Here is a 144179-nt window from a genome sequence, read left to right on the forward strand (position 1 = left end):
TCTTTTGGTGTCATCTTAAAAGAAATGGTTACCGATGAGTGCGCCTACCATCAGACACTCAACGATAAATCCTCCGGCATCAGGAACATCATTAAACAGGTCAGTTGTCTTAACAGTCATTAGTACTATGATGTATACAATGTTATAGTTGTAGAGATGAGCAAACCTTTTGAAATTCAAATTAACCAGCTTGTTCCAATTTTTTCCCAAAAATGTTAAAATCGCAAGTACTCAACATAAATGGGTAAACTTGTGGTAACCGTTCTTTACTGCTGTGCTGTCACATACTATCTGTGCAGTCTTTTACTGTTTTATGTCTTTCTCTCTCAATCTCTACTGCTAAGCTGTGATGTGCTCTCCCTATCCAGATTCACCACAAAATGACTCCTACATTCATTGCTTTGGCTTTCATACAGGCTATGATAGTCCCTCCTGATTGTGCTATAACATGTGATGTGACACCTTAAAGCATTATGGTGAAGCCTGGACGGCTTACATCAGAGGTCCCATAAGTCTTCTCTGACTGATGTAATTTTTAGTAATACTGTATGAAAATTGGCTGCAATCATTTTAGGTGATTCCCAAGAAGCAAATCACAAATTGTTGAAATTCACCGGGTTCAGCAGATTCACAAAAATTCAACACAAATTCAGTTCGCATCAAGTGGATTTGCTCATCTCTGCATAGTAGTCATCATTTTCTCTCCAGTTTACATTCATGGATTTTGGTTTTATCTTTATTAGCTCCTTCAGAAAGATCCTGCCAGTCGCTTAGGAGCCAACGGTAACATCAGAAAGCACAGGTTTTTTCAGCGTATCGACTGGGTCTCTGTGGAAGCCCTGAAACTGCCTCCACCATACGTCCCTGCAGTAAGTATATGAGCAGATATGGTTTCTTAGTATTAAAATCTTTGTGTCTATTCTTTTACTAGTTTTCAATCAACACAACTTGTTTTTAACGGAGACTCTGATATAAAGTCATAATTTTAATGTTATAATTCCTTTTTTCCTTTATAGCCATCTGAGCCTCCCCGTCGTCATAAACCATTCCATCTGGAGAAACTAGAAGCAGCAGAGGCCACAGCACCTATATCAACAAAGGACCAGGCATTGTTTGAGGGATTTTCATTTGTCAACTTGGAAACCCTTGAGCAGACCCCAGCTCTATAGTCATCAGAGCGAGCGGCCCACCTGAGCCTCCGGAAGACTGAAAATCAGAAGACTGGACATCACTGGAACAAACGCTGCAAGAATGAAGGTGACCATGGAGACGTCGAGGGACCCCGAATGAAGACACAGAGAATGACGGAGCCAGCAGATCCACCTATGGGCTGGCGGTAAGAATAAGCGCCATAATATCTGCGCTTTATTCCAATCATAGGCATGTGCCAAACATTTTTCACTGACCGGTAATAGGATTTCCTCCTGCTCATTTTAGCTCCAATTTTTGGTGCTGTCTTGGGCAGCGATGAAATACTGAGGTGCGTGATGGCCGGCTATTAAGGGGTGGCAGGAGGCCGGATTTTTTTTTTTTAACAACATCTTGCACTTGCCTATGATAAATCTACCATTACCGGCAGTTGGATTTCCTCATACTTATGACAGTGTTGTCATAGGAGTGGGGAAAAAGGTGAGAGATGGCCGGCTATTAAGGGGTGGCAGGAGGCCGGATTTTTTTTTTTTTTTTTTTAAAATAGGGAAAATTTGACCTATGGAGAACACAAGAGCTTACAGCTAGTGGACTTGCACATCCTCCAGATGTAAGTGTAAAATGAGAGCCGCAGTCTTAAAAAGTACATTTTGTTAAGACCCTGAGGATGGCAGAGCCGGCAGATCCACCTATGAGCTGGGGGTAAGAATGGAGGACTATTTCATCAAAGTCCTGTGAAGACACCCATGCCAATGTCATTCCAGTCCATGCCAGGGGTACCCATTCCAGAAGCCATTGAGCCTTCTCATGGAACATCTATATAGTTAAACAAAACAAAAAAACCTGCAAAGCTTTTTAATGCAACTAAAACCTCTTACATTTTTCTTACATCTGTAAATAACAACAGAATGAAGTGGGTTAAAAGTGTATTTTGAATATTCCCATTTTTTAAGGCACCTAAACAGGAAAGGGTTCTTTACAGTCAGAGCAGTGGGACTGTGGAATTCCCTACCACAAGAGGTAGTGATGGCAGACACTATAACAGCTTTCAAAAAAGGGTCTGGATGATTTCCTCGAAACACATAACATTGAGGGTTACAGTTAAATTAGACAAAATGTTACAACTATAGAAGTACATTTAATACCATAATAGTAATTACATAATTAGTATCATAATTAGGTTTGATCCAGGGTTCCTGGACTGATCGCCTATTTTCGGGGTCAAGAAGGAATTTTTCCCCTGTGACACAAATTGGCTGAAGGTGTCCTGGGGTTTTTGCCTTCTTCTGGATCAACAATGTAGGCATAGGGCAGTATTATTAGTGATAGGAAAGTTAGAATAATACTGTAATAAGATAGCAGGATGTTAATAATAGTAACGATATCAAATAGTCACATTTATAAAAATAAAAACAAATTAATTAATAACTGCAGTAGTACAATAAGTAGTGTAATATTAAATATATAACTAGTAATAACATAATTAGGTTTGATCCAGGGTTCTAGGACTGATCGCCTTTTCTCGGGGTCAAGAAGGAATTTTTCCCTGTGATGAAAATTGGCTGAATGTGTCCTGGGGTTTTTGCCTTCTTCAGGATCAACAGATTTAGGCATAGGGAGTCTAGTAATACCATTATTAGAATCACAAGAGTAATACAAAATATAAAACTAATTAAAAAATTAAATTATAAACGGGTACATTCTTAATTGTTATAGTGCAGCAATAATAAAAAAGGTAATAATAATAATAATAATAATAATAATAATACATTTGTGAGGCCTAGTGCCAGTTAGTTAGTAAGTTAGTGTAGTGTTAGTGTACGGAGTACAATTGGGGGAGGAAAGTTGAACTTGATGGACCGAGGTCTTTCTTCAACCTACGTTACAATGTTACTAATATCTGCGCTTTATTCCAATCATAGGCATGTGCCAAATATTTTTCACTGACCGGTAATAGGATTTCCTCCTGCTCATTTTAGCTGCATTTTTTGGTGCTGTCTTGGGCAATGATGAAATACTGAGGTGCGTGATGGCCGGATATTAAGGGGTGGAGGAGGTTGGATTTTTTTTTTTTAAATAGAGAAAGTGTTTGACAAGTCAATGTATTGTTCAACCCGGCCACACAAGGCTTCAATACTGTATAACCCTAGAGACATTGCTTCATCTTCCGGCTCAGCTGTAAATGGAGAAAATCATAATCTTTGAATGGGCGTTAATATACTTTTTTTTTTTTTAAATCAAAGCAGCAAAAGCATATATAAATATAAGAGCTATAAAATACATACACATTTTGCCAAGATGTTCTTTCTGTAGGCTTTAATTCTGAAAAAGAAGAGGCATAATATAGCAGCACAGGCAGAAATAAGCATGCTGTTACAGTGTAACCCAATGAATGAGGTTATGACCCGGAAATATGAGCCCCGAGTCGCCGTCTGCTGTAAAGACTTAATATTCTATTCTGTATTGAATGATCTTAAGGGCAATAAGCACAAGAAGAACAGTTACTCGCTCCAACACTTTTAATGCTCTCACTATTGTAAGGCTACAATATGTTTACATGGGGCGTAATTACTGAGGATTCACCATCCAAATCTGCAATAAAGTTCAGTACAGAATTTGTTTTTATAAAGGAAAAATATCTCAGCAGATTTGAGAATTTCTTGTAAGGCATGGATGCTCCTAAAAAATATATATTTAAAAAATAAATCCAACGCAGTTCGCTCTGAGGTCGGTGCTGCCTGCTCCGTTTGGAGGACCCAAGACTGCTAAAGCCTGTGATTGGCAGCAGCGCTCAGGTGACTAGAATTGGATGTTTCTTTATTGTCCCCATCACAGCCTCGGTGCAGGAGATTTTGGGAAGCGAGTGACGTCTTACACTAAAACTATGACAGGGACATTGAACTCTTCTTCAGTCACAAAGAGGGGGCATGATTATAGCACATGAGGCCGGGCTAGTCCCGGCCAATAGATGCTCACCCCCCTCTGGACTAGTATTGGCGGCCAATAGATTGCGCATCCCCACTTCCCCCTCTGGACTAGTCGCAGACAATAGATGCCGCTGCCCCCCCCCTCCAGACTAGTCCCAGCCAATAGACCCCCCCCTCTGGACTAGTTCCAGCCAATTTGCATATTGCTAGCAGCGATGTAAGAAATGTTTTTACTGCACGTAGCAATCAACTTTTGGTTCCTGCATCATAATGAAGGATAATAACAGTTTGGGAGACTTGGAAGACATCACAGGTTTCCTTTGATAGGAATATCCCATAAAGTGTCATACATGACAAATCTATAGCCTGCGTCTCTTGTTGGGATACCCCTTTCACTTTCCAGTAGAATAGGATTTTATAGCATAAGTATAAAAAAAAGTGCTAGGGGCCACACATGCTCAGTCTCCACAGCCAGATCTCTGTGTCCGTGCACTGGAAACTATTCCCATTGGTCCTTTACAGTGAACAGAGGATAACTGTGCAGAGGACAGGATGGGGGGACATAGGTCCATTAGCATTAAGCTTATTAGATGGACATGCAATTTGATACACACTTTGAACACTGTTAAATGGTTAATTATGGAAATTCATTTGGAATGTTAATTAATAATGGATATTCATTTTATCCTTAATTTTGAGTTCTATACAAGGATTGCCTCAGCCATTGTGTCTAGTTGACATGCGCTATTTGTGTGTGCATTTTTGGTTCACTACCATATGTAGAACAGGTGTGCCATACGACTGGCTATAAAAGCCCATGGTACAGAAAGGGGGGGGCTCTCTTGCTCTTCCCACCCCACAAGAAGAATCTTCATGCTGAGAAGTATCTGACATGTAGGCCTGGACACGTGCTGGATAAAGACATGATTTACCAGCCAGGATCCAAGGAAAGATGGGTGAATCTCAACAATTAAGCTAATTATGGACAAATGGACAATTACTTTATAACTAATTATTGTATGTACCTGCTGCAATTTGATTCTTTTTAATGGACAATCCAAGAATAAATACATTTTTTTATAAGAATATCGTGATATTGATACTTTGCGAAGTCCTCAGTAGGAAAAAATAATACAGGAAGAGTATTATTTTACAATGGTGAGCCAGCCAGTCCTGTTTTTTCGTTTTTTTAAATTAAGTAAGTGAATTTCTTCCGTGAACAAGGGGGGAAGTCCTGACGAGCTGAACAGCTGTTGTTCACGTGTCAGTAAATTCACTAGTTTGTCACGAGAAGCAGAAAGGAACCTATAGACTGAGGACTAACAGGAAGCAGAGGTACTAACAAGGAACAGAATCACACAGGAAAAGAATCAGACGAACTGAAGACAGGACGTGCTGATAAAGGGAAGCCAAGGAATCTTAAGGTAAGCAAAATATGGATATAATTTCTTCTTTTGCTAAACAAAGTAATATTAATTTCAAAGTTAATGTAGGAGATGACATAGAAGTTTTGTGGCTCAGTTTATACAAAGAATGTGAATTGCAGAATTTACAGTTAACTTTTAAATTGGTAAATAGAGACAAACAGAAATTGAGAAATATTCTACATTTGGTAGATTTTTTTCATAGTCTTGTGTTAGAGATTTCTAAGCAGGAAAATAGTGTAGAAGTGTCAGATGGTGATACTGATTCTGACTGTAATGTGGAAAATGAACAAGAAGTAAGACACGTGTCTGTAACTGAAGGTGACCTTGGGTCTGACCAAGAGACGGACATACAGAAACCTGACATGGGAGGAGACATGACTGACATACGAGAAACCGACATACTAGGTGATGTGGGAGGAGACGTGAGTGACGTAGGAGGAGCGGACGTACAAGAGCCACTAAAAATATCAGAGAATTCAGGAATTACCCAGGCTCAACTGCAAATTAAAATGAGGAAAAATTTGCTGAAATTATACAAAATCATGCCAAAATATGATGTCAAAATCCATGCCTGTAGAAATTCAGAGACATTTGAGAGCTTTTCTGATAAGTTTGATCTAACCAATGAGGAGAGGAATCAATTATTTAAAATATGGATTCCTGTGACATTGTCCAGACGTTTACATTTAATGCCCTGTGAAAATGACTCTCCTAATGGATGGGAAAATGATTTGGACAGGTTAAGATATTTGATTTATTGTGTCACAAAGGATTTTCCCAACATAGAAGATCTGCAGAAACTAAGGATTGGTAGGAAGGAATGTACATATACATTCATGTCCATATTTGAACGGTTGTACAAAGCTCTCATCAAAAATGGAAAAGTACAACAAATGGTAACAACTTTTGTACAAAAATTCAAATTTCTAGATCCAGTATCTAGAGTTATAGCGTCACAAAAAGAATCCCTATTCAAATGTGCGCAGTTGCTGGATTCTGTTAGAAAACATGAGAATCGTGAAAAGAAAATAAATCAAGTTAAATTTATAAAACCAGGAAAGGTAAAATCTTACCAAAAGCCAATATCAAACTCTCCTAGACTGAGTCATCCCCATAGTGAACTCTATCAAATACGCAGGAGATTTCATATCTGTTATAAGCCATATCAGATGATTCAAAACTCCATATCTCCACAGAAAGAGTTAAAAATGCAAAGCTGTGACTTTTCCCTAGAAAAGAAAATGGCCGAAATAGACGGACAGAGACAGGTGAGACGACCAGGTGAGAGTGACGTCAGGGAATGTGGACAGAAGGACAGGCAGTTCTCTGAGGTTTTGAAGGATAGAAAAATGTCTTTCCTAAATAGGACGTTCCTGGAGATATTTGAGAGAGACAGAAGATTTGGTTTAGGGAGTGGCTAAGGAAAAACTGTAATTATAATGTAGCATAGAAGTGTTATAATGTCTCAATATTTATTTATAATCTTATACAGTAAAATTGTAGTTACATAGTTTCTAATAGTTCATATATATATATATATATATATATATATATATACACTTGTCTAAGTAGAGATTGTGTATAATTGTATTTATATATATATTTATAAAAAATATATATATATTAATTAATAAATTAGAACTTCATATATAAATTTAAGTAGCAATATTTTGAATTACATTAGAACCAACCAATATATGTATAAGATATTTAAATAATTCTTTTTCTGTATGAATTTGATATTTAATTTTATCTTCTTATATTTCCTTAGAGGTTTCATTCCAAAGCAGGATTTGATCAAACAACTCTAAAATGGATTTATTTCTTTATTCACACAGGAAGTTGAAAAATTGCATGATTTTATGTGTATAACATTTTAAAATAATAACAATATAACTAGTTGGATCATTATGTGTAGCACTTATGAATTAATATTTTCTGTGCATGAAGTGTTCGTTATAACAAGTAGCTTTACAGCATGACGTGTGACAGCTGCGGCCTTTGAACTTTGAGCTAATAGTATAGATCCCATTCATTCTATTTTCAGCTGATGTAACTTAAAACCTGGCAGCCAGTGAAAAAAGAATCTAAGTCAAGAGTTTTTTCAAGTGTCTGAAATTCCAGTGACTTACTCTCATATTATATAATATGTACTTGGGGAATATTCAAAGAAATATTAAGATATGACAATGCGCATTAATAAATTGGGATACAACAATTTTGGGTTAAATATATATATATATATATAAAACTTCATATGTGGAATGTTTGAGTTGAACAGATCTGTGAATGTCAGAGTGAAGGTGACAGATGAGTAAATCAGCAGCTGCTAAGTGTGATTGATGTGACAGAGGCCTCGTATGTTTGTATGTTTGGAAAGAAAAAAAAATGTTTCTTTATGTGAAGGTACAAAAATATATTTAATTCTGAGGAAATTATAATACATAATTAGGTATTATCTACATATATATTTCTATATTTCTTTAATAATTATTATTTCTTGATTTAACTAATAGTGGATAAGAGCAACCACACATCAAATGGTTTACAAAGCAAATTTACATTTAGAATAATTTTCCACATGATAATATTCTTGAATAACTATGATATTATTTTTAATGGTTACCTAAATAGGTACACACCTCTCTTTAGACAAATCTATGCTACTCATCGATATGAAATTTATGCAAAATATTTCTAGAAGAATAATTATTTTAATTTGGTTCTGATATATACATAAATTTTATAAAATAATATTTTTTGGTATTAAGGGGGAAAATGTGTTTTTGATCCTGATTACATAATCACTTTTGATCAATACTTATTTTCCACACATTTTAATAAAGAAGAAATAATAATAAGGTACTATGGTATAATTAAGAAGGGTATTACATGCAAAGTTGCATAGTTTAATAATTTTTTGGTGATACAAGGTTATGACAAATATGAAATCATCCAGATAATGGAGATATAAGGGTATTTTTTATGGAGAATATAATTACTCTGCATTTGTCATTACAATTTAAAGGCCTTATTTTTATTTTTATTCTTATTTTTACTCTTAATTTTATTTTTCATTTTTAAAATTGTATTCTTACTTATTTTCTTATTTTTCCATTTTTCATTTTTAATTCTCAATTTTTGATTTTAATTCAGTTCAAGATTTCAATTGAGAAAACACATTAATATTTAATGGGGTAATGTCAAGTACAAGAATATTGCTTCATCAAATATAATGATGATTTGAATTAATATAAGAAAAATGTTTACATTTTCTGAGTAAACACAACAATTCATTCATTCATTCATTCCTTCATACATTCATATATTTATTCATTTTAGTTCAGCAGTATACATTCTTTGGTATTATTGGTTTAATAAAGATATAAACACTTGTTTCAAAACACACTGACACCTATGGGTTGGAAAAGGTAATTACCCCTATGACATAAAAATGTTCTATCATATGGAGAACTTGATTAATAATGAATTATTATCTATTATTGTTTATTATTCCAAACATAATTTATTTTAATATTTTGATAATAATTAGATGGATATTATTGATTGCTATGGTACGCTGTGATATTATAGGTTAGGAAAAACTGCCAGATTTGGTACCAGATTAGGGAATGAAGACATCAATCAAGACATCGCAATTATGAATTCTATCTTAATAAAGACTTTTCATATTTATAAATCAAAGAGACTCTCAAAAGTTACAAGAAGAAGCAACTGATATCCGGAAGTCTCAGAAGGTAACAGGTGTGAATGCTGAGTGTTATAATAGACTGTGTCCATTACATACAATACAATTGTAATGCACACGCCCGGGATGAGCGGCGTGTGCGTGTGATTGCAGTGATTCCACTGGACCGTGCCGGAGAGTGAATGCCTGGAGGGGCGTAACTAGGTATTCACCCGATCCGACCAGGGTCGCACGACGGCATACGACGCCAGTGCACCAAGGAGGAACCGAGCAGAGGGACCAGGTGCTACTCCAGGACAGACCCCGGACACGGCTGTTGACCCACACAGGGGAATACAGGAACAGACTGGTAGGCTGGCACACAGACTGGTGGGTATAGGCAGGCACGACTGGTATGCAGGCAGGCGGGTATGCAGGCAGGGGGGTACAGGCAAGCACAGCTAGAGTGCAGACAGGGAGGCACTAGCAGGTAGGAACACAGGCGGGATAGGACCCAGTACACACTGGGACTCAGGAACAGAACCACAGATGTGGCGGACAAACACAGCAGAGTGAGACCTCCCAGAGAGGTGAGCGAGAACAGGGCAGGACAAGGCCGCCTGGAGCGGTGAGCAAGAGTAGAGCAGGACAAGGCCGCCAGGAGCGGTGAACAAAGGGTCAGAGCTGAGCGAGACTGCCGGAGCATTGAGCAAGAGTAAAGCAGGACGAGGCCGTCTGGAGCGGTGAGCAAGAGTGGAGCAAGACTGCCGGAGCAGTGAGCAAAAGGATAAGAGCGGAGCGAGACTGCCGAAGCAGCGAGCAAAAGGGTCAGAGCGGAGCAAGGCTGCCGGAGCAGCGAGAAAAGGAGTCAGAGCAGGCTAGAACCGCCGGAGCGGTGAGCAAAGGAGTCAGAGCAGGCTAGAACCGCCGGAGCGGTGAGCAAAGGAGTCAGAGCAGGCTAGAACCTCCGGAGCGGTGAGCAAAGGAGTCAGAGCAGGCTAGAACCGCCGGAGCGGTGAACAAAGGAGTAGGAGCAGGCAAGAACCGCCGGAGCGGTAAGCAAGGCAGAGCAGAGGGGACAGGGCTCTGTTCACACGGAACAGACAGGAAGAGAAAGGCAGAGCCAGATACCCACAGGATACTTGCAGTGAAGTAGCGAGTGGACCAAAAACTCACAAACGGGAGTACAGAGACAACAAGCAGGAGTTAGGTACGAGTTCAGACTCTGCAGAAAAAGGAAGGGAACGGACATAGAGGCAAAACAGGTAAAGGATAGGAAAGAGTACAGACTGGAACTGAGTGTACAGAGGAGACCGACACTGCAGCGGGATACAGGAGCGGGTCTGGGAATACGGCCCCCAGAGAGGCGGGACGAACAGGCAAGGAGCGTGTTCAGACAGGACAGACAAGATACAGGAACAGGTCTAGGTAATCGGCCCCTAGAAGGCGGGAGGAACAGGCTAGGAGCGTGTTCAGACAGGACAGACAAGATACAGGAACGGGTCTAGGTAATCGGCCCCTAGAAGGCGGGAGGAACAGGCTAGGAGCGTGTTCAGACAGGCCTGGAAATACAGCCTCCAGGATAGGCAGACAAGAGAACACAGACAGGACTCAGTTCAGACACGGGAACTGATACCGCAAGGCAGGAGACATAGACAGGACTCAGTTCAGACACGGGAACTGATACCGCAAGGCAGGAGACATAGACAGGACTCAGTTCAGACACGGGAACTGATACCGCAAGGCAGGAGACAAAGAATGGGACCTGGCACCTACAGAGTGCAAGCACACACTGAATGAAACACTATGCTCAGGCAGGGATTGATTGCCGCAGCTGGGTTATATACCAGGTGACAGACAGCAATAGGCTGAGGACGCACAAGGGGTGTGACCCACAGCAGGTACAAAAAGCAGGAAGTGATCGGGTGCCGCCCTTAAGCAGCAGAAACAGACACAAACAGACAGCATGGAGGGAAGCCAGAGAGACATTCTGGACAGGAGATCAAGTGCGCGCTCTTGCACAGTGGGAGATGGACCACTATGCAAGGACGCCGCCAGGTATGTTACAGTACCCCCCCCCTTACGCCCCCTCTTCTTCAGGCCTGCCAGAATCTTCCGCAGGGAATTCGAGGGCCAATTCTTCACTTCGAAGAGATCACTTCCACTGTCCACCGGAAAAACTGGTCTCCTCTGGGTAGCTAGGATGCTACCTCCCATCCAGCCACCCTTAGCAACAGACGAAACGGGTGGAGTACCAGGAACAGCACACAAGGAAGTCTCTCTCCACATATTTTCAGGTGGCACCCCAGAGAGTACAGGAGACAACTGGAAGTCCTCCACCGGGTTGGAGGGGGACAGAGACTTGGGGGTAATCTCTGCTTCAAGGTACATCTTGTCAAGCTCACAGGAAGAAATAGACGGGTTATCAGGTACATAATGAGGAAAAGTCACTGTCTCTTTGTTATCTGGTGGTACCCCGGAGGATTCAGGAAACAACTGGAGGTCCTCCGCCGGGTCAGAAGAGTGCAGAGGCTCAGAGAAAACATCTGCTTCAGAGAACACTAGGTCGGACTCACTGGACGAAGCAGGCGAGGTATCGGGTACCGAGTATAGGAAAGTCTCTGTCCATTCACCACCAGGTGGCACCCCGAAGGGTTCTGGAGACAACTGGCGGTCCTCCGCCTGGTCAGAGGGGTGTAGAGACTCACCGGTAACCTCTGCTTCAGAGTACACTAGGTCGGACTCACTGGACGAAGCAAGCGAGGTATCAGATCCAGGATATAGGAAAGTCTCTGTCCATTCACCACCAGGTGGCACCCCGAAGGGTTCTGGAGACAACTGGAGGTCCTCCGCCTGGTCAGAGGGGTGTAGAGACTCGGGAGTAACCTCTGCTTCGGAGTACACTAGGTTGGACTCACTGGACGAAGCGAGCGAGGTATCAGGTACAGAGTATAGGAGAGTCTCTGTCCTTTCGCTACCAGGTAGCACCCCGAAGGGTTCAGGAGACAACTGGAGGTCCTCCGCCTGGTCGGAGGGGTGTAGAGACTCGGGGGTAACTACCACTTTGGGGTACCCATTGTCATGCTCACAGGACGAAGCGGACAAAGTATCGAGTACCGGGTGTAGAGAAGTCTCTCTCCATTTGTCATCGAGTGGTATCCCGGAGGATTCAGGAGGCAACAGGGGGTCCTCCACCAGGTAGTAGAGGTGCACAGACTCTGAGGTAACCACAGCTTTGGAGCATCATTGGACATGCACACCGGTTAAAGTGGGTGAAGCATCTGATGCCGGGTGCAGGAAGTTCTCCTGTGTGGAGTCTGGATGGGCAGAAGTCTCTTCGGGCAGGAGAACTAGTGCACTACCCACGCACATTACCCGTTGGGGCTTCTCCGGGATACAGGGAGATGAAGCTTCAGTAGGGACTTCAAGGTTGGGGTCAGGAGGTCTCAGGGAGGACAGACCCTGGCGTGACGGCTTGCCTCTACGTCTAGCACGTCTGGACTGCCTCTTGAGGTTGGGAGAAGTATTCCGGAAAGCGTAGTCACCCTGTGAGGATTCTGGGTGGGCAGTAGTCTCATTGGGCTGAAGGACTATTGCGCTACCCACACACATTACCCGTCGGGGCTGCTCCGGGATATTGGGAAGTGAAGCTTCAGCAGGGGCTTCAGGGTTAGGGTCCTCGAAGACCATACGAAAGGCCACCAGGAAGGCCTGCAGGTCAAGGACGACAGGATCCCATGCTTCCCATAGGGGGGTGACCCATTTCAAGGCATCACCCGCTAGGTAGTCAATCATAAAGGCCACTTTAGCCCAATCGGAAGGAAAATAGAGAGGGTAGGCCTTAAAGTGTAGCATGCATTGCTCCACAAATGCACTACACTGTCTTGGATCCCCATAGTAACGTGGCGGATGCGCAGGAACGAGAGCTGATAGATCCATCTGGACGGTGCGTAATTCGCCTGGAACTCAGCTAAGGAAAAAAAAAAAAATTATTTATTTATTTTAATGCATGTATTCGCTGGAAAACTTCTCAGAGAGCGAAGGCCGTGGGGCTCAACGGGAACCATGGCCTGAGCATGCTGTAATGCACACGCCCGGGCTGAGCGGCGTGTGCGTGTGATTGTAGTGATTCCACTGAACCGTGCCGGAGAGTGAATGCCTGGAGGGGCGTAACTAGGTATTCACCCGATCCGACCAGGGTCGCACGACGGCATACGACGCCAGTGCACCAAGGAGGAGCCGAGCAGAGGGACCAGGTGCTACTCCAGGACAGACCCCGGACACGGCTGTTGACCCACACAGGGGAATACAGGAACAGACTGGTAGGCTGGCACACAGACTGGTGGGTTTAGGCAGGCACGACTGGTATGCAGGCAGGCGGGTATGCAGGCAGGGGGGTACAGGCAAGCACAGCTAGAGTGCAGACAGGGAGGCACTAGCAGGTAGGAACACAGGCGGGATAGGACCCAGTACACACTGGGACTCAGGAACAGAACCACAGATGTGGCGGACAAACACAGCAGAGTGAGACCTCCCAGAGAGGTGAGCGAGAACAGGGCAGGACAAGGCCGCCTGGAGCGGTGAGCAAGAGTAGAGCAGGACAAGGCCGCCAGGAGCGGTGAACAAAGGGTCAGAGCTGAGCGAGACTGCCGGAGCATTGAGCAAGAGTAAAGCAGGACGAGGCCGTCTGGAGCGGTGAGCAAGAGTGGAGCAAGACTGCCGGAGCAGTGAGCAAAAGGATAAGAGCGGAGCGAGACTGCCGGAGCAGCGAGCAAAAGGGTCAGAGCGGAGCAAGGCTGCCGGAGCAGCGAGAAAAGGAGTCAGAGCAGGCTAGAACCGCCGGAGCGGTGAGCAAAGGAGTCAGAGCAGGCTAGAACCGCCGGAGCGGTGAGCAAAGGAGTCAGAGCAGGCTAGAACCGCCGGAGCGGTGAGCAAAGGAGTCAGAGCAGACTAGAACCGCCGGAGCGGTGAGCAAAGGAGTCAGAGCAGGCTAGAACCGCCGGAGCGGTGAACAAAGGAGTAGGAGCAGGCAAGAACCGCCGGAGCGGTAAGCAAGGCAGAGCAGAGGGGACAGGGCTCTGTTCACACGGAACAGACAGGAAGAGAAAGGCAGAGCCAGATACCCACAGGATACTTGCAGTGAAGTAGCGAGTGGACCAAAAACTCACAAACGGGAGTACAGAGACAACAAGCAGGAGTTAGGTACGAGTTCAGACTCTGCAGAAAAAGGAAGGGAACGGACATAGAGGCAAAACAGGTAAAGGATAGGAAAGAGTACAGATTGGAACTGAGTGTACAGAGGAGACCGACACTGCAGCGGGATACAGGAGCGGGTCTGGGAATACGGCCCCCAGAGAGGCGGGACGAACAGGCAAGGAGCGTGTTCAGACAGGACAGACAAGATACAGGAACAGGTCTAGGTAATCGGCCCCTAGAAGGCGGGAGGAACAGGCTAGGAGCGTGTTCAGACAGGACAGACAAGATACAGGAACGGGTCTAGGTAATCGGCCCCTAGAAGGCGGGAGGAACAGGCTAGGAGCGTGTTCAGACAGGCCTGGAAATACAGCCTCCAGGATAGGCAGACAAGAGAACACAGACAGGACTCAGTTCAGACACGGGAACTGATACCGCAAGGCAGGAGACATAGACAGGACTCAGTTAAGACACGGGAACTGATACCGCAAGGCAGGAGACATAGACAGGACTCAGTTCAGACACGGGAACTGATACCGCAAGGCAGGAGACAAAGAACGGGACCTGGCACCTACAGAGTGCAAGCACACACTGAATGAAACACTATGCTCAGGCAGGGATTGATTGCCGCAGCTGGGTTATATACCAGGTGACAGACAGCAATAGGCTGAGGACGCACAAGGGGTGTGACCCACAGCAGGTACAAAAAGCAGGAAGTGATCGGGCGCCGCCCTTAAGCAGCAGAAACAGACACAAACAGACAGCATGGAGGGAAGCCAGAGAGACATTCTGGACAGGAGATCAAGTGCGCGCTCTTGCACAGTGGGAGATGGACCACTATGCAAGGACGCCACCAGGTATGTTACAACAATTCACACCACTGATCACCGGGACGGCAGAGGACGATGATCCTATATGAACTGTGTTGTGTTCAAGTTTCATCACGTTCCAGTGGTTTCCTATCACCTGCAACGCTTCAATGAAAGCTGGTGAACAGGTAATACCTGGCATATGTGTCCTGTATATAAAGGACTGAGTACTGGTTATGGGGCTATATAAAGCAGGGAAGTGTCAAGTTAACCCTTGCTTTACTGACCAAAGACGTCACATCTGTTCCAAAAGTGACACGAGACCAGTGCGGACGACACGGAAGATTCCAGAACTATCCAACGTAAGTCCAGGTGACATCACACAGATATTAAAGCTACATTTCATCCATGGACTTTGTTTTTTCTTATCAATTGACACATGATCTTTCTAATAAAGAATACAGTTTATAGACTGCACAATAATGAATACAATTATGGACTGTACAATATCTACACGCTGTCATTTATTTCAAAGGAGTTTTCATCTAAAGACTGTTATAAAAGAACCAAGAAGAAGACGAGACGACGACCCGATGACATCAGATGATGACGATTGGACCCGTGATTGCTTCGATTTAGATATAGGGAAGTATAATTATACATATTAAATGAATATTAGTCACGGCTTACCATAACATGAATTCACATCATTATATAACAATAATCAGATATTGATATTATTATTATTATTATTATTATGGAAATTTAATAATATTGCCAAGGAAGAAGAAAAGGAAAAAAAATGATTGTTATCCTAATGATAAACCTGTCTTCTTTTGAGGATTTTTCAGTCCTTTTTATCCTCAAAAAGGGGGGAATGTTAAATAATTATTATTCGATAATCATTTTTCTTAAATCTGAGTTCTATGCCTCAGCCATTGTGTCTAGTTGACATGCGCTATTTGTGTGTGTATTTTTGGTTCACTACCATATGTAGAACAGGTGTGCCATACGACCGGCTATAAAAGCCCATGGTACAGAAAGGGGGGGGCTCTCTTGCTCTGCCCACCCCACAAGACACAGAATCTTCATGCTGAGAAGTATCTGACATGTAGGCCTGGACACGTGCTGGACAAAGACATGATTTACCAGCCAGGATCCAAGGAAAGATGGGTGAATCTCAACAATTAAGCTAATTATGGACAAATGGACAATTACTTTATAACTAATTATTGTATGTACCTGCTGCAATCTGATTCTATTTAACCCCTTAATAACATCTGACGTACTAATACACGTCTGTGCCCTGGGACTTAAGAGCCAGACCCGTATTAGTACGTCATCGCGATCGCGCGCGCACACAGGCTGTGCGGGCGCGATCGCCGCCGGGTGTCAGCTGATTGTCACAGCTGACACCCGGTACTATGTGCAGGGAGCGGTCTTGCACCGCTCCCAGCACATTAACCCCCGCGATGCTGCGATCGAAGTCGATCGAAGTCGATCGCGGCATTGCGGGGGCAAGGGGAGGTGATCGCCGATACTCACCTCCTCTTCCGGCTTCCAGCGCAGTCTGCAAAGGCTTCCCGGGTGTTGCCATGATGACCCGATGTCGTCATGACAACATCCGGGTCACCAGAGAGCAGGAAGATTGCTTGGACATGCGCAGTGCATCTCCAAGCAATCTTCACACTGTGCACTTCTGACAGCCTTCATGGCATAGGGATGGTGCTCCATTCCTGTGCCATGCAGGCGATCAGAAAAAAAAAAGTGAAAGTCCCAGAGTGGGACAAAGTAATAAAGTGTATAAACTGTGTGAAAGTGAAAAAAAAAAAAAAAAAATGTGCAAAAATATTATAAAAAAATAAAAAAAATAATACACCAAAAATAAAAATATAATGTACCCAGCAATAAATATTATTATAAAAAAAATTAAAAAAAAACAATAAAAGTACACATATTTGGTATCGCCGCGTCCGGAACAACCTGACCTATAAAACGGTCCCACTAGTTAACCCCTTCAGTGAACACGGTAAAAAAAAAAAAAAAAAAACGAAGCAAAAAACAATGCTTTATCACCATACCTCCAAACAAAAAGTGGAATAACACGCGATCAAAAAGACGCATATAAATAAAAATGATACCGTTGAAAACGTCATCTCGTCCCGCAAAAAACAAGCTGCCATACAGCTCCATCAGCCGAAAAATAAAAAAGTTATAGCTCTCAGAATAAAGCGATACTAAAAAATATTTTTTTCTATAAAATAGCTTTTATTGTGTATAAGCGCCAAAACATAGAAAAATGATACAAATGTGGTACCGCTGTAAACGTACTGACCCGAAGAGTAAAGCTGCCTCATCAATTTTACCACACGCGGAACAGAGTAAAAAAAAAAAAAAAAAACAATTCCTGAATTGTTGGTTTTTGTTTATTCTGCCTCCCAAAAATCGGAATAGAAAGCGATCAAAAAATGTCACGTGCCTGAAAATGGCACCAATAACAACGTCAAGTCATCCCGCAAAAAACGAGCCGTCACATGACTGTCTGCCAAAATCTGGAAAAATTATAGCTCTCAAAATATGGCGATGCAAAAACTAGATTTTATAAAAAATGCGTCTTTTAGTGTGTGACAGCTGTCAGTCATAAAAACCCCATATGATTCTGGCATTGCTGTAATCGCACCGACCCGAAGAATAAAGTCGTCTAATCACTTATACCGCACAAGGAACGGCGTCAAAAATAAACTCTTGGGTTAGGATTGGGCTAGGGTTAGGGCTGGGTTTGGGGCTAGGGTTGTGCTGGGGCTAGGGTTGTGCTGGGGCTAGGGTTGTGCTGGGGCTAGGGTTGTGCTAGGGTTAGGGCTGGGGTTGGGATTTTTTTCAAAAGTAAGAAAAAAAGATAACAATATGGCGACTAGTGTTGAGAGCAAGTGCTTGCTACTTGAGTTTGCATCGGGTGCTCTGGTATGCATTGAGTATCGTGGGTATTTGAGTGACATGCTCGAGTCTCTGCCCCATATGCTTCGCGGCCAAAAAACTTTACGGGGATTGCCTGCCATGCACGAGCGATCCCCGCATGTTTTTTTTTGGGTGTCTAATAACCGTGAAACATGCGGAGCAGGGACTCGAGCATGTCACTCGAGCACACGCTGTACATGGTGCATACCTGAGTACCCGATGCAAACTCAAGTAGCGAGCACTTGCGCTCAAGAATAATGACAACTTATTCAATATGATGACCTAATGTAAACAAATAATGTGCCGTACCTCTGGGTTCAAAATGTTCACTATACACCTTAATAAAATCCTTGAGGGGTATAGTTTCCAAAATGGGGACACTTGTGGGGGAGCTCCACTGTTTAGGCACATCACGGGCTCTCCAAACGCGACATGGTGTCCGCTAACAAATTGAATGGAAAATCGGCTCAAATTGTTAGCGGACGCCATGTTGCGTTTGGAGAGCCCCTGTGTGCCCAAACATTGGAGCTCCCCCACAAGTGACCCCATTTTGGAAACTAGACCCCCCAAGGCACCTATCTAGATGCATAGTGAGCACTTGGAACCCCCAGGTGCTTCACAAATTGATTCGTAATAATGAAAAAGTGAAAAAAAAAACACTTTTTCATTTTTATGAATCAATTTGTGAAGCACCTGGGGTTCCAAGTGCTCACTATGAATCTAGATAGGTGCCTTGGGGGGTCTAGTTTCCAAAATGGGGTCACTTGTGGGGGAGCTCCAATGTTTGGGCACACAGGGACTCTCTAAATGCAACATGGTATCCGCTAACAAATTGAATGGAAAATCGGCTCAAATTGTTAGCGGACACCACATTGCATTTGGAGAGCCCCTCTGTGCCCAAACTTTGGAGCTCCCCCACAAGTGACCCCATTTTGGAAACTAGACCCCCCAAGGCACCTTTCTAGATGCATAGTGAGCATTTGGAACCCCCAGGTGCTTCACAAATTGATTCGTAAAAATGAAAAAGTGAAAAAAAAAACACTTTTCCATTTTTATGAATCAATTTGTGAAGCACCTGGGGTTCCAAGTGCTCACTATGAATCTAGATAGGTGCCTTGGGGGGTCTAGTTTCCAAAATGGGGTCACTTGTGGGGGAGCTCCAATGTTTGGGCACACAGGGACTCTCCAAATGCAACATGATATCCGCTAACAAATTGTCGGCTCAAATTGTTAGCGGATATCATGTTGCATTTGGAGAGTCCCTGTGTGCCCAAACATTGGAGCTCCCCCACAAGTGACCCCATTTTGGAAACTAGACCCCCCAAGGCACCTATCTAAATGCATAGTGAGCACTTGGAACCCCAGGTGCTTCACAAATTGATTCATAAAAATGAAAAAGTGTTTTTTTTTTCACTTTTTCATTATTACGAATCAATTTGTGAAGCACCTGGGGGTTCCAAGTGCTCACTATGCATCTAGAAAGGTGCCTTGGGGGGTCTAGTTTCCAAAATGGGGTCACTTGTGGGGGAGCTCCAATGTTTGGGCACACAGGGACTCTAAATGCAACATGGTATCCGCTAACAAATTGAATGGAAAATCGGCTCAAATTGTTAGCGGACACCACATTGCGTTTGGAGAGCCCCTCTGTGCCCAAACTTTGGAGCTCCCCCACAATTGACCCCATTTTGGAAACTAGACCCCCCAAGGCACCTTTCTAGATGCATAGTGAGCACTTGGAACCCCCAGGTGCTTCACAAATTGATTTGTAAAAATGAAAAAGTGAAAAAAAAAAACACTTTTTCATTTTTATGAATCAATTTGTGAAGCACCTGGGGTTCCAAGTGCTCACTATGAATCTAGATAGGTGCCTTGGGGGGTCTAGTTTCCAAAATGGGGTCACTTGTGGGGGAGCTCCAATGTTTGGGCACACAGGGACTCTCCAAATGCAACATGATATCCGCTAACAAATTGTCGGCTCAAATTGTTAGCGGATATCATGTTGCATTTGGAGAGTCCCTGTGTGCCCAAACATTGGAGCTCCCCCACAAGTGACCCCATTTTGGAAACTAGACCCCCCAATGCACCTATCTAGATGCATAGTGAGCACTTGGAACCCCAGGTGCTTCACAAATTGATTCATAAAAATGAAAAAGTGTTTTTTTTTTCACTTTTTCATTATTACGAATCAATTTGTGAAGCACCTGGGGGTTCCAAGTGCTCACTATGCATCTAGAAAGGTGCCTTGGGGGGTCTAGTTTCCAAAATGGGGTCACTTGTGGGGGAGCTCCAAAGTTTGGGCACAGAGGGGCTCTCCAAACGCAATGTGGCGTCCGCTAACAATTTGAGCCGATTTTCCATTCAATTTGTTAGCGGATACCATGTTGCATTTAGAGAGTCCCTGTGTGCCCAAACATTGGAGCTCCCCCACAAGTGACCCCATTTTGGAAACTAGACCACCCAAGGCGCCTATCTAGATGCATAGTGAGCACTTGGAACCCTCAGGTGCTTCACAAATTGATTCATACAAATGAAAAAGTGTTTTTTTTTTCACTTTTTAATTGTTACGAATCAATTTGTGAAGCACCTGGGGGTTCCAAGTGCTCACTATGCATCTAGATAGGTGCCTTGGGGGGTCTAGTTTCCAAAATGGGGTGACTTGTGGGGGAGCTCCAATGTTTGGGCACACAGGGACTCTCTAAATGCAACATGGTGTCCTCTAACAAATTTAACGGAAAATCGGCTCAAATTGTTAGCGACACCATGTTGCGTTTGGAGAGCCGCTGTGTGCCCAAACATTGGAGCTCCCCCACAAGTGACCCCATTTTGGAAACTAGACCCCCCAAGGCACCTATCTAGATGCATTGTGAGCACTTGGAACCCTCAGGTGCTTCACAAATTGATTCATACAAATGAAAAAGTGTTTTTTTTTTTTCACTTTTTCATTGTTACGAATCAATTTGTGAAGCACCTGGGGGTTCCAAGTGCTCACTATGCATCTAGATAGGTGCCTTGGGGGGTCTAGTTTCCAAAATGGGGTGACTTGTGGGGGAGCTCCAATGTTTGGGCACACAGGGACTCTCTAAATGCAACATGGTGTCCTCTAACAAATTTAACGGAAAATCGGCTCAAATTGTTAGCGACACCATGTTGCGTTTGGAGAGCCGCTGTGTGCCCAAACATTGGAGCTCCCCCACAAGTGACCCCATTTTGGAAACTAGACCCCCCAAGGCACCTATCTAGATGCATTGTGAGCACTTGGAACCCTCAGGTGCTTCACAAATTGATTCATACAAATGAAAAAGTGTTTTTTTTTTTTCACTTTTTCATTGTTACGAATCAATTTGTGAAGCACCTGGGGGTTCCAAGTGCTCACTATGCATCTAGATAGGTGCCTTGGGGGGTCTAGTTTCCAAAATGGGGTGACTTGTGGGGGAGCTCCAATGTTTGGGCACACAGGGACTCTCTAAATGCAACATGGTGTCCTCTAACAAATTTAACGGAAAATCGGCTCAAATTGTTAGCGACACCATGTTGCGTTTGGAGAGCCGCTGTGTGCCCAAACATTGGAGCTCCCCCACAAGTGACCCCATTTTGGAAACTAGACCCCCCAAGGCACCTATCTAGATGCATTGTGAGCACTTGGAACCCTCAGGTGCTTCACAAATTGATTCATAAAAATGAAAAAGTGTTTTTTTTTTTCACTTTTTCATTGTTACGAATCAATTTGTGAAGCACCTGGGGGTTCCAAGTGCTCACTATGCATCTAGAAAGGTGCCTTGGGGGGTCTAGTTTCCAAAATGGGGTCATTTGTGGGGGAGCTCCAAAGTTTGGGCACACATGGGCTCTCCAAACACAACATGGCGTCCGCTAATTATTCAAGCAAATTTTACAATCAAAAAGTCAAATGGCGCTCCTTCCCTTCCGAGCCCTGCCGTGCGCCCAAACAGTGTTTTTTCCCCAAATATTGGGTATCTGCGTGCCCAGGGGAAATTGCACAACAAATTTTGGGGTCCATTTTTTCTTGTTACCCCTGTGAAAATAAAAAAAATTGGGTCTAAAGTAACATTTTTGTGAAAAAAGTTAAATGTTCATTTTTTTCTTCCACATTCAAAAAATTCCTGTGAAGCACCTGAAGGGTTAATAAAGTTCTTGAATGTGGTTTTGAGCACCTTGAGGGGTGCAGTTTTTAGAATGGTGTCACTTTTGGGTATTTTCTGTCATAAAGACCTCTCAAAGTGACTTCAAATGTGATGTGGTCCCTAAAAAAATGGTTTTGTAAATTTTGTTGGAAAAATGAGAAATCGCTGGTCAACTTTTAACCCTTATAGCTCCCTAACAAAAAAAAATTTTGGTTCCAAAATTGTGCTGATGTAAAGTAGACATGTGGGAAATGTTATTTATTAACTCTTTTGTGTGACATATCGCTCTGATTTCAGGGCTTAAAAATTCAAATTTTGAAAATTGCAAAATTTTCAAAATTTTCGCCAAATTTCCGTTTTTTTCACAAATAAACGCAAGTGATATCGAAGAAATTTTTCCACAATCATGAAGTACAATATGTCACGAAAAAACAATCTCAGAATCAGGGGGATCGGTTGAAGCGTTCCAGAGTAATTACCTCATAAAGTGACAGTGGTCAGAATTGTAAAAATTGGCCCGGTCATTAACGTGCAAACCACCCGCGGGGCTTAAGGGGTTAATGGACAATCCAAGAATAAATAGATACATTTTTTTTATAAGAATATCGTGATATTGATACTTTGCGAAGTCCTCAGTAGAAAAAAATAATACAGAAAGAGTATTATTTTACAGTGTTACAGGGGCCCACTGAGACCCTTTCGCCCAGGGCCCACGAAAACCTGGAGCCGGCCCTGGTTGAAAGCAATGATGGAGGAGGGAGCTTCATGTGACACTCCCTCTCCCATCATTCCTCCTCTGCGTCTGACGCAGCGGCATGATGACGCGCCACGCTGTGTCAGACAGTGGAGCTGGCAGCTGCTGAGGTGATCAGCTGCAGAGACTGAAGCAGCAGGGAACGAGGAGCGGTAAGTATGTATTTATTTATTTATTTATTTTTAAATCAGTGTGTCCTGATAATACTGGAGGACTGGGGCTGCATTTTACCCTATGGTGGGGGACCGCATTTTACTCTTTGGGGGGCTGCACTATACTGCGTACAGGACCATGGGGAGTGCATTATACTGTGTGCAGGACCATGGCGAGTGCATTATACTGTGTGGAGGACCATGGGGTGTGCATTATACTGTGTGGAGGACCATAGGGTGTGCATTATACTGTGTGGAGGACCATAGGGAGTACGTTATACTGTGTGGATGACCATAGGGAGTGTATTATACTGTGTGGAAGACCATAGGGAGTGAACTATACTGCGTGGAAGACCATAGGGAGTTCATTATACTGCGTGGAGGACCATAGGGAGTGCATTTTACTGCATGGAGGACCATAGGGAGTGCATTATACTTAGTGGAAGACCATAGGGAGTGCAATGTACTGTGTGGAGAACCATAGGGAGTTCATTATACTGTGTGGAGAACTGTGGCACCCCAGGGGTCTGGTTTCCACAGTAACAGCAATGTTATGTCTGAGAGCAGGTGGGAGGTCTCTTGGTCAGGAATCCTATGCATGCCACACCTCCTGCCCAGTCCTGGGAGGGGAAGAACTTCCCCTGTATAAACCTGGGGCTGAGGCAGGGTTAGAGGGTTCAGAGGGAGAGTTCAGCCAGGAGGGCTGACAGGGAGCTGTGGCTCCGGCTGGGCCCAGCTCCTGGGCCATGCCAGAAGTAGAGAAGAGAAGCAGCATAGGAAGAAACAACAGGAGCTCTGTGGGAGCAGTGTTACAAAGAGTCAGGGGCTGGCAGCTGCAGAGCTCGCCCTGACTGAGAAGATTTCTTACCGGACCCGGAGTCCGAGGCTGTGGGGACTAACTCCTACCCAGCAGCAGAATCCGTCAGGCAGGGGATTTCAGGTCCTCTGGCCAAGAAACCCGAAGGCACGGTCACACGCATGGGACCAGCACCGCCGTCGTGGAGCGGAAGCTACTAGAAGGCCCCGAGTCACCGGCCATACGGGTGAGCACCACACGGTACACTCAGGGACGTGGGCTACTTATACTCGCTTCTAGCAAGGTAGCCAGAAGAGTATCGTTAGTTTGGGAGGCCTACAACTCCGCCTGGCCAGGGGAGATCCCATCTGCTCAAGGACTGACCAGGCCCCAACCGCTAGCCAGTACTCCGGGAGGGTCTATCTTTGTCACCAGTAAAGACCCTGAACTACACCGCATCGTCTCTGAGTGGTTCCTGCTACCCCCATCATCCACGTCGGCTGCCCTGAGGCCATACCCCTCCCGTTGGGGGTTATACTGTCACGCTGCACAATCCTACCACCGGCCTCAGCGGTCTGCCCTGCAGCAGCAGCTCCTTAGCTGTACTCAACGGGTGGCGTAGTCGTCCAACATCTACCGCTAATACAGCGCCACTTAGTCTGACTCCCTGGGCACGGACCGGGTCACCGCCACGAGACTACAACCCTCAACAGATCCGGCTCCGGGTAAGCTCCCGCGTGTGCAACGCTGCGCGACACAGGCCCAGGGGCGCGTCAGAACTATAGGGAGTTCATTATACTGTGTGGAGGACCTTAGGGAGTGCATTATACTGTGTGGAGGACCTTAGGGAGTGCATTAATCTGCGTGGAGGACCATGGCGAGTGTCTTATACTGTGTGGAGGACCATGGCGAGAGTCTTACACTGTGTGGAGGACCATGGTGAGGATCTTACACTGTGTGCACTTTCTGCTGCTCACGGCACTTTACTAAAACTGTGGATGGATGTTAGCAGAAATAACCATATCAAACCCACTAAAATGTAACGCTAATTCCCAGGTGCCGGTACGTGTGATCCTGATGCGGCACACTGTTGCCACACGTGTGACAAACAGGGACACACGGGACACGGATATCTCTGGTACCGTTTTTTCCTTTCCGGTACTGGAAATATATGGACGTGTGAAACCGGCTTTATAGGGAGTCTGGCCGACTGACAGCGGCTCACCGCTCCTGCAGCTGCACGATCTCGCGACCTAAACACAACAAGGTAAAGGATTGAACTTTATAAAGACACAACGATCAATGACAATGATGTAAATGATTTATCACTTTTTATTAATTCTTCAATACCTTCAATATTTGTCACAGTTGTTAATAGTAAACTAAAATGTTCTATGGAGAAAAAAAAGACAAATGAGGAATAAACCTACACATTATTTCCCATATGACGGAGTATATCTTTTGGGTGTGTTCACAATTGGCTGTTTTTCTGCGGCAATAACACTGCACTTTAAAGTACGAGCTTAGTGAATGAGATTTCTGAAGTCTCATTCACATGCTGCATTTCTTTTCTAGTGTTTTTTGTATTCTGCAGCTTGTCAATCCTTTTAGGGCCGTTGCAGCGTTTTTCACCAATTCAAATGAATGAGAAAAAAAACAATTAAAAACACAGCAAAAACGTGCGTATTTTACTCAGTGTTTTTCCTGCCACCAGTTTGGTTTTTGTTGAGCAAAAAATGCTGCAAAAATGCAGCGTGTGAACATACCCTTATACTGGTTGTGTTCTAACTGGAAATAAAAGAGAACGGTCATGATAACATGGAGATGGATTTTATTCTATGGAGTTTCCACTGTACACATTGCTCGGCAGCATCTGTTTGTGCAGAGTCGCCTCTTGAAGATTCTATCACAAGATTCTATCATGACATCACTGGTGATGCTCGCCCATTATGACATCACAGCTCACAGTCACTACTTCTACAATGTACACAGGGTAGCGGGTGCCATTTTGGCTCCATAGCTAGTTACTGAGCGCACTTACAGTTTCTCACTATGGCCGGATTTTTTCTGGATAATTTTCAGGTACAAGCGCTATGGGGTATTCTTATCAACAATCGCCCTAACATTGTGCTTCTACCACCCGATGGCGTCCTCAGCTTCACTCACCGGCTGGTGGTGCAGCTAGTAAGGAACTGCCTGACCAAATACCAACAAGGTCATCTCACCTCAGAGTATGTGACGGATTTACTTCATAACATCAGGACATTACTACAGCAGGTAAATAGCGGACACTCCGCACAAAACTTCTCCATATAGATAATTGAACCCGTTCTACACCCTAGTGACAAGCATTTTTATTGGTACAATTTCGGCACCATTTTTTTAAAGACACTGTGTCTGCGAATTCACACATAGAGTGTCTTCAATAAAATGCAGCCGGATAGCGTAGTATGCGCACATGCAAACCCCCATAGCCTCCCCACGTCCAGCAGGAGACCCCCATACCCTCCCCACGTCCAGCAGGAGAACCCCATAACCTCCCCACCTCCAGCAGGAGACCCCCATAGCCCCCCCACGTCCAACAGGAGACCCCCATAGCCTCCCCACGTCCAGCAGAAGACCCCCATAGCCTCCCTACGTCCAGCAGGAGACCCCCATAGCCTCCCTACGTCCAGCAGGAGACTCTCATAAACTCCCCACGTCCAGCAAGAGACCCCCATAGCCACCCCACATCCAGCAGGAGACCCTCATAGCCTCCCTACGTCCAGCAGGAGACCCCCATAGCCTCAATGCATCAAGCAGGAGACCCCTATAACCTCCCCACGTTCAGCAGGAGACCCCTATAGCCTCCGCACGTCTAACAGGAGACCCCCATAGTCTCCCCCGGTCCAGCAGGAGACCCTCATAGCCTCCCCACGTCCAGCAGGAGACCCCCATAGCCTCCCCATGTCCATCAGGAGACCCCATAGCCTAAACACGTCCAGCAGGAGACCCCCATAGCCTCCCCACCTCCAACAGGAGACCCCCCATAGTCTCCCCACGTCCAGCAGAAGACCCCCATACCCTCCCCATGTCCAGCAGGAGAACCCCATAACCTCCCCACCTCCAGCAGGAGACCCCCATAGCCTCCCACCTCCAACAGGAGACCCCCATAGCCTCCCCACATCCAGCAGAAGACCCCCATAGCCTCCCTGCATCCAGCAGGAGACCCCCATAGCCTCAATGCATAAAGCAGGAGACCCCTATAACCTACCCACGTCCAGCAGGAGACCCCTATAGCCTCCACACGTCTAGCAGGAGACCCCCATAGTCTCCCCCAGTCCAGCAGGAGACCCTCATAGCCTCCCCACATCCAGCAGGAGACCCCCATAGCCTCCTCACGTCCATCAGGAGACCCCCAGAGCCTCCACACATCCAGCAGGAGACCCCTATTGCCTCAATGCATCGAGCAGGAGACCCCTATAGCCTCCCCACGTCCAGCAGGAAACCCCCATAGCCTCCGTAGGTCTAGCAGGAGACCCCATAGCCTCCCCACATCCAGCAAGAGACCCCCATAGCCTCCCCACATCCAGCAGGAGACCCTTATAGCCTCAACGCATAGAGCAGGAGACCCCCATAGCCTCCCCATGTCCAGCAGGAGAACCCCATAGCCTCCCCACGTCCAGAAGGAGACCCCTTTAGCCTCCACACATCCAGCAGGAGACCCCATAGCCTCCCCATGTCCAGCAGGAGAACCTCATAGCCTCTGCACATCCAGCAGGAGACCCCCATAGCCTCCCCTGGTCCAGCAGGAGACCCTCATAGCCTCCCCACGTCCAGCAGGAGACCCCCATAGCCTCCACACATCCAGCAGGAGACCCCCATAACCTCCCCACATCCAGCAGGAGACCCCCATAGCCTCCATACATCCAGCAGGAGACCCCCATAGCCTCCCCACATCCAGCAGGACACCCCCATAGCCTCTATACATCCAGCAGGAGACCCCCATAGCCTCCGCATGTCCAGCAGGAGACCCGCATAGCCTCCCCACCTCCAGCAGGAGACCCCCATAGCCTCCATATGACGCGCCCCTGGGCCTGTGTCGCGCAGCGTTGCGCACGCGGGAGCTTACCCGGAGCCGGATCTGTTGAGGGTTGTAGTCTCGTGGCGGTGATCCGGTCCGTGCCCAGGGAGTCAGACTAAGTGGCGCTGTATCAGCGGTAGATGTTGGACGACTACGCCACCCGTTGAGTACAGCTAAGGAGCTGCTGCTGCAGGGCAGACCGCTGAGGCCGGTGGTAGGATTGTGCAGCGTGATAGTATAACCCCCAACGGGAGGGGTATGGCCTCAGGGCAGCCGACGTGGATGATGGGGGTAGCAGGAACCACTCGGAGACGGTACGGTGTAGTTCAGGGTCTTTACTGGTGACAAAGATAGACCCTCCCGGAGTACTGGCTAGCGATTGGGGCCTGGTCAGTCCTTGAGCAGATGGGATCTCCCCTGGCCAGGCGGAGTTGTAGGCCTCCCAAACTAACGATACTCTTCTGGCTACCTTGCTAGAGGCGGGTATAAGTAGCCCACGTCCCTGAGTGTACCGTGTGGTGCTCACCCGTATGGCCGGTGACTCGGGGCCTTCTAGTAGCTTCCGCTCCACGACGGCGGTGCTGGTCCCACGCGTGTGACCGTGCCTTCGGGTTTCTGGGCCAGAGGACCTGCAATCCCCTGCCGGTCGGTTTCTGCTGCTGGATAGGAGTTAGTCCCCACAGCCTCGGACTCCGGGTCCGGTGATAACTTCTCAGTCAGGGCGAGCTCTGCAGCTGCCAGCCCCTGACTCCTTGTAGCACTGCTCCCACAGAGCTCCTGTTGTTTCTTCCTATGCTGCTTCTCTTCTCTACTTCTTCTCTACTCACTAACCCTGCCTCAGCCCTAGGTTTATATAGGGGAAGTTCTTCCCCTCCCAGGACTGGGCAGGAGGTGTGGCATGCATAGGATTCCTGACCAAGAGACCTCCCACCTGCTCTCAGACATAACATTGCTGTTACTGTGGAAACCAGACCCCTGGGGTGCCACACATACATCCAGCAGGAGACCCCCATAGCCTCCACACGTCCAGCAGGAGACCCCCATAGCCTCCGCACATCCAGCAGGAGACCCCCATAGCCTCCCCACATCCAGCAGGAGACCCCCATATCCTCTGCATGTCCAGCAGGAGACTCCCATAGCCTCTGCACGTCCAGCAGGAGACTCCCATAGACTTCTCACGTCCAGCAGGAGACCCTCATAGCCTCCACACGTCCAGCAGGAGACCCCCATAGCCTCAATGCATTGAGCAAGATACCGCATAACCTCCCCATGTACAGCAGTAGAACCCCATAAACTCCTCATGTCCAGCAGGAGACCCCCATAGCCTCGCAACATCCAGTAGAAGACTCCTATAGCCTCCCCACGTCCAGCAGGAGACCCCATAGCCTCTGCACGTCCAGCAGCAGACCCCCATAGACTCCCCACGTCCAGCAGGAGACCTCCATAGCCTCCACCCCTCCAGCAGGAGACCCCCTTAGCATCCGCATGTCCAGCAAGAGACCCCGATAGCCTCCCCACGTCCAGCAGAAGACCCCCATAGCATTCGCACGTCTAGCAGGAGACCCCCATAGCCTTCCCCGGTCCAGCAGGAGACCCTCAAAGCCTCCCCACGTCCAGCAGGAGACCCCCATAGCCTCCCCACGTCCAGCAGGAAACCCCCATAGCCTCCCCACGTCCAGCAGGAAACCCCCATAGCCTCTGCACGTCCAGCAGGAGACTCCCATAGACTCCCCATGTCCAGCAAGAGACCCCCATAACCACCCCACATCCAGCAGGAGACCCTCATAGCCTCAACGCATCGAGCAGGAGACCCCCATGGCCTCCCTACGTCCAGCAGGAGACCCCCATAGCCTCCGCACGTCCTGCAGGAGACCCCCATAGCCTCTGCACGTCCAGCAGGAGACCCCCATAGCCTCCGCACGTCCAGCAGGAGACCCCCATAGCCTCCGCATGTCCAGCAGGAGACCCTCATAGCCTCCGCATGTCCAGCAGCAGACCGCCATAGCCTCCTCACGTCCAGCAGGAGACCCCTATAGCCTCTGCATGTCCATCAGGAGACCCCCATAGCCTCTGCATGTCCATCAGGAGACCCCCATAGCCTCCGCACATCCAGCAGGAGACCCCTATAGCCTCCCCACGTCCAGCAGGAGACCTTCATTGCCTCCCCACGTCCAGCAGGAGACCTCCATACAGAGGCGTACATAGGAATCATGGGGCCCCATAGCAGAAGCGCTAAATGGAGCCCCTCCAAAAAAGTGAAAATTGTCGGGGGTCAAGGAAGAGCATATCTCATAACTTTCCAGCCTTTACACAGTAATTTTTCTCCTGCTGAAGTCCTAGATTCTTCTTTTATTTCCCCATAAGGTATGATGCCAACAACAGTGCCCCCCCTAAACACAGTATGTTACCCCCATGGTGAATTCCTCCACATGCACAGTATAATGACTCTACCGTACCCCACCTCAACTCTCAAGGCAAAGTATGGTGACTCCAACACAGTATGATCCCCCAACTGTGACCCCCACACAGCCCTCCATGTAGTATAATGGCCCCACACCTCTCCACACAGTATAATGCACTCGCCATGGTACTCCACACAGTATAATGCACTCGCCATGGTCCTCCACACAGTATAATGCACTCGCCATGGTCCTCCACACAGTATAATGCACTCCCTATGGTCCTCCACGCAGTATAATGCACTCCCAATGGTCCTCCACACAGTATAATGCACTCCCTATGGTCCTCCACACAGTATAATGCACTCCCTATGGTCCTCCACACAGTATAAGATATTCTTCATACAGAATACTGGCCCCCATATAGTCCTCTCCATACAGTATACTGGCCTGCATATAGTCCTCCATACAGTGTACTGGCCCCCATATAGTCCTCCATACAGTATACCGGCCTCCTTATAGTCCTCTATAGAGAATACTGGCCTCATATAGTCCTCCACACAGTGTATGGGTCCCAATATAGCCCTCCATACAGTGTATTGGCCCCCATATAGTCCTCCATACAGTATACTGGCCCCCATATAGTCCTCCATACAGAATACTGGCCCCCATAGAGAATACTGGCCCCCATATAGTCCTCCATACAGTGTACTTCCCCCATATAGTCCCATATAGTCCTCAATACAGTATACTGGCCCTCATATAGTCCTCCACACAGTGTATGGGCCCCCATATAGTCCTCCCTACAGAATACTGGCCCCCATATAGTCCTCCCTACAGAATACTGGCCCCCATATAGTCATCCATACAGTATACTGCCCCTCATATAGTCCTCCACACAGTGTATGGGCCCCCATATAGTCCTCCATACAGTGTACGAGCCCTTATATAGTGTATGGGCCCCAGGCCTCCATACATTAAAAAAAAAAAAAATTACATACTCACCTTACCTCACCTGCTGCCGCTGCTCTGCTCTGGACTCCTCAGCGTCGCTGTCTTCCCGCTCTGCACTGTGACTGCTCAGCAGAGGGTGTGGTGGAAAGACGTCATCCCACCCTCTAACCTGAGACGTCACAGCACAGGACGCGGAAGACACCGGAGCTGCGGAGGCACGGGGAGAGGTAAGTATTGTGCCGGGGCCCTGAGCGGAGCGGGGCCCCCCGCCTGCTCAGGGACCCGGCACTTGCCCGGGTGCTAACGCCGGGCCTGGGAGCGGAGCCTGTTGCAAGGGCCCCGCTGCGGGGCATACACGGTGCAGGCGACTGCTATGGGCCCCCCCCCCGGCTCACGGGCCCCATAGCAGTGGCGTGGCCTGCCGCCATTGGCGGTACGCCACTGCCTCCATAGCCTCCCCACTTTTAGCAGGAGACCCTCCATAGCCATGATGAAATGACGCATACCTCTATTTCTGGCACCACACTCCTCCTCCATCCCCATCCGCCTCCCGGTCTGGATGTGTTCTTCTATCTGCGGCCACATTGTGCAGGTACAGTGCGCTTGCGCAGTCTATAGAGGCTTCGGAAAGAAGGACCCATCCCTGGTTATATTATAGATAATGGTGGGATAGAAGTTTCTTTCCTCCAATATAAAACACGATGAGTCCCCAGAGTTATTGTATCTGCAGAGAGGAGCAAATGTCACATACAATGGCGGCCTCCTCCATTGTGACCTTTCTCATCTCAAAATTTTCCTTTTTGTTTCTTTTCCTCTTTTTAGGCTGAAGAAAGATCTCAATATGGAGATTTGGCTTTTATTAAAGACCTGGCCGAAAAAGTCCTGTGTGTACTGGAGCGTCCGGCTCGCTCATTGGAACGCCTGGTAAGGAGCCGTCATCTTCTCTAGCACACGTCTGATTTGTACAGTTACAATTGGCTGCATCTGTAAATGCAGGTTTAGTCCTTCCTGATTTATCTATGTGATGATTTAGTGTAAGGTTCCACATGTTAATTATATATATTATATCTACCAGGAAACAGCAGAAGGCGACACCAAAGACGAGCAAAATCTAATCCCGGGACTGAACAGCGATCTGACTACAGGTAAGCCGATCACCCGACCTCCTACAAGAAATATCCAGATATTATACAGAACAGGGAATAATCTTACATTTACTCTGTATATTCTGTGTAATGGGAACCTGTCAGCACATTTTTGCATATTGTGGTATGACTGTACTGGCCATTTCTCTGTAATAATTTTTTGCAGAAATCCAATGTCTCAGTCAAGGGAAATCTAATGTAGAAGCCGTATACAATACTGTGACACGCCCCCAGTGCACTTCCAGGATAATCTGCATATGGCTCCTACGCTTCAGCTCTCTTACCATCACTCACATGTACAGCGAGGGTGGGGGGGTCCTCATTCATGTGATGATTGGGGGGTCCTTCATCATTTCCATTACATTTATTCATGGATGCGCCGTACGTTCACATATTTGGAATCCCTATATAATAAGTATTATTCCCATTTACAGACATCTTGTCATGTCTGAGTTATATTGTTGTAATATATATGTAGGATTAATATCGTCTAATACATTTTATTTCTTCATAATTTTTTCACTCTTTTAGAAACAACTGTGTTGGCGGATGCTGACAGTAGAATCTGTGAGATCCCGGAGATCCAACAATCTGACGGTGTAAGTATCATGGAGAGAGATGACGGTGTATCACCAGATTATGGGGTGGGAATGACACCTCCAGTATTGTCTCCCATATAACCATGGGATGTCTCTATTCTAAGAGGAGATGACAGAAGGGAGACGTTTTTGCATCTGGAGCTTTTTTCCAGCAGCTTCTATATCTTTATATAATTTCTTATTCTTTTATAGAGCGTGATCAAATCATTGACCCCGTCAAGACAGCCGCATAAGAGCGACTATGGGACATCCAAACTGATCAGCAGTGGAAGTTTTGGGTGAGTTTTCTGTTGGCATAATCCACATTTCTCAAGGTTCCCAATGACAATGCTCCAGACTCTGTGCTCTTCCCTTCAGTGTTATCATAGGGAAATTATATGATCTGTAGGAAAACAAACTATTAAGGAAAGGGATTAAAATAGAATAATATATTACACCTGCCTGTCCTAGACCCTCATCTGTTCTTACACTGCCACCCCCATCAGAGCTTCCCGATCCTCCGCACCGGTCTGTTCTTTTCGGGATCCATTAGCGAACTGATAAGAGTAATTGGCAACACATGGTCAAGTGAGGGGGTGACACGAAATTTCATCAATGACATCTGCACCCCCCAACCTCCACCATGACCATGTGAGTCTACTCCCTGGTCTCAGCAATAAAGACTGGCACAGAGGACAAGTGGCTATAATGGGTTTCATTTTTTGTAACTCCTTCGCTCCCCTCCATTTATTATGTTGTTATGTCTTGGGGTATGCGGGAGCATAATTAACGTCATGTTATGGCAATTGGACCACTTTTAATTTGGACCAACTTTTATTTGCACTGAATCGTATCTACTGGTCTAATGTAGTGAATCTGCCCAAGAATAATTTCAGTAGATTCTCTCATCTGTAATGTGACCTGGGTGAGGGCTCCGGCGGACGTGGCATTGTGGACACCTCCCATAGGTGATCTATGTAGTGATCTTTTATCAAATTCTAGACATGGACTTCCAGTGACGGACAGACTTCTAGCATTAAACATTAGTACAAAACATTATATAATGACTTCTATAGATGTTCTTGTAGTAAAGATTCATTCTAACCATTGATTCTCTTTCTCTCCAGTGCCGTCTACTTAGCGCACCATAAAGACTCACACCAGATCTTTGCTTTGAAGAAAATGTTCAAGCGAAACCTGAACACTCCAAAAAGAGTGGCATTGGCCTTTCTGGAGAGGGACATCCTAACATTCGCTGATTGTCCCTTCGTGGTCTCCATGCTCTGCTCCTTTCCAACAAAATCTCACCTGTGTATGGTCATGGAGTATGTAGGAGGTAGGACATGTATATTGTAGTATATTCAGCCCATGTCTGCTTACATCTTATCACTGCTCTTATAATTAGGATAATTAGGACAGTTACATCCTCACAGTGCGTTTACTGTAGGTTTTCTATTACCAAGATGCCTGGAAATTCATTGATCTGTGTGCAGCAGTGCTATGGTGCCAGTGAGTCAGATCGGGCCTGGCACCGCTCGGCACTGGGCCCCATTCCACCACCTGTCATCACAATTTCAGTGGTATTCACATTGTCAGAATATGAATACCGATGAAAACAATGGTGGATCAGGGAGCCAAAGGTTCCTAAATCCACCATTCAGCCTCCGCAGATGGGTCCGAGACTCCGTGTACTGCAGGTTCTTCGATGTCGCCACAATATTGCATCTGTAGTGTGGAGTCTCAGTACTTACACTGCACAGGTGGGGCTGGTGGGGGCCATAACACTGAGTGATGGGGCAGGTGGAGACCATATGCTGAGTAGTAGGGCTGGTTGGGGCCATAATACTGAGTGGTGAGGCTGGTGAGGGCGATAATTCTAAATGGTGAGGCTGATGGGGGCCATAACACTAAGTAGTGGTGGGGGCCATAATACTGAGAGGTAGGGCTGGTGGGGGCTATAGTACTGAATGGTGGGGCTGGTGGGTGCCTTACTACTAAGTGGTGGGGCTGGTGGGGGCCATAACACTGAGTGGTGGGGCTAATAAGGGTCATAATTCTGAGTAGTGGGGTTGGTGAGAGCGATAATACTGAGTGTTGATACTGGTGGGGGCCATAATACTGAGAGGTGGGGCTGGTGGAGGTGGTAGTACTGAGTGGTGGGTGCCTTACTACTAAGTGGTGGGGCTGGTAGGGGCCGTAACAATGAGTGGTGGGGCTGGTGAGGGCCATAATACTGAGTGTTGAGGCTGGTGGGGGCCATAATACTGAGTAGTGGGGCTATTGTGTGCCTTACTACTAAGTGGAGGGACTGTTGGGGGCAATAACACTGAGTGGTGGGGCTGCTGAGGGCCATAATACTGAGTGGTGGGGCTGGTGAGAGCAATTATACTTAGTTGTTGGGCTGGTGGGGGCATAATACTGAGTTGCGAGATTGGTGGAAGCCATAATACTGAGAATTGAGGGTTGTGGGTACCATAATACTGAATGGTGTGCCGTGTGAGGGGCTATAGGGGACTGTGAATGCCGCTATATTGAGTTGGTGACTGTACATGCCCCTACACCCCCTGGGCGTCCTCATATTGAATGGTGTGCAGTGGGGGTCCTTATTCTGTGTGGGGATCCTAATTCTGTTTGATTGGCTTTGGGGGCCATCATACTGAGTGGGCAGTGGTGGAGACCATTATATTGTCTGAGGGGCTATGGGGGCCATTATATTAAGTAGGGGGGGCTGTGGGCGCCATTATACTGAGTAGGGGGCTGTGACTGGCCTCATACTGAGTGGGGACATTATAGACAGGTGCTACATTATATCTGTAAGGTGAAACTGGATTAAGATTTCACTGTGGGGATATCTAACTCAGTCTGTGGGTGGGGGCATTTTTGGGAGCATCATATGCTAAAATGGCTATAAAAGGTGTATTGCTGTTGAGAACATCGATTGACTTCAGTAAGGGTTTTTTTTGAAGGGGCGTGCAGTTAGAACTTTTGCTATGGGGCCCTGAGATTTCTCTGTACGCCACAGTCTGTGTGATCTCCCTGTAAGTCCGCACTGAGCATGTCAGTATCTCCAGCTATAGACGAGATGTGACATCACTTTATGTTATTAGTTACATGGAGGACATTTCTCCATCGATTCAGACTAATATTATGTGCACTATACATTATATCTGTTTATATTCTCTCCTATCCCAATGTCTCTGCTCACTTCCCATTATACATCATGGTGATCTGCTGTATAAACCACTCACCGGTCACATTTCCTTTTTATTCTATAGGTGGTGACTGTGAGACCCTCCTAAGCACCAGGGGTCCTCTATCTGTCCCCTTGGCCCGCTTATACTTTGGAGAAGCGGTTCTTGCTGTGGAATACCTCCATAGCTACGGTGTGGTGCACAGAGACCTGAAGCCGGATAAGTAAGTGCCCCTCGTAGTATAATAAAGGGGGGAAGTTATCATTTATCATACGGTCTGTGAGGCTAAAACCATCTTCTCTTTCACAGCCTCCTGATTACATCTGCTGGACACATAAAAGTTACCGATTTTGGGATTTCAAAAGTTGGTGTCATGATGCCAAAAACCAACACCTACAAGGAATTAGCGGAGGACATCACCAGGGAGTTCCTGGACCGTGAGGTGGGTAACACTTACAGGAATTTAGCTTGTTCTTTACAAATCTCCAAGGACCAAAGCAAAGAAAGACCTTAAATATAACTTTTAATAGATACATTTAAAAGCACCCATATCAATATATAAAGACAAAATCCATAAAATGTGGCGGCAGCAGTATTCTCCGATCGGGGTGTATTTATCTCCCGCGTCTGTCCACTGACTCATTGTGGCTATCTCCTAATATGATCCCCTGATGAACCCCAAATTAGGAGGGGGAGAAACGTGTTGGGACAATTTACAGATAAGTCCTCTGGTTACTGCTGACTAAAATGCTTTTTTGGCAACTTTTTTTGTAATTCGCACACTGGATAATGCTCTGTCCCAACATTTGGACGTGTCCTGTGTAGATCAGTCCTGATTATAGATTAGCCAGGGGGATTTTGAGGTTGTCTATATATACCGTCTGTCCTAGACTATTATCTTCATGCTCAATGTCATTATATAGGTGACTTGTTACTACTTTGGACATATTTATGTTCCTATGTTTACCGTTAATTGAGCACACGTGCTTTTATAATATTGTTCTTGTTGCCCGTAATTGCCAGCACTAATGTACTTTATGTATCTATAATAGGCTTCTGAATGATGGTTTATATATCATACTGAATTGTGTATAGATTGGTGCATTTGATATCCTATCTGTACTAGTGGAACTACATTATATCAGCTTCCCTGTTTCCATATAATTGATACATTGAATATTGCCTTTTTTTCATTCAGCATGTTAGCAGCAACATGACTGTCTGCCTTTCATCATTATCTGTATATGTGTATGTCTGTCTAGGGGTGGATAGCGTCACGGAGGGAGTGCCGATGTGGAGGGGGGCGCCAAACCGATTAGCTAGGGTGTCAACCTCCACTGGCAGGCGGGATCTCAGCCCATTTGGGATCTCTAGGGCAAGCCTGCATGTCAATTATCCTACGTTTATCCCACTACCCATATATTGTACATTTTATGCATTTTGTCTTCATATATTGATATGGGTGCTTTTAAATGTAGCTATTAAAGATTATATTTTAAGGGGTTTTCTTTGTTTTGCTTTGGTATTTGGTTAACTAATATACCCCATCTGTTCACCTTGCCTTTGGCATATGTTTTTTTTTCTTTACAAATCTCATCACACTATTGTGTCTTCTCTACATTCTTCATTTCTAGAGAACGTTTCCATTGATATTTTATCTTTTGTCATTGTGTTTTTATGGCGAGAATGTGTTATAATAATCATTTTATCATTTTCATCTCTATCTTCTGTTGTTTTCCAGTTATGTGGCACCCCATATTACATCGCCCCAGAGGTCATCCTGAAAGAAGGCTATGGAAGACCTGTTGACTGGTGGTCAATGGGGATAATCCTACATAAATTTCTCACGGGATCTGTACCATTTGATGGAGATTCTGTAGCTGAGCTTTATGACAGGATTGTCATTGGTAAGTGGAATGATCCGACCATTGCTTTGATCAGTTACATTGGTTTAGGTGTTTACTTTGCTTTAGCTTACAGTCCAGTAAAGAGATTTTATTTTCTGTATAACAGGTGACATAATTTGGGATTGTAATTCCGCTCCTACTCCCAATGCACAGAACCTGATTACTGAGCTGCTCAGAACAAATCCTGCAGATAGACTTGGGACAGGTAAGAGATATAATACTATTCATATTAGTATTAATATTCACCTATCACACTTATCACTCATGTCCTTGAGGATCAACACTTCTCTATCAGATTGTCCATTTCTAGTTCTCCACACTATGACTTTCAGTCTTCTTCCTTCATGTTGACTCAGTTATGTCATTAATTCAGATTAAGTTAAACTGTTCAGATGTGAAGCAATCTCTGACAATGTCCACATCACTTTTGTTTTGTTCTTTTTCCAGGAGGATCACTTGAGATCAAGAGTCATCCATTCCTGAGTGACTTAGATTTTAACAACCTTCTAAGTCAGAAGCCAGAGTACATTCCTCAGCTTGCCTCAGATGTGGACAACAGCTTATTTATCGGTAAGTAGAAGAAGACATCATCTAGACTAAGCGGCTGTTTGTCTTGTCTTCCATAAAATGTAATAATCAGTACCCACTAATATTGTGATAAATGACGCCTGTTTTATACTAACAACCTCTAATAATACTTCATTACTTTTGTAGATCACTCTGAAATAGACCATTCGGTCTCAGAGGATGAGGAGGGTACAAGTGTGAACAATGAGAACCTTGACTTCCAAAATTTTACATCTTCTTCTGAAAGGCTTTCTAAAGTAAGTACCGTATGTACGCAATAAATCCAAAATATGTGAAACAAAAAAGACCTCTAAAAGTAAAAAAAAGTATTTCATATCTTGTTTTTGTCCATGTTTAGCTCTGTACCATCACTACCAGAAAGATGAATGATGAGGACCAGAAGTCTCCTCCAGAGTGTACGCCAGCAACCAATACAAATATCTCAGAAATGTGAGTAGATTATGGGGTCATTAATGGGAGTTCCAGGCTGATATATATGCACAACACATAATATAGGACATAAATACCATAATATCAAATTCAGCCTCAATGATTAGCGGTCATTGTGCTTTTGGCTTCAGAAACCGTTGGTGATAATAGCTCATAATTGCAGCCATTCACACGTATTAGAGCTGCCCATACTGTAGGAGAGATGTAGTATGACATGCCAGCCATTATTGCTAGTTGTTTTTCGCTCTGATCCATAGAAGGTAGATTGGAGCATAAAACCTTCCTCACTATGACTGTCATATGTCCTATTAGGCCCTCTAGTCGGTGTTCTTCTAGTGAGACCACCCCTTTTATTCTGCATTGACTTGTGATTTACATGTTTTTCTTAAATCATAGAATGGAAGAGTTGGAAGTTACCTCCTGGGTCTTCTGGTCCGACCCCCTGATTCTTCCTGACAGGCAGAAAGAATCGTTTTCTGAATCTGATAGCGACAATGCTATAAACAGCTTGCCCTCCTCGTCCCCATCATCAGGTATGTATGTACAGCATCAAAAGGTGAATGTTGACTTCAAGGCTCAAATATTTGGTTTTTCTGTATTAGGTCTCCTATGTTGTCCAGGTTTCATGGATCCCAATTATGTTTTCCATGGGCCCATACTGTATTTCTATTTCCTTCATTTTATCCAGGAATTGTTTTCATGGATTCTGTAAAATACGTTTTAGCATCCAGGAACTCACTTCAATATAAGAAGACATTGTCTCCTATAGTAGAATATCGCTCATTAGTGATGCACCACGTGGCGGCACACAGGGCGCTTACTGCTCCATATCAGTGATACATCTAATGCCCCTCAGATTAGGTCATGAACGGTATATAGGACTTATTCTGCCCTAAAATAATGTAATGCCAGATTATCAGGACTATAGGGGACAGGACTAGAACAATTCTTCTATATACAGTACACAAAGCAGATCCTATAAGAATATTTCTTTACTGAGTTTTTTTTACTTTCTGATCAGAATTTCCAACTGAAGAGGAAAGAAAATCTGAAATGAATCTGAGTATAGACCAACAAAACTCAGAAAATGGGAAAAAGGGGAAAAAGAGACGAGGTAAGTGTGAGAATCATCTCCATGTTGTGTGATGTTAGTGATGAGAATAAGTCATGGGGAGCAGATGTCATCTGTCAGTGATGGGATTGTCACATGTATGATGGCTGACAATGACCCCGGACATCTGTGTGAATAAGATTCCTCTGCTGTCCGGCCGGCCGGCCACACTGACCGCACAGTAGCATCATGTAATATGGAGTCCCATCACTTACATTGTATTTATTTCTCTTCTCTTAGGTTCCATCTTCCGCCGGATCTTATCATCCTGCCGGCGTGGACTATCCAGGGCAGCTCGTGCATTTGCATGCTGTCGCTGTTGCCCAAGTGTCATCTAAAAGACGGAAAAGCTCCGCATCTAGCGGAGTACAGCCGATCCACCATCACTGCTGGACCTGTAAAGAAGGACCTTCACCATCTACCTGTGGCCTTCTAACTGTAACACCTCTACCCGGACTTGTTTCGGTAATGCCTCTGTCACCAGGCTCCGCTGTATCCAAACTCCTCGCCTGACTTGGCTTTTTAAACTGATCACCTGGTATCTGACCCGGATTTCTTCCTGACTATGATTTTGTCTACTGCTTCTGTCCCTGATTTTGTTCATCCCTTATCCTTCTACCCTATCCTTAATAAAAAAAAAAAAAACAACTTCTATATTTATTGAGATTTTCTTATATCTATCAAACTTCACTCTGCATTCTGCTAAGCGATAAAAAATACATATTAACACTTCTGCTTTTAAAAGCATTTTTATATATATATATATATATATATATTTATATATATATATATATATATATATATATATATATAAATCAGGGCTGGACTGGGATGAAAAATGAAAATGCACGCCTGTCACACAAACCCCACCAGCCCACATACCACATCACCACCCCCCTCATCCCATTGAGGCACAATGAAAAGTTCAGCACATTTTGCTTTACTTGTTCATGCCCCTCACCACTCCATTATAGGGGATGTTTATTAAGCCACGTGTGAATGGAGCTGCAGTGCGAATGATCGACTACCGCTCCATTCACCCAGAGCTCTTCAAATCCCTGGTTCTCGGAAACAGTGGGGGTCCCGGCTGTTGGACCCCCAGCAATCAGAAAATTATTCCATATCCCAATGATAGAGGACAATTTCCAACCTTCAGATAACCCTTTTAAACAAGTTGTTCAGGATTAAGTTTTATTTAACCATAGGATTGTAGACATAGAAAATAATAAACCCATCAGTACTGACCCTCCCCAAAGCCAATGCCACCTCTTCTTCAGCAGAACAGGAGAAGTGGTACTGTGCAGTGTATATATACAGAATAATACAGATACTGAGAATTACACCCAGTATACAGGACAAGAGAAGTGGTACTGTGCAGTGTATATATACAGAATAATACAGATACTGAGAATGACACCCAGTATACAGGACAAGAGAAGTGGTACTGTGCAGTGTATATATACAGAATAATACAGATACTAAGAATTACACCCAGTATACAGGACAAGAGAAGTGGTACTGTGCAGTGTATATGACGCGCCCCTGGGCCTGTGTCGTGCTGCGTTGCGCACGCGGGAGCTTACCCGGAGCCGGATCTCTTGAGGGTTGTAGTCTCGTGGCGGTGATCCGGTCCGTGCCCAGGTAGTCAGACTAAGTGGCGCTGTATTAGCGGTAGATGTTGGACGACTACGCCACCCGTTGAGTACAGCTAAGGAGCTGCTGCTGCAGGGCAGACCGCTGAGGCCGGTGGTAGGATTGTGCAGCGTGATAGTATAACCCCCAACGGGAGGGGTATGGCCTCAAGGCAGCCGACGTGGATGATGGGGGTAGCAGGAACCACTCAGAGACGGTACGGTGTAGTTCAGGGTCTTTACTGGTGACAACGATAGACCCTCCCGGAGTACTGGCTAGCGATTGGGGCCTGGTCAGTCCTTGAGCAGATGGGATCTCCCCTGGCCAGGCGGAGTTGTAGGCCTCCCAAACTAACGATACTCTTCTGGCTACCTTGCTAGAAGCGGGTATAAGTAGCCCACGTCCCTGAGTGTACCGTGTGGTGCTCACCCGTATGGCCGGTGACTCGGGGCCTTCTAGTGGCTTCCGCTCCACGACGGCGGTGCTGGTCCCATGCGTGTGACCGTGCCTTTGGGTTTCTTGGCCAGAGGACCTGAAATCCCCTGCCGGTCGGTTCCTGCTGCTGGGTAAGGATTAGTCCCCACAGCCTCGGACTCCGGGTCCGGTGGTAACTCTTCAATCAGGGCGAGCTCTACAGCTGCCAGCCCCTGATTCCTTTTAGCACGACTTCCCCAGAGCTCCTGATCTCTCTTTCCTATAGCTGCTTCTCCTCTCTGTCTCTACTTCTGGCATGGCCCAGGAGCTGGGCCCAGCCGGAGCCACAGCTCCCTGTCAGCCCTCCTGGCTGAACTCTCCCTCTGAACTCTCTAACCCTGCCTCAGCCCTAGGTTTATATAGGGGAAGTTCTTCCCCTCCCAGGACTGGGCAGGAGGTGTGGCATGCATAGGATTCCTGACCAAGAGACCTCCCACCTGCTCTCAGACATAACATTGCTGTTACTGTGGAAACCAGACCCCTGGGGTGCCACATTCCCCCCTAGTGAAATTTAGTACTCCGGGACTAAACATATTTTTAGAAAAACATAACAAGGTATAAACAATAATAATACAATAAGAAAAACACATAAAGATGGTTACGGCGTGTCCGCAACTGGGTGCAGTCTTTGAAGAAAAGTAAGGTGTCCATTTCACCAAAACAGGGAGACGTAACCAGGTAGGGGTCTGTCCTGCCCCGAGTCCTTAACAGTCTTTAGTCCATTCCTGGGTTACGCTCCAACCATGTACAAAGGATTCCCGGTAAATCCACCAAAGACTCCCATAAATTACTAGAAACACATAATTATTTACAGGATATGGCCGCTCTCAGTCCTCGGCCAGTGGGGATAAGGAATGGCTGCTCACAGTCCTCAGCCTGGTTTAAGATAGGGGCACATGGGGAACAATTCACTAATCCCAACGGGGACCATATTTTAATTAGCAGCAGTCCTTGTACCCTTACGGGTAACTATTTACAGCTCTTTATTCACGCTACTTCCCTTCAGTAGCTATGTCCTCTTTGTGCTCCCTCCTGAGGGTAGTCCTCAGACCCGTCCGGGTCCTCTTGGCTTTCCTCGTATTGGTAGTACTGCAGCTCCTCCTCGGTTAGCTGGGTTAGTATCTCTGCGACAGTCCTCCTCCCAGGTGGCCAGGACTTTACCTCCCTTTGGGCTGCCCCGGTTAATTGGGCCACCAGGATGCTCACTTTTTGCTCCTCTGTGAGGGGGTACACCTGGAAGAGGCTATCCAGCTTTTCTCTAAAGTCATGCAGGGTATATGACTCCCCTGAGTACTGGGGTAGCCAGGCTGCCCCCGGGATATAGGGCATGGTGAAAGGCATGACCGCAACAGCGGTGGCGCTGGCGGGGGTTGAAGCGGTGAAGCTCTCCTCCGTATCCGGCATCCTTCTCCCCCCTAGTGGACCGTGGCCTACCTTGCGATGATCCTCTTCCGTAGGCCGCGGCTCCGCAGTGGATCGTCAGGGTTGAGGACCTTCCGTCGCGCTCCTGTGACGTCGGCGTCTGCTGGGCTCCTTCCAGGACCTTACGCAACGTCCGGACGTGAGGCGGGGCTTCAGTTCTCGCGCGCTTTCGGAGTCCACGCCCCTCTTCTTCCCGCGCGGCGTCCTCAAGATGGCGTCCAATGGCGGGAAAACTCCACGTATGGCGGGAAGAAGGCTGAAGATAGCGCCGGATGGCGGGAAAACTCCACCGATGGCGGGAAGGAAGCGGAAGATGGCGCCGGATGGCGGGAATCTTCACCACAGGTAAGTTTGAACAGTCTTTTTCAGGCACGCAGTACCCGGTGGTTGCGGGCACGAAATCCTGCCGACTACGCCAAAAGTTGACGCGCCCCTGGGCCTGTGTCGCGCTGCGTTGCGCACGCGGGAGCTTACCCGGAGCCGGATCTCTTGAGGGTTGTAGTCTCGTGGCGGTGATCCGGTCCGTGCCCAGGGAGTCAGACTAAGTGGCGCTGTATTAGCGGTAGATGTTGGACGACTACGCCACCCGTTGAGTACAGCTAAGGAGCTGCTGCTGCAGGGCAGACCGCTGAGGCCGGTGGTAGGATTGTGCAGCGTGATAGTATAACCCCCAACGGGAGGGGTATGGCCTCAGGGCAGCCGACGTGGATGATGGGGGTAGCAGGAACCACTCAGAGACGGTACGGTGTAGTTCAGGGTCTTTACTGGTGACAACGATAGACCCTTCCGGAGTACTGGCTAGCGATTGGGGCCTGGTCAGTCCTTGAGCAGATGGGATCTCCCCTGGCCAGGCGGAGTTGTAGGCCTCCCAAACTAACGATACTCTTCTGGCTACCTTGCTAGAAGCGGGTATAAGTAGCCCACGTCCCTGAGTGTACCGTGTGGTGCTCACCCGTATGGCCGGTGACTCGGGGCCTTCTAGTGGCTTCCGCTCCACGACGGCGGTGCTGGTCCCACGCGTGTGACCGTGCCTTCGGGTTTCTTGGCCAGAGGACCTGAAATCCCCTGCCGGTCGGTTCCTGCTGCTGGGTAAGGATTAGTCCCCACAGCCTCGGACTCCGGGTCCGGTGGTAACTCTTCAATCAGGGCGAGCTCTACAGCTGCCAGCCCCTGATTCCTTTTAGCACGACTTCCCCAGAGCTCCTGATCTCTCTTTCCTATAGCTGCTTCTCCTCTCTGTCTCTACTTCTGGCATGGCCCAGGAGCTGGGCCCAGCCGGAGCCACAGCTCCCTGTCAGCCCTCCTGGCTGAACTCTCCCTCTGAACTCTCTAACCCTGCCTCAGCCCAGGTTTATATAGGGGAAGTTCTTCCCCTCCCAGGACTGGGCAGGAGGTGTGGCATGCATAGGATTCCTGACCAAGAGACCTCCCACCTGCTCTCAGACATAACATTGCTGTTACTGTGGAAACCAGACCCCTGGGGTGCCACATATATATACAGAATAATACAGATACTGAGAATTACACCCAGTATACAGGACAAGAGAAGTGGTACTGGGCAGTGTATATATACAGAATAATACAGATACTGAGAATTACACCCAGTATACAGGACAAGAGAAGTGGTACTGGGCAGTGTATATATACAGAATAATACAGATACTGAGAATTACACCCAGTATACAGGACAAGAGAAGTGGTACTGTGCAGTGTATGTGACTCGCCCCCTGGGCCGTGGGGCACTCAGATCCGGGCAATAGGGAAACGGTGGGAGTAGTAGTGGCAACCCGGTTCCATGGCTCAGGGTGGTCAGGCCAGTGGTAGTCCGTTATGTGCTGATGATTATGTCCGACTACGCCACCCGTGGATTTGCGGTCATTAGGAACCGCCGCTGCAAGGCAGACCGCTGGGGCTGATGATGTATGCAGCTGGGATGGTGTGACTCCCCACGGGAAGAGTGCGGCCCCAGGGCAGTGTAGTGGATGTTGGGAGTGATGGTAGTGAGAGTCCCGGTGCTGATAGTGCTGGAGGAGCAAGGAGCACGCAGACAACAGGTTGCAGTCCAGGGTCTTTACTAGAACAGGTAAATTGACCCACAAACAGTCCCAGCTAGGAAGGGACCTGGATGTCTGAGAGCAACGGGGAAATTGGCCCTGGTCAGGGTGAGGGTGTAGGCCTACCGTGCTTTCTGCGCTCCTTCTGGCTAACTCCTTGTTATAGGGTAACAGCCCACGTTTCCGAGCTTTCCGTGTATTCTCGCCTGTATGGCCTGCGACGTGGGTTCCTTTCTGCTCCCGGCCTGGTACGGCTTTACTGGTCCCTTCGGTTGTGGCAGGGCCTCCAGGCTTCTTAGGCCAAGGAATATACAGTCCCTTGCGGACTGGTTATCTGCTGGGGGATGTGGAATCCTTCCAGCCTCAGACACCAAAGTCTGGTAAATTAAGTCTTTTATCTGTCAAGACAGGCTCTCTTCGCCTCTTGTCTCTGGCTTGTGGCTCTCCTCCTGCCACACTTCCTCTTAGGTGCAATACAACTGTCTGTCCCTGCTCTGCTCTGGGACAAGTCTCAGTCCTGAGACAGGCCATCAAGTTCTCCCTAACCCTGCCCTCAGTACCAGCTTTTATAGGGGCAGACAGCTCCCCCTATTGGCCTGAGGCAGGAGGCATTGCATGCTAATGTTCCCCTGACTAGAGAACCTCCCCCTTGCTCTCAGACACAGCTTTATTTACACTTGTGGCATCAAGGCCAGGGTGACACATATGTATACAGAATAATACAGATACTGAGAATTACACCCAGTATACAGGACAAGAGAAGTGGTACTGTGCAGTGTATATAAACAGAATAATACAGATACTGAGAATTACACCCAGTATACAGGACAAGAGAAGTGGTACTGTGCAGTGTATTTATACAGAATAATACAGATACTGAGAATGACACCCAGTATAATACAGATACTGAGAATTACACCCAGTATACAGGACAAGAGAAGTGGCACTGTGCAGTGTATATATACAGAATAATACAGATACTGAGAATTACACCCAGTATATAGGACAAGAGAAGTGGTACTGTGCAGTGTATATATACAGAATAATACAGATACTGAGAATTACACCCAGTATACAGGGCAAGAGAAGTGGTACTGTGCAGTGTATATATACAGAATAATACAGATACTGAGAATGACACCCAGTATAATATACAGAATAATACAGATACTGAGAATGACACCCAGTATAATATACAGAATAATACAGATAATGAGAATTACACCCAGTATACAGGACAAGAGAAGTAGCACTGTGCAGTGTATATATGCAGAATAATACAGATACTGAGAATTACACCCAGTATACAGGACAAGAGAAGTGGTACTGTGCAGTGTATATATACAGAATAATACAGATACTGAGAATGACACCCAGTATAATATACAGAATAATACAGATACTGAGAATTACACCCAGTATACAGGACAAGAGAAGTGGTACTGTGCAGTGTATATATACAGAATAATACAGTTACTGAGAATTACACCCGGTATAATATACAGAATAATACAGATACTGAGAATTACACCCAGTATACAGGACAAGAGAAGTGGTACTGTGCAGTGTATATATACAGAATAATACAGATACTGAGAATTACACCCAGTATACAGGACAAGAGAAGTGGTACTGGGCAGTGTATATATACAGAATAATACAGATACTGAGAATTACACCCAGTATACAGGACAAGAGAAGTGGTACTGTGCAGTGTATGTGACTCGCCCCCTGGGCCGTGGGGCACTCAGATCCGGGCAATAGGGAAACGGTGGGAGTAGTAGTGGCAACCCGGTTCCGTGGCTCAGGGTGGTCAGGCCAGTGGTAGTCCGTTATGTGCTGATGATTATGTCCGACTACGCCACCCGTGGATATGCGGTCATTAGGAACCGCCGCTGCAAGGCAGACCGCTGGGGCTGATGATGTATGCAGCTGGGATGGTGTGACTCCCCACGGGAAGAGTGCGGCCCCAGGGCAGTGCAGTGGATGTTGGGAGTGATGGTAGTGAGAGTCCCGGTGCTGATAGTGCTGGAGGAGCAAGGAGCACGCAGACAACAGGTTGCAGTCCAGGGTCTTTACTAGAACAGGTAAATTGACCCACAAACAGTCCCAGCTAGGAGGGGACCTGGATGTCTGAGAGCAACAGGGAAATTGGCCCTGGTCAGGGTGAGGGTGTAGGCCTACCGTGCATTCTGTGCTCCTTCTGGCTATCTCCTCGTTATAGGGTAACAGCCCACGTTTCCGAGCTTTCCGTGTATTCTCGCCTGTATGGCCTGCGACGTGGGTTCCTTTCTGCTCCCAGCCTTGTACGGCTTTACTGGTCCCTTCGGTTGTGGCAGGGCCTCCAGGCTTCTTAGGCCAAGGAATATACAGTCCCTTGCGGACTGGTTATCTGCTGGGGGATGTGGAATCCTTCCAGCCTCAGACACCAAAGTCTGGTAAATTAAGTCCTTTATCTGCCAAGACAGGCTCTCTTCGCCTCTTGTCTCTGGCTTGTGGCTCTCCTCCTGCCACACTTCCTCTTAGGTGCAATACAACTGTCTGTCCCTGCTCTGCTCTGGGACAAGTCTCAGTCCTGAGACAGGCCATCAAGTTCTCCCCAACCCTGTCCTCAGTACCAGCTTTTATAGGGGCAGCCTGCTCCCCCTACTGGCCTGAGACAGGAGGCATTGCATGCTAATGTTCCCCTGACTAGGGAACCTCCCCCTTGCTCTCAGACACAGCTTTATTTACACTTGTGGCATCAAGGCCAGGGTGACACATATGTATACAGAATAATACAGATACTGAGAATTACACCCAGTATACAGGACAAGAGAAGTGGTACTGTGCAGTGTATATATACAGATTAATACAGATACTGAGAATTACACCCAGTATACAGGGCAGGAGAAGTGGTACTGTGCAGTGTATATATACAGAATAATACAGATACTGAGAATGATACCCAGTATAATACAGATACTGAGAATTACACCCAGTATAATATACAGAATAATACAGATACTGAGAATTACACCCAGTATACAGGACAAGAGAAGTGGCACTGTGCAGTGTATATATACTGAATAATACAGATACTGAGAATTACACCCAGTATACAGGACAAGAGAAGTGGTACTGTGCAGTGTATATATACAGAATAATACAGATACTGAGAATTACACCCAGTATACAGGACAAGAGAAGTGGTACTGTGCAGTGTATATATACAGAATAATACAGATACTGAGAATGACACCCAGTATAATATACAGAATAATACAGATACTGAGAATTACACCCAGTATAATATACAGAATAATACAGATACTGAGAATTACACCCAGTATACAGGACAAGAGAAGTAGCACTGTGCAGTGTATATATACAAAATAATACAGATACTGAGAATGACACCCAGTATACATGACAAGAGAAGTGGTACTGTGCAGTGTATATATACAGAATAATACAGATACTGAGAATGACACCCAGTATAATATACAGAATAATACAGATACTGAGAATTACACCCAGTATACAGGACAAGAGAAGTGGTACTGTGCAGTGTATACAGTGCCTACAAGTAGTATTCAACCCCCTGCAGATTTAGCTGGTTGACACATGCGGAATTAACTTGGCATTGTGACATTTGTACTGTAGATCAGCCTGGAAGTGGGAAATGCACTGCAGCAAATATTGTTTTTTTTTTTTGTTTGTTTTTAAACGTTAAAAGTTAATTCAGAGTGTCATTTATTATTCAACCCCTCAAACCACAAGAATTCTGTTTGGTTCCCCTAAAGTATTAAGAAGTAGTTCAGGCACCAAGAATAATGAGCTTCACATGTGTGGATTAAAGATCTCTTTTGCCAGCCTTTTCTGACTATTTGAGACCCTCCCCAAACTTGTGAACAGCACTCAGACATGGTCAACATGGGAAAGACAAAGGAGCATTCCAAGGCCATCAGAGACAAGATCGTGGAGGGTCACAAGGTTGGCAAGGGGTACAAAACCCTTTCCAAGGAGTTGGGCCTACCTGTCTCCACTGTTGGGAGCATCATCCGTAAGTGGAAGGCTTATGGAACTACTGTTAGCCTTCCACGGCCTGGACAGCCTTTGAAAGTGTCCTCCCGTGCCGAGGCCAGGCTTGTCCAAAGAGTCAAGGCTAACCCAAGGACAACAAGGAAGGAGCTCCGGGAAGATCTCATGGCAGTGTGGACATTGGTTTCAGTCAATACCATAAGTAACGTACTCCACCGCAATGGTCTCCGTTCCAGACGAGCCCGTAAGGTACCTTTACTTTCAAAGTGTCATGTCAAGGCTCGTCTACAGTTTGCTCATGATCACTTGGAGGACTCTGAGACAGACTGGTTCAAGGTTCTATGGTCTGATGAGACCAAGATCGAGATCTTTGGTGCCAACCACACACGTGACGTTTGGAGACTGGATGGCACTGCATACGACCCCAAGAATACCATCCCTACAGTCAAGCATGGTGGTGGCAGCATCATGCTGTGGGGCTGTTTCTCAGCCAAGGGGCCTGGCCATCTGGTCCGCATTCATGGGAAGATGGATAGCACGGCCTACCTGGAGATTTTGGCCAAGAACCTCCGCTCCTCCATCAAGGATCTTAAGATGGGTCGTAATTTCATCTTCCAAAAGACAACGACCCAAAGCACACAGCCAAGAAAACCAAGGCCTGGTTCAAGAGGGAAAAAGTCAAGGTGTTGGAGTGGCCTAGTCAGTCTCCTGACCTTAACCCAATTGAAAACTTGTGGAAGGAGCTCAAGAATAAAGTCCACATGAGACACCCAAAGAACCTAGATAACTTGGAGAAGATCTGCATGGAGGAGTGGGCCAAGATAACTCCACAGACCTGTGCCGGCCTGATCAGGTCTTATAAAAGACGATTATTAGCTGTAATTGCAAACAAGGGTTATTCCACAAAATATTAAACATAGGGGTTGAATAATAATTGAACCACACTTTTATGTTTAAAATTTATTAAAATTCAACTGAGCAACATAACTTTTGGTTTGTAAGATTTATGCTTCTGTTCATAAAACCTAATCTCGTTTGCAGTTTGAAGGCTCTAACTTATTTGCATCTTATCAAACCAGCTAAATCTGCAGGGGGTTGAATACTACTTGTAGGCACTGTATATACAGAATAATACAGATACTGAGAATGACACCCAGTATAATATACAGAATAATACAGATACTGAGAATTACACCCAGTATACAGGACAAGAGAAGTGGTACTGTGCAGTGTATATATACAGAATAATACAGATACTGAGAATTACATCCACTATACAGGACAAGAGAAGTGGTACTGTGCAGTGTATATATACAGAATAATACAGATACTGAGAATTACACCCAGTATACAGGACAAGAGAAGTGGTACTGTGCAGTGTATATATACAGAATGCTACAGATACTGAGAATTACATCCACTATACAGGACAAGAGAAGTGGTACTGTGCAGTGTATATATACAGAATAATACAGATACTGAGAATTACACCCAGTATACAGGACAAGAGAAGTGGTACTGTGCAGTGTATATATACAGAATAATACAGATACTGAGAATTGCATCCACTATACAGGACGAGAGAAGTGGTACTGTGCAGTGTATATATACAGAATAATACAGATACTGAGAATTACACCCAGTATACAGGACAAGAGAAGTGATACTGTGCAGTGTAAATATACAGAATAATACAGATACTGAGAATTACACCCAGTATAATATACAGAATAATACAGATACTGATAATTACACCCAGTATACAGGACAAGAGAAGTGGTACTGTGCAGTGTATATATACAGAATAATACAGATACTGATAATTACACCCAGTATAGAGGACAAGAGAAGTGGCACTGTGCAGTGTATATATACAGAATAACACAGATACTGAGAATTACACCCAGGATACAGGACAAGAGAAGTGGTACTGTGCAGTGTATATATACAGAATAATACAGATACTAAGAATTACACCCAGTATACAGGACAGGAGAAGTGGTACTGTGCAGTGTATATATACAGAATAATACAGATACTGAGAATGACACCCAGTATAATACAGATACTGAGAATTACACCCAGTATAATTTACAGAATAATACAGATACTGAAAATTACACTCAGTATACAGGACAAGAGAAGTGGTACTGTGCAGTGTGTATATACAGAATAATACAGATACTGAGAATGACATACAGTATAATATATAGAATAATACAGATACTGAGAATTACACCCAGTATACAGGACAAGAGAAGTGGTACTGTGCAGTGTATATATACAGAATAATACAGATACTGAGAATTACACCCAGTATACAGGACAAGAGAAGTGGTACTGTGCAGTGTATATATACAGAATAATACAGATACTGAGAATTACATCCACTATACAGGACAAGAGAAGTGGTACTGTGCAGTGTATATATACAGAATAATACAAATACTGAGAATTACACCCAGTATACAGGACAAGAGAAGTGGTACTGTGCAGTGTATATATACAGAATAATACAGATACTGAGAATTACATCCACTATACAGGACAAGAGAAGTGGTACTGTGCAGTGTATATATACAGAATAATACAAATACTGAGAATTACATCCACTATACAGGACAAGAGAAGTGGTACTGTGCACTGTATACATACAGAATAATACAGATACTGAGAATTACACCCAGTATACAGGACAAGAGAAGTGGTACTGTGCACTGTATACATACAGAATAATACAGATACTGAGAATGACACCCAGTATACAGGACAAGAGAAGTGGTACTGTGCAGTGTATATATACAGAATAATACAGATACTGAGAATTACATCCACTATACAGGACAAGAGAAGTGGTACTGTGCAGTGTATATATACAGAATAATACAAATACTGAGAATTACACCCAGTATACAGGACAAGAGAAGTGGTACTGTGCAGTGTATATATACAGAATAATACAGATACTGAGAATTACACCCAGTATACAGGACAAGAGAAGTGGTACTGTGCAGTGTATATATACAGAATAATACAAATACTGAGAATTACATCCACTATACAGGACAAGAGAAGTGGTACTGTGCACTGTATACATACAGAATAATACAGATACTGAGAATTACACCCAGTATACAGGACAAGAGAAGTGGTACTGTGCACTGTATACATACAGAATAATACAGATACTGAGAATGACACCCAGTATACAGGACAAGAGAAGTGGTACTGTGCAGTGTATATATACAGAATACTACAGATACTGAGAATTACACCCAGTATACAGGACAAGAGAAGTGGTACTGTGCAGTGTATATATATACAGAATAATACAGATACTGAGAATTACACCCAGTATAATATACAGAATAATACAGATACTGAGAATTATACCCAGTATACAGGACAAGAGAAGTGGCACTGTGCAGTGTATATATACAGAATAATACAGATATTGAGAATTACACCCAGTATACAGGACAAGAGAAGTGGTACTGTGCAGTGTATATATGCAGAATAATACAGATACTGAGAATTACACCCAGTATACAGGACAAGAGAAGTGGCACTGTGCAGTGTATATATACAGAATAATACAGATACTGAGAATTACACCCAGTATACAGGACAAGAGAAGTGGTACTGTGCAGTGGATATATACAGAATAATACAGATACTGAGAATGAGACCCAGTATACAGGACAAGAGAAGTGGTACTGTGCAGTGTATATATACAGAATAATACAGATACTAAGAATTACACCCAGTATACAGGACAGGAGAAGTGGTACTGTGCAGTGTATATACACAGAATAATACAGATATTGAGAATGACACCCAGTATGATATACAGAATAATACAGATACTGAGAATTACACTCAGTATACAGGACAAGAGAAGTGGTACTGTGCAGTGTATATATACAGAATAATACAGATACTGAGAATTACACCCAGTATACAGGGCAGGAGAAGTGGCACTGTGCAGTGTATATATACAGAAAAATACAGATACTGAGAATGACACCCAGTATAATATACAGAATAATACAGATACTGAGAATGACACCCAGTATAATATACAGAATAATACAGATACTGAGAATTACACCCAGTATAATATACAGAATAATACAGATACTGAGAATTACACCCAGTATACAGGACAGGAGAAGTGGTACTGTGCAGTGTATATATACAGAATAATACAGATACTGAGAATGACACCCAGTATAATATACAAAATAATACAGATACTGAGAATTACACCCAGTATAATATACAGAATAATACAGATACTGAGAATTACACCCAGTATACATGACAAGAGAAGTGGTACTGTGCAGTGTATATATACAGAATAATACATATACTGAGAATTACACCCAGTATACAGGACAGGAGAAGTGGTACTGTGCAGTGTATATATACAGAATAATACAGATACTGAGAATGACACCCAGTATACAGGACAAGAGAAGTGGTACTGTGCAGAGTATATATACAGAATAATAAAGATACTGAGAATGACACCCAGTATAATATACAGAATAATACAGATACTGAGAATTACACCCAGTATACAGGACAAGAGAAGTGGTACTGTGCAGAGTATATATACAGAATAATACAGATACTGAGAATTACACCCAGTATACAGGACAAGAGAAATGGTACTGGGCAGTGTATATATACAGAATAATAAAGATACTGAGAATTACACCCAGTATAATATACAGAATAATACTGATACTGAGAATTACACCCAGTATAATATGCAGAATAATACAGATACTGAGAATTAAACCCAGTATACAGGACAAGAGAAGTGGTACTGTGCAGTGAGTATATACAGAATAATACAGATACTGAGAATTACACCCAGAATACAGGACAAGAGAAGTGGTACTGTGCAGTGTATATATACAGAATAATACAGATACTGAGAATGACACCCAGTATAATATACAGAATAATACAGATACTGAGAATTACACCCAGTATACAGGACAAGAGAAGTGGTACTGTGCAGTGTATATATACAGAATAATACAGATACTGAGAATGACACCCAGTATAATATACAGAATAATACAGATACTGAGAATTACACCCAGTATACAGGACAAGAGAAGTGGTACTGTGCAGTGTATATATACAGAATAATACAGATACTGAGAATATTGCAGTCAATTTATATACACAGAATAATACAGATACTGAGATTTACATCAGTATACAGAGCAGGAGAAGTGGTACTGTGCAGAGTATATATACAGAATAATACAGATACTGAGAATGACACCCAGTATACAGGACAGGAGAAGTGGTACTGTGCAGTGTATATATACAGAACAATAGAGATACTGAGAATGACACCCAGTATAATATATAGAATAATACAGATACTGAGAATTACACCCAGTATAATATACAGAATAATACAGATACTGAGAATTACACCCAGTATACAGGACAAGAGAAGTGGTACTGTGCAGTGTATATATACAGAACAATAGAGATACTGAGAATGACACCCAGTATAATATACAGAATAATACAGATACTGAGAATTACACCCAGTATACAGGACAAGAGAAGTGGTACTGTGCAGTGTATATATACAGAATAATACAGATACTGAGAATGACACCCAGTATAATATACAGAATAATACAGATACTAAGAATTACACCCAGTATACAGGACAAGAGAAGTGGTACTGTGCAGTGTATATATACAGAATAATACAGATACTGAGAATGACACCCAGTATAATATACAGAATAATACAGATACTGAGAATTACACCCAGTATACAGGACAAGAGAAGTGGTACTGTGCAGTGTATATATACAGAATAATACAGATACTGAGAATATTGCAGTCAATTTATATACACAGAATAATACAGATACTGAGATTTACATCAGTATACAGAGCAGGAGAAGTGGTACTGTGCAGAGTATATATACAGAATAATACAGATACTGAGAATGACACACAGTATATTATATAGAATAATACAGATACTGAGAATTACACCCAGTATAATATACAGAATAATACAGATACTGAGAATTACACCCAGTATACAGGACAAGAGAAGTGGTACTGTGCAGTGTATATATACAGAATAATACAGATACTGAGAATGACACCCAGTATAATATACAGAATAATACAGATACTGAGAATTACACCCAGTATACAGGACAAGAGAAGTGGTACTGTGCAGAGTATATATACAGAATAATAAAGATACTGAGAATTACACCCAGTATACAGGACAAGAGAAGTGGTACTGTGCAGTGTGTATATACAGAATAATACAGATACTGAGAATTACACCCAGTATAATATACAGAATAATACAGATACTGAGAATTACACCCAGTATACAGGACAAGAGAAGTGGTACTGTGCAGTGTATATATACAGAATAATACAGATACTGAGAATTACACCCAGTAAACAGGACAAGAGAAGTGGCACTGTGCAGTGTATATATACAGAATAATACAGATACTGAGAATTACACCCAGTATACAGGACAGGAGAAGTGGTACTGTGCAGTGTATATATACAGAATAATACAGATACTGAGAATGACACCCAGTATAATATACAGAATAATACAGATACTGAGAATGACACCCAGTATAATATACAGAATAATACAGATACTGAGAATTACACCCAGTATACAGGACAAGAGAAGTGGTACTGTGCAGAGTATATATACAGAATAATAAAGATACTGAGAATTACACCCAGTATACAGGACAAGAGAAGTGGTACTGTGCAGTGTGTATATACAGAATAATACAGATACTGAGAATTACACCCAGTATAATATACAGAATAATACAGATACTCAGAATTACACCCAGTATACAGGACAAGAGAAGTGGTACTGTGCAGTGTATGTATACAGAATAATACAGATACTGAGAATTACACCCAGTATACAGGACAAGAGAAGTGGTACTGTGCAGTGTATATATTCAGAATAATACAGATACTGAGAATGACACCCAGTATAATATACAGAATAATACAGATACTGAGAATTACACCCAGAATACAGGACAAGAGAAGTGGTACTGTGCATTGTATATATACAGAATAATACAGATACTGAGAATGACACCCAGTATAATACAGATACTGAGAATTACACCCAGTATAATATACAGAATAATACAGATACTGAGAATTACACCCAGTATACAGGACAAGAGAAGTGGTACTGTGCAGTGTATATATACAGAATAATACAGATACTGAGAATGACACCCAGTATAATACAGATACTGAGAATTACACCCAGTTTAATATACAGAATAATACAGATACTGAGAATTACACCCAGTATACAGGACAAGAGAAGTGGCACTGTGCAGTGTATATATACAGAATAATACAGATACTGAGAATTACACCCAGTATACAGGACAAGAGAAGTGTTACTGTGCAGTGTATATATACAGAATAATACAGATACTAAGAATCACACCCAGTATACAGGACAAGAGAAGTGGTACTGTGCAGTGTATATATATACAGAATAATACAGATACTGAGAATGACACCCAGTATAATATACAGAATAATACAGATACTGAGAATTACACCCAGTATACAGGACAAGAGAAGTGGTACTGTGCAGTGTATATATACAGAATAATACAGATACTGAGAATTACACCCAGTATTATATACAGAATAATACAGATACTGAGAATTACACCCAGTATACAGGACAAGAGAAGTGGTACTGTGCAGTGTATATATACAGGACAGGAGGAGTCGTGCTGAGAGTAGCACCTGCCTCCTGAGCTCAAGCACTTCCAGGAGGAGGGTCGTCGTCTGCCTCTCTTCTCCCCAGGGAGAGGCAGGCCTACTGGGAGGCCGGCATGGCTTCCCAGCCTCCTATTCCCCGGTCTATGCCGGCGGGGGAGAAGGAGCCTCAACAACCGGCCCAGGAGGGAGTGAGGAGATCGGGAAGGGTGAGGAAGAATACATCCACCTGCTCCAACCCCGAGACTGTTCACCGCCAGCCCAGAGAGGGAGACCGGGGCACCCCAGGCCCCAGGAACAAGAGCCCAGCAAGATCCTGGGGGGAGATGAGCTCCAGCGAGTCCACAAGTTCCTTCTCCTCCCGAGTGGTCGCCACGTTGCGAGAGTACGAGGACGCCGGCAAAGCACTAACCCAGCTGAAAGAGGAGCTGAGGGAGGCCCGGGTCCTGAACACCAGGGCGTCCAACAAGGAAAGACCCGCGACCTCCCAGAGGTTTGAAGCCCTCAGAGACGAGGTGGTCAGGTTAGTGCTCCTCCGGGAAGGGATTGAGAAAAGCGCAGGTCCCTTCCTGGAGAGGTTTAAGAACCAGCGGCGGTTCTCAGAAATGAAGGGGTTAAACACCTCAGGAGAACTTCCAGCCGGCGTCCTTAGTGTGTCGGGGTAAAAGAGAATATATATTTTTGTAACTTTTATACTTTTGTAACTTTTATACGCTTTTTTGCTTATGTACTAACCACCATTTTGTGTCATATAACAATAAGCTTTCCTTGCTACATATTACTCAAATCGAAACTTAAACTAAGACAGTTCCAGTGTTGCCAAGACTTATTTCAGAGAAACGAAACAAGATTATAAGCTGACGGCTGCAATATCTGCCCAGAGACTGAGATAAGGAGATGTGGACCAATCAGGAGTGGCCAGACACTGGACTTTCATGGCTTACCCCGCCCCGGACAACCCCTTTCCCCTCCCCATTATGTAGTGTATTTAGTTTTGTGTATGTAGGAATAAACACAGAACATTGCTGAGAACGTTGTCTGTAGTAGCCTTCTGAGCATGCTCTGAGTTTGAACCAGCTTGTTGTCTGACTCATTCTTTGAATGGTTGACCCATGCTCATAGCCTTAATTTGGAGTGACTGGAGGACGAGTGGAATGTCATCACGACCCCCACAAGTGAAGAGGAGGAGGAGGATGAAGAGGTGACTGGAGTCTCAATTGCTGGAGCCAGTGAGGGGCAGAGCCGGAGTTCCAGTGGTCTCCCTGCAGGGCAGAGGACTCCGACAGCAGAGGCTGGAGTGTCGGGGGAGGAGGAGGAAGGAGGACTGCTGAGGGAGATCCGACTGCTGGAGTCTCCAGTGGACCTGAAGCGGTTTTCCTTCGGTGAGGACAAACCAGTGGAGGTGACCAAGAGGAGGAAGAGGAAGACCGGAGGAGCTGCACAGGAGGTGGTGAGTTATAAGTATGTACCAATGTCTGATGTTGCGCCTGCCACCTTCTGTTTAAACCCCACCAAACCTAAAGGCACGGGCTCTGCAGTGGGCTCGAGGCAGAGGCAAGGTGGGGAGAGGAGGAGGACGTCCGGTGATGCTGCCATCTGTGCGGGGAACAGTGCAGGGGGCGAGGCTGTGGAGGTACTCACAGCGCCGGACATAGGGAGTTCTGTGGAGTTTCCCTCCCTGCCCTCTGCGGCTAAGCCGGTTATCACCGGGGCCGGGGGGGCAGGGAAGGATGTGAAAAACACATCTGCAAAGAACACTGGGCACACTGCTGCGACAGGGGGGCAGTGTGCCCCAGCGCCCAAAAAGGACACTAAGACCCCAAAGTCTGTGGGTGCAGGGCGGGCAGAGGTGCCGAGAAAACAGTCTGGCCAGAACAAGGACCAAAATGCTGCAGTAGGGGGGCGGGGCGCTCCAGCAGACGACCTGCAGAAAGCCAGCAGCAACCAAAAGAAAACGGGTGTGGTGCTGCAGGGAAAGGAGTCTCTGGGAGTGCTCCCCTCCCCCGGCCCAGCAGGTGTGAGTGCAGAGACACCAGACACAAGGGAGGAAGGAATGGAGGTGACTGTGGAAGGTGCAGAGAACAGCAGAGGTAATGGGGTGACAAGTAAAGGGAATGGAAATAGTGGTGCAGTGAATGATGGGAGTAATGGTGGAGCAGATGGTGAGAGTAATGGTGGAGCAGATGATGAGAGTAGTAGGAATGGTGGAATTAGTGGTACAGTGAATCATGATGCAGCAAATGGTGGGGGTAGTGGTGCAGTGAATGATGATGTAGCAAATGGTGGGGGTAGTGGTACAGTGAATGATGATGTAGCAAATGGTGGGGGTAGTGGTGGAATGAATTCTGGGAGTTGTGGGAATGGTGGGAGTTGTGGTGTAGAAAATGTTGGGGGTAGTGGTGTAATGAATGGTGGGAGTAATGGTCTTGCGAATGGTGTGAGTAGTAGTGGAGTGAACGATGGGAGTAATGGTCCTGCGAATGGTGTGAATAGTACTGGAGTGAATGGTGGGAGCAGCACTGATGTTGGTGGGGGGGAAGTAGGCGCTGGTCCCGCTGCCCCCCCAGCATTGGCGGGGGCTTCAGCCCAAAGCTATTCAGGAGCTGTCAGTGCTGGGGGTAGTAGTGCGCCCTCGTCTGGTGGCCCTGGGGATGGTGACTTGCAACAGCAGCTCCTGGACGCCCTGAGGAGAGGAGAGAGCTCCATCACTGTAGAGGGGAGGGAGGTTGATCTGTCTTTCTGGATAGAGAGACATGGTCTTTCAGCCTTCCGAGATAGAGGGGCAGAGACTGTCTGGTCTCTGCCGACAACGGGGCAGAGGAGTAACCGTAGGAACGTGGTCCGTCTCCAGTGGGTAAGCAAGGATGCCTGTCCTGATAGGTCGAAGGTGGTTGAGCTCCTGCTGGGGATGGGCTTTGCGGCATATGACATCTTTGCCTTGATCCATCCCTACGGGACCTCCTACTTCGATGTCAGCTTCGTGAGACCGGAGGGCCTTGAGCTTTTCTGGTCTCGCCATGAGCTGGCTCGGAGTCGCCCTGAATGGCATGGTCTCTTTCCCCTGGCAATAACCCGCCAAGATTCAGTCAGGAAAGTGACCGTTTTGACTAGTAACGAGTCGCTTTCCTGTATGGACATTACCACCTGGGTGAGTCGATACGGAGAGGTCACCAATATTCCCGAAAAGAATCTGGATGACCATGGTATCTGGTCAGGGGCCTGGACCTTCATGGTGAGATTGAAGGTTTCGGGAAACACTGTTACCCATATCCCCTCCTCAACCTTTTTGGGGAGGGATAGGATCTTGATTTTCTACCGGGGGCAGCCTAAGGTCTGTCACAGGTGCGGTAGTCCCACACACTTCAGTGCGCAGTGTACCACCCAGAAATGCGCACTGTGTGGGGACCTCGGTCATCTTGCTGCTGCCTGTCGCAGGATTAGGTGTAACTTGTGTGGTGACCTCGGTCACCCGTTCAGTCGCTGTCCGCGTTCCTTCGCCAATGCGGTCCTGAAAGCGGCGAGTGCGGGACAGGCGAAAGCTGGAACTAATCTTGCCGGTGAAGGGACCAGTAGGGGCGGGGGAGGCAGGGAACCGGTGAGGAGCAAGCTGCCGCCATCCACCATCAGGCGGCAGGAGAAGCGCCGTGGGGACAGGGGGCAGGGAGTAATGTCCCTAAACTCTGACCCAGGTACTTCACTTGCAGCTGAGGATCCTAAAGACAGTGAATTGAGCGAGGAAGTCAAGAGACTTGAAAGGGAAGAGCGAAAGGACGCCACGTCTTCCCAGGAACCCTCTTCTGGTGACAGTCTAGATGAGGGAGAGGGGGAGTGGTCACAGAAAAAGAAAAAGGGTAACAGAAAAACGGCCAGAGGTAGGAGGGGGACCAGGTCTCGAGCTGCCTCTTTGGAGTGCGACCCCTCTGACTCTCTGGCCGTGATCCAAGCGCCATTGGAGGGTTCAGCCACCCCCCCTCTGGTGGATCTCTCCAACCGGTTCGGGGCTCTCCAGGACCTCCCTCTGGAGGGGGGAAGTGGGGACCCGGGGCCGGAGGTTGCGGACAAGGTGGTTGGGGCTCAGGAGATGGCTGGGTCTTCCTCTCGGGGGGCAAATACAAAGCCCTCTGGGGGGACGACTAACCCAGTACCACCAGACGAGGGCAAGAATGTATGTAAGGAGAGAATGGACGAGTCTGTTTGTCTTAAGCGCACTAAAAACCCGTCATTATCGGAGGAAGAGGTTGGGACTGTCAGTGGTGGGAAGAAAAAGGCTATCTAATTCAATTAATCATGATGGCGGCACCCACCCCGTTGACGCTGGCAACTATTAATGTTTGCAGCATAAAGTCAGATGCGGCAAGGTACACGGCCTTTCATTTTCTCGGCCAACTTGACGCCGACATTTTGTTTTTGCAGGAGACCAGGTTGACCGATATATCAACCTTGCATAAAGCAAGGCGGGAGTGGAGGCATGGGCCCTCCTACTGGTCTCTTGCGGCCGAGCCGTATAGCGGGGTGGCGGTCCTTTTTAAGACCGCAGCGGTTGAATGCAGACGAGTGATCAAATTAGAAATGGGGAGATGCTTGATCCTAGATGTCTCCATGGGGGGACATGAGCTTCGGCTCATTAACATCTATGGTTCCCAGTCCAAGTGGGACCGCAAATGTCTCTTCCTGAAGATCAAACCTTTTTTATTTTCGAGTCGGCAGGTGGTCTTCGGAGGGGATTTCAACAATGTCACGAGATCCTGTGATAGAGGAGGTTCCGGAGACCGGCTGGCTTATGACTGCGTCGCGTTAAACAGGATAGTGAGTGAGGCTCGCCTGGTGGATGTCCACATCCGGCACAACCAGGGCGACACGGGATTCACCTTTTTTAGAGGTAGTCAGTGCAGGTCTAGGCTAGATAGGTTTTATTTGAAGGAGGAGGCCGTCTCTTCACCGTTGTCGGTTGTGGAGGTGGAGTTCTCCGATCACTGTTTGATTATGTTTTCTCTCAACGTTACAGAGACTCCTCGGATGGGAAGAGGCTATTGGAAGCTGAATTCATCACTCCTTGAGGAAGAAGCTGTAAGACTGTCTTTTGAGGAATTCTTTCAGAGCCAAGTACCATTGCTGGGCCTAAGTAACACTAAGTCGGAGTCGTGGGAGATGTTCAAACATCGGGTGGCGAGATTCTTCCGGCAGCTCTCGAACCTCAGAAGCCTGAACAGGGATCGCCTGTATCAGAGCCTGAGGAGGAAACTCGAGCATCTTGTCTCGACTGGAGGTAGCCGCGAGGAGATCTCCAGAGTGAAGTCCTTGCTGAAGAGGTGTCAGTACGATAGGCACGCATCTTTGGTTTTCGAGAGGGACTACGGGAAGTACTGCTCGCCCGACCCTTACAGAAACTGTAAGATGTCAGTGAATAGTAAGATAGTGACGGGGCTGGTGGACAGTACGGGGTCCCTGAGAAGGTCCAGATCAGGGATCTTGGAGGTTGTCAGTTCCTACTACTCGCACCTCTTGGGAAGGAGGGAGCTTGATCGTGACGGGATGTCGGCTTTCCTGGCTGAATCTGTTCCTGAGCCAGGGGCTGACCTCTCGCTGGGCGATTTGGCAGAAGCGATCAAAGAAGAGGAAGTGAGACTGGCGATCGATGGGCTTAGGCCCAAAAAGTCGCCAGGTCCGGATGGCTTAACATCCGAGTTCTTTAGGACCTTTAGGGACTCTTTGGTCCCCCTCTTGACTCAGGTGTTTAACAAGTGTCTCTCCTCGGGCACTCTGCCGAGATCATTAAGGAGGTCAGCTTTGATCATTTTGTCATAGGGTAAGGATCCGTCACGCATTGAGAACTGGCGTCCCATAGCACTTCTCAATGTGGACAGGAAGATTTTGGCTAAGATACTTTTCAACAGGCTGGTGAAGTTTGCACCCCGGCTCCTTTCGGAGGTTCAGCACTGTTGCGTTCCTGGCCGTAGCACTTTTAGTGCTGTTCTAGGTGTCCGAGAGGCCGTGGAGCAAGGCAGGGCGGGCCTCTGGAAGGGGTTCTTGCTGACCCTGGATCAGGCAAAAGCCTTTGATCGGGTTAACCACGAGTACCTCTGGTCCACTCTTTTGAGGTATGGTCTGCCTGGAGGGTTTGTGGACTGGCTTAAGACCTTGTATGCAGGGGCTAAGACTTTCCCTCTGGTGAATGGGTGGATTGGACGACCTTTTGGGGTAGGATCCGGTGTCCGTCAGGGCTGTCCTCTTAGCCCTTTGCTTTACGCGTTTGCGATCGATCCCTTCCTCAGAAGGATCGATTGTAGACCGTTGGCGGGGGTGCGGGTTGGCGGGGCGGCGCCGGAGGCTATCCTGAGGGTGGTGGCCTACGCGGACGATGTCACCGTCTTTGTTTCTTCGCAAGAGGAGGCAGCAGCGGTGATGTCAGAAGTGGAGCGCTACTCGGAGGCATCCGGGTCCAAGGTCAACCAGGATAAGTGTGAGAGTCTCTGGCTGGGAGGCGGAGATCCCGGGTTTGATCTTTCGGACACCCTCCCCGAACCCCAAGAACATGCCAAAGTCCTGGGCATCGAATTCGGCCAGGGTGATTACCCCACGAAAAACTGGGAAGGCAGAATCAAAGGTGTCGCCCAAAGAGTGGACCAATGGAGGGGTTGGTCTTTGACCCTGAGGGAAAGGGTTGGCCTGTGCAAAGCTTTCCTGCTCCCCTTGCTAATCTACCTGGGCAGCGTCTGTGTCTTGCCAGAGCCTCTCTGGACACGGGTCTACAGTCTGTTCTTCCAGATGTTATGGGGGAACAGACTGAACCTAGTCAAGCGGGAGGTCACTTACCGCACGAGGAGACTAGGGGGTTTGAATATGGTGAACCCCGTGGTGTTCCTAGTGAACACTTTCTTGAGGGTGAACGTGCAAACCTCTGGAAAGAGAGGGCTCTTCCGTGGGTATTCTCCTGCAAGGGATGGTTTCAGCCTTTCTTCCAGGAATGGGAGACAGGGGGAAGATTGAACGATCTTCGCACACCACACGGGCATCTCCCGGCTTATGTTACCCCGGTTCTGAAAATGATCCGCCGGTGGGGTCTGGGAATGTGGGAGGTGAGGTCCCTCCCGAGGAAACTCCTCGATATGAGGGTCTTGCTTTCTCGTTTTCAGAGTCCATTGGCCCTCAAAGACTGCCCAAGTCGGGATCTGGAGGTTGGGTTGAGTTTGTTAAATTCTAGCAGGATCCCCGAGAAGTACTGGGACTTGACTTGGCGCTGCTTCCATGGTAAGCTGTATGTGAGGGACAATTTGAAGTACAGGAGCTCCGAGGACAGGAATTGCCCCCGTGAGGCTTGTGCTAACGTGCTGGAAAGCATGGAGCACTTCCTGCTTCATTGTCCCTTTAATACAGAGGTGTACAACAGGGTGGGGGCTTCCATTGGTTGGCCGCGGCTGGCTACTCTGTCCTACGCCGGGTGGGCCTATGGAGCATTCGGAGACCTTGGGAGAAGGGACCGAGACACTTTATTCATAGTCAGCGCAGTGGTCAGGTATTTCACGTGGAACGCACGAGTTTTAGTCTCGACGCAGAGTAAAATCCTCCATGTAGATGAAGTTTGTAGGAACATCCTAGGTGACCTGGTGAAGGTACGTTCTCTGTAGTATGAAAGACTGGGTGCCCGGAGGGCGGCCCGTCTCTGGAGGGGCTTTTCCTTCAGGGTGCCTTAGTCCGGTAGTACTCCTATATCCTGGTGGTGGGCTCATGTCTTTCCACCCTAGATTTTTGTTTTGTATTTCTGTCTCCTGGATAGAAGGTTTGCCGGCATTGAACTTGAGCCTTGGATGGTGAGTGTGTAGATTGTGTTCTGTATATATTGTATATAATGTATAATAGGGGGTTTTAGTTAGGTTGGGTGGGGGATTTGGGGGGGTTTTCATCGGCGGTGATAAGAGGACTGATCTGGCCTGGTCCAGGCACCGCCTGGGGAAAAACTTTGGGGCCTGATCCTAGCTCGGAGTAATCCTGAACTTTGTGGCCAGAGCTGGATCAGGGGTGGCGGGATAATTAGTGTAGGTCTGTGTTTTATGTATATATTAAAAATTACATATTAGGTTTTATAATATTTATTTCCTGTATATGTATATATTCCTGCGATGATTTATTTTGTTTCTATTTTCTGTGATTTGTCGTCTTGTTTTGTTCTTATGTTCGGTGTCCTGTAATGTATTATTGTTCTGTCATGTACTGTACTTATTCTATCAATAAAAAAAAGACCTGCAGTGTATATATACAGAATAATAAAGATACTGAGAATTACACCCAATATACAGGACAAGAGAAGTGGTACTGTGCAGTGTATATATACAGAATAATACAGATACTGAGAATTACACCCAGTATACAGAACAAGAGAAGTGGTACTGTGCAGTGTATATATACAGAATAATACAGATACTGAGAATGACACCCAGTATAATATACAGAATAATACAGATACTGAGAATTACACCCAGGATACAGGACAAGAGAAGTGGTACTGTGCAGTGTATATATACAGAATAATAAAGATACTGAGAATTACACCCAGTATACAGGACAAGAGAAGTGGTACTGTGCAGTGTGTATATACAGAATAATACAGATACTGAGAATTACACCCAGTATAATATACAGAATAATACAGATGCTGAGAATTACACCCAGTATACAGGACAAGAGAAGTGGTACTGGGCAGTGTATATATACAGAATAATACAGATACTGAGAATTACACCCAGTATACAGGACAAGAGAAGTGGTACTGTGCAGTGTATATATACAGAATAATACAGATACTGAGAATTACACCCAGTATAATATACAGAATAATACAGATACTGAGATTTACATCAGTATACAGGACAAGAGAAGTGGTACTGTGCAGTGTATATATACAGAATAATAGAGATAATGAAAATTACACCCAGTATACAGGACAAGAGAAGTGGTACTGTGCAGTGTATATATTCAGAATAATACAGATACTGAGAATGACACCCAGCATAATATACAGAATAATACAGATACTGAGAATTACACCCAGAATACAGGACAAGAGAAGTGGTACTGTGCATTGTATATATACAGAATAATACAGATACTGAGAATGACACCCAGTATAATACAGATACTGAGAATTACACCCAGTATAATATACAGAATAATACAGATACTGAGAATTACACCCAGTATACAGGACAAGAGAAGTGGTACTGTGCAGTGTATATATACAGAATAATACAGATACTGAGAATGACACCCAGTATAATACAGATACTGAGAATTACACCCAGTATAATATACAGAATAATACAGATACTGAGAATTACACCCAGTATACAGGACAAGAGAAGTGGCACTGTGCAGTGTATATATACAGAATAATACAGATACTGAGAATTACACCCAGTATACAGGACAAGAGAAGTGTTACTGTGCAGTGTATATATACAGAATAATACAGATACTAAGAATTACACCCAGTATACAGGACAAGAGAAGTGGTACTGTGCAGTGTATATATACAGAATAATACAGATACTGAGAATTACACCCAGTATACAGGACAAGAGAAGTGGTACTGTGCAGTGTATATATACAGAATAATACAGATACTAAGAATTACACCCAGTATACAGGACAAGAGAAGTGGTACTGTGCAGTGTATATATATATACAGAATAATGCAGATACTGAGAATGACACCCAGTATAATATACAGAATAATACAGATACTGAGAATTACACCCAGTATACAGGACAAGAGAAGTGGTACTGTGCAGTGTATATATATACAGAATAATACAGATACTGAGAATGACACCCAGTATAATATACAGAATAATACAGATACTGAGAATTACACCCAGTATACAGGACAAGAGAAGTGGCACTGTGCAGAGTATATATACAGAATAATACAGATACTGAGAATGACACCCAGTATAATATACAGAATAATACAGATACTGAGAATTACACCCAGTATACAGGACAAGAGAAGTGGTACTGTGCAGAGTATATATACAGAATAATATAGATACTGAGAATTACACCCAGTATACAGGACCAGAGAAGTGGTACTGTGCAGTGTATATATACAGAATAATACAAATACTGAGAATTACATCCACAATTCAGGACAGGAGAAGTGGTACTGTGCAGTGTATATATACAGAATAATACAGATACTGAGAATTAAACCCAGTATACAGGACAAGAGAAGTGGTACTGTGCAGTGTATATATACAGAATAATACAGATACTGAGAATTACACCCAGTATACAGGACAAGAGAAGTGGTACTGTGCAGTGTATATATACAGAATAATACAGATACTGAGAATTACATCCACTATACAGGACAGGAGAAGTAGTACTGTGCAGTGTATATATACAGAATAATACAAATACTGAGAATTACATCCACTATTCAGGACAGGAGAAGTGGTACTGTGCAGTATATATATACAGAATAATACAGATACTGAGAATTACATCCACTATACAGGACAAGAGAAGTGGTACTGTGCAGTGTATATATACAGAATAATACAGATACTGAGAATTACATCCACTATACAGGACAAGAGAAGTGGTACTGTGCAGTGTATATATGCAGAATAATACAGATACTGAGAATTACATCCACTATACAGGACAAGAGAAGTGGTACTGTGCAGTGTATATATACAGAATAATACAGATACTGAGAATTACATCCACTATACAGGACAAGAGAAGTGGTACTGTGCAGTGTATATATGCAGAATAATACAGATACTGAGAATTACATCCACTATACAGGACAAGAGAAGTGGTACTGTGCAGTGTATATATACAGAATAATACAGATACTGAGAATGACACCCAGTATAATATATAGAATAATACAGATACTGAGAATGACACCCAGTATACAGGACAAGAGAAATGGTACTGTGCAGTGTATATATACAGAATAATACAGATACTGAAAATTACACCCAGTATACAGGACAAGAGAAGTGGTACTGTGCTGTGTATATATACAGAATAATACAGAAACTGAGAATTACATCCACTATACAGGACAGGAGAAGTGGTACTGTGCAGTGTATATATACAGAATAATACAGATACTGAGAATTACATCCACTATTCAGGACAGGAGAAGTGGTACTGTGCAGTGTATATGTATTTCACCCAAAATTGTACTAATAAAAGCATCATCTAGCCAAGGCAAAAATAAGCCGTCACACAGCTCCAGTATATAGAGGAAATGTCCAGTGAACTGTAGTATATAGAGGATGTGTCCCGTGTGGTGTAGTATATAGAGGATGTGTCCTGTGTGGTGTAGTATATAGAGGATCTGTCCCATGTGGTGTAGTATATAGAGGATGTGTCCCGTGTGGAATAGTATATAGAGGATCTATCCTGTGTGGTGTAGTATATAGAGGATCTGTCCCGTGTGGTGTAGTATATAGAGGATGTGTCTCTTGTGGTGTAGTATATAGAGGATGTGTCTCTTGTAGTGTAGTATATAGAGGATGTGTCCCATGTGGTCTAGTATATAGAGGATGTGTCCCGTGTGGTGTAGTATATAGAGGATGTGTCCCGTGTGGTGTAGTATATATAGGATCTGTCCTGTGTGGTGTAGTACATAGAGGATCTGTCCTGTGTGGTGTAGTATATAGAGGATGTGTCCCGTGTGGTGTAGTATATAGAGGATGTGTCCCGTGTGGTGTAGTATATAGAGGATGTGTCCCGTGTGGTGTAGTATATAGAGGATCTGTCCTGTGCGCTGTAGTATATAGAGGATGTGTCCCGTGTGGTGTAGTATATAGAGGATGTGTCCCGTGTTGTGTAGTATGTTATGCACACGCCTGGGCTGACTGGCATGTGCGTGATTTAGTGATTCCACTTTGCCATGAACCGGAGAGTGCCTGGAGGGGCGTAGCTAAGTATCAACCCGATCCGGCCAAGTTCGCACGACGGCTAACGACGCCGTGCACCAGGGAGGAACCGAGCAGAGAGACCAGGTGCTACTCCAGGCCAGATCCCAGACACGGCTGTTGACCCACACCGGGGAATACAGGAACAGGCGGGTTAGGCTTGCACACAGACAGGTGGGTATTGGCATGCACGGCTGGAGTGCAGACAGGAGGATACTGGCAGGCATGGCTGGTATGCAGACAGGAGGGTACTGACAAGTGTGGCTGGCGTGCAGACGGGGAGGTACTAGCAGGTTGGAGCACAGGCTGGATAGAGTCCAGTACAGACTGGGATACAGGAACAGAACCACAGATGCGGTAGACAAGCAGAGCAGGGAGAAACCTCCAGAGCGGTGAGCAAGGCAGAGCAGGCAGGAACCGCTGGAGCGGTGAGCAAGGCAGAACAGGCAGGAACCGCCGGAGCAGTGAGCAATGCAGAGCAGGCAGGAACCGCCGGAGCGGTGAGCAAGGCAGAGCAGGCAGGAACCGCCGGAGTGGTGAGCAAGGCAGAGCAGGCAGGAGCCGCCGGAGCGGTGAGCAAAGCAGAGCAGGCAGGAACCGCCGGAGCTGTGAGCAAGGCAGAGCAGGCAGGAACCGCCGGAGTGGTGAGCAAGGCAGAGCAGGCAGGACCCGCCGGAGCGGTGAGCAAGGCAGAGCAGGTAGGAACCGCCGGAGCGGTGAGCAAGGCAGAGCAGGCAGGAACCGCCGGAGCGGTGAGCAAGGCAGAGAAGAGGGGACAGGGCTCTGTTCACACGGAACAGACTGGAAGGGAAAGGCAGAACCAGATATACACAAGATACTTGCAATGAAGTAGAGAGTGGACTCTAAACTCACAAACGGAAGTACAGCGACAACGAGTAGGAGTTAGGTGCAGGTTCAGACTCTGCAGAAAAAGGGAAGGTACGGACATAGAGAAAAACAGGTAACAGGCTTGGAGAGTGTTCAGACAGGAACTGAGTGTTCAGACAGGAACTGACACTGCAGCGAGATACAGGAGCGAGTCTGGGTATGCGGCCCCCAGAATGGCGGACAAACAGGCTAGAAGACACAGATAACAGGTCTGGGTATGCGGCCCCCAGAAGGCGGGACGAACAGGCTAGGAGAGTGTTCAGACAGGCCTGGGAATACAGCCTCCAGGAAGGCGGACAGGCAGGAAAAACAGAACAGGACCTGGCACATCAGGCAAGAAGCCCTCTGAGGATAAGAGTTGCTCAGGCACCAGCTTCAAGGTGGAGCTGGTTTAAATATCCAGTGACAGACAGCAATAGGCTGAGGACGCATTAGGGGTGTGCCCACAGCAGTTACAAAAAACAGGAAGTAACCGGGCCGCTGCCCTAAGCAGTCAGAGCAGAGACAAACAGACAGTATGAATAGAAGCCAGGCTAGCAGACTGGACTGAAGATCAAGTTTGCAATCTTGCATAGTGAGAGATGGTACACCATGCAAGCCCGCCACCAGGTATGTTACAGTGTATATAGAGGATCTGTCCCGTGTGGTGTAGTATATAGAGGATGTGTCCCGTGTGGTGTAGTATATAGAGGATGTGTCCTGTGTTGGTGTAGTATATAGAGGATGTGTCACATGATGTGTAGTATATAGAGGATGTGTCCCTTGTGGTGTAGTATATAGAGGATCTGTCAACTCTCCTGTGTGGTGTAGTATATAGAGGATCTGTCCTGTGCGCTGTAGTATATAGAGGATGTGTCCTGTGTGGTGTAGTGTACAGAGGATCTGTCGGCTCTCCTGTGTGGTGTAGTATATAGAGGATCTGTCCCGTGTGGTGTAGTATATAGAGGATGTGTCCCGTGTGATGTAGTATATAGAGGATGTGTCCCGTGTGGTGTAGTATATAGAGGATGTGTCACATGATGTGTAGTATATAGAGGATGTGTCCCTTGTGGTGTAGTATATAGAGGATCTGTCAGCTCTCCTGTGTGGTGTAGTATATAGAGGATCTGTCCTGTGCGCTGCAGTATATAGAGGATATGTCCCTTGTGGTGTAGTATATAGAGGATGTGTCACATGATGTGTAGTATACAGAGGATCTGTCCCGTGTGGTATAGTGTATAGAGGATCTGTCGGCTCTCCTGTGTGGTGTAGTATATAGAGGATCTGTCCCGTGTGGTGTAGTGTATAGAGGATCTGTCGGCTCTCCTGTGTGGTGTAGTATATAGAGGATCTGTCCTGTGTGGTGTAGTATATAGAGGATCTGTCCCATGTGGTGTAGTATATAGAGGATCTGTGCCGTGTGGTGTAGTGTACAGAGGATCTGTCGGCTCTCCTGTGTGGTGTAGTATATAGAGGATGTGTCACTTGTGGTGTAGTATACAGAGGATGTGTCCCGTGTGGTGTAGTATATAGAGGATGTGTCCCGTGTGGTGTAGTATATAGAGGATGTGTCCCGTGTGGTGTAGTATATAGAGGATCTGTGCCGTGTGGTGTAGTGTACAGAGGATCTGTCGGCTCTCCTGTGTGGTGTAGTATATAGAGGATGTGTCACTTGTGGTGTAGTATACAGCGGATGTGTCCCGTGTGGTGTAGTATATAGAGGATGTGTCCCGTGTGGTGTAGTATATAGAGGATCTGTGCCGTGTGGTGTAGTGTACAGAGGATCTGTCGGCTCTCCTGTGTGGTGTAGTATATAGAGGATGTGTCACTTGTGGTGTAGTATACAGAGGATGTGTCCCGTGTGGTGTAGTATATAGAGGATGTGTCCCGTGTGGTGTAGTATATAGAGGATCTGTCCCATGTGGTGTAGTATATAGAGGATCTGTGCCGTGTGGTGTAGTGTACAGAGGATCTGTCGGCTCTCCTGTGTGGTGTAGTATATAGAGGATGTGTCACTTGTGGTGTAGTATACAGAGGATGTGTCCCGTGTGGTGTAGTATATAGAGGATGTGTCCCGTGTGGTGTAGTATATAGAGGATGTGTCCCGTGTGGTGTAGTGTATAGAGTATCTGTCGGCTCTCCTGTGTGGTGTAGTATATAGAGGATCTGTTCTGTGCGCTGTAATATATAGAGGATGTGTGGCGCCCTGCTGCGCAATAGTACCACAGATCCTAGAGGGGTGCTTGGACGGATTTCTCCACAAGAGGCCCTCAGAGCATACACACACCTCCACCCTACCTCAGACCACCAGAAGGAGCACGGATAGGGACATATATATACGGAGGGTGGAGTTAGGCAGTCAGAACAGAGCAGGAAGCTCCTGCAAGTACAGCCTGTGAGTCTGCTGCAGCCACAGAGCAGAACAGTCTAGTTGTGTTCTAGTGTAGGCTCAGACTCAGAAACAGGTCTGCAGCCAGTTCCTGCAGGAGTCAGTCTGCAGAGGTAGGCCAAGCTAGACTCAAGTAGCTCAGGTTAGTGAGCTTAAGGTGTACCAACGCCATAAGGGCGGTGAAGCGCAGCCTGCCAGCTGCTAGTGTGTATAGCCTAGTGAGGGCCCCGAGTAGGCTGAAGGCTAGTGGAGTGAGTAGCATTGGGGGCAGAGGAGCTGTACAAGCTCACCCCAGAAAAATATACCGGACACCGGGTCCGCGTCTACAGGGACATATATTCCCCTGTAGAGACAACCGGATTCCCTGGAAGACTTTAGGTCCCAGGATCACCCAAGAGCTGATACGTACCAGAGCCAGGAGTCACGGAGGCCCCGCAAGCAGGGAGTGTGAACTCCAAGAGAAGGCCCTATCAGAAGATCAGACGTTGCAGGACAGTGACAAAGTTAGGCCTAGCTCCAGGCAGGTCAGAAACTTACTACACAAAGGCAAGAAACAGGAGGCCCTATACCTGCTCACTGGGGAGAATCCTGATATGCACCCTTCACCCTATAGTGCTCCGGAATGTGCCTGAATTTCCACCAGTAAAAGGTACTGAAGTGAACTGTGTGTGCTTGCCAATCCTTCTTCAGACCCGGCTGGGTCCCCTCTGTCCTGCATCCCTACATTTACACTGCCCTGAGGCCCAGCTCCACCTGTGGGGAGCTATACCACCCAAGCTGCCTTAACACCGGCTTCAGCGAACTGCCGCAGCGCTGGTGATCCTCACCAGACACCACAGGTGGCGTCACAAACTTTCACATAATTATCCACCTTTTTAAATCGAGGCCCAGGGTACGGGCCCAGGAGCCGACTACCGCGACATCCCCCAAGGCCAGGCATCAAGGCCCGGGCGCCAAGTACATCCCCATCCCCTGGGCTCGTCATCTCTTTCCTGGCGTCACGAACAGGATAGCGTGCCCGCGGCTACGGAAGGAGTTGTGCCCGTTGCCACCGGGTACTTTATTCACGAACTGTATAGTGTACTGTGGCGAAGATTGCCGCCATTGTTACGTCACTGTGCGAGAAGAAGGGCGTAACCACGCGAAAACTAGGAGGCGTACCTGTGTAACCGCGCGAAGTCTCTGACACGCCCCACGCATTGACGCAGCATCAGGTCCTGGCAGGAAGCCCCAACGCACGCTCTGACATAAGACGAGAAGCGACGCAAGGTCCTATCCGAAGACTGTCACCTGCAGAGCTGCGGCCTACAGAAAAAGAAGGTAGGCCACGGTTCGCTAGGGGGGTGCCAGGATGTCGCAGGAGCAGCCCGATACCGGGGTCCGGGTCGAGAACCCCGATGATCCCACCGGGGATGATGCCGCGCGGGATCGAGCAACCGCCCCATCAACAGGGCCTGTAGCGCCTATCGTACCATTGACTTTACCGTACATGCCGGGAGCAAAGTGGCTCCCCCAGTACAGCGGCAAGCCAGACACCCTGTCGGGATTCAAGCGAAAAATATGCAGCATACTGGACATGTATTCTATGATGGGCAAACAAAGAGCTGCAGTTGTTGTGGGACAATTGACTGGTGCTGCAAAGAGAGAAGTAGAGACTTGGTTGGCCACAGACCAGGAGTCAGTGTCTTCCGTAATCTTCAAAAAGTTACAAACTTCTTTGAGGACCGCACTGAGGCAGACCTCCAGATGAGGTTCTACCACTGCTCACAGAAACCGGTGGACAGTGTTCGGGACTATGCCTGCCGTTTGCAAGGGGCCCTGCGGGCTCTGAAACAGGTCAGTCCAACCAGCATAACCGATGAAAGTAAAATGCTAAAAGAACAATTTGTCCGGGGACTGAGGTCCCAAGAGGAGAGCAGGACTGTGCGTTGGTGGTCCTTGGATCATCCAGATGCTACCTTTGACACCCTTAAGGACATGGCTATAAAGGAACTGCAACCCCTGGAAACAGCAGATACTGCTATACAACATTACCAGGGTAGGGCCACTCCAACGCCCGCAGCACCCACCTTTTCCCCGCTGGCTGATGAAGTGCAGGCAGCGCCCCCTTGTGAGCTGGACAGTCTGGGCTCAGAAGTGCGCCAGCTGACTAAAAACCTGGCCACTGTGATGAGTGCCCTGCAGCTACGGACGGAGCCAGAGACAGAGGGAAGGATCCTGCTAGCCGACTGCCCTGAGGATGTCCCCTGGATGAGAGGAAGGAGGAGGAAGCTGCCGCCCCGGAGGAGGACAACGCCGCCCGGGAGGAGGACAACGTCACCCCGTGGAAGGACCAACAACCAGCGCCACCCTCAACGAGAGTTTGTCTGCCACCGCTGCCAGAAGGCAGACCACACAGTGCAATTGCCCTTTAAAGGAGCAAACCCTGGGTCCGAGGGCCAACACCCAGAAATAGACTCAGCAGGCCCCTCAGACTGGCACAGCAGGTTCGTGGGAGGAAGACCTTTCCTGTCCATAATCCTGGACAGCATTGAGATACCTGCCCTGCTGGACACTGGATCTCAGGTAACCATAATGCCTGATGCCCTTTACAAGAGATTCTGGTCCATGGACAATCGCCAACCCCCAGATACAGATTTCTCCATTTATGCCTCTAACAACCTCCCTCTTAACCTAGTCGGGGTTAAGGATGTGGCGGTAAAGGTGGGGAGAGTGGAGCTGAAGGACCAGGGGCTCATTGTAGTAGAGACTCTCTCTGATGAGAATGGACTGTATATGGTACTAGGTACTAACATTGTTGATAACTGTTTGGAGGAAGTGGTGTTTTTACTCCAACAGCTCGCTGACGTCGCCAGTCCGGGGCAGAGGAGAGCCCTCCAGAAGGAGATTCGAGCCCTGATGTACCACCAGCAAGTAAAGTTATCCGGTGGTGAGATTGGTAATGTGCGGGTAACAGACCCGATACCCATTGTGATTCCTCCAATGAGTGAAATGCTTATATGGTGTAGAGCAGCAATAGGTCTTAAAGGACAGAGTTACCAGGCAGTAGTAGAACTCCTTAGCTCAGAGCACAGACCTACACTCTTAACTGCCAGAGGGGTAGTGGATGTACGCAATGGGAGGGTGCCCGTCCGTCTTCTCAACTATGGGGAAGACGAGGTCAGATTACCACGATATACCACTGTTGCCAAGTTACATGCTGTAAATAACAACTCCATCCACACGGTGGAGTCCTTAACCTCCCCAGACCAAGTGGAGGATAATGACCCGGCAACCCAGGTGGAGGACTGGTGTCAACAGATCCATGTTGGGACAGACACCACTCCAGCTCACCAGAAACAGGGGGTACCCCGGGTGGTTCAGGATTACGCGCAGGTATTCAGCAAGCATCCACTTGACTTTGGAAGGATTAAGGGGGTACAACATCACATCCCCACAGGCAACCATCCTCCCATCAAAGAACGGTACAAGCCTATACCACCAGCACACTACCAGAAAGCCAAGGAGATGTTGCACGACATGAAAAAGGCAGGGTAGTAAGGGATAGTTGTAGTCCCTGGGCAGCTCCCCTAGTGTTAGTCAGGAAGAAGTATGGAAGCATGAGGATGTGTGTAGATTACAGAAAAGTAAATCGCATTACACATAAAGATGCATACCCTTTACCACGAATAGAGGAATCCCTGGCTGCCTTAAAGTCTGCAAATCAAATTACTTTTCCACACTTGACCTCACTAGTGGGTACTGGCTGTGGCTGTGGCTGTAGCTGTGGCTGAGGAGGATCGGGAGAAGATGGCCTTCACCACCCCGATGGAACTCTGCGAGTTCAACAGTATGCCTTTTGGACTCTGCAATGCCCCTGGAACGTTTCAGAGATTGATGGAGTGCTGCTTGGGACACCGCAACTTCGAGACTGTGTTACTATACCTGGATGACGTGATTGTGTACTCCAAGACGTATGAGGACCACTTGAAGCACCTGGCAGAGGTATTTCAGTCACTGTCCCAGTATGGGATGAAGGTGAAGCCCTCAAAGTGCCACCTGCTCAAGAGAAAGGTACAGTACCTGGGGCACATTGTCAGTCCAGAGGGAGTGGCACCAGACCCGGAGAAGGTCACTGCCATCCAGAAATGGCCGGAGCCGAAGAACCTCAAGGAGGTACGTCAGTTCCTGGGACTAGTAGGATACTACCGGAGGTTTGTAATAGATTACACCAAGAAAGCAGCGCCTCTGCAAGACCTCCTGGTAGGACAGTCCCCCCAAAGGCAGAAATCCCCCATTCCACTGGGGTGAGGAGCAAGCCGAATCATTTCAAGAGATGAAGGAGATACTGACAGGCGACGAGATCCTAGCCTACCCTGACTACAGCCAACCGTTCCTGCTGTATACTGATGCCAGCAATGAAGGATTAGGAGCTGTCCTAAGTCAGAAGCAGAATGGCCTAGAGAAAGTGATAGCCTATGCAAGCAGGAAGCTCCGCCCGACTGAGAGGAACCCAGAGAACTATAGCAGCTTCAAGTTAGAGTTCCTGGCCTTGGTCTGGGCCATCACTGAAAGGTTCAAGCACTACTTAGCCTCCAGCAAGTTCACTGCCTACACTGACAATAACCCCCTGACTCATCTTGAAACAGCCAAGCAAGGAGCCATGGAACAGCGATGGATGGCTCGGCTGTCCAATTACCAATTCACAATTAAATACCGGGCGGGCCGCAAGAAAGCCAACGCCAATGCCCTGTCCAGGATGCCTCACCAGTCAGACACAGAAGAAGAAATGGATGACCTGGAGGAGATTGAGCTACCTGCCTTTCACCGGAATGGGATGATCCACGAGTAACGAGCCTTCAGGAGGCAGCGTGGTAAGATGTTAAACCCTTTGCCTCACCACAGCTGGAAGGAGACCCAGGACAGCGACCCGGTTGTCAGCCGTATCAAGGAGTTGATAACCCAAGAAGGTTCCTCCCTGGAGAAGGATGCGTCTCTCCAAGCAAAACAGCTGTGGAATGAGAGAAGCCGGCTGTTCATCTATTGAGAGAAGCTGTGCCGGAGGTACGTCAATCCCAAGACCCACAAGATGGTATGGCAGATAGTGGTCCCCAAGATGGAGATCCAGATGGTGTTGGAGGCCTACCACGATCAGGCGGGGCACTTTGGCTGGAAAAAGCTAGAAACCCTGCTAAAGTGTCGATTCTACTGGGTGGGAATGCGCAGCTCCATTGAGAAGTGGTGCAGAGACTGTGGACCCTGTAGCCTCAGAAGAAAAGACTACAGCAGCCAGAAGGCGCCCCTGCAACCCATCAAGATGACTTGACCCCTGGAGATCGTGGCCCTGGACCATGTCAAGCTGTCACCCAGCAGGTCAGGGTACTCCTATGCCCTGACCATAGTGGATCACTACTCCAGGTTCCTGGTGGTTGCCCCTGTCAAAGACCTAACAGCAGAAACAGCAGCAAAAACGTTCCAAGCATATTTCTGCAGACCCCATGGATACCCTGAGCAGGTGCTGACAGACCAAGGCCCAGCCTTCGAGGCCGAGTTGTTCAAAGAGTTCTGCCATTTGTATGGGTGTAAGAAGATAATAACTAGACCGTACCACCCCCAAACCAATGGTCTCTGTTAAAAGATGAACAACATTGTCATCGACCTGCTGAAGACCTTACCACTTGAGGAGAGAAATCAGTGACCAGACCTACTACCTGACCTGGTAGATCTGTACAATCACATACCTATGAGTTCCACCAATTGCACTCCAGCATATCTCATGCGAGCAAGACCAGGAAAGTTGTCCATGGACCTGGAGCTTGGTGTTGTAGAACCAGAAGCAGATATGTCCACTGAGGACTGGGACACATCCAGACAGGAGCAGTACAGAAGAGTACAAGCCTGTGTCGAAGACAGTCTCGCTAGGGTGAGGGACAAGCAGGAAGCCCACTATAATAAGAGTGCGCCAGCAGAACCCTTCACACCAGGAGAAGTGGTATTGAAAAGGAAAAGGAGAAACCACAAACTTGATGACCAGTGGGAGAGAGAACCCTACACTGTGTTGAATTCAAGGTTTGATAACAGGAAGACGTGTTTGATTAGCAAAGATGAAGGAAGAACAACTGCAATGGTATCTAGAGACCACCTGAAGTTGTGTCCAGAACTGCTAAAGCCCCAAGAAGTGCCTCTCATCACCCCGGAGGAACCTGAAGAAGCAGTAATCCATACTGATTTAGGAGATTTCCTGGCAGATTGGCCTCAAATAGGAGGAGCAGTCATAATCCCAGTACTCCACTTCTTTCGACAGCCAGAAGACCCTACCACAGCAAGATGAATCTGTAAGTGCTGCAGAAGAGCCTAGTGCTGCAGAAGAGCCAGCTCAAGAAGAATTCCCGGATGAAGCATCCCCGGCAGGAGCAGAGCAAGAAGGCCCAGCCAATGGTGAACTTGCCAGGCCCAAAGGGAGGTTAAGGCAGTTTTTCAATACCATCACTAGTAGAACAAATCGGGTAACTGACAACACAGATACCACACATTCTATGAAGACTCCTTTATCGTGATTAGTAATTCTTCTATATAAAGTAAATGACATGTGGGAGTATGGTGATGATTACCGCACCCATCCTTCTAAAATAATTCCAGTGCAGAAGAACAGCATGTAGTCTGACCTGGGTATCAGGGGTGTATTAAGGATAGCCAGGGCCCCGCGTGGCCCCCCCACGTGACGGGTCAGAGGTCACCATATACCTGAAACATTATTATTGAAAAAAATAGCTGCCGAGTGAAACTAACCTAAAAAACATCCATTAATCTAAAATTTACCTTCAGTTAAAAAAAATACTTTACCCATAGTATTGAACAGACCAACTTTAATATGTAATCAAGTCTCTTGCCAATTTTCACAAGGTTTTCATATCAATAGTGCAACAAACACAGAATACAGTAGAAAACATTAACAATATAACACTTCCATTACAACAGAAACATCAGTCATTATATCTAAAAGTGTCAAATGCATAACAATAAATAAATATATATTTTTCAAAAGCTGTCAGAACCATAAACTGTAGAAGCAAAGTATCCTCTCACTAAGCCTAAGCTCCAGCATACCAGATAGTTTGGGGTATGTTACTTGCTACATTTAATAGGTTAATTTGAACTTTAACCAAGGGATGTTAGTAAAGATTTGTCTCTGGAAGTGTCACCCATTTCCCCTGTATGAGGTTGACCAACCAAACTGGAGGCATGAAGGAAAAAAAAAAGAAAAACCAACAGATTAAGGCAAGACCTCACCTTTTCTGAGTAATATAAGACTCATGTTTAAAGCAATACTGCAGTTTTTTTGTATTACGGCACTGGAGTAGAGCCACTAATCTAAGTTCCCTGCCCCTAGTCTCATCCTTACCAACCGGCATCTTCATCTGTATTCCGTGAGGCTCCTGACGTTCTCCAGCAGTTTGTGACCTGCTGGCTTGCTCCAGTGTTTGCTGGCCTATCAGGAAGTCATAACTCAATTTAAGCCCATGAGATCCAGAACAAGGCCAGCAACAGGCCCCCACACTTACACTGAGAGCTTCTGACCATTACTTCAGGTCAGTCCAAAGTTGCAGTCAAAACATGGCTGTGGGACTGAAGCAACGCTGGGAAGAGCTGAAGACAGTGGCTAGTAAGTATAATAATAGGGTTAAGGGACCACTAGTTTAGTTGCACCACTCCAGCGCTGAAATAAAAGAAAACAAACCCTGGAGTGGGGCTTTAACCAGGTGACAAAACTGTCACTAGCAGTGATTACTGTGCAGGCGGAGGAGAGCAGAGGTGTGTGATTCCATATACTGCTCTGCATCTATCTCAGGCTGTGTGGAATAATGCCCTGGTACCTGAGGTAGATGCTGAGCGCTGTATGTGACACGTGCTGATCGGACACTGCAGCTCTCATCTCAGTACTGTCCTGCTGCTGTGAGACAAGAACTGTAATGTGCCATCAGCACTTGTAACAAACAGCGCTCAGCATTTAGCCCAGGTGCCTGAAAGTTATTCCCCAAAGCCTGGGATGGATGCAGAGCAGTATATAGAATCATACACCACTGCACAGCAATCAATAGAAGGCAGATTTTATTTTTAACTAGTTAGACATGAGTATTATATACAGAGAAAGCCAGCTCTCATATCCTCTGCGATTGTGCGCTTTATCCTCTGCCTGACACCGCCTGCACATTATTGGGTAACATCATACAGGGAAAAAAGTAAATGCCCCCTTAGTTGAAGGGGAAATTGGCATAAAGTTTACAAGTAATTACAAAAACTAAAAATGGCTGCTGTGTCAGTCTGTGTGTTTTGTGAGTAACTTACAGTTTGGCTGGTACTTTGAAGAGGAAACACACGATGGTATGTGCTGTGCTTGAATTTTCAATACCTAAAAGAAATGAGGCAAAAAATAATTTTTCTTAACATCTGTTTACACATATACATAGTAACAGTCATCCTTCAACCTTAAAAAATAAGTCCATCTAGTTCAAGCCATAGCCTAACATGCTGATCCAGAGGAAGGCAAAAAAAAACCATGTGGCAAACACTAAGCTCCACATTGGGGAAAAAAATTCCTTCCTGACTCCATACGACAATCAGACTAGTTCCCTGGATCAACGCCCTATCAAGGAATCTAGTATACAGTGCTGTGCAAATTAATTGGGACAAAGCCAAAAAAACCCATATTTTTGAATATTTAATAATAAAATGTTATAATGCACTGTTACATACAAATTATAGTAAGAAATATGTCCTCCTTTAGCAGATATGAGATTTTCAATGCGTTTTGGCATTGATTCTACCAAGTTTTTGCATAAATTCTTCCATTCTTCATCATGGAACCACACTTGTATGGCACTGTTTATCATGCGTTCTTTGGTTGTACAGTCCATTTTGCCAAGACGTCTCTTCACAATGCTCCACAAATTTTCTATAAGATTTAAGTCTGGTGAATTGCCAGGCCAGTACAGCACTTTTACTTTATTTTCTTCCAGGAATTTCTTCACACACTTGGAATTGTGGCATGGAGAAAAAGTACACTAAACCACTCCTCACAGAAACAAGCTCTCAACTGAAGCTGAGGGGGCAGCTAGCTGTTATTTTCTGACTAAAACCAGTCAAACCACATTTTGTTACTCACGGTTGTACACTCACACCTGTTCAAAAAAGTTAAAACTGGTTTGAATCACTGACTGGTAACCAACTTACGATTTTACTTAAAAAATGCTTTGTCCCAATTAATTTGCACAGCACTGTATATAATCTGTAATATTATACTTATCAAGAAAGGCCTCCATGCCCTTCTTAAATGTTAGTAGTGAATCCCTCATTACAACATCATGCGGCAGAGAGTTCCATAGTCTCACTGCTCTTACAGTAAAGAATCCGCGTCTGTGATTATGATTAAACCTTCTTTCCTCCAGACGTAGAAGATGCCCCCTTGTCCCCGTCTCAGGCCTCAGAGTAAAAAGATCAGTAGAAAGGTCTTTGTACTGTCCCCTCATATACTTGTACATACCGTGTTTCCCCGAAAGTAAGACCCCCCCGAAAGTAAGGCAGGGTGGGGGGTTTCGGGGGGGTCCGCCAATGTAGGGCACCCCCCGATTGTAAGGCAGGGTAGCGGGGGGGGGGCCGGGGAATGTAAGGCTGATTCGTCACAGGCTCCCTAGCCGGCTCGCAGCTGATTGGCCGATCAGCCTGTTCGTCACAGGCTCCCTAGCCGGCTCGCAGCTGATTGGCCGATCAGCCTGTTCGTCACAGGCTCCCTAGCCGGCTCGCAGCTGATTGGCCGATCAGCCTGTTCGTCACAGGCTCCCTAGCCGGCTCGCAGCTGATTGGCCGATCAGCCTGTTCGTCACAGGCTCCCTAGCCGGCTCGCAGCTGATTGGCCGATCAGCCTGTTCGCCACAGGCTCCCTAGCCGGCTCGCAGCTGATTGGCCGAATCAGCTGCGACGTCACCGCCTGCAGGCTCGCTCCGATTGGTCCAGCTTCCCCGGCATCCGAATCGTCAGCCCGGCACCGCAGAGGAGATCGAAACAGAAGGAAAGTAACGGTAAGTTCCGAAACTCTCTCTGTGTGTGTGTGTGTGTGTGTGTGTATACGATATGTGTACGGTATGTGTATGGGTGCCGTATGGGGCTGTGTGTGTGTGTGTATACGATATGTGTACGGTATGTGTATGGGTGCCGTATGGGGCTGTGTGTGTGTGTGTATACGATATGTGTACGGTATGTGTATGGGTGCCGTATGGGGCTGTGTGTGTGTGTGTGTGTGGTGGCAGAGTGGGGGGCAGAACCACTGTATGGGGAGGCTGCATACTGTTCAGCCTGTTTTTTTTCCCAATGTAAGGCCTCCCCCGAAAGTAAGGCAGGGTGGGACTTTTGGGGGTAAAATTAATGTAAGACAGGGCCTTACTTTCGGGGAAACACGGTAGTAATAAGATCACCCCTAAGCCTTCGTTTTTCCAAACTAAATAACCCCGAGTGAAATTGATAAGAAAGTGTGTGTCATATGCGAGTGTACTTGAGAAACACTTACTAGAAAGTCACTGGATCTCTGTTTTGTCTTTCTCCAAGAGCTTCTTGGTCCTGACACATGTTCCATTGATCAAATCATGAGAGAAGTTCCTGCAGACAAACCCTGAAAAACATAATGCGAGTCACTTCTGACCAGATTGTCATCTACTTTTCTCAGAACGTCTACTTCTACTTCTCTTAACGTGAGAAAATGGCTGTGGATTTTTAACATTTCTTTTACTTTGTTAGTCCCCTTAGGCAACTTGAAACTGAACGTTAGATCACTTGTCTATATTCAAAAGTACTTTTGCATTGCTACATATAAAATCACTATTGCCTGTGAAGCCCAACCACAGAATGACAGTGGCATGTGAAGAGAACCTAGTATGTCCATATCCTCAAACGCTATTGACGCGCCCCCTGGGCAGCGGGGTACTCGCCAACCGGGCCTTGATGGATTTGGGGGATGTCACAGTGGCTGGCCCATTCCGTGACCCAGGGTGGTCAGTCCAAAAATAAAAGGGGGGATAAAAATGTAAACCAAAAAGGGGAAGTAGGGTAGGTTTGTAAATGTTCGTGACGCCACCCGTGGTACCCGGTAATGACTACTGGCGCTGCGACAGTCCTCTGAGGCCGGTGTTCCGGGCAGCTTAGTTGGTGCTACTCTCCACGGGTAGAGTAGGCCTCAGGGCAGTGTAGATGTGATGTAGAGTGGTGGCGGGTGCTGTGCCGCTGTAGAAAGAACAGGCAGAGATAGCGGTTGAAGTCATCCGAGTCTTTACTCACTTTTTATCAGCTCAGAGCTTCTCTCTGCTGTCACACGGCGAGCTGCGGCCGCCAGGGTGGGGCTCAGCACTTTCCAGGTAGTTCAGGAGCACCTGCCAGGACCCCGCTCTAGTGTGTTCCTCTCTTGCTCAATTTCTCCCGCCGTGTGTTCCCCACTGAGTCCCGTACGGGTGCTGCAATCTCTCTATGGGCAACGTGTAGTTCCCGGACCGACTGGGCGCCCTTTTTGGTGACTTGTGGTGAGGCTGAGGCGTAAGGCTGGGTCCCTCTGGGTAAACTCAGATTAGGGCATACAGGTGGCGACTCCGCTCCATCCGTATCCCCCTGGGATCCACATAAGCCTCCGGATTCTTCCGACAGAGACGTGAAGTACAAAGTCAGATTGGGGACCGGTTACCCCTCTTGCGGCCGGGTCCCTCTGGCTAGGCCAGAATAAGGTATGCAGGTGGTGGCTCCGCTCCGTCCATATCCCCTGGGATCCTTTCGCCTGTGGAGCTTGACTCCTCTGCTCCCCTCCTGGGCCTCCTACTCTCAGGACCCTGACCGAGACAGAGCCTACAGCAACTCTGCCCTGCTCCTCGTCTCGAGGCCTGAGACCGAGGACCGTGGACCCTCAGCTGGCTGCAGCGTTGTGCTGTCTACCGACCAACGACCCACAACCAAAGACAATGATACCAAGATGGCCTCCATATATATATGATCCAGCTAAGTGCTCAAAATAAATGCTTCCTCCACCCTCACTCACTACATGGTTCCCCCCAACTCCTCCATTCTGGCCCGGGGCGGCACTATGGTGCATATAGGCCCCCTTCAGAACTGGAGTGGTGTAGTGTTGAGTGTGTGTTTGGGGTCCTGTATGGTACTCCATCCTTACCTGGAAGAGGAGATATCACACCCTTAAGTGGGGTGCAATAACTCTGTGGCGACTGAGCCCGCAGGGGCGCCACATTATTGACCTGCAGTGCAGGTTAATAGTATAGAAAAGTGCCCAACCGCTGTACTGAACGTGCAGCTCATGGGAAAAAAATGGAATTTAAATCATTCCAAGAACCTTTACTGGCCTTCAGTCATACAGGTGTGTACAAAGCATCTACAATTGCAGCCCATAGCACTGCGAGTGGCTCCTGCAAGCACGTGTGACGCTCACAGCCCTCCCTGGGAAGATGGGGGGGTACTCAGAGCCGGGTCAGATGTTGGGGGATGTAGCCGTGGCCTGGACCCGTTCCGTGCCCAGGGCCGTCACATTAAAAGATTTAATGGGCTTTCAGGGTTGGTGTTAATTGAGTGGTTGTATTGACTACACCACTTGTGGTGCCTGGTGATTCTCCACCAGCTCTGCATTCAGTCCTCTGAAGCGGGATGTAGCGGCAGCAGAAGATGGTACTACTCCCCACAGGCGGAGCAGGGCCTCAGGGCAGAGAGGACAAGAGGATGGGAGCTGTTGTGGAAGATGTTGTGCGGTGTAGTGCGGTGCCGCGTTGCAATAAGAAACCGGAGGCCATAGGGGTAGTCCTCCAAGCTTTACTCACGGTAGAATGCTCAGCTGCAAGGCTTCTCCCTGCTCCTCACGGCGCGCTGCGGCCACCAGGACCGGGGGTCCGACAACCTCCGGGTAGTTCAGGTGCTTTGGTCAGGACCCCGCACCAGAGTGTTCCTAGACTTTCCCACTAGGTCCTCTCCTGTCCGTTTGTGGTGCGTTTACTAAGGCCGGGTCTCCCTCTGGACTATGCACAGAACAAGGGTACGGGTGGCGACTCCGCTCCGTTACCCGGTGGGATCCACTGAGCCTCCGGGCTTCTCTGACTAAGACTTGTAATGACAGAGTCAGATATCGGGGGCCGGTACCCCTTTTGCAGCAGGAATCCCTCAGACTAGGCCAGAATAGTGAGGACAGGTGGCGTATACTGCTCCGTCTTCATCCCCCTGGGATCCTTTTGCCTGCGGAGCTATACTCCTCCGCTCCCCTCCAGACCTTCTTAAGTAAGGACCTTGACCGGGTAGAGACAGCCGTTAACTCTTGCCCGTTCCTCGACTCAAGGCCAGAGTTCGAGGACCGTGTCCCCATCAACTGCAGGTTCACACAGAAAGCCACGTTCAGCGATGAAGATCACAATCAAAGACCTTGAACTTAAGATGGCTGGCTATTAAATATGAATTTAGTACGTGTAACCTCTAAGTGTATCCTCCACCCTCACCCACTACTAGGTTCCCCCTTACTTTGGTTCCCCCATCTCCACTTATCCCGGCTGGGGCAGCACCCTGGTGCCTTAAAGCCCCCCTACAGGTGGGAGAGATGTAGTGTTGAATGCAGAGGTGGGGTCCTGACAGCTGCACCATCCTTACCTCGAAGGAGAGATACCACACCTCATTAAAGAGATGCAGTACCCCTTTGGCGACCGAACCCTCAGGGGCGCCACACACGCCCTGGCACTTTGACTGATAGCTGACTCTACAGTGATGCACTGCATCGCGAGAGGTCAAATTGCTAGGGTGTGCTTACAGCAGCCACTCGCATGTATGACTGAAAACCGGCAGTTCTTGCGATGAAGTCTATTTCTCTCTTCTCATCTCTCAAACAATCCTGCTATTACATATAGACGCTTAAAAAAATTAAAATATCTTCTGGTAAACAGCCACCTTGGGGGGCCAGCAGCTAAGGGTTTATTTGGATCCAAGGGCCCAAGCTGGGGCTGCCACCCATGTGGCTCTTGCGTGGCGTGCCTCAATATAGAGTCTACGAAAATCTTTACAAATTCAAATGGTACGAAGCAATATAAGATTACTCATACCATCACATGTACCACAGTTGGGGTGATCTACAGTGCAAAATGCCCTTGCAACAGAATATATGTAGGCCTTACATCAAGAGAACTCCGAAGAAGAACTAGAGAACGCGTCTTGGATATCAAGGCAGCAAAAGAAATTTACAATGTGGATGAGCTCAAGACATTACCGCGTCACTTTATGAAGTTTCATAACAGTGACCCTTCTGGTCTCCAGTTGAGTGGTTTTGATAGGGTCTACCCAGGCACTAGAGGAGGTAACTGGAAAAAAATCCTGGCACAGAAGGAGGCAAGGGGGATCACTGTGTTGAACACCTTAAACCTCCATGGTCTCAATGAGACAAATAGTTTTGTTTCATTTCTTTAATATTGTTGGGTGGTTCCTAGTGGAGTGCATTGTATTATGGTCATTTTACTTTTAATCTTATTTTAATTGTTTTTATTCGTTTATACTTACGTTTTCTTCTTTCCTTCTCTTCTTAGTTCTTTCGCCTGACGTTTGCTATTTTTCAGAGTTGGTCATCTTCTTGAGCGTCATCATCACCAGTGCATTTGAACCTCTTTTTATATTTTAAAGAATTTAAATATCTTCTAGTAATATATGTATAATGTCATGCATTTATGTGCCCCATGCCTTTTTGTTATATAAATATATTTTTCATCTCATCATATTTTTCACTATATATTCACTAGCACAATTGCACTGTATGGGTCATATTATATGATAGGTGTCACACTATCCATCATATATCATAGATATATAATTTTTTCATATGATATATATTCTCCTATAACATTTTCACGTTATTATCTCATATACGACCCTGGTATCCTGTTATTAATTTCCAGGGCAGGTCCTTGTTAGCTAGTGGACTGAAAAAAAGGTAATTAGCTCATATCACCTGATACTCACAGGAATCCCAGGCTCACGGATTAGTGTCCAGCATAAACTTGTAAAGATATATAGAAAAAGTAAAATCCGGTGCCACAAGCGATAAATCCTTTATTCCAAAAATTAAAAATCACATGTCCCTAGGAGGGGAACAACTGGACGCGTTTCGAGGACACAGCCCCTTAATCGTCAGTATACAAATGAATTAAAAAACAACACATTTATAATAAAAACTGTGACCACCCCTAAGCATGTGTGATAGATTAGTATACACATTAGGATATTAACTCCTACTTAGACAAGATTTGCGTGCAACAAATTCTCATAGAATATACAGACATAGACTTAGGGGGAAAAAAAAACAAAAAAAAAACTTTTTTGTAAATAATTTGCCATATAGATGCACAGAACAGAATATGCATATAATATTATAAATGCAAGTATATATATATATATAATTCAATAAAAAAACATTAAATCTGATCTATAATTCATACCTTGCGGTATCCGTGCATTTAATTTCAATATCCACAATTTTTCTTTGTTATGGAGCATTTTTTCCCAATTACCGCCACGATGGGGACGTGGTACTCTCTCTATGCCTGTAATATTTAATGTGCTTATATTGCCCGCATGTACCTCTCTGAAATGTTTGGAGAGACCTGATAACCTGATGGATTTTGAGGCAGGATTTGCTCCTGTAATATGTTCTGATATTCTTGCCTTAAGGGCTCTGGTAGTGCGGCCTATAGAATATTCTGAACAGCTGGCACAAGTTGCCATATAGACAACATGGGAGGTGTTACAATGTATATAAGACTCTATGTCATATTTTCTACCTGTATGTAAATCAGAGAAACTTGAACCCATAGCGACATATTTGCACATACAGCATCTATTTTCACCACATTTATACATGCCGACATATTTCAGCCAGGTGGGACTTTGTACTTTATTATCCAAAAATACGCTGGGTGACAACATATTGCGTAGATCCTGACCTTTCCTTGAAACCACCCTACAGCCTGCTTCCAATATATTAGACAATTTGTCATCCTGATATAATATGGGTAAGTTCTTGAGAAAGATTTGTTTAATGTTGTAAAAATGATCACTATATGGCGTAGAGAAAGTTAATGAAGATTTAGCCTTATTGGAACTATGTTTTACTGATTGTGTCAACAAACCTTCTCTATCTTTAGATGTAGCTATAGATACAGCCCTATCGATCATCCATTTTTTATATCCCCTAGACCTCAGTCTCGCTGACATGGTTTTAGTTTCCTCCTCAAAACACTCTTGTTCACTGCAATTGCGTCTAGCTCTAATGAACTCACCCACTGGTAAATTTTTTATAACATGTTTTGGGTGGCTGCTTTCAGCTCTCAAGAGAGAATTGCCGCTAAGGGGCTTGCGGTAAAGTTTAGAGGCAATTTTCCCTGTACTCACACAACCAGTCAATACGACATCCAAAAACGGAGTGGACTCCTTGTGAATCTCCATAGTGAATTTCAAATTGTAGTTGTTATTCTCCAGATAATTTAGAAATTCAGTAACAGGTGGTGCGGGAGACCCCGATGACAGACCCCATATGAGGATCATGTCATCAATGAATCTCCCGCACCACCGAATATTGTTCCTATATGGACAACATTCATTGAAAATATATTCTTCCTCCCATCTTTTCATATAAACATTGGCCAGTGAAGGGGAAAACTTAGAGCCCATCGGACAACCGCAAAGCTGTAAGTAAAATTTATCATTGAAGATGAAAAAATTACTCTTCAAAAGAAATTCCAAACTCAAAAGCAAAAATTCCTTGACACCATCAGTAAAAATGTCAGTTAGATTCAAAAAATATTGCACAACCCTCAATGCCTTATCGTGAGGTATTGAGGAATACAACTGGACAACATCACATGTTATCCAATTACAGTCCTCCTGCCAAGACATAAGATTAATGGCCTGCATTAAATGCTGAGTATCTTTTATCATACCTGGTGATCCCTCCAGTAAGACACGTAATCTGGAATCCACCCACCCTGAAAGTCTCTCATTGAGGGAATGTATACCCGCCACGATTGGCCTCAGGGGAGGTGGAAACACTGACTTATGCGTCTTAGGGAGGGCATGAAAAATCGGAATAACAGGCTGATCTGGAGACAAAAATTCCTTCATTTTGGAATCAATGGCTCCAAGAGCTACTCCTTCCTCCAGTAGCCTGTTTAATTTTATAGTAAAATTCTTTGTGGGATCAGAGACTAAGGGGCGGTAGGTGGTGGAATCAGATAATATATCCTCTACCAATTTTTTATATAATCCTGAATCCAGAATCACCACCGAACCCCCCTTGTCTGAAGGTCTAATGACAATGGTAGAATTAGCCCTTAGGGAAATTATTGCTTCCCTTTCCCTTTTGGAAAGATTATTTGATACTCTCAATTTTCCATCATCCAAGAGATTATTTAGATCCCTTTCCATTGCGGCTTGAAAGGAATCCATAGCTGGTATCCTCGCCGCAATGGGATAATAACTTTCGTTGGATGTAGCAAAATTGGATATTTCCAAGTCACTTACCCATATTATATCAGGATGACAAATTGTCTAATATATTGGAAGCAGGCTGTAGGGTGGTTTCAAGGAAAGGTCAGGATCTACGCAATATGTTGTCACCCAGCGTTTTTTTGGATAATAAAGTACAAAGTCCCACCTGGCTGAAATATGTCGGCATGTATAAATGTGGTGAAAATAGATGCTGTATGTGCAAATATGTCGCTATGGGTTCAAGTTTCTCTGATTTACATACAGGTAGAAAATATGACATAGAGTCTTATATAAATTGTAACACCTCCCATGTTGTCTATATGGCAACTTGTGCCAGCTGTTCAGAATATTCTATAGGCCGCACTACCAGAGCCCTTAAGGCAAGAATATCAGAACATATTACAGGAGCAAATCCTGCCTCAAAATCCATCAGGTTATCAGGTCTCTCCAAACATTTCAGAGAGGTACATGCGGGCAATATAAGCACATTAAATATTACAGGCATAGAGAGAGTACCACGTCCCCATCGTGGCGGTAATTGGGAAAAAATGCTCCATAACAAAGAAAAATTGTGGATATTGAAATTAAATGCACGGATACCGCAAGGTATGAATTATAGATCAGATTTAATGTTTTTTTATTGAATTATATATATATATACTTGCATTTATAATATTATATGCATATTCTGTTCTGTGCATCTATATGGCAAATTATTTACATAAAAGTTTTTTTTTTTTTCTTGTTTTTTCTCCTAAGTCTATGTCTGTATATTCTATGAGAATTTGTTGCACGCAAATCTTGTCTAAGTAGGAGTTAATATCCTAATGTGTATACTAATCTATCACACATGCTTAGGGGTGGTCACAGTTTTTATTATAAATGTGTTGTTTTTTAATTCAGTTGTATACTGACGATTAAGGGGCTGTGTCCTCGAAACGCGACCAGTTGTTCCCCTCCTAGGGACATGTGATTTTTCATTTCTGGAATAAAGGATTTATCGCTTGTGGCACCGGATTTTACTTTTTCTATATATCCTTACAAGTGTATGCTGGACACTAATCCGTGAGCCTGGGATTCCTGTGAGTATCAGGTGATATGAGCTAATTACCTTTTTTTCAGTCCACTAGTACTCAGCATAGCTCTCACCTCTCACATTTTTAAGACATTGCTCTTTTCATTTGGGCTGGTTAAATCTCACCCATGGAATCCACGCGAGACTACCTATCATTATGCCGGGATTTGCGTGCAAAAAAACTGGACTCTATTTTCTCTGGTGGTGGAAATATGGACAGGAGTGCTCCTGAAATTCATGAGGCATTTTTTACTTTGGAAAAAGCTTTGATTCAGCATCTAAAGGTTTGGTGGGATCATGCCACCTTGAAGAAATACGTCTTGAAAAAGATGATTCCTCGAGGCCTCCGTATTAAAAAGATTGCAACTACTCCGTTCAGTGATGAATTTACAAGTAAGTGGAACGATGTTCTTTCGGAATGTTCTTTTAAATTAATGAATCTTATCATTTTGGAGGAGGAAAATAAATTGGAGTCTTTAGAGAATGATATCAAGGTTTTGCAAGATGCAGCGGATAAGTTTATTTCTCAGAATGTATATGAATCACTATATGAGAATATGCATAAAAAAAATTGATGAACTTGAAAAGACTATCATTGATTTAAAAAGTTCCAAGTACAAACGAGATTTAAAAGACTATGAAAGTAATTCTGTCTATGTATGGAAACATCGTACTCCTGGAAAAACTCGTTTTTTATCTACCGCTAGCACACCTAAAACTCCTAAACATTCCACAAAATCAGGCACCATAAAATCCATTCTGAGAAATCCACCTGAACAAGTGAGCAACCGTAATGTGAGTTTTTCTTCACCTGTCTCATCAGCAAGTACAGATGAATCAGATGTGCCGTTTTCTGGTCAGGATGGAAATGGCTCTTTTAGAGCATACAATACTAGATATGCCTCCACATCTGCTGTTTCAAAAAACTGCTACAAAGGCCGAAAAGGCGCTCACGGAGAAGGAGGAAAAGAGAAACACAGGAAATAAATAACATAGATATAGTTTCTGTTCACAATTTATCTGCTTGCATTTTTTCTGAACATGAACTTAAAGTTTTGGAGAAAGATTTAAATTTTGTACCTAATAAAAATGCTGATTTATTTCAAACATTGAAGGATGTAAACAAGAAATTTAGCAGTTAAAAGACATTTTTATGATAGAAACATCCTTCAGGTCTCTACAGATCATGATTGTGTCCCTCCTATATTGCCTGACTGTTATCCATTACATATGGGGTTACAGGAAACCATGTGCATCAAGGATTTACATCATTTGGAAAACAATGTTAAGATCAAAAAATGTATGAAATTAAGAAATGACTTGGAAATATTCAATTTTGCTACATCCAACGAAAGTTATTATCCCATTGCGGCGAGGATACCAGCTATGGATTCCTTTTAAGCCGCAATGGAAAGGGATCTAAATAATCTCTTGGATGATGGAAAATTGAGAGTATCAAATAATCTTTCCAAAAGGGAAAGGGAAGCAATAATTTCCCTAAGGGCTAATTCTACCATTGTCATTAGACCTTCAGACAAGGGGGGTTCGGTGGTGATTCTGGATTCAGGATTATATAAAAAATTGGTAGAGGATATATTATCTGATTCCACCACCTACCGCCCCTTAGTCTCTGATCCCACAAAGAATTTTACTATAAAATTAAACAGGCTACTGGAGGAAGGAGTAGCTCTTGGAGCCATTGATTCCAAAATGAAGGAATTTTTGTCTCCAGATCAGCCTGTTATTCCGATTTTTCATGCCCTCCCTAAGACGCATAAGTCAGTGTTTCCACCTCCCCTGAGGCCAATCGTGGCGGGTATACATTCCCTCAATGAGAGACTTTCAGGGTGGGTGGATTCCAGATTACGTGTCTTACTGGAGGGATCACCAGGTATGATAAAAGATACTCAGCATTTAATGCAGGCCATTAATCTTATGTCTTGGCAGGAGGACTGTAATTGGATAACATGTGATGTTGTCCAGTTGTATTCCTCAATACCTCACGATAAGGCATTGAGGGTTGTGCAATATTTTTTGAATCTAACTGACATTTTTACTGATGGTGTCAAGGAATTTTTGCTTTTGAGTTTGGAATTTCTTTTGAAGAGTAATTTTTTCATCTTCAATGATAAATTTTACTTACAGCTTTGCGGTTGTCCGATGGGCTCTAAGTTTTCCCCTTCACTGGCCAATGTTTATATGAAAAGATGGGAGGAAGAATATATTTTCAATGAATGTTGTCCATATAGGAACAATATTCGGTGGTGCGGGAGATTCATTGATGACATGATCCTCATATGGGGTCTGTCATCGGGGTCTCCCGCACCACCTGTTACTGAATTTCTAAATTATCTGGAGAATAACAACTACAATTTGAAATTCACTATGGAGATTCACAAGGAGTCCACTCCGTTTTTGGATGTCGTATTGACTGGTTGTGTGAGTACAGGGAAAATTGCCTCTAAACTTTACCGCAAGCCCCTTAGCGGCAATTCTCTCTTGAGAGCTGAAAGCAGCCACCCAAAACATGTTATAAAAAATTTACCAGTGGGTGAGTTCATTAGAGCTAGACGCAATTGCAGTGAACAAGAGTGTTTTGAGGAGGAAACTAAAACCATGTCAGCGAGACTGAGGTCTAGGGGATATAAAAAATGGATGATCGATAGGGCTATATCTATAGCTATATCTAAAGATAGAGAAGGTTTGTTGACACAATCAGTAAAACATAGTTCCAATAAGGCTAAATCTTCATTAACTTTCTCTACGCCATATAGTGATCATTTTTACAACATTAAACAAATCTTTCTCAAGAACTTACCCATATTATATCAGGATGACAAATTGTCTAATATATTGGAAGCAGGCTGTAGGGTGGTTTCAAGGAAAGGTCAGGATCTACGCAATATGTTGTCACCCAGCGTATTTTTGGATAATAAAGTACAAAGTCCCACCTGGCTGAAATATGTCGGCATGTATAAATGTGGTGAAAATAGATGCTGTATGTGCAAATATGTCGCTATGGGTTCAAGTTTCTCTGATTTACATACAGGTAGAAAATATGACATAGAGTCTTATATAAATTGTAACACCTCCCATGTTGTCTATATGGCAACTTGTGCCAGCTGTTCAGAATATTATATAGGCCGCACTACCAGAGCCCTTAAGGCAAGAATATCAGAACATATTACAGGAGCAAATCCTGCCTCAAAATCCATCAGGTTATCAGGTCTCTCCAAACATTTCAGAGAGGTACATGCGGGCAATATAAGCACATTAAATATTACAGGCATAGAGAGAGTACCACGTCCCCATCGTGGCGGTAATTGGGAGAAAATGCTCCATAACAAAGAAAAATTGTGGATATTGAAATTAAATGCACGGATACCGCAAGGTATGAATTATAGATCAGATTTAATGTTTTTTTATTGAATTATATATATATATACTTGCATTTATAATATTATATGCATATTCTGTTCTGTGCATCTATATGGCAAATTATTTACATAAAAGTTTTTTTTTTGTTTTTTTTTCCCCCTAAGTCTATGTCTGTATATTCTATGAGAATTTGTTGCACGCAAATCTTGTCTAAGTAGGAGTTAATATCCTAATGTGTATACTAATCTATCACACATGCTTAGGGGTGGTCACAGTTTTTATTATAAATGTGTTGTTTTTTAATTCATTTGTATACTGACGATTAAGGGGCTGTGTCCTCGAAACGCGTCCAGTTGTTCCCCTCCTAGGGACATGTGATTTTTAATTTTTGGAATAAAGGATTTATCGCTTGTGGCACCGGATTTTACTTTTTCTATATATCCTTACAAGTGTATGCTGGACACTAATCCGTGAGCCTGGGATTCCTGTGAGTATCAGGTGATATGAGCTAATTACCTTTTTTTCAGTCCACTAGCTAACAAGGACCTGCCCTGGAAATTAATAACAGGATACCAGGGACGTATATGAGATAATAACGTGAAAATGTTATAGGAGAATATATATCATATGAAAAAATTATATATCTATGATATATGATAGATAGTGTGACACCTATCATATAATATGACCCATACAGTGCAATTGTGCTAGTGAATATATAGTGAAAAATATGATGAGATGAAAAATATATTTATATAACAAAAAGGCATGGGGCACATAAATGCATGACATTATACATATATTACTAGAAGATATTTAAATTCTTTAAAATATAAAAAGAGGTTCAAATGCACTGGTGATGATGACGCTCAAGAAGATGACCAACTCTGAAAAATAGCAAACGTCAGGCGAAAGAACTAAGAAGAGAAGGAAAGAAGAAAACGTAAGTATAAACGAATAAAAACAATTAAAATAAGATTAAAAGTAAAATGACCATAATACAATGCACTCCACTAGGAACCACCCAACAATATTAAAGAAATGAAACAAAACTATTTGTCTCATTGAGACCATGGAGGGTTAAGGTGTTCAACACAGTGATCCCCCTTGCCTCCTTCTGTGCCAGGATTTTTTTCCAGTTACCTCCTCTAGTGCCTGGGTAGACCCTATCAAAACCACTCAACTGGAGACCAGAAGGGTCACTGTTATGAAACTTCATAAAGTGACGCGGTAATGTCTTGAGCTCATCCACATTGTAAATTTCTTTTGCTGCCTTGATATCCAAGACGCGTTCTCTAGTTCTTCTTCGGAGTTCTCTTGATGTAAGGCCTACATATATTCTGTTGCAAGGGCATTTTGCACTGTAGATCACCCCAACTGTGGTACATGTGATGGTATGAGTAATCTTATATTGCTTCGTACCATTTGAATTTGTAAAGATTTTCGTAGACTCTATATTGAGGCACGCCACGCAAGAGCCACATGGGTGGCAGCCCCAGCTTGGGCCCTTGGATCCAAATAAACCCTTAGCTGCTGGCCCCCCAAGGTGGCTGTTTACCAGAAGATATTTTAATTTTTTTGAGCGTCTATATGTAATAGCAGGATTGTTTGAGAGATGAGAAGAGAGAAATAGACTTCATCACAAGAACTGCCGGTTTTCAGTCATACATGCGAGTGGCTGCTGTAAGCACACCCTAGCAATTTGACCTCTCGCGATGCAGTGCATCACTGTAGAGTCAGCTATCAGTCAAAGTGCCAGGGCGTGTGTGGCGCCCCTGAGGGTTCGGTCGCCAAAGGGGTACTGCATCTCTTTAATGAGGTGTGGTATCTCTCCTTCGAGGTAAAGATGGTGCAGCTGTCAGGACCCCACCTCTGCATTCAACACTACATCTCTCCCACCTGTAGGGGGGCTTTAAGGCACCAGGGTGCTGCCCCAGCCGGGATAAGTGGAGATGGGGGAACCAAAGTAAGGGGGAACCTAGTAGTGGGTGAGGGTGGAGGATACACTTAGAGGTTACACGTACTAAATTCATATTTAATAGCCAGCCATCTTAAGTTCAAGGTCTTTGATTGTGATCTTCATCGCTGAACGTGGCTTTCTGTGTGAACCTGCAGTTGATGGGGACACGGTCCTCGAACTCTGGCCTTGAGTCGAGGAACGGGCAAGAGTTAACGGCTGTCTCTACCCGGTCAAGGTCCTTACTTAAGAAGGTCTGGAGGGGACCGGAGGAGTATAGCTCCGCAGGCAAAAGGATCCCAGGGGGATGAAGACAGAGCGGTATACGCCACCTGTCCTCACTATTCTGGCCTAGTCTGAGGGATTCCTGCTGCAAAAGGGGTACCGGTCCCCGATATCTGACTCTGTCATTACAAGTCTTAGTCAGAGAAGCCCGGAGGCTCAGTGGATCCCACCGGGTAACGGAGCGGAGTCGCCACCCGTACCCTTGTTCTGTGCATAGTCCAGAGGGAGACCCGGCCTTAGTACACGCACCACAAACGGACAGGAGAGGACCTAGTGGGAAAGTCTAGGAACACTCTGGTGCGGGGTCCTGACCAAAGCACCTGAACGACCCGGAGGTTGTCGGACCCCCGGTCCTGGTGGCCGCAGCGTGCCGTGAGGAGCAGGGAGAAGCCTTGCAGCTGAGCATTCTACCGTGAGTAAAGCTTGGAAGACTACCCCTATGGCCTCCGGTTTCTTATTGCAACGCGGCACCGCACTACACCGCACAACATCTTCCACAACAGCTCCCATCCTCTTGTCCTCTCTGCCCTGAGGCCCTGCTCCGCCTGTGGAGAGTAGTACCATCTTCTGCTGCCGCTACATCCCGCTTCAGAGGACTGAATGCAGAGCTGGTGGAGAATCACCAGGCACCACAGGTGGTGTAGTCAATACAACCACTCGATTAACACCAACCCTGAAAGCCCATTAAATCTTTTAATGTGACGGCCCTGGGCACGGAACGGGTCCAGGCCACGGCTACATTCCCCAACATCTGACCCGGCTCCGAGTACCCCCCCATCTTCCCAGGGAGGGCTATGAGCGTCACACGTGCTTGCAGGAGCCACTCGCAGTGCTATGGGCTGCAATTGTAGATGCTTTGTACACACCTGTATGACTGAAGGCCAGTAAAGGTTCTTGGAATGATTTAAATTCCATTTTTTTCCCATGAGCTGCACGTTCAGTACAGCGGTTGGGCACTTTTCTATACTATTAACCTGCACTGCAGGTCAATAATGTGGCGCCCCTGCGGGCTCAGTCGCCACAGAGTTATTGCACCCCACTTAAGGGTGTGATATCTCCTCTTCCAGGTAAGGATGGAGTATCATACAGGACCCCAAACACACACTCAACACTACACCACTCCAGTTCTGAAGGGGGCCTATATGCACCATAGTGCCGCCCCGGGCCGGAATGGAGGAGTTGGGGGGAACCATGTAGTGAGTGAGGGTGGAGGAAGCATTTATTTTGAGCACTTAGCTGGATCATATATATATGGAGGCCATCTTGGTATCATTGTCTTTGGTTGTGGGTCGTTGGTCGGTAGACAGCACAACGCTGCAGCCAGCTGAGGGTCCACAGTCCTCGGTCTCAGGCCTCGAGACGAGGAGCAGGGCAGAGTTGCTGTAGGCTCTGTCTCGGTCAGGGTCCTGAGAGTAGGAGGCCCAGGAGGGGAGCAGAGGAGTCAAGATTCACAGGCGAAAGGATCCCAGGGGATATGGACAGAGCGGAGCCACCACCTGCATACCTTATTCTGGCCTAGCCAGAGGGACCCGGCCGCAAGAGGGGTAACCGGTCCCCAATCTGACTTTGTACTTCACGTCTCTGTCGGAAGAATCCGGAGGCTTATGTGGATCCCAGGGGGATATGGATGGAGCGGAGTCGCCACCTGTATGCCCTAATCTGAATTTACCCAGAGGGACCCAGCCTTACGCCTCAGCCTCACCACAAGTCACCAAAAAGGGCGCCCAGTCGGTCCGGGAACTACACGTTGCCCATAGAGAGATTGCAGCACCCGTACGGGACTCAGTGGGGAACACACGGCGGGAGAAGTTGAGCAAGAGAGGAACACACTAGAGCGGGGTCCTGGCAGGTGCTCCTGAACTACCTGGAAAGTGCTGAGCCCCACCCTGGCGGCCGCAGCTCGCCGTGTGACAGCAGAGAGAAGCTCTGAGCTGATAAAAAGTGAGTAAAGACTCGGATGACTTCAACCGCTATCTCTGCCTGTTCTTTCTACAGCGGCACAGCACCCGCCACCACTCTACATCACATCTACACTGCCCTGAGGCCTACTCTACCCGTGGAGAGTAGCACCAACTAAGCTGCCCGGAACACCGGCCTCAGAGGACTGTCACAGCGCCAGTAGTCATTACCGGGTACCACGGGTGGCGTCACGAACATTTACAAACCTACCCTACTTCCCCTTTTTGGTTTACATTTTTATCCCCCCTTTTATTTTTGGACTGACCACCCTGGGTCACGGAATGGGCCAGCCACTGTGACATCCCCCAAATCCATCAAGGCCCGGTTGGCGAGTACCCCGCTGCCCAGGGGGCGCGTCAATAGCGTTTGAGGATATGGACATACTAGGTTCTCTTCACATGCCACTGTCATTCTGTGGTTGGGCTTCACAGGCAATAGTGATTTTATATGTAGCAATGCAAAAGTACTTTTGAATATAGACAAGTGATCTAACGTTCAGTTTCAAGTTGCCTAAGGGGACTAACAAAGTAAAAGAAATGTTAAAAATCCACAGCCATTTTCTCACGTTAAGAGAAGTAGAAGTAGACGTTCTGAGAAAAGTAGATGACAATCTGGTCAGAACTGACTCGCATTATGTTTTTCAGGGTTTGTCTGCAGGAACTTCTCTCATGCTTTGATCAATGGAACATGTGTCAGGACCAAGAAGCTCTTGGAGAAAGACAAAACAGAGATCCAGTGACTTTCTAGTAAGTGTTTCTCAAGTACACTCGCATATGACACACACTTTCTTATCAATTTCACTCGGGGTTATTTAGTTTGGAAAAACGAAGGCTTAGGGGTGATCTTATTACTATGTACAAGTATATGAGGGGACAGTACAAAGACCTTTCTACTGATCTTTTTACTCTGAGGCCAGAGACGGGGACAAGGGGGCATCTTCTACATCTGGAGGAAAGAAGGTTTAATGATAATCACAGACGTGGATTCTTTACTGTAAGAGCAGTGAGACTATGGAACTCTCTGCCGCATGATGTTGTAATGAGGGATTCACTACTAACATTTAAGAAGGGCATGGATGCCTTTCTTAATAAGTATAATATTACAGATTATATACAGTGCTGTGCAAATTAATTGGGACAAAGCATTTTTTAAGTAAAATCGTAAGTTGGTTACCAGTCAGTGATTCAAACCAGTTTTAACTTTTTTGAACAGGTGTGAGTGTACAACCGTGAGTAACAAAATGTGGTTTGACTGGTTTTAGTCAGAAAATAACAGCTAGCTGCCCCCTCAGCTTCAGTTGAGAGCTTGTTTCTGTGAGGAGTGGTTTAGTGTACTTTTTCTCCATGCCACAATTCCAAGTGTGTGAAGAAATTCCTGGAAGAAAATAAAGTAAAAGTGCTGGACTGGCCTGGCAATTCACCAGACTTAAATCTTATAGAAAATTTGTGGAGCATTGTGAAGAGACGTCTTGGCAAAATGGACTGTACAACCAAAGAACGCATGATAAACAGTGCCATACAAGTGTGGTTCCATGATGAAGAATGGAAGAATTTATGCAAAAACTTGGTAGAATCAATGCCAAAACGCATTGAAAATCTCATATCTGCTAAAGGAGGACATATTTCTTACTATAATTTGTATGTAACAGTGCATTATAACATTTTATTATTAAATATTCAAAAATATGGGTTTTTTTGGCTTTGTCCCAATTAATTTGCACAGCACTGTATACTAGATTCCTTGATAGGGCGTTGATCCAGGGAACTAGTCTGATTGTCGTATGGAGTCAGGAAGGAATTTTTTTCCCCAATGTGGAGCTTAGTGTTTGCCACATGGTTTTTTTTTGCCTTCCTCTGGATCAGCATGTTAGGCTATGGCTTGAACTAGATGGACTTATTTTTTAAGGTTGAAGGATGACTGTTACTATGTATATGTGTAAACAGATGTTAAGAAAAATTATTTTTTGCCTCATTTCTTTTAGGTATTGAAAATTCAAGCACAGCACATACCATCGTGTGTTTCCTCTTCAAAGTACCAGCCAAACTGTAAGTTACTCACAAAACACACAGACTGACACAGCAGCCATTTTTAGTTTTTACAATTACTTGAAAACTTTATGCCAATTTCCCCTTCAACTAAGGGGGCATTTACTTTTTTCCCTGTATGATGTTACCCAATAATGTGCAGGCGGTGTCAGGCAGAGGATAAAGCGCACAATCGCAGAGGATATGAGAGCTGGCTTTCTCTGTATATAATACTCTTGTCTAACTAGTTAAAAAAAAAATCTGCCTTCTATTGATTGCTGTGCAGTGGTGTATGATTCTATATACTGCTCTGCATCCATCCCAGGCTTTGGGGAATAACTTTCAGGCACCTGGGCTAAATGCTGAGCGCTGTTTGTTACAAGTGCTGATGGCACATTACAGTTCTTGTCTCACAGCAGCAGGACACTACTGAGATGAGAGCTGCAGTGTCCGATCAGCACGTGTCACATACAGCGCTCAGCATCTACCTCAGGTACCAGGGCTTTATTCCACACAGCCTGAGATAGATGCAGAGCAGTATATGGAATCACACACTTCTGCTCTCCTCCGCCTGCACAGTAATCACTGATAGTGACAGTTTTGTCACCTGGTTAAAGCCCCACTCCAGGGTTTGTTTTTTTTTATTTCAGCGCTGGTGTGGTGCAACTAAACTAGTGGTTCCTTAACCCTATTATTATACTTACTAGCCACTGTCTTCAGCTCTTCCCAGCGTTGCTTCAGTCCCACAGCCATGTTTTGACTGCAACTTTGGACTGACCTGAAGTAATGGTCAGAAGCTCTCAGTGTAAGTGTGGGGGCCTGTTGCTGGCCTTGTTCTGGATCTCATGGGCTTAAATTGAGTTCTGACTTCCTGATAGGCCAGCAAACACTGGAGCAAGCTGGCAGGTCACAAACTGCTGGAGAACGTCAGGAGCCTCACGGAATACAGATGAAGATGCCGGTTGGTAAGGATGAGACTAGGGGCAGGGAACTTAGATTAGTGGCTCTACTCCAGTGCCGTAATACAAAAAAACTGCAGTATTGCTTTAAACATGAGTCTTATATTACTCAGAAAAGGTGAGGTCTTGCCTTAATCTGTTGGTTTTTCTTTTTTTTTTCCTTCATGCCTCCAGTTTGGTTGGTCAACCTCATACAGGGGAAATGGGTGACACTTCCAGAGACAAATCTTTACTAACATCCCTAGGCTAAAGTTCAAATTAACCTATTAAATGTAGCAAGTAACATACCCCAAAACTATCTGGTATGCTGGAGCTTAGGCTTAGGGAGAGGATACTTTGCTTCTACAGTTTATGGTTCTGACAGCTTTTGAAAAATATATATTTATTTATTGTTATGCATTTGACACTTTATTGATATAATGACTGATGTTTCTATTGTAATGGAAGTGTTATATTGTTAATGTTTTCTACTGTATTCTGTGTTTGTTGCACTATTGATATGAAAACCTTGTGAAAATTGGCAAGAGACTTGATTACATATTAAAGTTGGTCTGTTCAATACTATGGGTAAAGTATTTTTTTTAACTGAAGGTAAATTTTAGATTAATGGATGTTTTTTAGGTTAGTTTCACTCGGCAGCTATTTTTTTCAATAATAATGTTTCAGGTATATGGTGACCTCCGACCCGTCACGTGGGGGGGCCACGCGGGGCCCTGGCTATCCTTAATACACCCCTGATACCCAGGTCAGACTACATGCTGTTCTTCTGCACTGGAATTATTTTAGAAGGATGGGTGCGGTAATCATCACCATACTCCCACATGTCATTTACTTTATATAGAAGAATTACTAATCACGATAAAGGATTCTTCATAGAATGTGTGGTATCTGTGTTGTCAGTTACCCGATTTGTTCTACTAGTGATGGTATTGAAAAACTGCCTTAACCTCCCTTTGGCCTGGCAAGTTCACCATTGGCTGGGCCTTCTTGCTCTGCTCCTGCCGGGGATGCTTCGTCCGGGGATTCTTCTTGAGCTGACTCTTCTGCAGCACTAGGCTCTTCTGCAGCACTTACAGGTTCATCTGGCTGTGGAGGGTCTTCTGGCTGTCGAAAGAAGTGGAGTACTGGGATTATGACTGCTCCTCCTATTTGAGGCCAATCTGCCGGGAAATCTCCTAAATCAGTATGTATTACTGCTTCTTCAGGTTCCTCCGGGGTGATGAGAGGCACTTCTTCTTGGGGCTTTAGCAGTTCTGGACACAACTTCAGGTGGTCTCTAGATACCGTTACAGTTGTTCTTCCTTCATCTTTGCTAATCAAACACGTCTTCCTGTTATCAAACCTATAAATTCAACACAGGGTAGGGTTCTGTCTCCCACTGGTCATCAAGTTTGTGGTTTCTCCTTTTCCTTTTCAATACCACTTATCCTGGTGTGAAGGGTTCTGCTGGCGCACTCTTATTATAGTGGTCTTCCTGCTTGTCCTTCACCCTAGCGAGACTGTCTTCGACACAGGCTTGTACTCTTCTGTACTGCTCCTGTCTGGACGTGTCCCAGTCCTCAGTGGACATATCTGCTTCTGGTTCTGCAACACCAAGCTCCAGGTCCATGGGCAACTTTCCTGGTCTTGCTCGCATGAGATATGCTGGAGTGCAATTGGTGGAACTCATAGGTATGTGATTGTACAGATCTACCAGGTCAGGTAGTAGGTCTGGCCACTGATTTCTCTCCTCAAGTGGTAAGGTCTTCAGCAGGTCGATGACAATGTTGTTCATCTTTTCACAGAGACCATTGGTTTGGGGGTGGTACGGTATAGTTCTTATCTTCCTACACACATACAAATGGCAGAACTCTTTGAACAACTCGGCCTCGAAGGCTGGGCCTTGGTCTGTCAGCACCTGCTCAGGGTATCCATGGGGTCTGCAGAAATATGCTTGGAACGTTTTTGCTGCTGTTTCTGCCGTCAGGTCTTTGACAGGGGCGACCACCAGGAACCTGGAGTAGTGATCTACCATGGTCAGGGCATAGGAGTACCCTGACCTGCTGGGTGACAGCTTGACATGGTCCAGCGCCACGATCTCCAGGGGTCAAGCCATCTTGATGGGTTGCAGGGGCGCCTTCTGGCTGCTGTAGTCTTTTCTTCTGAGGCTACAGGATCCACAGTCTCTGCACCACTTCTCAATGGAGCTGCGCATTCCCACCCAGTAGAATCGACACTTTAGCAGGGTTTCTAGCTTTTTCCAGCCAAAGTGCCCCGCCTGATTGTGGTAGGCCTCCAACACCATCTGGATGTCCATCTTGGGGACCACTATCTGCCATACCATCTCGTGGGTCTTGGGATTGATGTACCTCCGGCACAGCTTCTCTCGATAGATGAACAGCCGGCTTCTCTCATTCCACAGCTGTTTTGCTTGGAAAGATGCATCTTTCTCCAGGGAGGAACCTTCTTGGGTTATCAGCTCCTTGATACGGCTGACAACCAGGTCGCTGTCCTTGGTCTCCTTCCAGCTGTGGTGAGGCAAAGGGTTTAACGTCTTACCACGCTGCCTCCTGGAGGCTCATTACTCGTGGATCATCCCATTCCGGTGAAAGGCAGGTAGCTCAATCACCTCCAGGTCATCCACTTCTTCTTCTGTGTCTGACTGGTGAGGCATCCTGGACAGGGCATCGGCGTTGGCGTTCTTGCGGCCCGCCCGGTATTTAATTGTGAATTGGTAATTGGACAGCCGAGCCATCCATCGCTGTTCCATGGCTCCTTGCTTGGTTGTTTCAAGATGAGTCAGGGGGTTATTGTCAGTGTAGGCAGTGAACTTGCTGGAGGCTAAGTAGTGCTTGAACCTTTCAGTGATGGCCCAGACCAAGGCCAGGAACTCTAACTTGAAGCTGCTATAGTTCTCTGGGTTCCTCTCAGTCGGGCGGAGCTTCCTGCTTGCATAGGCTGTCACTTTCTCTAGGCCATTCTGCTTCTGACTTAGGACAGCTCCTAATCCTTCATTGCTGGCATCAGTATACAGCAAGAACGGTTGGCTGTAGTCAGGGTAGGCTAGGATCTCGTCGCCTGTCAGTATCTCCTTCATCTCTTGAAATGATTCGGCTTGCTCCTCACCCCAGTGGAATGGGGGATTTCTGCCTTTGGGGGGACTGTCCTACCAGGAGGTCTTGCAGAGGCGCTGCTTTCTTGGTGTAATCTTTTACAAACCTCCGGTAGTATCCTACTAGTCCCAGGAACTGACGTACCTCCTTGAGGTTCTTCGGCTCCGGCCATTTCTGGATGGCAGTGACCTTCTCCGGGTCTGGTGCCACTCCCTCTGGACTGACAATGTGCCCCAGGTACTGTACCTTTCTCTTGAGCAGGTGGCACTTTGAGGGCTTCAGCTTCATCCCATACTGGGACTGTGACTCAAATACCTCCGCCAGGTGCTTCAAGTGGTCCTCATACGTCTTGGAGTACACAATCACGTCGTCCAGGTATAGTAACACAGTCTCGAAGTTGTGGTGTCTCAGGCAGCACTCCATCAATCTCTGAAACGTTCCAGGTGCATTGCAGAGTCCAAAAGGCATACTGTTGAACTCGCAGAGTTCCATCGGGGTGGTGAAGGCCGTCTTCTCCCTATCCTCCTCAGCCACAGCTACTTGCCAGTACCCACTAGTGAGGTCAAGGGTGGAAAAGTAATTTGATTTGCAGACTTTAAGGCAGCCAGGGATTCCTCTATTCGTGATAAAGGGTATGCATCTTTATGTGTAATGCGATTTACTTTTCTGTAATCTACACACATCCTCATGCTTCCATCCTTCTTCCTGACTAACACTAGGGGAGCTGCCCAGGGACTACAACTATCCCTTACTACCCTGCCTTTTTCATGTCGTGCAACATCTCCTTGGCTTTCTGGTAGTGTGCTGGTGGTATAGGCCTGTACCGTTCTTTGATGGGGGGATGGTTGCCTGTGGGGATGTGATGTTGTACCCCCTAAATCCTCCCAAAGTCAAGTGGGTGCTTGCTGAATACCTGCGCGTATTCCTGAACCACCCGGTGTACCCCCTGTTTCTGGTGAGCTGGAGTGGTGTCTGTCCCAACATGGATCTGTTGACACCAGTCCTCCACCTGGGTTGCCGGGTCATTATCCTCCACTTGGTCTGGGGAGGTTAAGGACTCCACCGTGTGGATGGAGTTGTTATTTACAGCATGTAACTTGGCAACAGTGGTATATCGTGGTAATCTGACCTCGTCTTCCCCATAGTTGAGAAGACGGACGGGCACCCTCCCATTGCGTACATCCACTACCCCTCTGGCAGTTAAGAGTGTAGGTCTGTGCTCTGAGCTAAGGGGTTCTACTACCGCCTGGTAACTCTGTCCTTTAAGACCTATTGCTGCTCTACACCATATAAGCATTTCACTCATTGGGGGAATCACAATGGGCATCGGGTCTGCTACCCGCACATTACCAATCTCACCACCGGATAACTTTACTTGCTGCTGGTACATCAGGGCTCGAATCTCCTTCTGGAGGGCTCTCCTCTGCCCCGGTCTGGCGACGTCAGCGAGCTGTTGGAGTAAAAACACCACTTCCTCCAAACAGTTATCAACAATATTAGTACCTGGTACCATATACAGTCCATTCTCATCAGAGAGAGTCTCTACTACAATGAACCCCTGGTCCTTCAGCTCCACTCTCCCCACCTTTACCGCCACATCCTTAACCCCGACTAGGTTAAGAGGGAGGTTGTTAGAGGCATAAACGGAGAAATCTGTATCTGGGGGTTGGAGATTGTCCATGGACCAGAATCTCTTGTAAAGGGCATCAGGCATTATGGTTACCTGAGATCCAGTGTCCAGCAGGGCAGGTATCTCAATGTCGTCCAGGATTATGGACAGGAAAGGTCTTCCTCCCACGAACCTGCTGTGCCAGTCTGAGGGGCCTGCTGAGTCTATTCCCGGGTGTTGACCCTCGGACCGAGGGTTTGCTCTTTTAAAGGGCAATTGCGCACTGTGTGGCCTGCCTTCTGGCAGCGGTGGCTGACAAACTCTCGTTGAGGGTGGCGCTGATTGTTGGTCCTTCCACGAGGTGGCGTTTTCCTCCTCCCGGGCGGCGTTGTCCTCCTCCGGGGCGACGGCGTCCTCCTCCTTCCTCTCATCCAGGGGACATCCTCAGGGCAGTCGGCTAGCAGGATCCTTCCCTCCGTCTCTGGCTCCGTCCGTAGCTGCAGGGCACTCATCAGAGTGACCAGGTTTTTAGTCAGCTGGCGCACTTCTGAGCCCAGACTGTCCAGCTCACAAGGGGGCGCTGCCTGCACTTTAGCTTCATTAGCCAGTGGGGAAAAGGTGGGTGCTGCGGGCGTTGGAGTGGCCCTACCCTGGTAATGTTGTATAGCAGTATCTGCTGTTTCCAGGGGTTGCAGTTCCTTTATAGCCATGTCCTTAAAGGTAGCATCTGGATGATCCAAGGACCACCAACGCACAGTCCTGCTCTCCTCTTGGGACCTCAGCCCCCGGACAAATTGTTCTTTTAGCATTTTACTTTCATCAGTTATGCTGGTTGGACTGACCTGTTTCAGAGCCCGCAGGGCCCCTTGCAAACGGCAGGCATAGTCCCGAACACTGTCCACCGGTTTCTGTGAGCAGTGGTAGAACCTCATCTGGAGGTCTGCCTCAAAGAAGTTTGTAACTTTTTGAAGATTACGGACACTGACTCCTGGTCTGCGGCTGACCAAGTCTCTACTTCTCTCTCCGCAGCACCAGTCAATTGTCCCACAACAAGTGCAGCTCTTTGTTTGCCCATCATAGAATACATGTCCAGTATGCTGCATATTTTTCGCTTGAATCCAGACAGGGTGTCTGGCTTGCCGCTGTACTGGGGGAGCCACTTTGCTCCAGGCATGTACTGTAAAGTCAATGGTACGATAGGCGCTACAGGCCCTGTTGATGGGGCGGTTGCTCCATCCCGCGCGGCATCATCCCCGGTGGGATCATCGGGGTTCTCGACCCGAACCCCGGTATCGGGCTGCTCCTGCGACATCCTGGCATCCCCCTAGCGAACCGTGGCCTACCTTCTTTTTCCGTAGGCCGCAGCTCTGCAGGTGACGGTCGTCGGATAGGACCTTGCGTCGCTTCTCGTCTTACGTCAGAGCGTGCGTTGGGGCTTCCTGCCAGGACCTGACGCTGCGTCAGTGCGTGGGGCGTGTCAGAGACTTCGCGCGGTTACACAGGTACGCCTCCTAGTTTTCGCGTGGTTACGCCCTTCTTCTCGCACAGTGACGTAACAATGGCATCAATCTTCGCCACAGTACAATATACAGTTCGTGAATAAAGGCGCACAGTACCCGGTGGCAACGGGCACAACTCCTTCCGTAGCCGCGGGCACGCTATCCTGTTCGTGACGCCAGGAAAGAGATGACGAGCCCAGGGGATGGGGATGTACTTGGCGCCTGGGCCTTGATGCCTGGCCTTGGGGGATGTCGCGGTAGTCGGCTCCCGGGCCCGTACCCTGGGCCTCTCTTTAAAAAGGTGGATAATTATGTGAAAGTTCGTGACGCCACCTGTGGTGTCTGGTGAGGATCACCAGCGCTGCGGCAGTTCGCTGAGGCCGGTGTTAAGGCAGCTTGGGTGGTATAGCTCCCCACAGGTGGAGCTGGGCCTCAGGGCAGTGTAAATGTAGGGATGCAGGACAGAGGGGACCCAGCCGGGTCTGAAGAAGGATTGGCAACCACACACAGTTCACTTCAGTACCTTTTACTGGTGGAAATTCAGTCACATTCCGGAGCACTATAGGGTGAAGGGTGCATATCAGGATTCTCCCCAGTGAGCAGGTATAGGGCCTCCTGTTTCTTGCCTTTGTGTAGTAAGTTTCTGACCTGCCTGGAGCTAGGCCTAACTTTGTCACTGTCCTGCACCTGCTGATCTTCTGATAGGGCCTTCTCTTGGAGTTCACACTCCCTGCTTGCGGGGCCTCCGTGACTCCTGGCTCTGGTACGTATCAGCTCTTGGGTGATCCTGGGACCTGAAGTCTTCCAGGGAATCCGGTTGTCTCTACAGGGGAATATATGGCCCTGTAGACGCGGACCCGGTGTCCGGTATATGTTTCTGGGGTGAGCTTGTACAGCTCCTCTGCCCCCAATGCTACTCACTCCACTAGCCTTCAGCCTACTCGGGGCCCTCACTAGGCTATACACACTAGCAGCTGGCAGGCTGCGCTTCACCTCTCTTATGGCGTTGGTACACCTTAAGCTCACTAACCTGAGCTACTTGAGTCTAGCTTGGCCTACCTCTGCAGACTGACTCCTGCAGGAACTGGCTGCAGACCTGTTTCTGTGTCTGAGCCTACACTAAAACACAACTAGACTGTTCTGCTCTGTGGCTGCAGCAGACTCACAGGCTGTACTTGCAGGAGCTTCCTGCTCTGTTCTGCCTGCCTAACTCCACCCTCCGTATATATATGTCCCTATCCGGGCTCCGTCTGGTGGTCTGAGGTAGGGTGGAGGTGTGTGTATGCTCTGAGGGCCTCTTGTGGAGAAATCCGTCCAAGCACCCCTCTAGGATCTGTGGCACTATTGCGCAGCAGGGCGCCACACATCCTCTATATATTACAGCGCACAGAACAGATCCTCTATATACTACACCACACAGGAGAGCCGACAGATACTCTATACACTACACCACACGGGACACATCCTCTATATACTACACCACACAGGACACATCCTCTATATACTACACCACACGGGACACATCCTCTATATACTACACCACAAGTGACACATCCTCTATATACTACACCACACAGGAGAGCCGACAGATCCTCTATACACTACACCACACGGCACAGATCCTCTATATACTACACCACATGGGACAGATCCTCTATATACTACACCACACAGGACAGATCCTCTATATACTACACCACACAGGAGAGCCGACAGATTCTCTATACACTACACCACACGGGACAGATCCTCTATATACTACACCACACAGGAGAGCCGACAGATCCTCTATACACTACACCATACGGGACAGATCCTCTGTATACTACACATCATGTGACACATCCTCTATATACTACGCCACAAGGGACACATCCTCTATATACTACAGCGCACAGGACAGATCCTCTATATACTACACCACACAGGAGAGCTGACAGATCCTCTATATACTACACCACAAGGGACACATCCTCTATATACTACACATCATGTGACACATCCTCTATATACTACACCACATGGGACACATCCTCTATATACTACACCACACGGGACACATCCTCTATATACTACACCACACGGGACAGATCCTCTATATACTACACCACACGGGACACATCCTCTATATACTACAGCGCACAGGACAGATCCTCTATATACTACACCCCACAGGAGAGCCGACAGATCCTCTGTACACTACACCACACGGGACACATCCTCTATATACTACAGCGCACAGGACAGATCCTCTATATACTACACCACACAGGAGAGCTGACAGATCCTCTATATACTACACCACAAGGGACACATCCTCTATATACTACGCATCATGTGACACATCCTCTATATACTACACCACACGGGACACATCCTCTATATACTACACCACACGGGACACATCCTCTATATACTACACCACACGGGACAGATCCTCTATATACACTGTAACATACCTGGTGGCGGGCTTGCATGGTGCACCATCTCTCACTATGCAAGATTGCAAACTTGATCTTCAGTCCAGTCTGCTAGTCTGGCTTCTATTCATGCTGTCTGTTTGTCTCTGTTCTGACTGCTTAGGGCAGCAGCCCGGTTACTTCCTGTTTTTTGTAGCTGTTGTGGGCACACCCCTAATGCGTCCTCAGCCTATTTCTGTCTGTCACTGGATATTTAAACCAGCTCCACCTTGAAGCTGGTGCCTGAGCAACTCTTATCCTCCGAGGGCTTCTTGCCTGATGTGCCCGGTCCTGTTCTGTTTTTCCTGCCTGTCCGCCTTCCTGGAGGCTGTATTCCCAGGCCTGTCTGAACACGCTCCTAGCCTGTTCGTCCCGCCTTCTGGGGGCCGCATACCCAGACCTGTTATCTGTGTCTTCTAGCCTGTTTGTCCGCCATTCTGGGGGCCGCATACCCAGACTCGCTCCTGTATCTCGCTGCAGTGTCAGTTCCTGTCTGAACACTCAGTTCCTGTCTGAACACTCTCCAAGCCTGTTACCTGTTTTTCTCTATGTCCGTACCTTCCCTTTTTCTGCAGAGTCTGAACCTGCACCTAACTCCTACTCGTTGTCGCTGTACTTCCGTTTGTGAGTTAAGAGTCCACTCGCTACTTCATTGCAAGTATATTGTGTATATCTGGTTCTGCCTTTCCCTTCCAGTCTGTTCTGTGTGAACAGAGCCCTGTCCCCTCTTCTCTGCCTTGCTCACCGCTCCGGCGGTTCCTGCCTGCTCTGCCTTGCTCACCGCTCCAGTGGTTCCTGCCTGCTCTGCCTTGCTCACCGCTCCGGCGGGTCCTGCCTGCTCTGCCTTGCTCACCACTCGAGCGGTTCCTGCCTGCTCTGCCTTGCTCACCGCTCCGGCGGGTCCTGCCTGCTTTGCCTTGCTCACCACTCCGGCGGCTCCTGTCTGCTCTGCCTTGCTCACCACTCCGGCGGTTCCTGCCTGCTCTGCCTTGCTCACCGCTCCAGCGGTTCCTGCCTACTCTGCCTTGCTCACTGCTCCGGCGGTTCCTGCCTGCTCTGCCTTGCTCACCGCTCCGGCGGTTCCTGCCTGCTCTGCCTTGCTCACTGCTCCGGCGGTTTCTAACTGCTCTGCTTGCTCACAGCTCCAGCGGTACCTCTCTGCTCCGCCTTTCCCACCACTCCGGTGGTACCTCTCTGCTCTGCTTGTCTACCGCATCTGCGGTTCTGTTCCTGTATCCCATTCTGTACTGGACTCTATCCAGCCTGTGCTTCAACCTGCTAGTACCTCCCCGTCTGCACGCCAGCCGCACTGGTCAGTACCCTCCTGTCTGCATAACAGCCGTGCCTGCCAGTATCCTCCTGTCTGCACTCCAGCCGTGCATGCCAATACCCACCTGTCTGTGTGCAAGACTAACCCGCCTGTTCCTGTATTCCCCGGTGTGGGTCAACAGCCGTGTCCGGGATCTGGCCTGGAGTAGCACCTGGTCCCACTGCTCGGTTCCTCCCTGGTGCACGGCGTCGTTAGCCGTCGTGCGAACTTGGTCGGATCGGGTTGATACTTAGTTACGCCCCTCCAGACACTCTCCGGTTCATGGCACAGTGGAATCACTAAATCACGCACATGCCAGTCAGCCCAGGTGTGTGCATAACATACTACACAACACGGGACACATCCTCTATATACTACACCACACGGGACACATCCTCTATATACTACACCACACGGGACACATCCTCTATATACTACAGCGCACTGGACATTTCCTCTATATACTGGAGCTGTGTGATGGCTTATTTTTGCCTTGGCTAGATGATGCTTTTATTAGTACAATTTTGGGTGAAATACATATACACTGCACAGTACCACTTCTCCTGTCCTGAATAGTGGATGTAATTCTCAGTATCTGTATTATTCTGTATATATACACTGCACAGTACCACTTCTCCTGTCCTGTATAGTGGATGTAATTCTCAGTATCTATATTGTGGCACCCCAGGGGTCTGGTTTCCACAGTAATAGCAATATTACGTCTGTGAGCAGGTGGGAGGTCTCCTGGTCAGGAATCCTATGCATGCCACACCTCCTGCCCAGTCCTGGGAGGGGAAGAACTTCCCCTATATAAAACTAGGGCTGAGGCAGGGTTAGAGAAAGAAAGAGCAGAGAACACAGACAGAGACACAGTCTGGTCTGTAGTGGAGCAGCTTTAGGGAAAGAAAGATCAGGAGCTCTGTGGGAGCTGTGCTAAAAGAGATCAGGGGCTGGAAGCTGTAGAGCTCGCCCTGATTGAAGAGTTCTTACCGGACCCGGAGTCCGAGGCTGTGGGGATTAATCCTTACCCAGCAGCAGAAACCGCCTGGCAGGGGATTTCAGGTCCTCTGGCCAAGAAACCCGAAGGCACGGTCACAAGCAAGGGACCAGCACCGCGACGTGGAGCGGAAGCTACCAGAAGGCCCCGAGTCACCGGCCATACGGGTGAGCACCACACGGTACACTTAGGGACGTGGGCTACTTTTATCAGCCTCTAGCAAGGTAGCCAGAAGAGTACGATTAGTTGGGGAGGCCTACAACTCCGCCTGGCCAGGGGAGATCCCATCAGCTCACAGACTGACCAGGCCCCGATCGCTAGCCAGTACTCCGGGAGGGTCTACCTTGTCACCAGTAAAGACCCAAAACTACACCGCACCGTCTCTGAGTGGTTCCTGCTACCCCCTTCATCCACGTCGGCTGCCCTGAGGCCATACCCCTCCCGTTGGGGGTTATACCATCCACGCTGCACAATCCTTCCACCGGCCTCAGCGGTCTGCCCTGCAGCGGCAGCTCCATAGCTGCGTTCAACGGGTGGCGTAGTCCTCCAACATCTACTGCTAATACTCAGCCACACAGTTTGACTCCCTGGGCACGGACCGGGTCACCGCCACGAGACTACTACCCCCAACAGGCCCGGCTCCAGGTAGTCCCCGCGTGCGCAACGCTACACCAAGTAGGCCCAGGGGCGCGTCAATATTATTCTGTATATTATACTGGGTGTAATTCTCAGTATCTGTATTATTCTGTATATTATACTGGGTGTCATTCTCAGTATCTGTATTATTCTGTATATATACACTGCACAGTACCACTTCTCTTGTCCTGTATAGTGGATGTAATTCTCAGTATCTGTATTATTCTGTATATATACACTGCACAGTACCACTTCTCTTGTCCTGTATAGTGGATGTAATTCTCAGTATCTGTATTATTCTGTATATAAACACTGCACAGTACCACTTCTCCTGTCCTGAATTGTGGATGTAATTCTCAGTATTTGCATTATTCTGTATATATACACTGCACAGTACCACTTCTCTTGTCCTGTATAGTGGATGTAATTCTCAGTATCTGTATTATTCTGTATATATACACTGCACAGTACCACTTCTCCTGTCCTGAATAGTGGATGTAATTCTCAGTATCTGTATTATTCTGTATATATACACTGCACAGTACCACTTCTCCTGTCCTGTATAGTGGATGTAATTCTCAGTATCTGTATTATTCTGTATATATACACTGCACAGTACCACTTCTCTTGTCCTGTATACTGGGTGTCATTCTCAGTATCTGTATTATTCTGTATATATACACTGCACAGTACCACTTCTCTTGTCCTGTATAGTGGATGTAATTCTCAGTATCTGTATTATTCTGTATATATACACTGCACAGTACCACTTCTCCTGTCCTGAATCGTGGATGTAATTCTCAGTATTTGTATTATTCTGTATATATACACTGCACAGTACCACTTCTCTTGTCCTGTATACTGGGTGTAATTCTCAGTATCTGTATTATTCTGTATTTTATACTGGGTGTAATTCTCAGTATCTGTATTATTCTATATATTATACTGGGTGTCATTCTCAGTATCTGTATTATTCTGTATATATACACTGCACAGTACCAGTTCTCTTGTCCTGTATACTGGGTGTAATTCTCAGTATCTGTATTATTCTGTATACTAGATGGTGGCCCGATTCGAACGCATCGGGTATTCTAGAATAGGTATGCGGCCGACGGGGCGCAATTAGCAGAGCGGCGTTTAAATTTGGCGCCCAAATCGCTGATTGGTCGCGTTCGGCAACCGCGACCAATCAGCAAAGCGGTGTTTAAATTTGGCGGCAATATCGGTGATTGGTCGCGGGCGGCGGCCGCGACCAATCTGCGAACCGTGTTAGTGAGGACTGGAGAGCGTGTTTAAATTTGGCACCAAAATCGCTGATTAGTCGCGACCAATCAGCAGAGCGGTGTTTAAATTTGGCGCCAATACTGCTGATTGGTCGCGGCCGCCGACCGCGACCAATCAGCAAAGCGATGCAGCGCGGGGTTTAAATTTGGCCCCAAAGTCGCTGATTAGTCGCGTCTGACGGCCGCGACCAATCAGCGATTTTGGCGCAAAATTTAAACAACGCTCTGTTGATTGGTCGTGGTCGTCATACGCGACTAATCAGCGACTTTGGGGCCAAATTTAAACCCCGCTCTGCATCGCTCTGCTGATTGGTCGCGGTCGCCGGCCTCGACCAATCAGCAGAGCGTTGTTTAAATTTGGCGCCAATCTCGCTGATTAGTCGCGGATGGCGGCCGCGACCAATCAGCAGAACGGTGTTTGAATTTGGCGCCAAAATCGCTGATTGGTCGCGGGCGGCGGCCGCGACCAATCAGCGAACCGTGTTAGTGAGGAATGGAGAGCGTGTTTAAATTTGGCACCAAAATCGCTGATTAGTCGCGACCGCGACCAATCAGCAAAGAGGTGTTTAAATTTGGCGACAATACTGCTGATTGGTCGCGGCATTTGTGTTAAAATCGCTGATTGGTCGCTGGCGCTGCCCGCGACCAATCACCAATTTGGGCGCCAAATTTAAATATCGGACGCGACCAATCACCAATCTTGGCTCCAGATTTAAACACCGCTGTGCTGATTGGTCGCGGCCGATATTTAAAATTGGCGCCCAAATCAGTGATTGGTCGCGGGCAGCGCCAGCGACCAATCAGCGATTTTTAACACAAATGTCCGGATCTTTGTAACACCATGCGCATACTGTGGGGAGATCAGCGGTTAGGGTGTGAAGGGAGGACCGGGGAGCGGCGCTGCGGGTCGGGATACTTCTGCTGCGAGCAGTCGCTCATGTCCCGGGTTCTCACAGCGGAAGTAGCCGCACAGGCAGCGGCGCTCCCCGGTCCTCACTAATACGATTCCGCTCCCCGCTCCTCACCAATATGATTCGCTGATTGGTTGCGCTCTCCGCACGCAACCAATCAGTGATCTTGGCGCTAAAGTTAAACACCGCTCTGCTGATTGGTCGCGGCCGCTGCCCGCGACCAATCACCGATTTGGGCGCCAAATTTAAATATCGGCCGCGACCAATCAGTACAGCGGTGTTTAAATGTGGAGCCAAGTTCGGTGATTGGTCGCGGCCGATATTTAAATTTGGCGCCCAAATCGGTGATTGGTCGCGGGCACCGCCGGCGACCAATCAGCGATTTTTAACACAAATGTCCGGATCTTTGTAACACCATGCGGATACTGTGGGGACATCAGCGGCTAGGGTGTGAAGGGAGGACCGGGGAGCGGCGCTGCGGGTAGGGATACTTCTGCTGCGAGCGCCCTCTCATGTCCCGGGTTCTCGCAGTGGAAGTATCCGCACAGGCAGCGCCGCTGACATTCATGCGGCTAGGGTGTGAAGGGAGGACTGGGGAGCGGCGCTGACATCCAATTGGTCGCGGCCGCTATTTAAATGTGCCGCACAAATCGGTGATTGGGCGCGGTCTTGGCCCGCGACCAATCACTGATCTTGCGGCTAAAGTTAACCACTACTGTGCTCATTGGTCGCGGACGCTGCCTGCGACCAATCATCCATTTGGGCGCCAAATTTAAATATCGGCCGCGACCAATCACCGATCTTGGCTCCAGATTTAAACACCGCTGTGCTGATTGGTCGCGGCCGATATTTAAATGTTGCGCCCAAATCGGTGATTGGTCGCGGGCAGCGTCGGCGACCAATCAGCACAGCGGTATTTAAATCTGGAGCCAAGATCGGTGATTGGTCGGGTCCGAAGACCGCGACCAATCATCGAATCGTCTTGGTGAGGACCGGGGAGCGGCGCTGCCTGTGCGGTTACTTCCGCTGCGAGAACCCGGGACATGAGCGGGCGCTCGCAGGAGAAGTATCCCGACCTGCAGCGCCGCTGCCCGGTCCTCTCTTCCGCATGGAGGTCAGCGACGCCGGCGGTCCTTCCGCTGCTACCGGCCGGGAGATGAGCGCCTCGCGCCGCTCATCTCCCGGCTGCATCTCCGTCCCGCAGATGGGTCCGGCGGTCGGGTTCCTTCTGCTGTTGCCGGCCGGGAGATGAGCGCCTCGCGGCGCTCATCTCCCGGCTGCATCGCCGCTCAGCTCCGTCCCGCAGATGAGCCGCTAACGGCCGCCATCTTTTTTCAGAAATCCCGCGGTGCTGATTGGCTGCTGCCGGACCAATGAGCGACGCGGGATTTCCTGGACAGACAGACACATAGACACACAGACACACAGACAGACAGACGGGATAAGACGATTATATATATAGACTAGATGATGGCCCGATTCTAATGCATCAGGTATTCTAGAATAGGTATGCGGCTGACCGGGTGCAATCAGCAGAGCTGTGTTTAAATTTGGGGCCAAAATCGCTGATTGGTCGCGTTCGGCGGCCGCGACCAATCAGCAGTGCGGTGTTTAAATTTGGCACCAAAATCGCTGATTAGTCGCGACCGCGACCAATCAGCAAAGAGGTGTTTAAATTTGACGACAATAGTGCTGATTGGTCGCGGCCGGTGGTTGCGACCAATCAGCAGAGTGAGGTTTACATTTGGCGCCAATACTGCTGATTGGTCACGGCCGACAACCGCGACCAATCAGCAGAGCGGTGTTTAAATTTTGCGCCAATCTCGCTGATTGTTCGCGGCTGGCGGCCGCGACCAATCAGCAGAGCAGGGTTTAAATTTGGCACCAATAATGCTGATGGGTCGCGGCCGGCGACCGCGACCAATCAGCAGAGCGTTGTTTAAATTTGGCACAAAAAACGCAGATTGGTCGAGGCCGGTGGTTGCGACCAATCAGCAGAGTGAGGTTTAAATTTGGCGCCAATACTGCTGACTGGTCACGGCCGACAACCGCGACCAATCAGCAGAGCGGTGTTTAAATTTTGCGCCAATACTGCTGATTGATCTCGGCCAGCGACCGCGATCAATCGGCAGAGCGTTGCTTAAATTTGGCGCCAATCTCGTTGATTGGTCGCGGCTGGAGTCCGCAACCAATCAGCAGAGCATTGTTTAAACTTGGCGCCAATCTCGCTGATTGGACGCGTCCGGCGTCCGCGTCCAATCAGCACAGCAGTATTTAAATGTGGCGCCCAAATCGGTGATTGGTTGCGGGCAGCGGCCGTGACCAATCAGCAGAGCGGTGTTTAACTTTTGCGCCAAGATCACTGATTGGTCGGGTGTGGAGAGCGCGACCAATCAGCGAATCGTATTGGGGAGGAGCGGGGAGCGGAATCGTATTAGTGAGGACCGGGGAGCGCCGCTGCCTGTGCGGCTACTTCCGCTGCGAGAACCCGGGACATGAGCGGGCGCTCGGAGCAGAAGTATCCCGACCCGCAGCTCCGCTCCCCGGTCCTCCCTTCACACCCTAGCCGCTGATGTCCCCACAGTATCCGCATGGTGTTACAAAGGTCCGGACATTTGTGTTAAAAATCGCTGATTGGTCGCTGGCGCTGCTCGCGACCAATCACCGATTTGGGCGCCAAATTTAAATATCGGCCGCGACCAATCACCGATCTTGGCTCCACATTTAAACACCGCTGTGCTGATTGGTCGCCGACGCTGGGCGCGACCAATCACCGATTTTGGCGCCACATTTAAATTTAAATAGCGGCCGCAACCAATTGGATGTCAGCGCCGCTCCCCGGTCCTCCCTTCACACCCTAGCCGCATGGATGTCAGCGCCGCTGTCTGTGCGGATAGTTCCGCTGCAAGAACCCGGGACATGAGAGGGCGCTCGCAGCAGAAGTGTCCCGACCCGCAGCGCCGCTCCCCGGTCCTCCCTTCACACCCTAGCCGCTGATGTCCCCACAGTATCCGCATGGTGTTACAAAGGTCCGGACATTTGTGTTAAAAATCGCTGATTGGTCGTTGGCGCTGGCCGCGACCAATCACCGATCTTGGCGGCAAATTCAAACACCTCTGTGCTGATTGGTCGCCGACGCTGTGCGCGACCAATCACCGATTTTGGCGGCACATTTAAATAGCGTCCGCGACCAATCAGTACAGCGGTGTTTAAATGTGGAGCCAAGATCGGTGATTGGTCGCGGCCGATATTTAAATTTGGCGCCCAAATCGGTGATTGGTCGCGGGCAGCGACAGCGACCAATCAGCGATTTTTAACACAAATGTCCAGACCTTTGTAACACCATGCGAATACTGTGGGGACATCAGCGGCTAGGGTGTGAAGGGAGGACCGGGGAGCGGCGCTGCAGGTCGGGATACTTCTGCTCCGAGCGCCCGCTCATGTCCCGGGTTCTCGGAGCGGAAGTATCCGCACAGGCAGCGGCGCTGACATCCATGCGGCTAGGGCGTGAAGGGAGGACCGGGGAGCGGCGCTGACATCCAATTGGTCGCGGCAGCTATTTAAATGTGCCGCACAAATCGGTGATTGGTCGCCGACTTGGCCCGCGACCAATCACTGATCTTGCGGCCAAAGTTAAACAGTACTGTGCTGATTGGTCGCGGACGCTGCCCGCGACCAATCACCGATTTGGGCGCCAAATTTAAATATCGGCCGCGACCAATCACCGATCTTGGCTCCATATTTAAACACCGCTGTGCTGATTGGTCGCCGACGCTGGGCACGACCAATCACCGATTTTGGCGCCACATTTAAATAGCGTCCGCGACCAATCCGCACAGCGGTGTGGAGCCAAGATCGGTGATTTGTCGCGGCCGATATTTGAATGTGGCGCCCAAATCGGTGATTGGTCGCGGGCAGCATCCGCGACCAATCAGCACCGTAGTGTTTAACTTTTGCGGCAAGATCCGTGATTGGTCGTGGGACAAGACCGCAACCAATCACCGATTTGTGCGGCACTTTTAAATAGCGTCCGCGACCAATTGGATGTCAGCGCCGCTCCCCCGTCCTCCCTTCACACCATAGCCGCATGGATGTCAGCGGCACTGCCTGTGCGGATAGTTCCGCTCCGATAACCCGGGACATGAGCGGGCGCTGGCAGAAGAAGTATCCCGACCCGCAGCGCCGCTCCCCGGTACTCCCTTCACACCCTAGCCGCTGATGTCCCCACAGTATCCGCATGGTGTTACAAAGGTCCGGACATTTGTGTTAAAAATCGCTGATTGGTCGCTGGCACTGCCCGCGACCAATCACCGATTTGGGCGCCAAATTTAAATATCGGCCACGACCAATCACCGATCTTGGCTCCACATTTAAACACCGCTGTGCTGATTGGTCGCGGCCGATATTTAAATTTGGCGCCCAAATAGGTGATTGGTCGCGGGCAGCGCCAGCGACCAATCAGCGATTTTTAACACAAATTTCCGGACCTTTGTAACACCATGCGGATACAGTGGGGACATCAGTGGCTAGGGTGTGAAGGGAGGACCGGGGAGCGGCGCTGCAAATCTGGATACTTCTGCTGCGAGCGCCCGCTCATGTCCCGGGTTCTTGTAGCGGAAGTATCCGCACAAGCAGCGGCGCTGACATCCAATTGGTCGCGGACGCTATTTAAAATTGCCGCACAAATCGCTGATTGGTCGCTGTCTTGGCCCGCGACCAATGACTGATCTTGGCGCCAAAGTTAAACACTATTGTGCTGATTGGTCGCGGACGCTGACCGCGACCAATCACCGATTTGGGCGCCAAATTTAAATATCGGCCGCGACCAATCACCGATTTGGGCGCCAAATTTAAATATCGGCCGCGACCAATCACCGATCTTGGCTCCACATTTAAACACCGCTGTGGTGATTGGTCGCGGACGATATTTAAATTTGGCGCCCAAATCGGTGATTGGTCGCGGGCAGCGTCGGCGACCAATCAGCAGAGCGGTGTTTAAGTTTTGCGCTAAGATCAGTGATTGGTCGGGTCCGAAGACCCCGACCAATCATCGAATCGTCTTGGTGAGGACCGGGGAGCGGCGCTGCCTGTGCGGCTACTTACGCTGCGAGAACCCGGGACATCGCGGGCGCTCGCAGCAGAAGTATCCCGACCCGCAGCGCTGGTCCCCGTTCCTCCCTTCCGCATGGAGGTCAGCGGCGCCGGCGGTCCTTCCGCTGCTACCGGCCGGGAGATGAGCGCCTCGCGCCGCTCATCTCCCGGATGCATCTCCTTCCCGCAGATGGGTCCGGCGGTCGGGTTCCTTCTGCTGTTGCCGGCCGGGAGATGAGCGCCTCGCGGCACTCATCTCCCGGCTGCATCGCCGCTCAGCTCCGTCCCGCAGATGAGCCGCTAACGGCCGCCATCTTTTTTTAGAAATCCCCCGGCGCTGATTGGCCGCTGCCGGACCAATGAGCGACGCGGGATTTCCTGGACAGACAGACACACCGACAGACACACAGACAGACAGACAGACAGACAGACGGGATAAGACGATTATATATATAGATATACACTGCACAGTACCACTTCTCTTGTCCTGTATAGTGGATGTAATTCTCAGTATCTGTATTATTCTGTATATATACACTGCACAGTACCACTTCTCTTGTCCTGTATACTGGGTGTAATTCTCAGTATCTGTATTATTCTGTATATTATACTGGGTGTCATTCTCAGTATCTGTATTATTCTGTATATATACTCTGCATAATACTACTTCTATTGTCCTGTATACTGGGTGTAATTCTCAGTATCTGTATTATTCTGTATATATACACTGCACAGTACCACTTCTCCTGTCCTGTATACTGGGTGTAATTCTCAGTATCTGTATTATTCTGTATATATACACTGCACAGTACCACTTCTCCTGTCCTGTATACTGGGTGTCATTCTCAGTATCTGTATTATTCTGTATATATACACTGCACAGTACCACTTCTCCTGTCCTGTATACTGGGTGTCATTCTCAGTATCTGTATTATTCTGTATATATACACTGCACAGTACCACTTCTCCTGTCCTGTATACTGGGTGTAATTCTCAGTATCTGTATTATTCTGTATATATACTCTGCACAGTACTACTTCTCCTGTCCTGTATACTGGGTGTCATTCTCAGTATCTGTATTATTCTGTATATATATGTAGCACCCTGAGGATTCGGCTGCTACAGGGGTATTGCACCTCAACCCAGAGGTGTGATATTCCACTCCCGGGCAAGGATGGAGAGTGGGACTGAGCTCGGTAGGCTGCATGCACTACACACATCCCATTTCCGGAGGGCAGACCAACGGTACTCCCACTTAGAAATGTGCAGGTACGACCGAGTCTGTCCTTGGCTGGAGTGGGAGGGGGTTGGAACATCCCATGTAGTGTAGGGGCAGATAGGGGGTGCAGTCTGGGTAGTGATAGGAGCTCATTGGGTGCTGGTCACCTGAGCTCACACATAGAGGGATATATAAGGTGGGCACCAACTAAGATCAGGGTCAGATGCAGAGAACAAGTCAGCGAGCAGAGGAGAAGAGAGACCCAGAGTGAGAGAGGAGAAGAGAGACCCAGAGGGGGAAACAGAAAAGAGGACTCCAAGAACCCAAATTAAATCCCCGGGTGAAGAGTCGGCACAGGGTACCGGATCCCAAACTGGTGGGGGCAGAAAACACACCCTAGCCAGAGACCGGAGGCCGTGGGCAGCGTCTGCCACGGTCACCCACCACATCCACCCCGAAGGCATACCACATGAAGGGTCAGGGAACCCAAGGCCAAGGGTGTCCCAACAGAGGGCCCGAGGGAGCTGGACCTAGGTGGATCACTGGTGGGGACGGCCAGAGAACGGGACAGAAGGAGAGCTCAGGGCCACGCTCCGGACTTGTTTGGGGGTTGGCTGGATCCAGGACCTGGTGGACGCAGCACGGCTCGGGTGGTCACTCAAAGCTGGAGTGACCAGTACAACATCTGCAGTAAGTAAACACCCTTAACTGCACAACCCGACTCTGTCTTAATTGCCGTCTGCACTGCACCACCACAACCCCCATCCTCTGCACCTGTCCCCCCTGAGGCTATACCCCTCCCGTTGGGGGTTATCCCACCAAGCTGCGCACCCACCATCAGCCTCAGCGGACCCTGCTGCAGCGGCGGCCACAGTGACCGCATCACAACGGGTGGCGTAGTCGACACAAAAGAACTCTTAATAACATCTGTAGGACTGCCACATAACACTGAGTTTGACGCCCTGGGCACGGGCCGGGTCACAGCCGCTCGGAGACTACAACCCCCCATCTGATCCGGTGCCGGGTATTCCCCTCAAAAAGGAATATGTCCCAGGGGGCGCGTCAACTTTGGCGTAGTCGGCAGGATCACGTGCCCGCAACACCCGGGTACTGCGTGCCTGAAGAAAAGTGCAAGTTTACCTCAGAAAGAAGTCTCCCGCCGGTTCCGGAGGGTCCACGCCATCGGACTCCATCACCAGTCGTTTCCCGCCGATTGTCCGCCATTTCCAGCTTGTTCCCGCCATCTGCAGAGTTTCCCGCCACTGGGCGACGCTTCCCGCCAAATCCGAAGATTTCCCGCCTTGGAAGAGCAGCGGACGCCATTATGGGCGTGCCAAAGGAGGGCAGGAGGCCGCCTCCCATCGTGGGCCAGGACAGAAAATGGCGCCAAAAGTGGAAACCGCCCCCACCAACAGAGACTGTGATGCTGGAGGTGTCTGTCAGCGTGGAAGGACTGCCCCTGGAGCTGACAGTCACCGAGTTGCCCCGGGACGGCCCTCGAAGTGGGAGGAGACGAAAGAAAAGAGCAAAGATGGGTGCCGCCTGGAGCAGTCTGGAGCGAGCGCACCCGGAGACAAGAAGTCTAACGAGGAGTAGCGGAGGAGCTTACCCGGAGATGGAGAGAAAGCAGAACAGCACCGGCCCGCTGGCCAGGAGTCTGCTAGAGACCGAGAAAGGAGAGCAGAGCAGCACCGGCCCGCTGGCCAGGAGCCTGCTGGAAGAAGAGCAGAGCAGCACCGACCCGTTGGTCAGGAGCCTGCTAGACACCACGACCCCACTAGGCCTAGTGGAGGTCCTCGCACAGCTCCCCCGAGACCGGGAGTGTGCACAGACTGCCCTGGAGGGCCTCGCACGGAGGATGGCCCGGGTACAGCGCGAGATATTGGCGGAGTGGAGCCGAGAGATGGCCCAGCAAACCAGTCAACGGAGCACGCTACCCTGGAAGAGGAAACAGACCGCCTCTGAGGATGGCGCGGGAGGACCCAAGGCCGGAGACGGCGCCGAGAAGGGAGCCGGACGCAAGGAGGCAGGTAAAGGGGACGCCTATACCCCAAGCCGGGAAACCGCCCACCTGCCCCAGCTCCCCGTCGCAGAGCCCGAAAGTCCCCCTGCTGTGCCCGTAGCCGCCATGTCACCGCTATGGACTAGGCCCCGACCGGAAGCCGCCGCAGCGACCCCTGTGACGTCACACGCCTCGACCCGGAGCGTGACAAAGCAGGAAGAGCCTCCGGCCTGGTCGCAAGGCCTAGTACCCCCGGGCGCCGCATCACCAACAGCGCCCCCTACCTCCGCGGAGCCTCCGGCCTGGTCGCAAGGCCAGGTAGCCCAGGGCGCCGCCGTGTTAACGGTGCCCTTCACCTTCCAGATGCCCCAGGCCTGGCCGCAAGGCCTGGGCAACCCGGGCGTCGCCAACACCGCGCCCGCGCCCGCGAAACCAAGGGTGCCACATCTGGGGGAGGACTTGTTCAGCCAGCTCACATGGCCGGACGGGCGGCCCTTCATCTGGCCCGAAGAATTCCATGAGCTGGAGCGGCAGCAGAGACAAAGGCCCTTGTGTGAGCCCCTGATTCCGGCTCCGAAGCCCGTGGCACGGGTCTCGCCTCCTCTGGAAGAAGCCCAATTTGCGTGGGACCCCACGGGAGAAGATCTAATGGGGTTCACCGGAGAAACCCGGGCAGCTGCGGCAGAGCGCGCTGAGTGCTGCCGTCAGCAGCTCGCGGAGTTCGCAAGAGAGCGGGAAGAGAGGCGGGTCCGAGAGCAACAGGCCCAAGTACGGAGCGCCGAGCAGAAGAGCCGGACCAGGAGGGACCCCCGTGCAGCGCATTGTCCCCGCACCATCGGGACAGTGATCAAGTTCAACCAGCAGCATGGGTGGGGCTTCATCCGAGACCGCAACACCTTCGGTGACGTTTTTGTAACACGCAGAGACGTTGAATCCCATCTGCCGGAGGGTCACAGAGGTCGTGACCTCTACATCGGAGACGAGGTCACCTTCACCCGGCACAAGTGTGCCAAAGGACCTTACGCCCTCCACGTACACCGCCTGACGGAGGAGGAGTTGCGGTGCGAGGAGGAGGAGCAAGAGGACCCGGACGGGTCTGAAGCTACTACCAGCTACAAGCAAAGAGCAGGAGGAAGACGCCGTTGAGTGCGGCAGAGCAGGTGCTGTAAATAGTTACCCGACCGGGTACCAAAGAAACTGTTGCTACATATATAGTCCCCGTTGGGACCAGCATGAGTGAACTGTTTACCCGTTATCCCGTATCCATACCAGGCTGAGGACTGTGAGCAGCCATTCCCTTCCCTTTACCTGGCCGAGGACTGAGAGCGGCCAACTTCCCCTGTATATAGTTGCGCTTCCTAAAGCGCCCCCTACTGGTTTTATAGGAAAGCCACGTGTTCCAGAGACTGTCGCGTTTTACCTGGTCACACGTTGCACAGTGACCGGAGGAGGAGCCAGAAGCGACGAGAAAGTTATTTTTATGAAAAGTTTTATGCTGCATATATTTAAAAAGTTTTATATGTTTTATTATGTTGATATTGAAAAAAAAAAAAAAAAAATTGCATGTATGGTGTTTTGTCTTTACAGCCCGAGGACGTGCTGTGATTTACCAGGGGGGAATGTAGCACCCTGAGGATTCGGCTGCTACAGGGGTATTGGACCTCAACCCAGAGGTGTGATATTCCACTCCCGGGCAAGGATGGAGAGTGGGACTGAGCTCGGTAGGCTGCATGCACTACACACATCCCATTTCCGGAGGGCAGACCAACGGTACTCCCACTTAGAAATGTGCAGGTACGACCGAGTCTGTCCTTGGCTGGAGTGGGAGGGGGTTGGAACATCCCATGTAGTGTAGGGGCAGATAGGGGGTGCAGTCTGGGTAGTGATAGGAGCTCATTGGGTGCTGGTCACCTGAGCTCACACATAGAGGGATATATAAGGTGGGCACCAACTAAGATCAGGGTCAGATGCAGAGAACAAGTCAGCGAGCAGAGGAGAAGAGAGACCCAGAGTGAGAGAGGAGAAGAGAGACCCAGAGGGGGAAACAGAAAAGAGGACTCCAAGAACCCAAATTAAATCCCCGGGTGAAGAGTCGGCACAGGGTACCGGATCCCAAACTGGTGGGGGCAGAAAACACACCCTAGCCAGAGACCGGAGGCCGTGGGCAGCGTCTGCCACGGTCACCCACCACATCCACCCCGAAGGCATACCACATGAAGGGTCAGGGAACCCAAGGCCAAGGGTGTCCCAACAGAGGGCCCGAGGGAGCTGGACCTAGGTGGATCACTGGTGGGGACGGCCAGAGAACGGGACAGAAGGAGAGCTCAGGGCCACGCTCCGGACTTGTTTGGGGGTTGGCTGGATCCAGGACCTGGTGGACGCAGCACGGCTCGGGTGGTCACTCAAAGCTGGAGTGACCAGTACAACATCTGCAGTAAGTAAACACCCTTAACTGCACAACCCGACTCTGTCTTAATTGCCGTCTGCACTGCACCACCACAACCCCCATCCTCTGCACCTGTCCCCCCTGAGGCTATACCCCTCCCGTTGGGGGTTATCCCACCAAGCTGCGCACCCACCATCAGCCTCAGCGGACCCTGCTGCAGCGGCGGCCACAGTGACCGCATCACAACGGGTGGCGTAGTCGACACAAAAGAACTCTTAATAACATCTGTAGGACTGCCACATAACACTGAGTTTGACGCCCTGGGCACGGGCCGGGTCACAGCCGCTCGGAGACTACAACCCCCCATCTGATCCGGTGCCGGGTATTCCCCTCAAAAAGGAATATGTCCCAGGGGGCGCGTCATATACACTGCACAGTGCCACTTCTCTTGTCCTGTATACTGGGTGTCATTCTCAGTATCTGTATTATTCTGTATATATACTCTGCACAGTACTACTTCTCTTGTCCTGTATGCTGGGTGTAATTCTCAGTATCTGTATTATTCTGCATATATACACTGCACAGTACCACTTCTCTTGTCCTGTATACTGGGTGTCATTCTCAGTATCTGTATTATTCTGTATATATACTCTGCACAGTACTACTTCTCTTGTCCTGTATACTGGGTGTAATTCTCAGTATCTGTATTATTCTGTATATATACACTGCACAGTGCCACTTCTCTTGTCCTGTATACTGGGTGTCATTCTCAGTATCTGTATTATTCTGTATATATACACTGCACAGTGCCACTTCTCTTGTCCTGTATACTGGGTGTCATTCTCAGTATCTGTATTATTCTGTATATATACTCTGCACAGTACTACTTCTCTTGTCCTGTATACTGGGTGTAATTCTCAGTATCTGTATTATTCTGTATATATACACTGCACAGTGCCACTTCTCTTGTCCTGTATACTGGGTGTCATTCTCAGTATCTGTATTATTCTATATATATACACTGCACAGTACCACTTCTCTTGTCCTGTATACTGGGTGTAATTCTCAGTATCTTGTAATGCAGCAGCTTGCTAGCATTACTGTAAATGGTCCAGGATGTGTTTTACCTGACCATGTACCTTCCCCTTTAACTGACTGGTCACATGACTGTGACATCACACAGGTCCTGTATGCACAGTAAAGGTCTGTACACATGACTGGGACAGCACACAGGACCTATACACACAGCTGACTGATCACATGACTGTGACATCAGCAAGGTCCTGTCAGTATGGGTGTATGTGTGCACAGGATATATAAACCCCGGTAATTGGAGACAGGTGTGTTCGGTGTGAGGCGTGAGGCCTGTGCTCCGTGTGTGTGGGACACCGTTTGTGAGAGGCCTAGTGAGGCCGAGTGAAGCCTGGCAGCCTGAAAGGCAAAGACTGGATAATGTGCGGATGCTAGTGGCCTTGGAAGGCAGCGGCTTTGGAGTGAAGCCTGGTACCTGAAAGGTCGAGCCTGGATCCTGTGTGGATGTCAGTGGCCTTTGAGGGAACGACGGCTGGAGACCCCTACCTGGGAAGCCGCAAAGCCACAGTGGTGGCGGATTATTGAGGAAGAGTCCTGAAAGGCAGAGCCTGGATCCTGTGTGGATGTCAGTGGCCTTTGAGGGAACGACGGCTGGAGACCCCTACCTGGGAAGCCACAAAGCCACAGTGGTGGCGGATTAAAATGGACTGCAGCAACTAAACCGGCAAAGGTAGTACACTTTGTTACATGGACTGTGTTATGGTCATTGATAATTTATTACCTTGCCGTAGGCTGTAACCTGGAGCAAGTGGGCCTGTGTGCCACTTGTCTCATGAATGTTGTAGATATGTGTGTCGGCGTGCCACGGAGTTGGACCTGGTGAACTGTGGCTTATGATGTAATAAACTGCAACATTGTGAGAAAAATGTTAAGACATTGCACGTGTGCATTGATTGACGCAGCGAAGCGAGTAACCCCCAGTATGATGACTAGCGCTGGATTACAATCTGTATTATTCTGTATATTATACTGGGTGTCATTCTCAGTATCTGTATTATTCTGTATATATACACTGCACAGTACCACTTCTCTTGTCCTGTATAGTGGATGTAATTCTCAGTATCTGTATTATTCTGTATATATACACTGCACAGTACCACTTCTCTTGTCCTGTATAGTGGATGTAATTCTCAGTATCTGTATTATTCTGTATATATACACTGCACAGTACCACTTCTCTTGTCCTGTATACTGGGTGTCATTCTCAGTATCTGTATTATTCTGTGTATATATACGCTGCACAGTACCACTTCTCTTGTCCTGTATACTGGGTGTAATTCTCAGTATCTGTATTATTCTGTATATTACACTGGGTGTAATTCTCAGTATCTGTATTATTCTGTATATATACACTGCACAGTGCCACTTCTCTTGTCCTGTATACTGGGTGTAATTCTCACTATCTGTATTATTCTGTATATATACTCTGCACAGTACTACTTCTCTTGTCCTGTATACTGGGTGTAATTCTCAGTATCTGTATTATTCTGTATATATACACTGCACAGTGCCACTTCTCTTGTCCTGTATACTGGGTGTAATTCTCACTATCTGTATTATTCTGTATATATACTCTGCACAGTACCACTTCTCTTGTCCTGTATACTGGGTGTAATTCTCAGTATCTGTATTATTCTGTATATATACACTGCACAGTGCCACTTCTCTTGTCCTGTATACTGGGTGTCATTCTCAGTATCTCTATTATTCTGTATATATACACTGCACAGTACCACTTCTCTTGTCCTGTATACTGGGTGTAATTCTCAGTATCTGTATTATTCTGTATATATACATTGCACAGTACCACTTCTCCTGTTCTGCTGAAGAAGAGGTGGCATTGGCTTTGGGGAGGGTCAGTACTGATGGGTTTATTATTTTCTATGTCTACAATCCTATGGTTAAATAAAAATTAATCCTGAACAACTTGTTTAAAGGGGTTATCTGAAGGTTGGAAATTGTCCTCTATCATTGGGATATGGAATAATTTTCTGATTGCTGGGAGTCCAACAGCCGGAACCCCCACTGTTTCCGAGAACCAGGGATCTGAAGAGCTCTGGGTGAATGGAGCGGTAGTCGATCATTCGCACTGCAGCTCCATTCACACGTGGCTTAATAAACATCCCCTATAATGGAGTGGTGAGGGGCATGAACAAGAAAGCAAAATGTGCTGAACTTTTCATTGTGCCTCAATGGGATGAGGGGGGCGGTGATGTGGTATGTGGGCTGGTGGGGTTTGTGTGACAGGCGTGCTTTTTCATTTTTCATCCCATTCCAGCCCTGATCTATATATATATATATATATATATATATATATATATATATATATATATATATATATATATATATATATATAATTAAAATTCTTTTAAAAGCAGAAGTGTTAATATGTATTTTTTATCGCTTAGCAGAATGCAGAGTGAAGTTTGATAGATATAAGAAAATCTCAATAAATATAGGAGTTGTTTTTTTTTTTTATTAGGGATAGGGTAGAAGGATAAGGGATGAACAAAATCAGGGACAGAATCAGTAGACAAAATCATAGTCAGTAAGAAATCCGGATCAGATACCAGGTGATCAGTAAAAAAAGCCAAGTCAGGCGAGCAGTTTGGATACAGCGGAGCCTGGTGACAGAGGCATTACCGAAACAAGTCCGGGTAGAGATGTTACAGTTAGAAGGCCACAGGTAGATGGTGAAGGTCCTTCTTTACAGGTCCAGCAGTGATGGTGGATCGGCTGTACTCCGCTAGATGCGGAGCTTTTCCGTCTTTTAGATGACACTTGGGCAACAGCGACAGCATGCAAATGCACGAGCTGCCCTGGATAGTCCACGCCGGCAGGATGATAAGATCCGGCGGAAGATGGAACCTAAGAGAAGAGAAATAAATACAATGTAAGTGATGGGACTCCATATTACATGATGCTACTGTGCGGTCAGTGTGGCCGGCCGGACAGCAGAGGAATCTTATTCACACAGATGTCCGGGGTCATTGTCAGCCATCATACATGTGACAATCCCATCACTGACAGATGACATCTGCTCCCCATGACTTATTCTCATCACTAACATCACACAACATGGAGATGATTCTCACACTTACCTCGTCTCTTTTTCCCCTTTTTCCCATTTTCTGAGTTTTGTTGGTCTATACTCAGATTCATTTCAGATTTTCTTTCCTCTTCAGTTGTAAATTCTGATGAGAAAGTAAAAAAACTCAGTAAAGAAATATTCTTATAGGATCTGCTTTGTGTACTGTATATAGAAGAATTGTTCTAGTCCTGTCCCCTATAGTCCTGATAATCTGGCATTACATTATTATAGGGCAGAATAAGTCCTATATACCGTTCATGACCTAATCTGAGGGGCATTAGATGTATCACTGATATGGAGCAGTAAGCGCCCTGTGTACCGCCACGTGGTGCATCACTAATGAGCGATATTCTACTATAGGAGACAATGTCTTCTTATATTGAAGTGAGTTCCTGGATGCTAAAACGTATTTTACAGAATCCATGAAAACAATTCCTGGATAAAATTAAGGAAATAGAAATACAGTATGGGCCCATGGAAAACATAATTGGGATCCATGAAACCTGGACAACATAGGAGACCTAATACAGAAAAAACAAATATTTGAGCCTTGAAGTCAACATTCACCTTTTGATGCTGTACATACATACCTGATGATGGGGACGAGGAGGGCAAGCTGTTTATAGCATTGTCGCTATCAGATTCAGAAAGCGATTCTTTCTGCCTGTCAGGAAGAATCAGGGGGTCGGACCAGAAGACCCAGGAGGTAACTTCCAACTCTCCCATTCTATGATTTAAGAAAAACATGTAAATCACAAGTCAATGCAGAATAAAAGGGGTGGTCTCACTAGAAGAACACCGACTAGAGGGCCTAATAGGACATATGACTGTCATAGTGAGGAAGGTTTTATGCTCCAATCTACCTTCTATGGATCAGAGCGAAAAACAACTAGCAATAATGGCTGGCATGTAATACTACATCTCTCCTACAGTATGGGCAGCTCTAATACGTGTGAATGGCTGCAATTATGGGCTATTATCACCAACGGTTTCTGAAGCCAAAAGCACAATGACCGCTAATCATTGAGGCTGAATTTGATATTATGGTATTTATGTCCTATATTATGTGTTGTGCATATATATCAGCCTGGAACTCCCATTAATGACCCCATAATCTACTCACATTTCTGAGATATTTGTATTGGTTGCTGGCGTACACTCTGGAGGAGACTTCTGGTCCTCATCATTCATCTTTCTGGTAGTGATGGTACAGAGCTAAACATGGACAAAAACAAGATATGAAATACTTTTTTTTTACTTTTAGAGGTCTTTTTTGTTTCACATATTTTGGATTTATTGCGTACATACGGTACTTACTTTAGAAAGCCTTTCAGAAGAAGATGTAAAATTTTGGAAGTCAAGGTTCTCATTGTTCACACTTGTACCCTCCTCATCCTCTGAGACCGAATGGTCTATTTCAGAGTGATCTACAAAAGTAATGAAGTATTATTAGAGGTTGTTAGTATAAAACAGGCGTCATTTATCACAATATTAGTGGGTACTGATTATTACATTTTATGGAAGACAAGACAAACAGCCGCTTAGTCTAGATGATGTCTTCTTCTACTTACCGATAAATAAGCTGTTGTCCACATCTGAGGCAAGCTGAGGAATGTACTCTGGCTTCTGACTTAGAAGGTTGTTAAAATCTAAGTCACTCAGGAATGGATGACTCTTGATCTCAAGTGATCCTCCTGGAAAAAGAACAAAACAAAAGTGATGTGGACATTGTCAGAGATTGCTTCACATCTGAACAGTTTAACTTAATCTGAATTAATGACATAACTGAGTCAACATGAAGGAAGAAGACTGAAAGTCATAGTGTGGAGAACTAGAAATGGACAATCTGATAGAGAAGTGTTGATCCTCAAGGACATGAGTGATAAGTGTGATAGGTGAATATTAATACTAATATGAATAGTATTATATCTCTTACCTGTCCCAAGTCTATCTGCAGGATTTGTTCTGAGCAGCTCAGTAATCAGGTTCTGTGCATTGGGAGTAGGAGCGGAATTACAATCCCAAATTATGTCACCTGTTATACAGAAAATAAAATCTCTTTACTGGACTGTAAGGTAAAGCAAAGTAAACACCTAAACCAATGTAACTGATCAAAGCAATGGTCGGATCATTCCACTTACCAATGACAATCCTGTCATAAAGCTCAGCTACAGAATCTCCATCAAATGGTACAGATCCCGTGAGAAATTTATGTAGGATTATCCCCATTGACCACCAGTCAACAGGTCTTCCATAGCCTTCTTTCAGGATGACCTCTGGGGCGATGTAATATGGGGTGCCACATAACTGGAAAACAGAAGATAGAGATGAAAATGATAAAATGGTTATTATAACACGTTCTCGCCATAAAAACACAATGACAAAAGATAAAATATCAATGGAAACGTTCTCTAGAAATGAAGAATGTAGAGAAGACACAATAGTGTGATGAGATTTGTAAAGAAAAAAAAACATATGCCAAAGGCAAGGTGAACAGATGGGGTATATTAGTTAACCAAATACCAAAGCAAAACAAAGAAAACCCCTTAAAATATAATCTTTAATAGCTACATTTAAAAGCACCCATATCAATATATGAAGACAAAATGCATAAAATGTACAATATATGGGTAGTGGGATAAACGTAGGATAATTGACATGCAGGCTTGCCCTAGAGATCCCAAATGGGCTGAGATCCCGCATGCCAGTGGAGGTTGACACCCTAGCTAATCGGTTTGGCGCCCCCCTCCACATCGGCACTCCCTCCGTGACGCTATCCACCCCTAGACAGACATACACATATACAGATAATGATGAAAGGCAGACAGTCATGTCGCTGCTAACATGCTGAATGAAAAAAAGGCAATATTCAATGTATCAATTATATGGAAACAGGGAAGCTGATATAATGTAGTTCCACTAGTACAGATAGGATATCAAATGCACCAATCTATACACAATTCAGTATGATATATAAACCATCATTCAGAAGCCTATTATAGATACATAAAGTACATTAGTGCTGGCAATTACGGGCAACAAGAACAATATTATAAAAGCACGTGTGCTCAATTAACGGTAAACATAGGAACATAAATATGTCCAAAGTAGTAACAAGTCACCTATATAATGACATTGAGCATGAAGATAATAGTCTAGGACAGACGGTATATATAGACAACCTCAAAATCCCCCTGGCTAATCTATAATCAGGACTGATCTACACAGGACACGTCCAAATGTTGGGACAGAGCATTATCCAGTGTGCGAATTACAAAAAAAGTTGCCAAAAAAGCATTTTAGTCAGCAGTAACCAGAGGACTTATCTGTAAATTGTCCCAACACGTTTCTCCCCCTCCTAATTTGGGGTTCATCAGGGGATCATATTAGGAGATAGCCACAATGAGTCAGTGGACAGACGCGGGAGATAAATACACCCCGATCGGAGAATACTGCTGCCGCCACATTTTATGGATTTTGTCTTTATATATTGATATGGGTGCTTTTAAATGTATCTATTAAAAGTTATATTTAAGGTCTTTCTTTGCTTTGGTCCTTGGAGATTTGTAAAGAACAAGCTAAATTCCTGTAAGTGTTACCCACCTCACGGTCCAGGAACTCCCTGGTGATGTCCTCCGCTAATTCCTTGTAGGTGTTGGTTTTTGGTATCATGACACCAACTTTTGAAATCCCAAAATCGGTAACTTTTATGTGTCCAGCAGATGTAATCAGGAGGCTGTGGAAGAGAAGATGGTTTTAGCCTCACAGACCGTATGATAAATGATAACTTCCCCCCTTTATTATACTACGAGGGGCACTTACTTATCCGGCTTCAGGTCTCTGTGCACCACACCGTAGCTATGGAGGTATTCCACAGCAAGAACCGCTTCTCCAAAGTATAAGCGGGCCAAGGGGACAGATAGAGGACCCCTGGTGCTTAGGAGGGTCTCACAGTCACCACCTATAGAATAAAAAGGAAATGTGACCGGTGAGTGGTTTATACAGCAGATCACCATGATGTATAATGGGAAGTGAGCAGAGACATTGGGATAGGAGAGAATATAAACAGATATAATGTATAGTGCACATAATATTAGTCTGAATCGATGGAGAAATGTCCTCCATGTAACTAATAACATAAAGTGATGTCACATCTCGTCTATAGCTGGAGATACTGACATGCTCAGTGCGGACTTACAGGGAGATCACACAGACTGTGGCGTACAGAGAAATCTCAGGGCCCCATAGCAAAAGTTCTAACTGCACGCCCCTTCAAAAAAAACCCTTATTGAAGTCAATCGATGTTCTCAACAGCAATACACCTTTTATAGCCATTTTAGCATATGATGCTCCCAAAAATGCCCCCACCCACAGACTGAGTTAGATATCCCCACAGTGAAATCTTAATTCAGTTTCACCTTACAGATATAATGTAGCACCTGTCTATAATGTCCCCACTCAGTATGAGGCCAGTCACAGCCCCCTACTCAGTATAATGGCGCCCACAGCCCCCCCTACTTAATATAATGGCCCCCATAGCCCCTCAGACAATATAATGGTCTCCACCACTGCCCACTCAGTATGATGGCCCCCAAAGCCAATCAAACAGAATTAGGATCCCCACACAGAATAAGGACCCCCACTGCACACCATTCAATATGAGGACGCCCAGGGGGTGTAGGGGCATGTACAGTCACCAACTCAATATAGCGGCATTCACAGTCCCCTATAGCCCCTCACACGGCACACCATTCAGTATTATGGTACCCACAACCCTCAATTCTCAGTATTATGGCTTCCACCAATCTCGCAACTCAGTATTATGCCCCCACCAGCCCAACAACTAAGTATAATTGCTCTCACCAGCCCCACCACTCAGTATTATGGCCCTCAGCAGCCCCACCACTCAGTGTTATTGCCCCCAACAGTCCCTCCACTTAGTAGTAAGGCACACAATAGCCCCACTACTCAGTATTATGGCCCCCACCAGCCTCAACACTCAGTATTATGGCCCTCACCAGCCCCACCACTCATTGTTACGGCCCCTACCAGCCCCACCACTTAGTAGTAAGGCACCCACCACTCAGTACTACCACCTCCACCAGCCCCACCTCTCAGTATTATGGCCCCCACCAGTATCAACACTCAGTATTATCGCTCTCACCAACCCCACTACTCAGAATTATGACCCTTATTAGCCCCACCACTCAGTGTTATGGCCCCCACCAGCCCCACCACTTAGTAGTAAGGCACCCACCAGCCCCACCATTCAGTACTATAGCCCCCACCAGCCCTACCTCTCAGTATTATGGCCCCCACCACTACTTAGTGTTATGGCCCCCATCAGCCTCACCATTTAGAATTATCGCCCTCACCAGCCTCACCACTCAGTATTATGGCCCCAACCAGCCCTACTACTCAGCATATGGTCTCCACCTGCCCCATCACTCAGTGTTATGGCCCCCACCAGCCCCACCTGTGCAGTGTAAGTACTGAGACTCCACACTACAGATGCAATATTGTGGCGACATCGAAGAACCTGCAGTACACGGAGTCTCGGACCCATCTGCGGAGGCTGAATGGTGGATTTAGGAACCTTTGGCTCCCTGATCCACCATTGTTTTCATCGGTATTCATATTCTGACAATGTGAATACCACTGAAATTGTGATGACAGGTGGTGGAATGGGGCCCAGTGCCGAGCGGTGCCAGGCCCGATCTGACTCACTGGCACCATAGCACTGCTGCACACAGATCAATGAATTTCCAGGCATCTTGGTAATAGAAAACCTACAGTAAACGCACTGTGAGGATGTAACTGTCCTAATTATCCTAATTATAAGAGCAGTGATAAGATGTAAGCAGACATGGGCTGAATATACTACAATATACATGTCCTACCTCCTACATACTCCATGACCATACACAGGTGAGATTTTGTTGGAAAGGAGCAGAGCATGGAGACCACGAAGGGACAATCAGCGAATGTTAGGATGTCCCTCTCCAGAAAGGCCAATGCCACTCTTTTTGGAGTGTTCAGGTTTCGCTTGAACATTTTCTTCAAAGCAAAGATCTGGTGTGAGTCTTTATGGTGCGCTAAGTAGACGGCACTGGAGAGAAAGAGAATCAATGGTTAGAATGAATCTTTACTACAAGAACATCTATAGAAGTCATTATATAATGTTTTGTACTAATGTTTAATGCTAGAAGTCTGTCCGTCACTGGAAGTCCATGTCTAGAATTTGATAAAAGATCACTACATAGATCACCTATGGGAGGTGTCCACAATGCCACGTCCGCCGGAGCCCTCACCCAGGTCACATTACAGATGAGAGAATCTACTGAAATTATTCTTGGGCAGATTCACTACATTAGACCAGTAGATACGATTCAGTGCAAATAAAAGTTGGTCCAAATTAAAAGTGGTCCAATTGCCATAACATGACGTTAATTATGCTCCCGCATACCCCAAGACATAACAACATAATAAATGGAGGGGAGCGAAGGAGTTACAAAAAATGAAACCCATTATAGCCACTTGTCCTCTGTGCCAGTCTTTATTGCTGAGACTAGGGAGTAGACTCACATGGTCATGGTGGAGGTTGGGGGGTGCAGATGTCATTGATGAAATTTCGTGTCACCCCCTCACTTGACCATGTGTTGCCAATTACTCTTATCAGTTCGCTAATGGATCCCGAAAAGAACAGACCGGTGCGGAGGATCGGGAAGCTCTGATGGGGGTGGCAGTGTAAGAACAGATGAGGGTCTAGGACAGGCAGGTGTAATATATTATTCTATTTTAATCCCTTTCCTTAATAGTTTGTTTTCCTACAGATCATATAATTTCCCTATGATAACACTGAAGGGAAGAGCACAGAGTCTGGAGCATTGTCATTGGGAACCTTGAGAAATGTGGATTATGCCAACAGAAAACTCACCCAAAACTTCCACTGCTGATCAGTTTGGATGTCCCATAGTCGCTCTTATGCGGCTGTCTTGACGGGGTCAATGATTTGATCACGCTCTATAAAAGAATAAGAAATTATATAAAGATATAGAAGCTGCTGGAAAAAAGCTCCAGATGCAAAAACGTCTCCCTTCTGTCATCTCCTCTTAGAATAGAGACATCCCATGGTTATATGGGGACAATACTGGAGGTGTCATTCCCACCCCATAATCTGGTGATACACCGTCATCTCTCTCCATGATACTTACACCGTCAGATTGTTGGATCTCCGGGATCTCACAGATTCTACTGTCAGCATCCGCCAACACAGTTGTTTCTAAAAGAGTGAAAAAATTATGAAGAAATAAAATGTATTAGACGATATTAATCCTACATATATATTACAACAATATAACTCAGACATGACAAGATGTCTGTAAATGGGAATAATACTTATTATATAGGGATTCCAAATATGTGAACGTACGGCGCATCCATGAATAAATGTAATGGAAATGATGAAGGACCCCCCAATCATCACATGAATGAGGACCCCCCCACCCTCGCTGTACATGTGAGTGATGGTAAGAGAGCTGAAGCGTAGGAGCCATATGCAGATTATCCTGGAAGTGCACTGGGGGCGTGTCACAGTATGGATTTCTTCTTCCACGCCCCCAGTGCACTTCCATGCTGATTTGTATACGGCTTCTACATTAGATTTCCCTTGACTGAGACATTGGATTTCTGCAAAAAATTATTACAGAGAAATGGCCAGTACAGTCATACCACAATATGCAAAAATGTGCTGACAGGTTCCCATTACACAGAATATACAGAGTAAATGTAAGATTATTCCCTGTTCTGTATAATATCTGGATATTTCTTGTAGGAGGTCGGGTGATCGGCTTACCTGTAGTCAGATTGCTGTTCAGTCCCGGGATTAGATTTTGCTCGTCTTTGGTGTCGCCTTCTGCTGTTTCCTGGTAGATATAATATATATAATTAACATGTGGAACCTTACACTAAATCATCACATAGATAAATCAGGAAGGACTAAACCTGCATTTACAGATGCAGCCAATTGTAACTGTACAAATCAGACGTGTGCTAGAGAAGATGACGGCTCCTTACCAGGCGTTCCAATGAGCGAGCCGGACGCTCCAGTACACACAGGACTTTTTCGGCCAGGTCTTTAATAAAAGCCAAATCTCCATATTGAGATCTTTCTTCAGCCTAAAAAGAGGAAAAGAAACAAAAAGGAAAATTTTGAGATGAGAAAGGTCACAATGGAGGAGGCCGCCATTGTATGTGACATTTGCTCCTCTCTGCAGATACAATAACTCTGGGGACTCATCGTGTTTTATATTGGAGGAAAGAAACTTCTATCCCACCATTATCTATAATATAACCAGGGATGGGTCCTTCTTTCCGAAGCCTCTATAGACTGCGCAAGCGCACTGTACCTGCACAATGTGGCCGCAGATAGAAGAACACATCCAGACCGGGAGGCGGATGGGGATGGAGGAGGAGTGTGGTGCCAGAAATAGAGGTATGCGTCATTTCATCATGGCTATGGAGGGTCTCCTGCTAAAAGTGGGGAGGCTATGGAGGCAGTGGCGTACCGCCAATGGCGGCAGGCCACGCCACTGCTATGGGGCCCGTGAGCCGGGGGGGGGGCCCATAGCAGTCGCCTGCACCGTGTATGCCCCGCAGCGGGGCCCTTGCAACAGGCTCCGCTCCCAGGCCCGGCGTTAGCACCCGGGCAAGTGCCGGGTCCCTGAGCAGGCGGGGGGCCCCGCTCCGCTCAGGGCCCCGGCACAATACTTACCTCTCCCCGTGCCTCCGCAGCTCCGGTGTCTTCCGCGTCCTGTGCTGTGACGTCTCAGGTTAGAGGGTGGGATGACGTCTTTCCACCACACCCTCTGCTGAGCAGTCACAGTGCAGAGCGGGAAGACAGCGACGCTGAGGAGTCCAGAGCAGAGCAGCGGCAGCAGGTGAGGTAAGGTGAGTATGTAATTTTTTTTTTTTTTAATGTATGGAGGCCTGGGGCCCATACACTATATAAGGGCTCGTACACTGTATGGAGGACTATATGGGGGCCCATACACTGTGTGGAGGACTATATGAGGGGCAGTATACTGTATGGATGACTATATGGGGGCCAGTATTCTGTAGGGAGGACTATATGGGGGCCAGTATTCTGTAGGGAGGACTATATGGGGGCCCATACACTGTGTGGAGGACTATATGAGGGCCAGTATACTGTATTGAGGACTATATGGGACTATATGGGGGAAGTACACTGTATGGAGGACTATATGGGGGCCAGTATTCTCTATGGGGGCCAGTATTCTGTATGGAGGACTATATGGGGGCCAGTATACTGTATGGAGGACTATATGGGGGCCAATACACTGTATGGAGGGCTATATTGGGACCCATACACTGTGTGGAGGACTATATGAGGCCAGTATTCTCTATAGAGGACTATAAGGAGGCCGGTATACTGTATGGAGGACTATATGGGGGCCAGTACACTGTATGGAGGACTATATGCAGGCCAGTATACTGTATGGAGAGGACTATATGGGGGCCAGTATTCTGTATGAAGAATATCTTATACTGTGTGGAGGACCATAGGGAGTGCATTATACTGTGTGGAGGACCATAGGGAGTGCATTATACTGTGTGGAGGACCATTGGGAGTGCATTATACTGCGTGGAGGACCATAGGGAGTGCATTATACTGTGTGGAGGACCATGGCGAGTGCATTATACTGTGTGGAGGACCATGGCGAGTGCATTATACTGTGTGGAGTACCATGGCGAGTGCATTATACTGTGTGGAGAGGTGTGGGGCCATTATACTACATGGAGGGCTGTGTGGGGGTCACAGTTGGGGGATCATACTGTGTTGGAGTCACCATACTTTGCCTTGAGAGTTGAGGTGGGGTACGGTAGAGTCATTATACTGTGCATGTGGAGGAATTCACCATGGGGGTAACATACTGTGTTTAGGGGGGGCACTGTTGTTGGCATCATACCTTATGGGGAAATAAAAGAAGAATCTAGGACTTCAGCAGGAGAAAAATTACTGTGTAAAGGCTGGAAAGTTATGAGATATGCTCTTCCTTGACCCCCGACAATTTTCACTTTTTTGGAGGGGCTCCATTTAGCGCTTCTGCTATGGGGCCCCATGATTCCTATGTACGCCTCTGTATGGAGGTCTCCTGCTGGACGTGGGGAGGCAATGAAGGTCTCCTGCTGGACGTGGGGAGGCTATAGGGGTCTCCTGCTGGATGTGCGGAGGCTATGGGGGTCTCCTGATGGACATGCAGAGGCTATGGGGTCTCCTGATGGACATGCAGAGGCTATAGGGGTCTCCTGCTGGACGTGAGGAGGCTATGGCGGTCTGCTGCTGGACATGCGGAGGCTATGAGGGTCTCCTGCTGGACATGCGGAGGCTATGGGGGTCTCCTGCTGGACGTGCGGAGGCTATGGGGGTCTCCTGCTGGACGTGCAGAGGCTATGGGGGTCTCCTGCAGGACGTGCGGAGGCTATGGGGGTCTCCTGCTGGACGTAGGGAGGCCATGGGGGTCTCCTGCTCGATGCGTTGAGGCTATGAGGGTCTCCTGCTGGATGTGGGGTGGTTATGGGGGTCTCTTGCTGGACATGGGGAGTCTATGGGAGTCTCCTGCTGGACGTGCAGAGGCTATGGGGGTTTCCTGCTGGACGTGGGGAGGCTATGGGGGTTTCCTGCTGGACGTGGGGAGGCTATGGGGGTCTCCTGCTGGACGTGGGGAGGCTTTGAGGGTCTCCTGCTGGACCGGGGAAGGCTATGGGGGTCTCCTGCTAGACGTGCGAATGCTATGGGGGTCTTCTGCTGGACGTGGGGAGGCTATCGGGGTCTCTTGCTGGACATGCGGATGCTAAGGGGGTCTCCTGCTGGAGGGGTGGAGGCTATGGAGGTCTCCTGCTGGACGTGGGGAGTCTATGGGGGTCTGCTGCTGGACGTGCAGAGGCTATGGGGTCTCCTGCTGGACGTGGGGAGGCTATAGGAGTCTTCTACTGGATGTTGTGAGGCTATGGGGGTCTCCTGCTGGACATGAGGAGTTTATGGGGTTCTACTGCTGTACATGGGGAGGTTATGCGGTATCTTGCTCAATGCATTGAGGCTATGGGGGTCTCCTGCTGGACGTGTGGAGGCTATGAGGGTCTCCTGCTGGACGTGAGAAGTCTATGGGAGTCTCCTGCTGGACGTGCAGAGGCTATGGGAGTCTCCTGCTGGACATGCAGAGGATATGGGGGTCTCCTGCTGGATGTGGGGAGGCTATGGGGGTCTCCTGCTGGATGTATGTGTGGCACCCCAGGGGTCTGGTTTCCACAGTAACAGCAATGTTATGTCTGAGAGCAGGTGGGAGGTCTCTTGGTCAGGAATCCTATGCATGCCACACCTCCTGCCCAGTCCTGGGAGGGGAAGAACTTCCCCTATATAAACCTAGGGCTGAGGCAGGGTTAGTGAGTAGAGAAGAAGTAGAGAAGAGAAGCAGCATAGGAAGAAACAACAGGAGCTCTGTGGGAGCAGTGCTACAAGGAGTCAGGGGCTGGCAGCTGCAGAGCTCGCCCTGACTGAGAAGTTATCACCGGACCCGGAGTCCGAGGCTGTGGGGACTAACTCCTATCCAGCAGCAGAAACCGACCGGCAGGGGATTGCAGGTCCTCTGGCCCAGAAACCCGAAGGCACGGTCACACGCGTGGGACCAGCACCGCCGTCGTGGAGCGGAAGCTACTAGAAGGCCCCGAGTCACCGGCCATACGGGTGAGCACCACACGGTACACTCAGGGACGTGGGCTACTTATACCCGCCTCTAGCAAGGTAGCCAGAAGAGTATCGTTAGTTTGGGAGGCCTACAACTCCGCCTGGCCAGGGGAGATCCCATCTGCTCAAGGACTGACCAGGCCCCAATCGCTAGCCAGTACTCCGGGAGGGTCTATCTTTGTCACCAGTAAAGACCCTGAACTACACCGTACCGTCTCCGAGTGGTTCCTGCTACCCCCATCATCCACGTCGGCTGCCCTGAGGCCATACCCCTCCCGTTGGGGGTTATACTATCACGCTGCACAATCCTACCACCGGCCTCAGCGGTCTGCCCTGCAGCAGCAGCTCCTTAGCTGTACTCAACGGGTGGCGTAGTCGTCCAACATCTACCGCTGATACAGCGCCACTTAGTCTGACTCCCTGGGCACGGACCGGATCACCGCCACGAGACTACAACCCTCAACAGATCCGGCTCCGGGTAAGCTCCCGCGTGCGCAACGCTGCGCGACACAGGCCCAGGGGCGCGTCATATGGAGGCTATGGGGGTCTCCTGCTGGAGGTGGGGAGGCTATGCGGGTCTCCTGCTGGACATGCGGAGGCTATGGGGGTCTCCTGCTGGATGTATAGAGGCTATGGGGGTGTCCTGCTGGATGTGGGGAGGCTATGGGGGTCTCCTGCTGGATGTATGGAGGCTATGGGGGTCTCCTGCTGGATGTGGGGAGGTTATGGGGGTCTCCTGCTGGATGTGTGGAGGCTATGGGGGTCTCCTGCTGGACGTGGGGAGGCTATGAGGGTCTCCTGCTGGACCAGGGGAGGCTATGGGGGTCTCCTGCTGGATGTGCAGAGGCTATGAGGTTCTCCTGCTGGACATGGGGAGGCTATGGGGTCTCCTGCTGGATGTGTGGAGGCTAAAGGGGTCTCCTTCTGGACGTGGGGAGGCTATGGGGTTCTCCTGCTGGACATGGGGAGGCTATGGGGGTCTCCTGCTCTATGCGTTGAGGCTATAAGGGTCTCCTGCTGGATGTGGGGAGGCTATGGGGGTCTCTTGCTGGATGTGGGGAGGTTATGAGGGTCTCCTGCTGGACCACGGGAGGCTATGGGGTCTCCTGCTAGACCTACGGAGGCTATGGGGGTTTCCTGCTGGACGTGGGGAGGCTATAGGGGTCTCCTGCTCGATGCATTGAGGCAATAGGGGTCTCCTGCTGGATGTGTGGAGGCTCTGGGGGTCTCCTGATGGACGTGAGGAGGCTATGGGGGTCTCCTGCTGGATGTGGGGAGGCTATGAGGGTCTCCTGCTGGACTGGGGGAGACTATGGGGGTCTCCTGCTAGACGTGTGGAGGCTATAGGGGTCTCCTGCTGGACGTGGGTAGGTTATAGGGGTCTCCTGCTTTATGCATTGAGGCTATGGGGGTCTCCTGCTGGATGCAGGGAGGCTATGGGGGTCTTCTGCTGGATGTGGGGAGGCTATGGGGGTCTCCTGTTGGAGGTGGGAGGCTATGGGGGTCTCCTGCTGGAGGTGGGGAGGTTATGGGGTTCTCCTGCTGGACATGGGGAGGGTATGGGGGTCTTCTGCTGGATGTGGGGAGACTATGGGGGGTCTCCTGTTGGAGGTGGGGAGGCTATG

The 144179-nt window shown here is 47.2% G+C and overlaps 2 protein-coding genes across 2 annotated transcripts; one reads left to right on the forward strand and one right to left on the reverse strand.

Moving 5' to 3' along the window:
• The first annotated feature begins 34628 nt into the window (after window positions 1-34628).
• On the forward strand, window positions 34629-87616 carry LOC141207948 (microtubule-associated serine/threonine-protein kinase 3-like). The gene is made up of 8 exons (XM_073664514.1): window positions 34629-34637; window positions 38061-38226; window positions 38333-38431; window positions 38674-38796; window positions 38941-39050; window positions 39152-39243; window positions 39640-39776; window positions 87525-87616. The coding sequence occupies exons 1-8, from the start codon at window positions 34629-34631 to the stop codon at window positions 87614-87616; spliced, it is 828 nt and encodes a 275-aa protein (XP_073520615.1).
• Window positions 87617-131909: 44293 nt separating this feature from the next.
• LOC141207949 (microtubule-associated serine/threonine-protein kinase 3-like) lies at window positions 131910-133622 on the reverse strand. Its single transcript, XM_073664515.1, has 6 exons — window positions 133596-133622; window positions 132932-133097; window positions 132727-132825; window positions 132362-132484; window positions 132108-132217; window positions 131910-132005 (listed from the first exon to the last, which is right to left on the reverse strand). The coding sequence occupies exons 1-6, from the start codon at window positions 133620-133622 to the stop codon at window positions 131910-131912; spliced, it is 621 nt and encodes a 206-aa protein (XP_073520616.1).
• Between the last annotated feature and the right edge of the window lie 10557 nt (window positions 133623-144179).

Source organism: Phyllobates terribilis, unplaced genomic scaffold (genome assembly GCF_046119375.1).
Source record: "Phyllobates terribilis strain yellow unplaced genomic scaffold, ASM4611937v1 Scaffold_168__1_contigs__length_4147262, whole genome shotgun sequence".
In the NCBI taxonomy this organism is placed as follows: domain Eukaryota; kingdom Metazoa; phylum Chordata; class Amphibia; order Anura; family Dendrobatidae; genus Phyllobates; species Phyllobates terribilis.

What these genes read in the sequence shown, in the direction of transcription:
- LOC141207948 (XM_073664514.1), top strand. An exon ending in TGCAGATAGACTTGGGACAG is followed by an intron (nt 38,432 to 38,673) that starts GTAAGAGATATA and finishes TTCTTTTTCCAG; the next exon opens with GAGGATCACTTGAGATCAAG. An exon ending in GGACAACAGCTTATTTATCG is followed by an intron (nt 38,797 to 38,940) that starts GTAAGTAGAAGA and finishes TTACTTTTGTAG; the next exon opens with ATCACTCTGAAATAGACCAT.
- LOC141207949 (XM_073664515.1), bottom strand. Translation starts at nt 133,622, where the DNA reads ATGACTGTCTGCCTTTCATCATTATCT. An exon ending in TGCAGATAGACTTGGGACAG is followed by an intron (nt 132,485 to 132,726) that starts GTAAGAGATATA and finishes TTCTTTTTCCAG; the next exon opens with GAGGATCACTTGAGATCAAG. An exon ending in GGACAACAGCTTATTTATCG is followed by an intron (nt 132,218 to 132,361) that starts GTAAGTAGAAGA and finishes TTACTTTTGTAG; the next exon opens with ATCACTCTGAAATAGACCAT.